The sequence below is a fragment of the Salarias fasciatus genome, chromosome 6, assembly GCF_902148845.1.
Source record: "Salarias fasciatus chromosome 6, fSalaFa1.1, whole genome shotgun sequence".
NCBI lineage: Eukaryota > Metazoa > Chordata > Actinopteri > Blenniiformes > Blenniidae > Salarias > Salarias fasciatus.
The window spans coordinates 22982561-23123215 of record NC_043750.1 but is presented as its reverse complement, the minus strand read 5'-3'; the positions used below and the strand labels follow the sequence as shown (position 1 = coordinate 23123215).

The window sequence follows — 140655 nt, the reverse complement described above, 5'->3', positions numbered from 1 at the left end:
GAATGGGGGAAGGGGTTGTTACGGTAGCTGTGGCTCTCTGTCACGACATGGTGGGATTCACGCTCCAGACGCTGCACATGCGACACACTGGCATGGACACACACCTCCAGCTGTTTGTGTGACACCTGACGCTCCGACAGAGCACCAAAGTGGTTGTGAGAACTTTAACAACACAGGTGTGTGAGCATTCAACCAACAGATAATCATCACCCAAATCTCAGCACAGAGCAGAGAGATTACTGCATACAGTGTCGCAAACATGTTACAATTGTGCTAATTACAGATCTGTAACTCTCAAGAGATGCACTCAGTAAATGCTGGATGCAAAATTACTGAAGTCCTCAAGCATTTAGATGCAGTCCTCCTCACAATATTCAATAAAACATAAAGATGTCACACTTCACTAAATGCAAAAGTTTTCTTATATTTTCCCAAAGATACTGTATGTCTAAGATGTTACTTTTTGTTAGACTGCATGCACACTCTGTTGATGATTTTGATTATCAATTATTAACACATATGGAGTTGCACAATAAACCACATGTTATGGTGCGCTTCACCTGCAGGTAAAGTCAAGACTGGCCAAGTGATTAATGAAATATGAAATTCTACTTTTGTTACCAGTGCTGAGATGTCCTACACTCTTTTTAGACATTAAAGTGGTTTGTGTTACTGAGACTTCACCATGCTCCTCCTTTCCTCTCTCCTCTCCCACAGGTAAATTCATTTAAACAAGACAATAGCTTAACAGTAGACAAAATCCCATCTCACATGAGATAACTACCCGCTAACTGATATCACTTGGTGGAGCTATCAATATCACTTTGCACTTTCACAAAATAAAAAACCATCTGAGAATAGTGAAAATGCATCTTCTATGCATCCAGAGCTGCTTGCATATGAGGCCCGATGGCTGCATTTTGCATTTCGTGTTCATGGTGCAATTTTATAGCATCATTACAATCCAGCTTTCATCAAAGCTCGGGTATAACAGAGACTATCTGATCCATATGGATCACTGTTACTATGTGAAATGCATGCACAGTTTTTATCAAATGCATTATGATACGTAAGTAGACAAGTGCTCTGAATAGAAAGAAAGTGCCTAATGGTTGCAGAAATGGACATAAAGGACAGAATTGAAATAGCACAGAAAATTCAAAGTACTTGACACAATAAGTCACGTTCACTGATTAAAGGCAGCAGGAGTGACATCTGATATGTGAGGTGCTCCATCTCCATCGAGAGGAACTTGAGGTTCAGGGTCTTTCCCGAGTAAACTTTGACACATGCAGGTGGAGCTGAGGGTGGGACCATGAACCAACACTGGGATTGGAAGATAACCTAATCAATCAACAAAATTACTGTATGTTGCATCAATGATCAAACAAACTACACTAGAAAAGTTACAGGATCTACTCTTTAAGTTAAGATTTAAATTAGATTAAAAGCACTGGGTGAAGATTCTAATCACTATTTTTTGGTTAACTGTTAATGTGCTCTCCCACTGGATTGACGGCCTCCCAACTGTGCACCATGAAGTATTGAGAAAAATGTCACTGTATCGAATCTCACCCCCAAAAACATGCAACATCCAACACTTACGTCACATGCCAGCAACCCTGCATGGAGGACTTCCAGTACTCGGCAGCAGGGTGGAGATCGTCCCGCTGAAACCACTTCTGCTTTATGTAACTTGACCTTGCATCACTATCGAATTGTCTCTGGAAATGCAATCCAGTGTGTTTGTTGATATAAAACTCCACTTGAACTGCCCATGCTGTGTTTAATGAAGTGCTTCTCACTGCAATATTTTGAAGGCACTTCCATTTGTCTCCTTCATAAACACACATATACTCCGTAAACTGCAACACTTGAACTCAGAATATGTGGTCTTGCCGCTGGAGGTTTGACGAAGGGAAAGACAGTTGGTTTATTGAATCACTGCCGAAGAAACGACCTGCAGTGTTCCGTTTGTTTAGCTTTCACTTCGTGTGTGAGGATTTTATGAGAACAGTGATTTGGAAGGAAGCATGAATGACTCTTGAGTGAGCGTAAGAGCATGTGCATGTGCGTAGGTGTGTGCGTGCGTGCACGTGTGTGTGTCATCTCCAGCTGAGTAGCAGGATGCAGACAACCAGGAAGAGATAAGCCAAGTGAATGGAGGGAGCTTTGCGTATGTGTGTATCGAGTGTGTCGCTCATGAGTGCGTGTGTGTGCGTGCGGGGAAATCACTTCACAAAGGCCTGGAAGTGTGCGTTCCCCCGTCTACCAGCGCGGGACTCGGAGGAGATAAGCAGACAGCCTAATATTCCCCCTGTGTTTTCCCAGCGAAAACAGGAGGCGGAATACCAGCCACTCAGACTGATGCCACAGGGTCAGGCCTGGAATGAGTCCCGCTTCCACTTCTTACACACTGAATCACACACACACAGCCACCAGCTCACTTCACACTGATACACCGATCGACAGATAAATCAAAAATGTAAACATCAACAGAGGCCCGATCAGAATTAAATACAGCCATGTGGACGAGGAGACGGTCATTTGTGGAGCTTCTGCTCGGTGCCTTTGTGCATTCTACTGTTTCGGTAAAGCGGAAACACGTGAGACGAGGTTTGAGCAGGGCAGAAGTGAGAGAAGTGGATATGGGATTGAGGAGTTTGCAGGTTCGAATCCCACAGCTGATGGGTCACCGCTGTGGCTCCCTTGAGCCCCATCAGCTCCCTGGAGCGCTGTCATGCGTCGTCGTCCGTCACTCTGTGATCGCACTGCAATGTTTTGGTTTTTTAACCCAAAAACAACTGGGATCAGCTCCATACCCTCAAAACAGAGTGATTGAGGAAGAATGATGGTAGCAATGTTGTAATGTCTTGGAGGGAAAAAAAAAGAAGTAATTTAAAGTGCATTGCCAATCAATGAGCAAGTATGCTTTCTGTAAGCAAATTCGCCAAAAATGATGAACAGATTTTATCTTTGAAACTAAACTGTGATTGGCTCCATTCCCCAGCAATCTGAAATTAGATAATCCTGTTATGACAAATGGATGTAACCATTGCGAAGCAATTGCTGCACATACATAAGACCTTCTGTATCAATTATTAAAGAATTTGGGAACAAAAGTAAAATTATGTGTTTATTAAAATTTTAATATCATGCTTATCAATATTATTTAACATTACTATCAACAATTGACATAAAGCTCATCATCAACATAATCCTAGGTAAAAAAAAGAAAAAAAAGATTTTGCTGGACATACAAACTGTAACCTGCATGTATCAAGTAAAAGCAGTGATAATATATATCAGCTACTTAAGTTAATTTAATAAAAATGTTTGGTTCTATGTCTTTGAGTCTAATCAAGATACATTTCATATTTTTTGCCTTCGAGTAAACTCAATAATATGGAAATTAATTAATACCTGGTTAAAATTGGCTTAAAATCACCACCACTATACCATTAGCTGAATAATCAATTGTTTTCAGAAAGTTGCCCACAGACCACAAAGTACAGGAGGAGATGTTGCCTGTGTGGCCCATGAGCCTCCAGTTGCATGTCTGTGTAAGAGCGTCCATGCTCTTACAGAGCAAACATTCCAGTGTTACTATTAGCAACTGCATGTTAACCGTCTTAATTTTTCTTTTCCAATAGGAAAACTTAAATGTATAGAAAGGGAAGCATGTTTGATCAAAGTGAATTGAGACTTTCTGAAACGGCTTAATGAATCGGCACAATATCCATATGAAGGACCTCAGCGGGTTACTTGGTGGTTCGATGAAATGTCCACACGGACAGGTAGGACTTTTTGAAAAAACACGAACTCTAGTCGCACAGTTATAAATGGCATGAACAGACCAAAAGAGACATCTGATTTGCATATAATCTCTCAAAAAATGCATGATATGTCAATGTTGCCCGTTCTGGTCCAGAGAGACAGGGATCGCTGACGCATGTTGTCAACTTCAGCTCCTCCTCCCACAACCGCAGCGTGCTGTCAAGAAGCCAATACAAGTAAAAGCGCCCTTAAAAAAATGTAAGATTTACACACATGATTTTGTAAATTTACCAAAAAAAAAAAAAAAAACAACCTTAATTTCAGAGAGCTGTGTGTGTTTGTATAAGCTGAGGTGAGAATTCTGGGCATAAACCGTGCTCTATGTACACGGATATTTCCAGCAAATAAAAACAGGGTTATATTTTCTCACTCTGTTATTTTAACCTACAAGAGTCCTTAAACATACGTAGACTGACTGTCTCCCTTCAACCTGCCGGGCTCCCATCCAAACACACACGGCAAGTTCTCAGCATAGCTGAAAGCCACAGAGTCATGGGATCACAGTATCAACAAAAAAAAATCACACACATGCAGATCATGCACATTTACACACACACACACACACACACACAGGCGAGTGTCCAGAGTTGTCAAGTTTGTGTATTTGGAATGCGGGGAATGCGTTTAGGTCAACTTGTTGGGTGGAGTTCTAATCAGTTGGACGTATCAGGCAACATTAATAAAGTACCACAAAAACAACCGCGGACGTGCGTGTGCACAAGCACAAGCAGACACGGAGAGGGTGTAACGCCAGAGGATTCGTACTTTAAGGGTCTGATAGATGTCTGCAGCTCGTGTGCGCTGAGTTCAAAATCTGAGCCCACAAACGAGGTGACGGGACAAGTGCAGATCTGTTCAAGTCATACATCCAACCTCAGTGCATCCCAGTGTACACTTTTACAGAAACAACAGCAAGAAACACCTTTAAGACCAGCAAAACATGGACAGAATACAGCCACAGTTTAGAGTTAATGCAAATCAACAACACATGAAAAACAGGCTGTTTTTCAGAGAAAAGCTTAAAAAAGATAACAAGACCACATCTAAATTAGCACTTAAAACCACAGATGCGTTCTCGTAGTTTTGAAGTTCATACTGCAACATGGAAAAAATGTGAAATACTGGGAGCTTTAAAGATGATTACTAGTCTCACCACTTCCCACAGCTGGAGCAGGAGTCCTCTCCCTGGTTTTCTAGGATATGATGTGCGGAGATTTACAACATGGACACTGAACAAAAAAATCCCATTTGACTCTGAGATGCCAAATTTTGCAGATCAGGAGAAAAAAAAACTGTCATTCCGGTTGGTTTAGACTGGTGACAGCATTATTACAACAGTTTTAGTCTTGTTTACTCCATGTTACATTTTCTAAAACTGGATCTTGCGATTTCTTTTCCGACAGTTGATATTTGGGGAAAGAGGCTCTTATCATGACTGAATCTTGAACATCCAAAACCAACAATCTGTTCACCCATCATTTCAGTGACAACAATGCCCATATGCACAGGTCGACATGAGCTGGAAAACAGGAGGAAAGTAGAAGGCTTAATTTATAGTGTCAAATGTGAAAGATTCGAGTTTGGTTGAGCAAAGATAAAGCACTCAAGAAGAAATGAACATTTTTTCGTCTGAAAGCAATCTGTCAGGCAGCGCTGCACTATTAGTGTGAGTTCAGTGGTAATTTTCACGGGAATGCCTGGTATCACCATACAGTGTTGTTGTTCCACAGCAGCTCCAGCCTCATTAATGTCCCACTTTTTATCCTCTGAGAAAAAAGGCAGAGCTTAGATGAACCGGGCTGCTCCTCATCTCCATGATGGTTAATTCAAACATCTGCACACACCAGCTCCAGCAGCCCAATCAGTATATTTCACCACTATAATTAGCAGCACTTTGCCCACAGGTGATGCACAGACTGTGTATCTGCAATAGAAAAAAAAAAAAAAAACCTCGACTGGGGCGCGAGCTTAGCGGGACCGTCACCGGGCTGCACGTGGCATCCATCTGTGGATCACCACAACACGACTTATCGGTGATGAAGGTGGGGAAAGAGGGGCATCTGGACCAGTGTGCGCACACACGTACGCACACGAGCTGTCATCGTGCACCAGAAACACGTGCCATCCCAGAGCCAGCTGTGACACACGAGGATCTGTGGAACCAGATGCGTTCTTCAACACCACCCCCCCGACACATGAAACTAAATAAAGTTGAAAAACTGAACTCACCAGCTTTGCACGGATCCTTGTAGTCAATGGTCTCCACTTTCTCCTCTTCATAGTAGTCATAGTCTGGCTCCTCGTAGTCTAAACAGTTACAAATTGTCACTTTGCCCCAAAAAGTCAAGCCGGCGAGCACGAGCGCGATCCAGCGCATCTTTGCGGCCAGGGCCAGAGGCACTCGGTCATCTGAACACTGAAACGGCTGGTGGGGGAAAACAAAGCCCTTTCTGCCGTCTCCTTTTCTCGTAGGAGATGGCAAAATCCCACCCTTCGGAGAAAACCGGGGAGTTTATCGGGGCATCATGAAGACCTCGCGTCCTCTCTGACAGCCGGACTGCCCGCACCGGGTCTGCGCGCAAGTTACTCTGTCCCGGGTCTCCTTCATGGTGAAATGACACTGGAGTATCTCCCCGTCCCGGGTGTCACTCGATCGGTGAAGTGAGGGTCGTCCTCCGCCGTGCCTTCCTTCGCGGATGACTCTGCAGTGGGCCCAAGAAGAAGAAGAAGAAGAAGAGAGAGGAGAGAGAGAGAGTGTGTTCACGGATGGCTGGTCCTCGGAGCGTAAAGACGCACGGCTCGGTGTCCAGTCCAACACTGGAAGAAACATCCGCCCTCGCATATTTCCCACCGATATTCTTGCGGAGCTCTCTCTCTCTCTATCTCTCTCCTCTCCTCTCTCTCTCCTCTCTCTCTCTCTCTCTATCTCTCTCTCGCTCTCTCTCTCTCGCTCTCTCTCTCCTCTCTCTCTCTCTCTCTCTCTCGTGTTCCAGCAGGGATACTGTCTCCCTCAACCCATTCAGCGCGCCGCCCTCACAAAGCTACCAACACACACACACACACACACACACACACACACACACACACACACACAACACACACACACACACACACACACACACACACACACACACACACACATACCTGCGTGTTGGTCCCCCCGCAGCGCACGAACCCAAAACTTTCTTTGTCCTCTTTTGTTTTTATTCACGAACTATTTGAAATCGTGTTCATGTGCAAACACCCTCCCGCAGGCCAAGCCGCCATTCACACGCAAAAACAGTCTGAGCGCCAAAACGAATTTCGGGGCTTTCTTTCTGATCTCCGGCACTAAATGCGGGGTTAAGGGGTCTTAACTCGCAAGGAAAGCGGAAGATAATGCGATCTTTTATAGTGAAAACCGGTAGCGATAAAGTAACAAGACGGTCACAAATTCGCCTTCAGGGTTTTTGTGGCAGGTTTCTGGCGTCAAGTAGGTGACAACCAGCCTTTTAAATGCAGAAGTACTAACGGGACACCTTTATTACCATGGCATGACAAGCAAGCCTTGATTATGGCTCTTTTACTGGTATGTTAGTCTCTTTACACAGATTTTGTGCGTTTAATGTGGTCAAAAATTAGAACCAAATAATATGTTACCTTCATTTTGAATTGCGTCCATTCGATTACTTGTTTTAAAAAGAGAGGATAATTATTTCCCTCTTTGATTCAGCAGTTCACACTAAAGCACAGAAGATGCTGCACGGCTCCGCCATGCACTTACGATATCTGTTCTAATCGGTCATAAATAACCTTGTCAGCAGTAGGTCGGTTCACGTGGGTTCATGATCCTCCGCTGCATCCTGACACCCAGAGGTCCGGCAGGGCGGCCCCGACTCCTCGTGCGTGCGGCGAGCGAGACCCGGCGCACCAAGGCGCGCAAAAGCTGAAGAGATGTGCTGCAAACAGCTGTGAAAGAGGCCGACAGTCAGCTGCAGCCTGGAGAATCCCCCCTCCCTGGTTTTCAATTGTAAAGTTGTCAGGAGTCATGCCTAATCTCCCAGGTGCAGCCGAGACGCACGCACACGGCAGACACGAGCAGTAAAAATAAAACGGCAGCAGTTGTTGACAGACAACCGGTGCAGCCTGTGAGCACCTTGCCAAAGGTAAATCCTCCTGAGACCAGCTTACCTGCCGAGTTTACCTGCGCGCGGCGGCGCGTCGGTTTTCCCCGCAGCCTCGCGCTCCAAAGCGGGATCCTTCTCGTGGGGGGGTCTGAGGGAGGGGGAGGGCAGGGAGGGGAGGGGGGGCTCCGGGATCAGTCGGTGGGGACAGTTCTGAACGTGCCCGTCTCCCCCATTTATCACCGGGAGATTACCGGAGCGCCGTCTCTGCCGCCTCGCGACTTAATCCGACCCACAGGGAGAGGTAGTGGCGCGCTGACGTCACGCTATCAATCCAGCCGCAAGCTGTCCACCACACACGCCCCGGAGCATGGACTCAAATCCCCCCCCCCCCCACACACACACACACACACACACACACACACCGACACAGTGCAGAGGTCAACACACTCCTGAGTTTTGTCTTTCCTGAGGACATATGGGAATAAAGACAAAACTTTGATCAGGCAATAATGACAGGCGCTTCTAGGTGATGGGCGACATCGATCAACTGCGCAGTTCAAGTAATGGATCTTTACTATAGCGTTAGGGGACAGTCCATCTATGTACAATTAACAAAATTTGCAAAATCAGATCTCGCACCTGTACCAAAACATTCTAATTTGGTAAAATGCGCAGAAGACTGACCGATCTTTGTGCAGCTAGTGGAGCCATTATTTTCCCTTCAAAATAACACAAATCAATCAATTGTGCACCTTGCCTAGTGGCAGAGCTCAGCAGCATGCATTGCTTTAACAAATGCAAAACTTTGTCAAGTATTAATGAAATGAATGAGAGAAACTTTTTTGTAAGAGTTTAAGGACAGCCCGGTGAACGGTGCAGTCAGCAAGTGCACACATTTCCTCTCAGATCATGTCCCTGGTCATGCGACCTCAATTTTATCATGATTTAATTACATTGATGAACTTATCTCTATGTAGTCTGTGAAAATATCAAATTTCATAAAATTGATTTTTATATCTAACAATCTTTAAAAAAAGCCAGAACACATTTATGTACCATTAGATGTTTTGATTAAAACTGATTGAGATTTTACAAATGGCCTAACCTCTAATAGCTACAGTAGATCTACACTCATTTTGCCCCTGATAAATATTTGATATTGTTTCCTAAACAGTTTGAATTCTGATAAATGACTCCAGATCAAACAAGAACATTAAAAAACAAATTAACTGTTCTCCAGAAACAACACAATATTATCTTGTGTGTCATGTATGAGGAATTTTATCCTGATAAGGACACTTTGCAACCCACAGTTACAATATCCCAGCCATCCTTCATGTTTTGTCCACAAAGCTGTTTGGTTGCTCTGAATGATTTTTTGAAAGTGATTTTGTTCCTTTGATGCATCTTGTTACACCTTTCAAGGAGCTCAAAGTAACCAAAGTGAACAGATTGCCATGAAAAAATGAAGGGATTGCTGCTGTGGACATTAAAAATAACAGATTTTAGGTACATTCCTATTTTTCAGTTTAATGGTCCTGATGTTAACTCAAACTCTGTATATTATGGTTGGACTGTATTTAATAATGCAAAAAACTTAAAAAAAAATAAAAAATAAAAACATAACAGATTTTAAAAAGTATTTGCTGTTCTTGTTTTCATTCTCAGTACCTAGAAACCTAGAAAAGATTCTTTTTTTCATATATTTTATATTCCTCTGTATCAACCTTGTTATTTCTGTCCTCTCTATTTGTCTCTGGTTAGGGGAATCTCATTTTGTTGAGTGACTCAGCTTCTTGTACACGTGAGGAGTGCATCTTTCATTATTTGTGATTGGGCAAGAACTATGAGAATTTTCCCTCCGGACACTAATAAACTTATGTAAAATTAATTAAAGCCCACTTAGGTTATTGAATGTGTGTGTGTGTGTGCTCTGGATTTCCCTCCTGAGCAGTTGCTAATTAACACTGGGGAATAAGGCACTGAGTGGCGTTTGGGCCTCTCCGACCACTTAGTGTGCCTCTGTGTGGTTACCGTCCACCCAATCTATTCAGCAAAATGCTTCCTTCTTAAATGGGATCCAGCTATTGAAATTAGTGCTGTGTGCAGGTATTTGTGTCCCTATTTAAAGCATTTATTGATCGGTGCACCTTTGAAACTCTGAAAGTACCTCGCCAGCATTCTGACCCAGCACGCTGACCACCACCACCTTCACAGCACACCACACACACACACACACACACACACACACACACACACACACACACACACACACCATCAAGACTCAGGAGGAACCCTCAAACTGAGCAGCAAACCCCCCGAGACCCTCCCGAGTGCTGCAGTACTGGAGGACTATTATTATCTTTGTTTTCCACAAACACACTTTCCAATTGATTCAGGAGTCACGATTCCACACTCTGGAATCGTGGTCACAAAAGTTTGTGTAATTTTCACTAAGGGCTGCTGCAGTTGAACTCAGTTGGCGCCAACTGTCTGTCGAAAGACGAAAACCACGTCTGCATAGATTTGCATGTTTTTACCAATAGATGTACAGCAAAACATAGAGGCGGATTTTTCCCCCCCGGGATACAGTAGTGACCTCAGAGCTAAGACCATAATAAATGTTTGACACATATTTACCAAATAGCAAAGAATGTAATCACTGTTGTTGCTCCATTTATGTTGGGTAAATAAAAATGTTTGTGCTGATATGTGAAGACCTACACCTATTTTATACTTGAAAGCAATGTATTGAACCACACAGCATCCTTGATGGAGTTACAACTCATGCCTTTTGTGAGCTAGTTACAACATGCAGCATTAATGGAAGAGTGTTAAAGTTGTTACTTCTGATTTACAGAGCAGAACAAGCTGTTCGCTGTCAGCATTGCAGAACTGTTGAGGAGTTTTTAGTTCATGTCTCAACTGATGTACGGTTTATTATTAATAATAGTCATTATAGAACTGAATCATTCCAGTTTAAATCTAAAAAACTGGATGGGATACAATGCAGTGATGTTTTAATGTAAAGTCAAGACCTGAACTAGAATATCAGTATCGTGCACTGGATGGCATCTCAAAGTCCCTCTGCAACTTTTAATTCAAGACAGTAAAAGGAAATTAGTAAGAGGCAGGAGATAAAAGAAAGGGACATGGGAATCAGAGCAGGCCAAAAGGGAAACTGAAGACAAAGCTGAGGTGATGAGGAAAAGAGGAAATATTATGTTTTCTCTCAGGCCTGCTGATGGTGATAGTGTCTTAAGTGTTTTATGAAATTTCCCCAGAGGGAGCAGAGAGGTGGCCAGAGGCATCCATCACTTCTCGGCCAAAACGCTTCAGGAAGACAGTCTGCTGACACCATATCTGAGGATGACAATGATTGGATACTGTTCAGAAACTTAAAAAAATCTCAAGACTGTTTGGTTTGCTCATTTCTGCCAAAATTTGAAGCAACTAAATTCAGCAGCCATGAGCAGTAACTGAATAACACCTCTCAAGATGCAATCTTGAAAGTTTCAAAATGTTACTACAGAGGTTGCTCTTCTGGTTCCTGGTGAGAGTGTGCACAGTGAGCACGTCAAACACATACAAACGACACACATGCATGTTATGCGAAGTAGTCTGTCCTTATGTAAACAGAGCGAGTGGAGGGAAGACGAGGAACGGGGAGGAAATCCTCTGTTTAAATGCCAAACTGTGTGTGCCATTCTCCCTCTCCTGCCTTTATTTCCTCTTTTCTACACCTCTCATGGCTGCAACTCTGCACCTTCATCTGTGTGTGTGTGTGTGTGTGTGTGTGTGTGTGTGTGTGTGTGTGTGTGTGTGTGTGTGTGTGTGTGTGTGTGTGTGTGTGTGTGTGTGTGTGTGCGCACGTGCCAGTTTGTTGGCTCACATTTATGATCGATGTCACGTGTTTTGGAAAGATGACGTTGGACATTTTTTGGTCTTTCAGTCGTCATAATTTGCCACCAGGAGAGAAGAGGAATGAATTCAGGAAGCTGCTGCAGGGAAGCACAGATGGAAAAACATAACAAGGCACGCTTTACTGTAAAATGGTTGTTGATCACATACAATTGGGGATGAATTACGTTTGAAGAAGAAAGTTTCAAAGTGGTACAAAGAAGGCTGAAAGGTAAAAAAGCTTCAATATATACAATTAATTGAACCTGTTGCCTCCCAAAGCTACGAAGCATTGGCAGAACTGCTGCGTCAGGAATCCAAATCAGGTTCAAACTCGAGGCGATCTTTATTGGTTGGAGTCCATAAAAGCAACAGAGTGCCAAAATCAATCCAAAGCAACAACAGGAATCCAGTAATGTGTCCTGAAGAGCTCACTAAACTCAAAGAGTTTTCTGGAGAAAAGACGCCAACACAGACACCTTTGTACACACACCGGGAGGAGAGACTGGACAAGACACAGGTGGAAGCATTCAACGGTAATGGAGGTGTGTTATATCATGAGCAGAGCCACAGGACACTCGGGATGATTGGAGAGAAGGAGCACAAACCACAGCAGGAAACATTTATTGTGCCATAAACTGAACATGAAACCTAAACATAAAGTGCTTCAATGTATAAATTCACTCATGGAGCAGATCTGGTGGGGTGGGGATGGGTGGGGGGGGCCACACTCTCACTTGCTTAAGGATTCAACGCCATATTACACATGTTTAGTGGCATAACACAACAACAGCACACGTTCTACCACATGTTCTACCAGCCATTAACTTAACTTACACTGTCACAAATAAATCACCACTGTGTTCCAAACACTTTCTTCCATCGTTTTGACAAGAGCTCCAGGAGTGTTCACATCACTGTCACATGGACAGATGGCGGCTGCATGTGTCAAATCTATCACCTTCTTCATGTGACGTGAGAGTTCACTAAATGGAACATCATTTTATTTGACCAAATAATATAGAAAATATGTGAGTGTATCCCTATTTACTGTGAAGATCTCCAAAACTAATCAACCACTTCAGAAAAAAAATGTGTGTAGATATTTTCAAAAAGCTGAACACTGAAATTATTTATTGATGTGAAGAAAAGACAATAAAAAGTTGTGGTGGCGCTGAGTGAGATTTTGTTGAATCGAAGAGTCGTGATTGAAGATGTGCACAGAGAAGCAGATTAAAGAACTACTTCTGTCCACACAGCTTTGTTATCCTGAAAAGCGAAGATGCTGAAAGCGTGCGTGTGTGCGTGCACGCGTGTTTGTGTGCTTATGTAGGACATTAATGTGTTTTTTTTACATTTATGCTGTAGGAACATGATTTCCTCAAATAAATCTCCATAATATAAGCCATAACTTTTTTTTTTATGTGAGACTGAGGTTTAAAGGTTAGTTAGGTTCACTCTATTGTTCTCTGAAATGATGAAAATGTTATTACGTGTGTGTGTGTGTGTGTGTGTGTGTGTGTGTGTGTGTGTGTGTGTGTGTGTGTGTGTGTAGCGCGCGTGCACGCGAGCGTTCTGGCCTCTGCTCACTGCAGATATGCTTCCTTTCAGAACAGCTCTACAGACGAGAAGCAAAGGTTCTTATTCATGGTTTTCTTTGTGCGTAAAGGGAGAGAGAGCATTCAATTTCTGCACAAAGACATTTCAACCGCAGCAACTTTGGTCCATTGTGAAATTCCTGATGTCTTTTTCCAGCTATTAAACAAATTGAACATAATGCAAAGCACCTCTTCAAAATCACAGACTGAGTCACACATGGACGTTGAGCAGACTGTTCATAGGAAAGCCAATTTGCGTCTGTCAACCAGCAGCCACTGTAAGAAAAGAAGCGCCGTCCGCATCACTTTGAACCTTTACAGCGCTTTTCAAAGATGCGGACTATTATTTGTGTTCATAACATTTGTGGCCGGCAGGATTGACAGTGTCAAGTTGTTACGTTCTAAATAACAAAGTTGTCCGTCTCTTGAGTGATGTTTACGGTTTTTTTCCCTCAATTTCCAAGACATAAATGATTGCGAGGCACTTTTCCTTCTTTCTCAGCCTAGTAGTTTAGAATCAGCTTGGAGTAGTGATAAGTGAATGAGTTTCAGTTTTGAGCGGAGTCAACCATAAACCGAAAATTTGATTTGGTTTGGATGGAAAGGAGAGGTTAATTAGAAAGGAGGCAGAATCAGAATGGCTTTGTGGAGGAATATGTAACCAATCTGTCGGACAGAAACACCTGACAGTGGCTGATTAAGTGAGGACGACAGTGGGTGAAGACATGTCCACCATCAACAGAGGGTGAAGTCAATGCACCGGTCGGATTAACACCAAGGTAACATGAAGGTAATGTTAATGGACCCTGCTGCAGACAAACACAACACAAACGTCACACCCTTCATTATAAGCAGCAACACATTTAAAAAAAGTGTAATGGATCACAATAAAAGAAAAACAAACACGAGAAGACTGAAAGGGCAGCTCTCAGGAACCCCCTCCTTCGGGCTCCAGATATGCAAACCCTCCAGTTGCTAATGATCTCATTGTGTTCGCACCACAGGGATCTAACTCATGTCCCTGAGTTTAGTGCAGTACCTTCCAACATACAACAAATGTGGCGGTGAAGAATGCAGCACTGAGTAACTCTGATTACTCCAAGATGTCCAGCATTTTATTTCAGCTGCAGCCATTTAGAGAATTAACATCTGTGAAACGACGTGTTCTGCCTTTCTGTTCTTTCATGGTCTATTTTGTGATGATGTGTGAGAATAACTAGACATCAAATGATGGCAGTTGAAAGTCATGGTCCATCTGGAAGAAGACACCACGGTGCCAGTAGGGGGCAGTGTGAAAGTATTTCCCTCAGCATGACCTCAGTGACCATTCTTCATAAAACTGAACACTTTATGAATGTAAATAAATTGTTCCCTAACTGTGAATAGTGCTGGAGTTACAGCAACATAGATCAATCGTGTAGCATCTTTTTCTCATGATTTAATGATGAAATGATGAACATTTTGCTTTGAAATGTGAATCCTTCACCCCTTTCAGTGTTCTTTGCCATCTCTCTGTCACCGACTCTCAGTTTATGGATGGGCTGACTTTATTCTGAGGCACCACATCAAACCCCTTCCTACATGATGTGATTTTTTTGCAATTTAAATGAATCTTAATGTTCTTGAAACATGGCTTGATGCAGCTTCTCCTGCAGAAATAACACATGTTTTCCTGCATGTTTTCTGCACTAGATGGTATGTTTTCAATGTCGCCCCAGGGCCCACAAGGTCATGGGGCCCTGTTTCATGTGATGTGTTCACATTTACTCGTAAATACGGTAAATTCTTATAATAAAATGTGCAGTGTGTGCGAGAAGGTATATGCATATGATTGTGGGCTCCAATCTGGCAATTCTTGCATTACGACTGTCCATGAATGCATCAGAGCTGTAAGCCAGCGCTGATTGGCTGTGCGGCATGAATGAGTTTTTTTCTTTTGCACTTGATCTGAACTCTTTGGAGGGAAGTTAAACAGTATGCTAAACACTATGCTAGCCGCTAGCGGTACTACCCAAAACCTAACATTGGAGCCACTGGTGAGTCAGTGAAACCTTCAAAAATATTATCTTTATCAGAATGCTGTGGTCGTAAACACCTGGCTATTTGAATGTGCCTTGTGTTGCTCTCAACTATAAGAGACCACCGAGTCTATTTTCTTTTCTAATATACGTGAATTCCAAAAGATATAGATAGCTGTGTCTATATCTATCTGAATAGATTGTGTAATTTTAGACCAGCTGTGTTCATTTTATATTTAAGCTGTATCAAAGATGGTACAGATTTAGCCAGTGAGTTTTTATTTGAATTTTCAGCACCATGGACAGCAGACACTCGGAGATTGACAGATGTCAGGCTGCATTTGTGTGTGTGTGCGTGCTTATGTGTATTTGTTCTTCAGAACAAGTTTGTGAACTGGTTTGTGACTTTATTCTGCCTTCTGAGGCATATAGGTTTGCTTGGCTCAATAAAAGTGAGCATTGGTGTGTTGTTTGATGGGTAGCATGAGGTATTGTTTGAATGGTAAAATCACTATTGTAAGGGCTTCGAGAATGCTCCGCCCCCTCTGTACTGAGACCCACACTCCGCCTCTGACATAGTGATATAAATACATGGCTATGTGCAGCTGCAGTGTCACACAGTTCTCTGATTGTCAGCTCATCAGCACTCTAGTGTCATCTACAGGTTCAGAGAAGTAATGACAAAGATGGACTACTGTCACATTTGGACATCTTCTGTCACAAAATGAATGTAAAAGTAGCCTTCTGCACATTTATTCACGAACCCACCAAAACATTGGGAAATTAACACCTTTCTGAAGTAGCAGTTCAATAATATCCATCACAGAAATACTGCCACAGCCTATTAAGATAATAGCACTCCTACCAATATGTTGATAATTTGTCAGTAAGGAGTAATTATGTCAGCCAGGGTTAGAAATGACTCCTAGCAAAAAAACGTATTGAGGGAAGTTTCACTTCTTGAATCATTTTTAGAGAATAATACCCCCCAGATATTTTCACAATGTGTCACCGAGTCTGTAATTATTTCAAGTCTTTCTTCTGTGTCCGGTTTTCTCTAAGCTAAAAATAACCTTTTGATGTCTCACATCGGCCCTGACTGATGTTACTGTCATTTCACAGATTAATCCCCCCACCCTCTCTCTCTGTGCCCTGCTCTGTCCTCAAGCCAGGGCAGCTTGATCAATGGTATTGATCAGAAGATGCTAATAGCAGATGCTAATAGGGCCGGTATGACTAATAGGCCACAGTTGCCATTGATCTGCAGAGTTAGCATCTAATGCTAAAAACAGCTGATTCAACTGCATAGTTGGAGTAAAAGTGCCACCCTTGCTCTGTGTGTGTGTGTATGTGTGTGTGTGTGAGGGAGTAAAAAGTTATTTAACAGGATTTCTGCTCAAGGCCAAAGGATACAGCATAAGCAAAAAAAAAAAAAAAAAAAAAAAAAAAAATCATATTCTTACCTCCATACAGAGTGAATGTCAACATGTCTTAGCACTGCCAAATGGTGATATAGTGATTCGCACAAGAAGCTCAAGGAGTCCAAAGTTTATAGCCTAAGAATTTTTGAAAACCTCCGATTGTCCAGATCTATAAGTGTGCAGCTCTCGGTGTTGAAGGCTCGGTGACTGTCTGAGACGAAGCCGGCCTGCACCCTGAATGAGCTGGGTCTGATTCCGATGGCGTGTGACATGGTATGACATGGTATAGGAAATGAATGGGTGAATGAATATATGGTTGAATAGTTCATCTTAATACAGTTTTAATCTACAATAATCATCATGCTGACAGACAGGGCAGTAAGTTAGAACCGATCAGTAAATGATTACAAATGGGACGTCATACAGCAGGTGTCACTCTCATCTGCTCCATAAATACAGATGATGCAACCATCATTATTGCGTGAGAGTTTTTTCATGTCAGTGAAATTTTATTAACAGCATCATTTTGGGGGGGAGCGTACAAATTTCATAACTTGATCAATTTTGCTGTAAAAACTTCACAAACCCTACATTTTGTGTGATATATACAAGTGATTTCAGGTTTTGCTTTTGTATACCTTTAAATTTTATAGTTCCTTCAAATAGGTCTCGATTTTTAATCCAGTATTGATACTGATGTCTTGATGTAAATGCTCTACTGTTCTTTACAGTAATGCAGGAATAACTTACTGCTATGATAGTAATCGTGCTGTTACAGTTATTGAAGTCAGCATGAGCTTATTAGCTTTGTGATCCAAAAGCTGGAGCTGATTCTCTCCTGCTCCTTGTCACATGATATCCAATTACCCTTACATCAAGAATGAGGAGTATTGTTCTTGTTTATTTATTGTCTATCAGTGCTTCTTTATTGCATATGGGATGTGGCGGTATTGCAAGCTTGGACAGTTCTTCGTGGCAAGTCTGTATTAAAAACAGCAAAGGTCTGTCTCCACCCTCCTCCTCCTCCTCCTCCTCCTCTAACTGGTGAAACAGCAGGCTGTCTTCATCGCTGGTCCATACACCGCACAGCAGCTTGGCGCGCTGCAAGAGATCTGCATGTCTCTGGCCTCTGACCTTCCATTCAGCGTAACATATTCCACAGCACAGGTGGCGCTAAAGCTGTTGAAATCCCTGTCAAATTGGGATTATCACTTTGGACTCGTGACTGTTAAATTGATCTGGACTAATGAATTTTGGCTATTTCTGTACTTCAGGGTCCTTCCCTTGACCCATGTCAAGTCACCACCGGTGTACATTGAGCGTCTCTGCTGTGTGAGTAGGTGCTGAAACAAAACAATGAGACCGCAGTTCGACAACATAAAGAGGGGAGTTTTATTTATCAGTTTATTCTTTACATGTTGTGTTTATAGCTATACATTCTATAGATTCGTCCCATGGTTTAAAACGGGGTGAACAGCATTCATACCTTATTGTCCACTCAGATAATTAGCATTATAGCAATTGCTCTTTGAAAAAACAACTCCTGCTGCAGTTCCTTTTATGTATAACAGTATCCTCTATGTAGTGCACATACTAAGAAATGGCTTAGAGTGGACTGAGGTGGATCGATATATATATATATATAGAAGAATTATGGCCATCTTTTGATTTTTTTTTTTTAGTTACAAAAACCAAACGTTTCTTGCTATACCTAATTCATAAATACAGTATATATTATAACCATTCATTTGTGCTAAAATCAAAGCTGTGCTGCAGTTAAAAAAATCAACATCAATAACATACAGGGAAATGGGTTTGCCTGTACTGATTGTTTGCAATGTGATGTTTACAGTGATTTTACAGTGTTTTTAATGTCCCCGATTATCTCCATAGAACCATAGCTTTGTGTTTATTGTTTTCATCATTACAGTAAAAGAAATAGAGTGTGTCTGTGTATGCAGGTACTGGGATCTAAAAGGAGCTGTGTGCTTGTGTGCATTGGCTGAAGTGTGTTTGTGAATTCCTGCTAAAGTCTGGAGAAACAGAGACATTTAAAACAGATTTTAAGAATGAATTCTTACAGACGGTGCCACGTGATCATGATGTAAACAGGGTCTTATACGTAATTACTCAGTCATTCATTGGTTATATAGATGAGTGCCATGGTTACCAATCACGTGTACAATAAAGAACACAATATCACAGAGGTCAACACCAATCTCATTTCCAGCAAACTGCCTGCAGATCCCTCCTTTGTCAGTTTTGGTGTGTGCAGGATATTCAAACAATCTACAGGAGTATGAGGCAAACCGTTACATTAAGAAACAACAGAACCAGTTGAAATAAAATTGGTGAGAGAACACAAATGAAGGAGGAAACAGTATATTCTCTTTTTTTTTTTAGGGTGGGCGGGCACACGGAGTGTTGAATATATTACATGGATGTTTGGACGGTCTGATCGTCAGCGAGACAAAAGCTTTAGAAGTTCAGTGTCTCCGACATCATCTTCCACCAGTCCATCAGCTCCTCCCGCTCCTCCTCCTTCCGCTCCATCAGAGACTCCAGCTCAAAGTCCACCTGGAGAAAAAGAAGGCAGACAACAGCGTGAAGCTTGTCTGACAGTTTCCACTTAAAATAAGCTCAATCTCTAATCTCATTTGTCCATGATGTCTTCTCATCGTGTCTTCTCATTTGACTCGGGCTCACATACAGGAAGACGGAAGGACCAAGCAGTGAACAGGACTCAGATTTGAATGGGTTCCCTGATCAGGTTGTCTCACCCTGGTCGCAGGGCTGTAGGGAACAGCCACCTTCTTGATGACAGTCAGGTATCCCGGGGCAGACGCTGCCACTTTGTAGTTTCCTGGTGCAAGTAGGCGCCAATAGTCTCCATCTTTGGCTGCAGAATTCAGATTGTTTTATTATTGACCAGACAATGAAAACCACTCATACAGCAGTCAACTGATAATTAACTTTGAAAATACTCTGAAGAGCATTCACAGCAGGTGCAAGTCACACCAATTATTAGATGCGGTGCAGTACCCATTATTTACACAGGGTGGCAGCATTGTGAGCTCCTGCTGTAATAATGTTTTTCTTCCCACAATTAAAATACAAAAAAGGGCAGAAAAGCAAATATATGTTCGAAAAAAACTGAAATAAAGTGATGCCAAAATTCCTTCAATCTATTTAGAACCCAACAGAACATAAAACAAAGAGAGGGGTATATAATCATAAAAGTAACAAACTAAGTGTAACATTTTTAGACTACAGCCAAAAGGATGCAAAGAATAAATCCAGGAATCCAGATCAGTAGTGATCAATAAAACCAATTTATACATTTATGAGGAAAACCTTTCACAAAATGGCAATAAAAAAGTGCTTCTCTTCCACACTGTATGAAAGAGAATGTGATTTTACTATAAATCTTAATACCTGTCGTTATGTCATGATCAATACCCTCCACAGAGATGGTGGCGTTGGAGATAGGGCTTCCCTGGAGGTCACGGACAAAACCTTTGACTCCTCGGTGAACCTGCACAAGACAGACACATTTACAACATTAATGGTAAACATATCCAATGGGAATTACAAACTGGGGAGATGATCTCCAAAATAAAAGTCTATTCTAGCTCCTATTTCACACACAGTGTTTTTCATATGTTGTTGCCCACCTGCTCGATGTAGCTGACCAGCGAGTTGCGGTTCTGCTCCCAGTAGTTCTTCAGCGTGTCCTCGTTGGGGAACTTGTCACAGCTGAGCTCCAGAGTGATCTCGAAGCAGTTGCTGCTGAGGTAGTTGAAGTCCTGCATCCCTGTAATGGGTCAGTTAAACCACAGGCATTAAAAAAACAAGCACTGACAGTGGGAGGCACAGAAACAAGCTTGATACGGATGATTTGATTTGCAGGAAGAGAAACCATTCAGGCTTTCATGTAGGTGTTGTTAGAGGAAAATAAATTGGCTGTGTCCAAATGGCAACGATTTATCTGAAATATTATTGATGGTTGCAGTTCACACTTCGTCCACCAGAGGGCAGTGACGACGTTATTTGTGTTTAGATTAGTTTTTTTTTAGACTGAAAGAGAGAAAAGGCTGATCTTTGTGTTTTAAATGAAGGATTAACTGTTATAGAAAAGTATATTTATCACCAGGGATGTTAGAATATTAAGTAAGAAGTGGAGTTAGAGAGTAGAGAATAAAACTGAAACAACATGTTGAGAATAAAATGTACAGTCAAAATAACGAAAAATAAGTTTAAATGCTTTCTTTTGAGTGATATGACTATTTCCCCTGATCATTTTAACTTTAATCTTGAAGAGCAATTTTTTGTTGTTGTTGTTGCTTTTTTTTTTTTTTTTTTTGAAAAGAAACTTTTTTTCTTGCAGCTTTAGTATGGCACCAAAAATGTACTTATTTGTTATATCAAAACTCAGTTTTAAAAAGAAGTAGTGTAAAGCATGACAACATGCTGTCAATGAAAAGTAGGAACAATGCTTTTCTGATCCATCTTACATGAAGGCCTGGAATTCCCAGTTAATGTGGCGGTCTCTCACCTCCCGGTACACTGTACCAGGCCCCGCCATTAGTGATGCCGTCCTTGAAGCTGGAGTCGTCGTCGTTCTTGCGGCACGGTGGCCGGTGGGGGTCAGACATCACGGGGTTGAACATGGAGTAAGCCCGGGCGAGAGACTTGAACACCACATCGTCTGGACTGGCGCTGTACTCGTGGGTGGATCCTTGGTGGTCGAATGAGAGAGAAGAAATCAAACAAATGTATAAAGTTTAGAAAGGGCCAGAAAGTCATTTACATAAAATTGACAAGCTAAACAACAAAAACTAAGTTGACTGTATGTGGGTGGGTTTGCACCTGTGCGGGTTTCATCGTATGGGTAGTTGGCCACGACGTCTCCTCCATGCAGGTTAGCTGACAGGACAAAGGGGATGTCCATGATCCAGTGGATCACAGCTTTGGTCTCTGGAGCCAACTGCAAAAGCAAAAAAAAAAAAAAAAAAAAAATCTCAAATCTACCAGCAGCAAAATCCAACAGGCCTTTCTGCAAAGAAAATCATAAATTAACTTTGGGTGAAACATTTTTCAGAGAGTCAGTTCAGTTCAGGGGAAACATCCGACGGGAATATATTCAAAACAACGTGAATCTTGAGAGGAAACGAGAAAAAAAAAAACATGGTTTTATTGTGTTTGCATACTTTGGTGTTTTCATCGACGGCCTTCTTCATGTTCTGCAGCAGGTGGTTGTTAGCGCCGCCCTCGCGCTCGTTGATGTAGATGATGCGGTCCAGATCGGGGAAGTTGCGGTTCAGATCCACTCCCTGAGCGTTGCTGCGGCCAACAAACCAATCCTTGATCTCGCCCGGCTGTGGCGCAAACACAAAGAGACGTTTAGATGCAGGTGAGAAGAGGTGTAAAGCGACGTCTGGGAGCTTCCTTCATAACTATTCTTGGTGTGTTTGTGTCATTTACAGCCAATAGGTTGGGGTTACTAAGTCTGTGTTGACCCTCATGTGAGATTAACCTGTCGGGGATTGAGTTTGTTGACTTTGGTTTCGCTGCGTCATCACCTGTGAAGCGGCCTTCTCGAAGCCGTCTGGGTTCATGGAGGGCATGAGGTGAATGCGAGTGCTATGGATCAGGTCGATGATGGTCTCGTTGCCCTGCTGGTACTGGTTGCAGAGGTACTGAGCCAGGTAGATGAGCAGCTCTCTGCCCACCGCCTCGTTTCCATGCATGTTGGCGATGTATTTAAACTCAGGCTCACCTGTGGGAACACAAAAAACACTTATTATTGTGTTTCAATACCTGAACTATCTGTTTATATCCTTTAAATTAAAAAAAAGGTGGCTTAGAGGTTACCCAGGACTCACACACACTCACACACACATCCAGACAATACAGCAGCAGTGACAAACACACTGACTCATCAGCTGGAAAGTTAAACTGAATTGAAAGTAGCAGCCCTGAACTTCATTTGCACAATAAAGACGGGAAACAGTGGATTAAAGCGTGACGCTGTCACACATCGTTGGACCTGAGAGTCGGTACGACTCCAGTGACAGCTCTGAGATCAGATCCACAGGAAGTTTATCTCCGGGAAACAACGAAAAAAAAACATTCTTGGAGGAAATACAGCTTTTACATGAAACGTGTGGCCATGTAGCAGTCTGGAGTTAAAGCTCTTGTTCTAAAGATCCTTTAGGCATCTTTCATTCTGTCTAAAAAGTTTTGTAAGTGCATAAAGTGTTGAAATGTATATATAAGAAATAATAATAATAAAAAAAAGCAGGCACTCAAGGACTCAGAAACCTGGTTCCTGATAATGTCATTCTTACCTGGAGGTAAAGAACCAATTCATTTAACACACCACAAATACGAATAAATGTCCGCAAAGAGACTTGAGAAATGTATGCATTTCATTGATATTTCTGCGTTATTTAAAATTAAGTTGTTTCTTCAGGGTTTTCTCATCCTCGTATCGTCTATAAATAACACCGTGCATGTCGTTTATGAGGGAATGTAGTTCTGAGTGGAAAACAGGTGAGTTATGTCAATCTGCTCAGTCAGTGTGCGTTTTAATGACCTGAGCTCCCACCATCTGTTTTATACTCTCATTAAGCTTCCCCTCACCTCTTGTCATCCGTACAATTGTCTCCGACACACACAAACACACACACGCAGCCTTCGTCCTTTGAAGAAGTGACAAAGAGGATAACTGAGTATGACCGGCTGTGCGCCGTACACGTTCTGTTGATTAGCTGCAAACTAAAGATTAATGGCTTTCTGTGGCTGCGCGAGAACAAAAGGCAATTCTCCCGACGTTGGTGGAAAAAGAAAAACAGGCTTTTGCTGAGATCAGTTATGAGTTATGAGATGAAGCTGGGCATGGGCAGATGGAGAGCAGCGAGAGCGTTTGAAGCCAAATTGCTGTAGGGGTCCTGTTTTTTACTGCAGGCATTTTATGTCTTTATTGTTCCGAACACTGCTGTATTTTCTTGCCATATAGAGGCTTTATTACTGACTCTAGTGATGTTTGTTTAAGAACTGAAATGTTACTAGAAATAAAGCCTTAAGATACGAGGGTCCAGTGTTAACACTGTCACACTTTCATGTGTTTCATTTTCTTATGAGCGTTTCATGTTTTTGTAACACAATGCCAGTGGCGTCATGAATGAGAAACACACACACACACACACACACACACACACACACACACACACACACACACACACACACACACGCACACACTGCCCAGCGCACATCTGGTACTCATGTTATTTTTAAATGCTGAAATCTGGCTTCTCTCTGAGTTGCTACTAATGATTTCAAGACAGCAATTAACTCTTTCCGTCCTGACACTGGAGAATGGTTTTCACAGGCGTCACACGCCTGACGTAGCTGTCAAACACATGCAAACACACTCACGCACGGTCTTTTAAGTTGGAATCTGCCAAAATGAGTTACTATGATTCAAGCTATAACACAGATGCTCTGTATCAGGAGACGTTTCCTTACTCTCTGAGGGAACATGTGTCTCTGCTGGTAATACCCATGTTAGAGAGGAACAGAGTACAAAGCCGTACATGTTTTGTGTGTTTGGAATACACAACGAAAGAAATATAGTTCGACTTCTGCCGCCAGTAATGAATTTAAGATGTGTTTTGGGGGAAAATGTCTGTATGCATGGTAATAAGGAGAAGAGCTGATCATTTTCTGTTCTGAATGCAGCCAAAGCAAAACGGAGCATTTGTATTCATGCGGTTCATTTTCATTTCATAATGTATTCCTGCTTCTCGCTTCAATTGTCAGATTTTGTGACTGAACCACCCACCAGTTCTTTCTGAAATGAAAGATGTAAAATGTTACAACAGGAGATTTATGTGCGTGTAAAGACATGCTCGTGTTTCTATATTTAGTCTTGATGAGTTTAAGATGTCCTGAAACATCAAAATTTGCTGTTAGTTCTTTTTCGTCCCATATATACCACGTTTAAGGGACATTTAAGGATTTCTAATCCCAACCAACATTGATTTAATCTTTTTCAATACAATATTTTTAAAGTAAATGGCGAAACAACCCGGCTTAATAAGTTTCAATATAATTATCTGAACTGTGTGTCTACTAGTCAAACAACAAACGAGCAGGTGGAACAAGTAGACATCAGTCGGTTGTAAATAACAGTCCTAGAGAAGTCTGACAGGCAGTCCGTGAGGAGACTCCCAACTGGCCGTGGGGCCCAAAGCAGCCTGCTCTTGTTCTACCAGTGATGTCTTGTTGAGGCACACTCTAATGTGGGTTGCAGTTAAAGATCGCAATAGAATTCTCAGGTCAAGTCTGGACTGGGCCGTCCTACGCTGAAGTTACTGTAAATGTTCCCCTTGTGTGAGTTTTCTCCAGGTACAGCGGCTCTCAGCATGCCGCTGTAATGCATGTTGGGTGAATTGGTGTCTTTAGTGAATGAGTCTCCTTGTGTAGTTGAAAGTGTTTAGCCTGTGATGGACTGCAGTGTCTTGTTTCTGTCTTTTACCCAGTGTCGTCTGGGATCTGCTTCTGCCTCTACTCCTGCTATCTCTACAGCTGGACTCACAGTGAGAAGACACTGGTTTGATTCCTGACTCGAGGCCATTCGGTGTGGAGTTTGTGTGCATGAGTTTCATCTACCGTACTTTCCTCCCCCTTTCCTTCCCTGCTGTGTGTGTGTGTGCGTGCATGTTTGCCCACCTGCCTCCTGGGACTGGATCCAACCCCCTAAAGACAAAACTAAGGAAGACAATCATTGTTCTCATTGTTGTCACGTGAAAAAAGTGTCAAATATTTTCCAAAAATACTTTTAGGTGCAGAAAGAAATAAGAGTTTTGGCTCTACTTTAGCTACATATGCTGCATTGATTAAATGTGATTTCTATCTTATATAAACCTCTACAGTTACATTCAACTTCATATTACACTTCAACATCCATCTTCGATGTGAGCGGGCTGGTCCTTCACCTCTCCGTAACCCCTGATATGAAGTTTTTTCTTCATCGTACTTCACTTCCTGTCGCTCTGCTTGATTGCTTTGTTTATTATTGCTTCTTGCCATGGTGGTGTCTCGTCCGGCCCCTGACCAGCCACCGTCCTGCATGTGTTAGATGTGTCCTCATGAGGCTCTGCTGAAAGCCTGAAGACCAACAACTGAAGCTGCGAGTGTGTGTGCGTGTGTTTGTGGGATGTACCCCGAACCTGTAGTTACCTGGATCTGCTCCAGTTTACGTTCCTAAACTGAATGAAGCGGTGCTAAAAACTGATGGAACGAAGTTTGACTTGGCTGAATGTAACTACCTTTGCAATGATTACATCTTAATTTATGTCAGTAAAACTTATGACTACTCTGCAGCCGATGAGTGGAGACTCACTGTCTGCCAAGTTTCAATGAGTTCCTGTAAAAACTCAACTGACTGTAATCATTGGGCCCTTCGGCTAAAGTCCACAATGACATTTTCATTAAAAACAGGGGCGTTGAAGCAGAAAGTTATTGTAAAAAATGCTAATCTTTGGCCATTAGGGTCCACAAATGCCCACCTCTGTTGAACCAGGAATTTTTTTTTACATAAACAAAAATATTTGTAGTATAAATGTAAAGCCAAATGTATTCAGAATAAACCTTAAGAATGGATGAAATTAAAACAATGTGCTATACACATGAATAATTATCTCTGCAACTATTAGGAAGTCTCGATACTTTAAAATATTTCACACATAAAAATGTATTTGACATCCCACACTTGTGATTCATAAAACGACTACATTAGTTTTGTTTTTTCTTTACACAAAAGTCAACATGACTCAAGTGAAACTGACAAAAACCTTCTGACTTATCTGACATCTGCCAGAAATAATCTCTGCGCCTGACAAGTGATCGATACGGTCTCCTTGACGACCGTGTATTAATGGCCGCAGCTACAGCGTCATTTGGGAAGCACCTCGTTGAACTGCCCTCTGTTGTCGTAGCAACCCTGACGGGGCAGGTGCTTAGGGAGACAAATGGACTGGCAGACGGAGTAAACAGAGTCTCACTCCGTGTCTGCCGGCCGGTCTCCTGCTCGTGTGAAAGCAGTTTGTTAGCTGATGATGACGGCCACATCTGTCATCTCCTGTTACACAACAGAAAGCACGGCCGCGCCGTGATGAAGTCTGAAACAAATCAAACAGACACAAGGCAACTTTTTTGGTTATCGGAGGATAAGATTTAGGTAAAACGGTGGAAAAATAAGATCTCACTTAACTTTTATTCTGTAAATGGCCCGAGAAGAAGCTTTTGAAATCTTGCTGAAAATATTTATTTCACTTAATGTAACTGTGGCAGAGTGAAGCTTTGAGAGGTTTGTAAATTCCAGTGTTAAATTTTTGACTTATATAATAACTTGTTACGTGAGATATCAGTGCAATAAAAAGGTTTGGAAATGGATAGAAATACTTTGTGTTTCGCAAAGTGTGACACAATGCCTAACCCTCTCCTTTGAGCCATGTTACGAAAAAGATGCTACAAAGTAAGTATCACATAACACTATTGAAATAAGTACTAATTCCTCTAAAGAAATCAAGACGACAGTCAGAGCTACTGACGTTTCAATGAGGTAGTGACTTTTGTCACTTATGAAACCATCTGGAAGAGCTGCTGTCTCTGTCCCGCCGTTCTGCTCAGGAGTCTAATTTTAGCATGAGAAAAAGTAATTGCCTTTGCTGTTGCTATTTCAATAAAGTCATATTTGCCTAAGGAGAACCACCCTATCAATCGTGAACAAACTCAGGCCTCATCACACTGGAAGTAACATTACGAAGGCAGCATCACAAGAAAGCTCCAGTACAGAGGCGGAGCGTGGGTCTCAGTACAGAGGAGATGGAGCATTCTCGACGGGCCCTTATGATAGTAATTTTATCATTCAAACAATCCCTCATGCTACCATCAAACAACACACTAATGCTCACTTTTATTGAGCCAAGCAAACCTATATGCCTCAGAAAGCAGAATAAAGTCACAAACCGGTTCACAAACTTGTTCTGAAGAACAAATACACATATGCACGCACACACACATGCACACACTCATACACACAAATGCAGCCTGACAGCTATCAATCTCAGAGTGTCCGCTGTCCATGGTGCTAAAAGCTCAGATAAAAACTCACTGGCTAAATCTTTACCATCTTTGATACAGCTTATATATAAAATGAACACAGCTGGTCAAAAATTACACAATCTATTCAGATAGATATAGACACAGCTATCTATATCTTTTGGAATTCACGTATATTAGAAAAAAAATAGATTTGGCGGTCTCTTATAGTTGAGAGCAACACAAGGCACATTCAAATAGGCAGGTGTTTAAGACCACAGCATTCTGATAAAGGCAATATTTTTGAAGGTTTCACTGACTCACCAATGGCTCCGAAGTTAGGTTTTGGGTGGTACCGCTAGCGGCTAGCATAGTGTTTAGCATACTGTTTATTGCTTAAAGCGATACTTCAACATTTTGGCAAATTGGCCCATTTAGTGCAATTCCTTAGTCATTTCGAACAGCATACTTACTTTTTTGTGAGGGCAAGCTGTTGTTTATTCAGAGGTGAGTCGGGGAAGGTTTTCGGGACGGACACAATGGAAGTGGATGGTATTTTTGTTCCCTCTCGTCAAACTCATCAAATACACAATACAACAACCCCAAAACACTTTGGTGGGCAAATTATAATCCGCACATTCACTACGCTGTGGAACACCAACAAATAATATTGTAGCGTTACGACACTGAAGCAAATACTGGGAACTACTTTTTCTTTTGAAATCACTACACCCAGACACCATATTTAGTAAGTAGTTCCGTCTTAGCAATCTTCGCATAAACAACTCAATCTCATAATTTTGCATTAATATTTCACAGCGCAGTGAACGTGTCCACCAAAGTGTTTTGGGGTTGTTGTATTGTGTATTTGATGAGTTTGACGAGGGGGAACAAAAATACCATCCACTTCCATTGTGTCCATCCCGAAAACCTTCCCCGACTCACCTTTGAATAAACAATAGCTCGCCCTCACAAAAAAAGTAAGTATGCTGTTCGAAATGACTAAGGAATTGCACTAAATGGGCCAATTTGCCAAAATGTTGAAGTATCGCTTTAATGCTGCACAGCCAATCAGCGCTGGCTTACAGCTCTGATGCATTCATGGACAGTCGTAATGTAAGAATTGGCAAATTGGAGCCCACACTCATATGCTTATACCTTCTCGCACACATTGCACATTTTATTATAATAATTTATTTCTGATTAAATGTTAACACATCACATGAAATGGGGCCCTATGACCTTGTGGGCCCTGGGGCAACCGCCCCCTTGCCCCCACTCTGGCTCCACTACAGCTCCAGTACCTTCACCTGTCTGTGCATCGAGAGCAGAAACATCCAGGTTATTGAGCTTCTTTCTCCAACTATATGAGGTTAAGCAAAAGATATAAAGAAAACTAACATTGCTATTTTCCATTTTTAGAAAACAAATCTGAGAAAATTTAAGGAGGACAGGAAAGGGGAAAATAATTAAAGCTTTGTAAAGGTTAAAAAAGAAAAAGAAAGAAGACTGGCAGCAGCACAGGAAAAACAACATGAGGAGGAAACAGTCAGAAGCCAGTAACGACAGAGGATGAGGAGGAGGAGGAGGAGAAGGAGGGATGAATGTGCATGTCTGATGTATAATAAATGACCTCTGGCTGATGCTGTGCCCTTTTTCCTCATCTTCTTTCCATCTCTACATCTCCTTTTTGCCCCTCCACCTTCTGTCGCCGTGTCCTTTTCTTTTCCTCCATCGCATTTGCATTCCTGTAGCATTTCCCGTTTTTCTAATCTTCATTCCTCTCTGTTGTTTTCTGCCTTTCCCATCAGCTCCTCCTGTCATTCAGCTGGTTTTGCCATCTCCACAGGAAGAAGCTACTTGAGAGTCTCAATGCAGCAGAATATACTGCCTTTACACTCTCTTCTCCTCCGCCGTAATGTCCCTTTTTAAAGACACGTTCCATTCACTGCACCATATGTCATCTGATATGACACGGCCGGCCGTGCGTCTGGCTGCTGCACATCTGAGCTGGGCATCTGTGTGCGTGCTCGGTCAGGATTACATACTTCCTCTGTCGTCTGATAAAACTCTCCAGCGGGGAGCCTTAAGAGAGCCTCCACCGCATGAGGTGGTCCGCAGCAGCGCCTCAAACCCACATGATCTCTTTTTACCTTTACACAAGGCAAAACTCATTAAAAGATTGGGTTTCTCCTTATATTAGACATGTTGTAAATAATTCCAGACATAAGAGACTGAAGAGTTTAGCCTGAAGTTTTTCTTCTCTCAGAAGAGAAATCCCATCTTCATTCAGCTCAGATATGAGACAGCTGTGAGAGGTTAACACGTCTGAGACATTAAAACAGTAGTGGAAATATTCAGAGGTTTTACTAACATAAGAGTGCATAGCCACTGTTAACAACATGTCAGTGAATTGTAAAAAAAAGAAAAAGAAAAAGAAAAAAACCTGATTTAAAGAGTTTTACCCACTTCTTTTCAATGTGGTCTGACAATTTTTATACTATAAAAAAAAATTGGGATTTCCTTTGGAAATATATTTGCGTACAAGTGTAGAGTAATATTTACAGCGAGTAAAGCTTACGCTGACATTTTGGACCATGTCCAGCATGTGTTCCTGCACGTGTTTAACCTCTCCTACAAAGTTCAGTGAGAGACCTGCGGACACATGGCAACTAAATAAAAGAATTTAAAAAAAAACTTGACGATCCTATTAGTGAAAGGTGTTTATTTGAAGCCATATTTCTGTTTGCTTGGCAAAGTCACTCTCCTATTCAGAGGCTGTACAAGTACAAACATTCAAATATTGATCCAACTCCAGTAAATATAAAAAAGGCTCTGAAATCTACTCAGAACACAGAATTTAAAAATAGCTCTTTGAAGGACAGAGTGATTGTTTCTGCTTTGGAGAGAGCAGGAGATGCATGTGGATTTTTAGTTTCTGCACAGCTCAAACAGTGGTCCTATAGTTCCAATAGAAAGTTTGTTCTCTATAGTGTGTCACATCTGCTTCACCTGATCGCTCAAACCCACTGAGAGGAAGTACGTAATATCCACAGGTCACCATGCCATTAATTTTGTAAGATAAGAGATAGAGATGTTTATTTAGGAGGACAGCTGAAAAAGCAATGTCACATCTGAACACTAATATGTTTTTTAATATATTATTTCTGTCATATTACATTTTGTCAGAATAATTCAAAAATGTAAATCTAAATTTTGATGTTATAATGTTAAAGTACGAGTGTCCATAAACTACCTTCATACCTTCCAGCACTTGTGTTGTCAAAGTGTTGTTTCTGCTGCACAGTTAAATAAACTATTAAATAACTAAAAGTTATATGGGAAGATTTACAGTTTTTCACATTTTCATTACCTTGCTTTTCTATTTTTTTTTTTTTTTTTTTTTGGTTGTGTCCTTTTGAAGCACCTTGCACAAAGCAACTAAAGTTCTCCTCAATCATCCGGCAACCACAGCCGCCATCGAGTCCCGTAAAACTGACCGACTTACACACCTGGTGTAATTCTAAAAATCCTAAATAAAGCTGTCAACTGTGGAGCCTCCAGTTGTGCCACACGACAGCTTATAGCCTACTTAGCACATAGCCGGCCACGCTCTGGGTGGAGGCCTCAGGGATTGACTCTAACCTTCCCCTTTATTTCCAAACATGCCACTTATTTTGCAACATGTGGCTCCTTCTGTGGCAAGAGCGCTGCTGTTTTTAATAAAAAAAAAAAATAAATAAAAGAGCCCTGACCACTCTGCCCAATGTTTTCTTTTCTTCAGACATTCATTTTTGCAGGATGTTGCTGTAAATATCAGTAGGTAGGCGCTCTGGTTGTAGCGGGGTGCTTTGCTGCCTGATGTGTTTCTTGAAACATTCTAAAACTCTAAAACATTTTAAAACGATCTTACATTTTAAAACTCTTCCATATTTTAAAACTGTGAAGGGTTTCAATTTACCTCTGTGTTTGATATTGTATGTGAAAAGAAATTCATGAAAGTAATGTAGAAAGCACTAATCAGTGAAAAAGCACAAAAACAACCTAAAGTTGCTTAAACTGGTCATAATGGCTGAAAATGTAAAAATGGCAAAAAAAACATCTACACCAGGGGCCCGCAACCTGTGGCTCTTTAGTCCCTCCGTACCAGCTCCATGAAGCCTTCACAGCATGATACGTGAATAAACATTTAAATTATTTTTATATTATTATATGATTCATCACTCTTTGTTCAAAAATTATTCAAAAAAGGTAAATAAAATTGGGAAAAGTAGCAAAATCACAAGAAATGGGGGAAAAAATGGAACAACTTAAAAAAAACCCTGAAATGTCTACAATTTCTAACATAAGAAAATGAAATCCGGCAGGAGAAAAGCATACAAAACTGTTTAAAAAGAGGTAAAATTGCCAAAACAGCTAAAATTTCAAAACTGTCAACAAAAAATGATTGAAAAGAGGAACAAAACTGTTAAAATCAGGTACAAAAATAGGTTCAATGTAATAAAGTGTTCACTATTCTGAATTGTAGTTAAAACTTCATGAATGCATCATAAGATATAGCTTTTTTTTGTGCATCAAAACTACGTATGAAACTTCATGAGCTGCATTCGCCTCATGTGCTTTATGGCTCAAGAACAACTTGACTTGATGAAAAGTCACTAAAATGACTCTTTTGCTCATAAAGGTTGCAGACCCCTGATCTACAACATCAAAAAAAAAAAAGATTAAATGCATTCATAAATGCCTGAAATTGCTAAAAGTGCCTAAAGTAGGGAAAACTTAAAACACAAACATCCAAAACACATAAAAACGGTGATGAAATGTCATCTTTATTATGATCATTTCTGATCAGTGTGACGAGTGATCCGAGAACACCGCTTGGTCACTAACAACTATAAACAGCTGACAAAAGTTCCAAAGAATCACATTATTGCTTTTTAGTTCATCATAGAAATTCTGTCATGTATGTATGTATGTATGTATGTATGTATGTATGTATGTATGTATGTATGTATCACCAGTGATAGCTCTGCTGGCTTCCTGTGCCGCACCGTGTGACAGATGGCTGCTTACTGACAGATGCACCGGCTCAGGACCGTCGTCCTCCGGTCAGACAGCCAACCAACCAACCAACTATGAGCTGACAGTCAGCTCAGTACACTAAGCCGATCTGTTGCCCCGGCAACCGCTATTTTGGCTCCACCTCAGCACATTGCAGGGCCGGATAAAATATTGGTCGACACCTTAAAGAAAGCTTAAAAAATCACTGGATTTATTATTGTAGTCACACAGACACACATCTGTTCAACCTCTTTCTTCCTTCACTTTTCCCTCCTCTCTCTCTCTCTCTCTCTCTCTCTCTACCTCTCCCTCTCTCTTTCTTCTATTTCTTTCTCTGGTTCCTCTTGCTTCTGCTTGCTGTGGATGTTTTGCTCAGCAGAGAAGCAGCAGACAGGAGCAGAGGCAAGGAGAGGGGAGGAGGAGGGGGAGGTGCAGCCCCCGCTGGTGAAGCAGCGGCTTGGAAACTCATCTGGTAGCAATAAGGGTTCCACATCGCTACCGTGACTCATGCGTGCGCACGCCCACCAGACTATTACGGGCTTATTTAGCGTGTATGGTCATTAGACTCCGTGACCATCAGAGCAGCACACACCAAACCCATGGTGCACCGTTATGACCACACAGATACACCCAGAGAAGAAAATACACCTTTACCCTAAACGGCTGCATGACACACACAGTTAAGATCCCACAAAACACACTCTATAGGTTACTGCAAGCAGTAATTACAGAGTTTCCAGAGAACTCCCTGTCAGGATTAGAAGGAATTAATCACTTCCTGAAGTTTGTCCCTGTTAAAGGTCAGCTTTGTAGAGTAGGACAGAAATGCTTTTACTGTTAATAAACATTCAATAAAGGTTACATGTACGCTGAAATTCTTTAGGAGTGTCTTTGAACTACAATAGGTCGCTGGTGTTTCTATCGTTGTTCCTCATGGCCAGACACTGAGATTTTCAATGACCTTTTCATTAAACACTGTGAAATACAACATGCCAAGCTTCAATCAGAGGTTCTGGGAAGTGCTGCAGCGGATTGAGGCAGTTTTCAACTTTGTATTTTAAAAATCTTCTATAAATCTCTGGATCCATGTGAACAAAAAAATAGTCATTCTCTTCACAGAGTTTCTGGCTGAATGCCAGCTGACTGAATGAAGACTGAGTCCCCCACACATCCCCAGTCTGTCACACATACACACATATATTTCTACAGGTGATTCAGAATCACCAATTAAACTGAGACAGTTTTTGAACCGTGAAGAAAATCCAGATAAGCACAGGGAGAACATGGAAGCTCCACACAGAAACGTTCTTCAAACAAGACACTCATTTTGAGACAGTGCTAAACTACACCAAAATACAGCCACATTAGAACAACAATTCAAGACATAAACAGAAATAAATAGTTGTTTTGAATGGGGTGAAAGAATAAATTGCAACTTCTAGACACACAATCTGTCATTTAGCAGGTTTTCTGTCTGATCTTGACTTGCTTTCTGTTCCCCTCTCTGGTGTGTCACAGTGCAGCTCTGTGTTGTAAATGATCCATCATGATTTATCTCAGGCCTGTAGAACATGATGACTGTACAACCCTCTGCCAATTCTGACTCATTTAATATTCAGTGGAAGGGATACTCATTTCACCGTTGTTTGTGATTGATTTTTTTCCTGGAATAACGCGGGCCACACAAACTGTTTGTTCAGGTAGAAATTCAGCAGGGAGCTCAACGGGCGCTGACACGCACCTCCACATTTCTGGTTTTCATCTCTGAATCACGATCGACTCGACACGAGCACGGAGAGATCCTTATCAACCAGCAAAATGGCGGCTTTGTGTGGCTGATCCCACAATCTATCATCTGAATCCCTGTGAGGTGATGCAGCAGGCCCTGCGCCCCCTCCTGCGTTTTACGCACGGCACGACACACCTGCGCCTCTCCTCTGCGCTCCTTTTTTTTTTTTTTAAAAATTGTTCAATCTGAGGAGCATCTTCCACGCAGGTCATCTCAAACAATTATAGATGAGGGCATCGCCGAGCTGCTATGCGCAATAGTGCGTGATGTGTTTGTGTTATCACGGCGGGAGGCGGAGGTCTGGACCGCAGTGACAGACGGACTTCGCGTATGCGTAAAAACTGACCAGGCTCGTGCGTCCCGGGGTTGTCGGACATCTCCAGCACCAGCAGCTCGCGGCCCTCGAAGCTCTCGCCGATGGTGTAGATGCGGGCGATGGTCGGACACTGCAGCCACACCGACACCAGCGCTTTCCGCAGCTCCTCGTAGCGGTGGTACTCGAAGGAGATCCCCCCGTCGGTACCGGCCGCACCGGCCAGAGCGACCGCGGCGGCCCCGAGCACGAGAGCCCAAAGGAAGAGTTTCATCTTGACGCGTCCTGGTTTCCCTGTAAGCCCCGTGTGCCTGCGGCTTGGTCCCAAGCCTTATCACTGTGCTGCAGCCTTGCTTGAGGATATAAATATCCGTGCCTCCCTCTCTCTCTCTCCCTCTCTCTCTCTCCCTCTCTCTCTCTCTCTCCCTCTCTCTCTCTCTCAGGGTGGGATGGATGCGCGGTACCTGAGCGCAGACTCCCCTCAGCCTCACTGTAAAGTCACACACATTATCACCATGTCCGGCAGCAACTTTCAAAATAACTCTGTGCTTCAACGAATAGACCTGGAATACAATTTAATTCTTTTTCTTTTAATCTATTGTATGTTTTCATTACATCATCGAAAGCGCGGTTTGATTTCAATGAAGCGCATTCAATAATGTTTATGAAACTGAAGATTTCAGAATAAATGCAGATATGAATGGGATTAAACCTTATAGCTTCAACAAGGCAGAACAAACGGTTTTAATATTAACTCAGATTGTAGGCATACTCAGAGGTTTTTATGGTTCTAAATAGATTACATAACTGGAATTTGTTTAAAACTCAAAACGTGCTTTAGTATACTCTGAAAGCATGATTAAGGTATTGTGTATATTTGTAAAACATCAGTTTGACTAGTTTAATTTGAACAGGGTCTGGTGATTGGAAACAAAGGGGGGAAAATTATGTGGTTTACACCTGTTCATGTTATTTTTGACAAAAATGAGAGCAACAAACCTGAACTAAATCCCGTTCATTTTTTGAATTCATCCATTTATCAGTTATCTTGATAATAAATCAGTCTTTGTTTGAAAATGTACAAACCATGTGTAATTCACCAGTAACATTAATCATTTGAAAATTGAATCATTTGACAAGAGGATGGATTTATATTTGGCTACAGAAAACTGTTTTGTTATCCAAATAAACAACTTTTTTGACCTTCAAACTAAGAAAATTCATTAAATGAATCAGTGATTTAACAAATCATATTTATTACAATGTTTCCTTGTCTCATTTATTCGTGTTTTCAAATTAAATTTCTGTGGCTAGTTGAAAAAAAAAGGCAGCCTGTCTTCCTGTCGGATTTGTGCTGCTGCTGGTGAACTTGACGCAGCAGGCTGGGTGTGACCACAGTGCAGCGCAGTGGATGTAGAGGCAGCCAGCACACACTCGGCGCTGTTCCCTTCTTCTTGTCTTTAGAGGACTTTCATTTCTGACATGCTGCAGCACACCCGAATCAGCTGACTGACTGAATCCTGCATAACAATTCATATTTGAGTCATCAGGAGTGTTGCAGCAGCATGTCTAAACTGCCAGGTTTGCAAGCAGGGGTGTTTCTAGATCCTCTGGGGGCCCTAGGCAAGAGGGTCTATGGGGCCTCTCAGGCCCAGAATTATGATGCATGAAGTCCAGAACGAAGGATCAGCAAGGAAATACTTGAAAATTTGGTCATAATATGTGCCATAGTTTGGAAGTTATGTTGTCAACAGACAGACAGACAGAAGGACAGACAAACAAACCATGACGATTACATTACCTCTGCTGGCAGAGGTAAATATGTGCTCTAAGTTTGTCATAACACAGAAGTGTGTTGTTAACCACGCTGTCAAATAATGTGAATGATTATATACAGACTTTATTAATGTGTTTTGAAGAAAATGGTTAAAATCACTCATCTTACAGACTCAGCTAACTTTTCTGGTGCTTGGTGGTGGATGACTGGGAGTTTGGGACAAAGTCCCTTGGACTAACTGGGACTAACTTTTTTTATAATGTAACACACATAGCTTACACATTTCACTTACCACTATAATGTTTTTTTCTTTTCATCCTCTTCTTGATTTTTCTTCTCTTAGCGTGCCCTGAGGGATATGTCCGCTTCACTTTGTGTGTTTGACAACACTGACTGCACGTTCATGCAAGGGCTTACAGACATGTCGGCCCCAAGCCCCATGCAAACTGGCAGGGCTTTCAAGTCTCACGCATTGAGTGTGACAGTCACGCATTTCGGTCTTTTGTCATGTACTCATGCCACATATATATATTTCTCACACTGAAAAAAAAATACCGGTAAATTTGTCTGGTGCACCACTGCTGGGAGGATTCAAACAAGTCTGCAAGCCTCTCACTTACCTGTCAATCAAAAAAGAAGGGGGGGGGGGGGGGGGGGGGGGGGGGGGGTTGTGTGGGTTATTCAGGAAGACGGAGTCATAAGATCCAGTTAAACTCTTTACTGAACTTGTAGCAGTGGCACATACAGACATCACGTAGCATTGTAGAAAACAACCACTCTTCTTCTCCACTTCTTCTCCCAGTCTATCTTTCATTCTCTTCTAGCGCCACTCACTGGCCATATCTGGTAGTGTCACACTATTACTGTTACTGCATGAGTCTGTAAACACAACATCTCCCCTGTTACTCAGAAAGAACACTTCTTTGTATGAACAATCTTTGACACAAGTAGAATTAGCATTTTGTATTTCAACTGTTATTCAATGCAAACCAAACTCAAATGAAATACTGTATCCAGATAATGAAATGAAATGAAATACTGTATTCAGATAAAACCTTCAGTAATGAAATAAGGTCTGACTCCATACATTTATAACAAACATAAATTATTCACGCATTTCCAAATAACCTTACTAACGTATAAGACTAACTGAAAATGTGACTTATAAACTCAAAATGTAGCAACTGAACTTAAAATTACCGTCACCTAATCAGCTTAGTTTTGCATTAGGCTTGGAGCTACTTCATTACATAATCTTTTGTCCAAGCTGGTTTCTGTCTGTCTCTGTGAGTAGTTTGTCTTGTCATATTCTTAGCTGGGCTACTGGTCTTTTCAGTACCAGCTCTCTGTGCTTCCTCTGTGCCGTCTGGACAGAGAGAAAGGCGTGTTGCGTTCCACTTTTTCCCATCACTCAGGATAAAGGTGCTCAGTCCTGTCTGTTGCTCCACAGACATTGGGTCAGTGTATTGTCTCTCTCCTTTTCCCACACGAAAAGGCTTGCGCACCCGGACCTTGGCACCGACTGTGACCTTGGGAGTTTTGGCACCTCGTTTCTTGTCTGTGTAGCATTTGCTTTTTTTCTGTTGCATGGCAACTCTGGTTGCAACGTGAGCATATGTCCCGCTGTCTGTTGGTGGTAGCAGAACATTCAGTTTTGTCCGCATCGGTCGTCCTCTCAGAAGCTGGAAAGGGGATTCACCTGTTGTTGCATGAGCAGTTGCTCTGTAGCTCTGCAGCATTTCAGTGACTGCTGGTTTCCACGGGCGTTGAGCTACCTGAGCCGCTTGAACACAGTCCTTAAGCACTCTATTAAAGCGTTCCACACATCCGTTCGCTTGAGGATGGTAAACACTTGTCCTGATGTGCTTGATGCCCCTCTCTTTGAGAAAGTCAGTGAAGGCATAAGACGTGAATTGTGGGCCATTATCAGTTGTAATGGCACAGGGATTTCCTTCACGTGCAAAGATGGAATCCAGGAACCTTATGACAGTGTCTGTAGTTGCAGATGAAGTAAAGGCAACTTCTGGCCATTTACTGAAATAGTCCATGAGAGTAATGGCGAATCTGCAGCCATAGGTCCCCAGGTCAAAAGGACCGACAATATCCACAGCCACATGTTGAAAAGGGCCCCCTGGAAATTCCACAGGCTGCATTGGGGCCGCAGGCGTTTTGGCTGTTTTGTCACAAGACTGGCAGATTGTGCAGGCCGACAAAACTGTGTGAACCACATCATCCATGCGTGGCCACCAGTAGAGTTCTCTGAGGCGTTGTTTCGTGCGAACCACACCCTGGTGCCCTTCATGTGCCAGCTGGACGATCCTCATTTGAAGAGACTTAGGCACCATCAGGCGAGCTCCCCGGAAGATCAGCGGCGCCTCAACAGCTAGTTCATGTCGCACCAGGAAGTAAGGCTGCACATCACCTGGAAGAGCTTTTTTTGACTTAGGCCATCCAGACTGAATGACTTGTCGCAGCTTTGTAAGTTCAGGACAGTCCTCACATTCAGCTTTAAAATCTGTCAGTGGCACTGCCATCAGGAGAGGAGAAATCTCAGCTATCTCTGTGAATAATTCTTGCTCAGCTTCTGCAGTCGTGTTGGAGGTAGCGAGGGGAACACGTGAAAGACAGTCTGCCATTACATTCTGTGTACCTGGGCGGTACTGCACATCATATTGAAAACACATCAATCTCGCTGACCACCTGGCGATTCTCATGCCAGCTCTGTTCATGCCTTTGGTGTTGAGAAGGGTGGTCAGAGCTTGATGGTCGGTTCTGAGTGTGAATCTGTGTCCCCACACATAAGTACGCCATCGTTCCACAGCCCAAACACAAGCCAGGGCCTCCTTTTCAGTCGTAGAATATTTCCTCTCTGCAGCTGACAGTGTACGAGAAGCAAAGGCAACGATACATTCATTGTTGTCTGGGTGTAGCTGCGTCAGGACAGCTCCTAACCCATAGTCTGAGGCATCTGTCGTGATGAAGGTAGGAAGCTTTGGGTTATAGATGGCAAGTGCAGGACTCTCAAGAAGCAGTGTTTTCAGCTTCGCAAAACTGTTTTCTGCTGCTGCATCCCATTGCAGCTCAGCCTGGGCATTTGCTCTGAGTCGCTGTCGTAGTGGCTCGACCAGCGTTGCATAGTTGGGAAGGAACTTGCTGAACCAGGAAGTTAAGCCCAGGAAAGAGCGCAGTGCTGCCATGTCTTTTGGTGCAGGAGCCTCTGCGATGGCAGTCAGGTGATCTGGACTCGGGCGCAGACCTTCCTTTGAAACCACATGTCCGAGGAAAGGAATGCTGGTCTGACCAAATGAGCTTTTGTTAAAGTTAATCTGAAGTCCAGCATTTGACAGCCTCTGCAGAACAGCTTGTAGGTGTCGGTCGTGCATTTCTTTTGAATCACCATAAATTATGATGTCATCCAAGTAGTTTTGAACTCCTGGTAAGTCCTTCAGGATCGTCTGCATCATCTTCTGGAAAGCAGACGGCGCTGATGCCAGGCCAAAGGGTACCCGTGTGTACCTGAAGACACCCTCATGTGTTATGAATGCAGTGAGATTCCGGCTGTCAGGGTGTAAAGGCAGTTGGTGGTAAGCGGAACTCAGGTCAATTTGGCTGTAGTGTGTAGCACCAGCCAACTCAGCAAAAATGTCCTCCATATGAGGGAGAGGATAACAGTCCATGATCACACTTTTATTGGGCTCACGCAAATCCACGCACATCCGCAGTCCTCCACCACGTTTCCGTGCCACAACCAAGGGACTCACCCATTCAGGCGCATCCACACGTTCTATGATGCCAACTTGAAGTAGGCGATTGAGCTCTGCTGACACCTCCTTACGTATGCTCAGTGGTAGGCGTCTCAACTTTTGACGCACTGGCTGCACGGTGCTGTCCACTTGTACTTTGTGGATGAACCCTTTCACACATCCAAACTGCTGCGGTGGGGTCAAATTAACCATTTGCACTGCTGTGCTTTGATTGTCATGCGTAGCTGTATTTGAATCAGTTTCTGCACTGTAGTTCACCTTGCCTCCAATAATGTTGACACTGAGTGCTTTAATCAAGTCCAGGCCCATCAAAGGTGATCCAGCTTTAACAATGTGGAATGAGGCTGGAACTCTGCTGTCTTGCCCTGCAATGGCTGCTGTTGCTGGCAGGCAACCAACAACAGGCACTTCACGTTTAGCATAAGTGACCAGTTTGACTTGAGGTTCAGTCAGCGAGCAGTCTGCAAAATACTGTCTGTACATTGTCTCTGGCAGGATAGATACGGATGCTCCAGTATCAACCATCAACTCCAGGACATGAAAGTTGTCTTTAGGTGCTTCAATGTGGACATTGCAGGTAATTTTGTCAAAGGTTGCTGCTGTCTGTTTCACATCTTTCACCTGCAGTATGGCTAGTTCTGGAACAACCACCTCTCTTATTTCACTAGCAGCAGAGCTACAAACTTTGGCGAAATGTCCCTTTTTACCGCAGTTATTACAGTTTACTGAAACAGCTGGACAGTTTGTATCATTAGCTAAATGCTTTTTGGAGCCACATCTGAAGCACTTACGTTGCCGCTGGTTTCCATTCCTCTTTTTATCCCGTTCAGGAGCAGGGACTGTAGCTGCGCAAGCTCCTCTCTGTCCTCGGACACGCCCCCTTGACGCGCCAACAGCTTGCACTGGCGCAGTCGGGACTGTCTTAGTTGAAGAAAGCAGTGTAGCATTTTTAACTGCTGCCTCCACCTGGCATGCGATTGTAAGAGCATTCTCCAGCGTGAGGTCATCCTCCAACAGCAACTTGTCTCTCACAGCCGTGAGATAAGCATTAGAAATCAGCTGATCACGTATCATCTCCTGCTCCATCAGTCCAAACCCACACGGTGAAGCTAACGCTCTCAAAGCCGCCACATACTGCACTGCCGATTCATCCGGTCGTTGGGTGCGTTGTCTGAAAGTATGTCTGCAGGCTACAACATTTACTTTAGGGACGAAGTGCTTAACGAGGGCAGCCATAGCGTCGTCATACGTCGTACCTTGTGCTGGCAAAGTGTAGAAAAGTCTTTGTCCCTCCGGACCCAAGCAATGAAGAAGCACTGCTCGTCGTCTTGCATCTGGCCAGGCGTCCCCGCTGGCGTTAATGACGAGCATATAGTTGTCGAAGAATTTCCGCCATGTCTCAAAAGGTATCGGTGGCTCACCCGCATGTGGAAGGAACGGCGGTGGACTCGGTACCGAAGCGCTCATCCTCGTCGCCAATTTTGTTGTGTGGGTTATTCAGGAAGACGGAGTCATAAGATCCAGTTAAACTCTTTACTGAACTTGTAGCAGTGGCACATACAGACATCACGTAGCATTGTAGAAAACAACCACTCTTCTTCTCCACTTCTTCTCCCAGTCTATCTTTCATTCTCTTCTAGCGCCACTCACTGGCCATATCTGGTAGTGTCACACTATTACTGTTACTGCATGAGTCTGTAAACACAACAGGGGGTGCAATCATTCATTACCATCCATCATCCATTCAGCTCTGTGAAACTCCTGTGTATATGTTTTTGTTTCTCACATTTTTCTATTATATTGTACATATGTGTCTGTCTTAACTGTATATTTAAATTATATGTAATTTATGTCTGTTATTATTATTATAGTCTACATATGTGCCTGTTTTAGAAGTATATTTGAATTATATTTAATGTATATCTGTTATTTATTTAATTATATCTGTCTGAGATGTATATGTAAATTATTAATTCATATCTGTTAGTTTATATCTGTTATTTAATTTTATCTGTCTTAAATTTCTATTTAAATTATATTTAATTATGTCAGTTAGCTTGCTTAATTATATCTATCCTAAATTTATATTTGAATTATATTAAATTTTTTTTATTTATGGTTGGGCTTTGTAAATTTCACATTTCACGTTTCTTTTCCATTTATATTTCTTTTCTCTGTGCTGCTGGAACACTTCATTTTCCCCCTGTGTGACAAATAAAGGACTTTCAATCAATTCAAATCAATCTAAATTATTCAAATGTCGCTGTGTGATAACATGAGACAAGGCACCAATCAAATTTGATTTCTAACTGTAGATAGCATTTCTACATTTGCAAAAGAATAATGAAACACAATAAATGTATGACAATAGATATCTGTACTTCCATTTAAAAGCTGCCTTTGAATGCTCAGGAGTCAGGACTCTATGGCTGGAGCTCTGTCACTTCACGTGACTCATTTTGCACCAATATGGTTCCTTCTTTCTGTATGAAAATGTCATTTAGAACTTTCCTGACTGAGGAGTTTGCAACAATGTATCGTTTTAGATGACGTCATCATCTAATTTGACCTAGATATGCAAATGAGCCTTGATACAAATAACAAGATGACAGAACCTTACAAAGTGAGGAGTTGGCGACAATGTGTCAGTTTTAAAGGTCTTTTGTTTTTTTCAAAACACAATAAAGTGCATCATATTTAATTTAATCATTTAATGTAAATATTAACATTTCACAGTAAGCACTTTCATTTAATCATTTTGACATTGTAATATGTATAACACAACTCACCATTCAGTTCAATTCAGAATCAATAAGGTTCCTTCTTTCGCTGCACAAAATTCTTGTCATCTCAGGTGGACTTCGCAGGAGGAAAAATCAGGCTGAAAGCAGTGAGTGACAGTGCCATAGCAGCAGCGCACCAGACAAATTTACTGGTATTTTTTTTTTTTTTTTCAGCAGGCCGACTTGACTGTATCCCGATGCAAGCCGGGTAGTAGTGGGGCCCCATTAGGTAGGTTCTCGACGGGTCATTGTAATTGTAATGTATCCGGGGGTGGGGGGGGTGGGGGTTCAAGTTGTGTCGCTGATATCCGCCGTCTGTCGGGGCCCCTTACTAGCAACAAACCGGTGAGCACTCGGATAAGGGCCCCATGCTGTTGTTGCAGCGTCAAGTGTAGCCAGGGCCGGCCCGGGCTTCAGAGGCGCCCTTGGCGAGCCCGAGAAGAGCGCCCCTTGGGAGCGTGTTTTTCGAGGGGGGGGGGCGCTGAGGAGCGATGCCGAACAATACCGATCAGTGCCGGGCAGCGCCGAGGACGAGGAGCGCGGTGCGTCGGACCGCTGCACAGCGGGGCACACAGAACACAGAGCGTCGTGGCGCCCCTTGTACGACCGCGACGCCCCCCTCGGGACGTGGCGCCCTAGGCGGCCGCCTAGTTCGCCTATGCCTAGAGCCGGCCCTGAGTGTAGCGCCTTTAATTTGTCATCGAAATTGACTGATGTCAGTCATCCCTAGGGCCCCCTTCAGCTCGGGGCCCTAGGCAAATGCCTGTGTTGCCTACCCCGTAGCTACGCCTCTGATTGCAAGAAACCACGGACGAAGTGGAAGGTACATATAACCTGCCCGCTTATTGTGCATATACGGAAACAAATGAAACGTGGAGAACATTTAGGCTCAATGCATTGATTAAAAAAATATATGGTATTTATCATAAATCTTCTCCACAGCTTTATTCAACTTAACATTTCGGGGCCCTGAAAGGTTGACTGATGTGTTCAACACAACCCAATGAAATAAACTTTATTTTCGCCTCATATTTCATATCATCACAATACAATTCCACACAAATAAACCTCCACAACTTTTTGATAAAATGTGTTCATATTTTATTTTGATAGGACAAAAAAAAATATATAGAAGAACAAACATGACTTAGGTTTTTTGGTTTTTTTCTTAAAAAATAAAATCACATGAATCTTCGTCTTGATTTCAGCGTCAAACATTACATGAAGTGACCTGCAACCCAATCCCTTTTCATTAAAAAAAAGAAAGAAAATCACACAGGTTTGCATCCAGAATGCTCCCCTTGCTTCAGAGGCTGACTCTGAGTTTAGACAGTTCAAAATGAACTGAAGGCCGAACAGCACAGAGCGAAAGGCTGACTCTGTGACTCAGATCAACTCAAGAAGAAGTGCTAGTGCAGACACTTTCACAAGGAAACACAAGTATTTCACAAGACAGAAACATGGCGCAACTTTTTCATCTGATAAGGAGTCAAAATGAGGATGTTGATGGTTTTTATTGAGGCCAGCAGCTTGCGAGGAAGCACATAAGACTTCTTGTAAAGGCACAGAAGGTGAACTGAACTCAACACATGGTGCGATTCAGGAAAAAGTGCTGCAAATTCATTTCTTATACCCCTTTAGTGTGGTTCTAAAAGTGTACGGTGATTAATAGCAGTACTTTGCTGAGCGTTTTCCACCGTTCAGACAGAACAGTCCAGGCGAGCGCCTCCAGACCGAGGCTCCAGCGCTTTACTCCGCCTTCTTGTCTTCCTGTTTCTGCATGTACTTGTTGTACTGGCTGTCCGTCTTCAGCAGCTTGTCCCACCAGGTGAACGTGGAGGCGTAGTTCCCGACGAAGTTCATGTGGTGGAAGTCATGGAAGCGAGTGCCGGCGTAGAACGGGATCAGGTGGAGCGGGTTCAGAGGAATGTCGTAACCACTGGCAGGAAAGAGGTTCAGACGTTTACACTCAGACAATGATAATGATTCATATATCGAACACATAGTGTCATCATAAACCTCACATTTTAAAATGGAGCCATATCAAGGGGACGAACATATTAAAAACTTGCTTTTGTATGTTTCAAAGTAAAATTTCTATAAAAATATTTGTGAAAAAAAAAAACTTGCTTTTGTGAGGGTGATTATTAACAAATATTACATAAACTCTGGTTCTTTTCAAGTTGACATGTGAAAGTATCATGAGAAAAAAGTACTTCTTTAGGTTTTCATAAATTTTCTGATGAAATACAGCTACTTTATTTTTTCGTTGTGAAATGATGAGAAAATCATTATTGAATATCAAAAGACAAAAAAGGAATTTTGATTGTTGTTTATTTGGTTGTTCTTTTTTCGGCATCTGTCATTGAAGGTATTCTTCTCCATTACGTGGCTTTTTTGAGTGTCAGTTTTTAAAAATCATAAATATAAAGGGATTATACAATATGTTAGTGACAAAACAATAATTTAAAAAAAATTAAGATCTGTTAAAAAATCATTCACACATTAAGAATTTTTCATGAGAACATACAATGTAAATAGAATTTGAGCACATTTATCTTAACTCATTTTGACTACTGATTTTGTGTCTCAAAAGCTGTTTTTGTAGAGAGCCTGAATGAAAGACTACCAACTGTCTTCATGAATAGAAGTGTAACGGTTTCTGTTTGTGAGGTACACGTTGAGCACCTGTTACTCACTAACCATGGTGCATGTTCAGTGTGTGCTCTAATATAATTATCTGGGATGGGATGTTTCTAACTTCCTAAGAAGTGCTTCAAGAGGTGTATTTGATTTAACAGTGCTATATAAACTCAAGTGGATCTCAACTGTTTCACTATAAAAAAGACATATTTCAAATAATGTGTCACATAATAAAAAAAGCATGCCAAATACATCCAACCAACCATCCAACCAAATACATATTTCTGATTTGTATTAAATGAGTGTTAGCTCATATAAACCTGCTTTAATAGAAAATGTGGCTGAAACTGTGATAGCAGGTGTTCTGTTTCCCTCTAGTGGTGGATATTGTGTATTACATCAAGTTAAGGCGCAGTGACACAATGTTGGAGGAAGTACAGCAGCTACAGCTGTTGTTCCTTAACTTTAAGTAAATACATTTAAAAACAAACTTTTTTTAATACCTTTTGCAACATTGCACAGACTCCCACAAAGTCACATTTAAAGGAATAGCTTTGAAAGAAATGTCAGCATACGTGCTTCTTACCTGTGGACATCGATGGTCTCCAGCAGACGGAAGGAGACCCAGGCCCAGAGGAGGAACACGTGGTTACAGAAAATCATGATGCCAATGAAGAAACCCGCACCCAGGATGAGGGTCTCAGCGGGATGAGCGTACTCCGCCTGCATGCCGAAAGGAGACTGCGGGCACAGCGGAACAGACAGCATGAGGGGTGTACACTTATTTTTTTCCACAAGAATAAAAGTTGCGGCATGTTTAATAAGTAACGTTTCAGTAAATAACCTGACCACACGAGCTCTGTGTTTAATTATCTTATCAGTTCACTCACAGTGAAGTCATGGTGGACTTTGTGGATGTATTTGTAGATGCGCCTGTGATGCAGCAGGCGGTGGAGGAAGTAGTGCCACGTGTCTTCAACAACGGCGCAGCCAAAGCACTGAGCCAGCAGGTACGGCCTGGTGGAGGAGGTCAAAAGAAGAGGTCATTCATCACGACACCTGATCAGAGACAAACAGCAGTAGTCACGTAGAACAGTTTTCTGCACTGACCAGCGTGGCATTGAGTCCCAGTCATAGGGGATGTTGAAGTATTCGGTGAAATAGTACGTCCCGCAGATCAAAGGGAACTGGATGCAAAAATGGTTGAAGAGCAACATCTTGAAACATTTCCACTGCTTCTCCCAGGTCTCCGGCTTATCCTGCATGCACACACACACACACACACACATACACATGAGTCCGATGTACCACCTTCATCCAAATCTACAAAGAAAGATGCCAGTTTGGATGCAACTGCAACAATTGAGTTTACCACTGCACTGCTACACCCTGCAAGACTGAGATGAGAACATATAAATTCATGGTCAATACCCAGAAACACACACAAACCTGCTGGATCTTGTATTTCTGCATGAAGGGCATAAACTGGAAGAGGAACCCAGGCAGGCAGAAGAGGAAATAGACGAGCTCGTGGACAATGAGCGACCCCCAGGTGGCTATCTGAAACTTGGTGTAGTTGTCCAGCATGTAGCCCCAGGCGTGTTTCAGCGAGGGCTGGAAGGGGTTCTCCGGTAGAACGGCATCGACGTACTCTGCCGCCAGGTAGGCGGAGCTCAGGATGTTTGCCGAGCTGTTCACTGCCATGATGGATGAATGTGAGGCGACTGCAGATCCGGAGAGAAGACTGGAAGACAGGAATGCAGAGTTATAGACACTGAAGGAACAGTAAGCATACTTTCAATATAGACCAAGAAAATTAATCGAATCAATAAACATTGGCAAGAATATCGAGCAGGGTAATTTATTCATACCAAAATTAAATGTCACAAGTTATTGTGTACACAGCTTTTCTTCACCAAAAATCAGGATGACAAAGAAAGATCGATCGTTACAGCATCCAGAGCTTTGCCAAGGAAGGTAGAGTTAAGGTAAACAAGAATCAAAGCACAGTCATTACATAACTTGAACAGATGTTTTTTGGGGGGGTGCGGGGTGGGTGGCAATCCTCTGAAAAGTTTAGACACAGCAGCTATGCTTTTAAAATTTTACATGAATGTAAAACAAAACATCACCCTACAGCATCTTACTAAAACAAAATAAAAATAATAATGATATCTACAGTCTACTTATCAACCATGGTGATTCTTTGTGATGAGTTGTATTTTTTCTGTTCACAGGTTTGTTTGTTTTCATTATGTAATCTGAAACAAGTCCAATTTCCCCCATTTAATCTAGATCACTGCTTGAAAACATAACTTTCCTCTGAATAGGCCCACAATTCCACTATTTGATTTATACTGAATAAATTCTACATTTTAGAAGCCCATACTTTTTTAATTATAAAATTCCTAATTTATATCTTTATTTCTTTAAAAAAAAACAGCCATAGAGTATGTGTATAACTGTATTTTTATGAGAAATTCCTCCTTCAAACTTATATCAAGATGGTATATAGAAATAATTTAATTGAAATGGTTGCTAATAATAATGAAGCAAAGCCTCAAAAGGCTAAAAAGAAACATTTTCAGAGTGTTGCGCTTTCACCTGAGTATCCTTTCAATAACAATGCTTCTATTATTAAGTTATTGTAACTATAAGCAATGCAAAAGTAGCATTAACTACAAATCTTCAGTAGATAACTATCGTGTGCTTTAGAGTGATCTGTGCGATCCACCGATTGCGCTGCGCAAAAAATGAATCCTTAGTTAGGGTTAGGGTAAACAGACAAAATTAACAAAATGCCAAGATCAATTGCGCAGTTACAAAACTGCGATCTGCCGATGCAAACTTGTATTGGTAAAATGCGCACCACGATCGACGCATCATTACATTTATTTGCGCAGCGCAATCGGCAGATCCCCTAAAAGCGCACTTTATTGTCCACCTTTTACACAGTTAGCTTATCGGTTGCAACTTAATGCACGAAGACATCAATAAGAGAGTGAGCATGTATTTCTATATTTAGATGAACAATTAGCATTCATATTGCCACCGTTAGTTACTATCTAATTACTCTCTGTGGGTGAGGATGGGTGAAAATATTACTTCCTCTGCAGAGGACGCACAGAGGCCTTCGTTTTTCGAAATGTTTTTCCCAGCTTGTACACCAAAACCCAGCCTCGACGCGCGCATCATATGCATGAACAGCAATCAAATGTTATCCATTAGTGCTGACACTTTGAGTAAATATCAAGTTAGAAGCACGAAACTCACCTTTCCGCGTTCCGTCCCGTCTACCTGAGCGAGAGGAGTCCAGACGGATCAAGTACCGGAGTATCCGGCAATCTGATTGGCTGACGGGAGAGGAGACCTACGTCACGAGGCATAGCGGCCCCGCTGATTGGTCCATGGAATGGAGCGATCATAGTGAGACTGGAGGTTTCTACAGCAACAGCCAATCAGAGGCCGGCTGTGCTTTCATAACCCCAGTGGAGAGAAACAGGCTGTATGAGGGAAGAGGTGGGGTGGTCCGTCCGGAGAACTTTATACTGAATCATTCATTCACATTATCAGTTTATCACTCTTTATAACTCTGGAAATGTTTTGAAAAAGTTGACCTTGTTGTTCTAAAGTACCTCCAACTCACCTGCTCCAAATTGTAGTTTTGTTTTTATTTTAAGAACCAATTTCTCAACAAAATAAGGTTGAAAGGAAAAACTTGAAACAAGTCAGGTGTTGACTGCAGTACATCTGCTTTCAATACACGACATGCATTCTGGTTTCATTTTAATTTGGTCCTGTGACAATATGTCAAAGTAACATTTCACCTGAGAACCTTATAGACAAAGTTGAATGCAATAAAGCAAAAGAAAAATGTACGTTTTCCATGAAACAGAGTGTCTTAAGGGACTCGTATCAAGACTGTGAAATACAAATATTTGAAAGCTGTATGAAAGATGTCTTGGAAAATAAACCTGGTTTCTGACTCTCCCCCCAAAAAAACCTTATTGTGGCTGAAGGCGAAGCACATCAAGCAAGGGCCCAGAAGCAAAATAACATCTGAATTAAAGGCAAAATAGGACTTCAGTAATAATAATACTGCCCGATCACTTTTTCTAAATTAATCACCAAAAATAACAAACTATTAACCTTGGAAAAGAACACTTGTCTTTCCTCTATCCAAGCATAGGAGGAGGCTAAAATAGAATACAGGTAAAGACAACTTCATTTTTCTGTTGGTGGTTCAGTCCTCCTGCTCGCCTCGCACACCTATCAAAGGGTCATTTGGAAACGTACCAAAGTGACTCTGTGGAGGCTGAGCACTGTGCAAACCATAGCCATTGGTTTGTACATGTGAGTGAACGGATCAAGGTAATGGCGTAAGGTCCTTTGAGACCACTGAGGGATGAATATTCAATATACGACCAATACGTTGGGCTAAAACACCCATCTCCATGCAACTACAACTACAGTAAAACTACTGAAATAACAAATTCAGAACATGGAATTTTTAAAATGATTTTACTGATTTTGGCAAAGTCTTAAAAACGGATTATATCATTTCACAGCTTTAAATACAAGAAGCATATTTATTAATGATAATATAAAACAAGTAATGAAACATTGTCAAAGTCATTAGCCTACATGACATTCCTCAATACACTGACAAGAAACAGCGATACCAGTTACTATTATAGCAATTTTCAATATAGAGGCAAGAGAAAGAGAGACTGAAGAAAAAGAAACTCAAGAGCAGGTTTGGTCACTTTCCAGAAAGAGAGAACAGATTAGTAGAGTCATAAAGAGAGACACAAAAAAAGAGACATAGTAAAATTGGCACATTCATAGTACGTCAGGGTGTGCAGTAGTTAATAAGGGTTGCTACACCAAACGAGAAGAGGGTGGGAGGGATCGACGGGCGGCGGGCTCGAGACAGGGACCATGCAGTGAGTTCAGGCTGCTGTTGTCATTAGTGGTTACAACCACAGTTAATATGGCTGCCGGGTGACAGCAAAGCACTGATACATCCAACTGTTTGACACGTCGAACAGCTTCTCCTTCTGTCTGTCACTGTTTTTGGCAACTTGACGGAGGCGTCTCCTTCACCAGAGGAGTTGGTGCTCCCATTAAAGTTTGTTTTCATTTGAATAAATGTACACGACCACTGTCGTCCACCGCTTTCCACATTGCTACTCGGGCTGAGACAACCAGCACTCGGATCTGAAAACAAATGCATTTCCTCATTTAATAGTGGCTGAGTCCGGCTGTGCTCAGGCCAGGAACAGTACTTGAGGCTTATCAAAAGAGAGTAAACAAAAAGAAGAAGAGGGAAACGTAGCGCGACACTGACATTCAGTCACGCTGCAACACTGTGAAATGTCAGAGGTCAGACAGGGTGCGTTCATACGGCTTAGATCCAGGTGTCACCATAGAGACCCACATGTGCAAGCGATGGAGCACCTTTAAATGCACGCGCACACACACACACTCTCAAACACACGCTCGCACACTTGTCAGGAGCATAAGAATGAAGGAGAAACAAAATTTAATGGTCCTTCTCTGCCTCCTTCTCCCACAGGTAAAATCAGTGGCATTTCTCAAAGCAGGTTCATAATAACATCACTAATGTTAGAGTCACTGCAGTGATAGTAGCTTCATTTCAGTAGCGTTTCAGTGGCACTGTAGTGGTGCTTCCAACTGGTTCACCCAGTCGCGGTTGCAGTCCGGCCCCGAGGGGCTGAAAACACAGGACTGAGCCACTCCTTTGTTACAGCTCTCCCATTTCAGGTAAGTGCAAAAAAAATCTTCTTCATCCTCAGCAAAAAAACATTCTTGAAATTTTCTTCATCTGCATCAGTGCCTGTGCGAATGCTGCCCAACAATGAAGCATTGGCATCATAGACGGATAGATCCAAGATCAGTATTCAGCAGGAGAATACGCTCTGCTTCCAATCAGCGACGGGTGTCAGGAGCAGTCATAAGGGCTTATCGATCACAGTCACACCTGGGATTGAAAAAAAAGGAACATTATTGACAGCATTACTCATCAGTAGAGTGGAATTTGAAAAGAAAAAATCCAGAAGGGGAGTTCTGTGTTGAGGTAAATTTGTTTTGCCAGCAGAAGTTTTAAACTAAGTCTTTTCTCATAAAAAGAAACAACTATTGAAGTGAATAATAATGTGCAGAGAGTGAAAACAAATTAATAACAACATTGAGAAGGCAATAAATGTGGCTAAAGTGCATTCTTGAGTGGTTTAGTGATTTTAATTTGCATGGTGCAGAGTTTCACAGCATTCTTCCGTGGAACTGAGCACAGGTGTACAGATTTTCAGTTTTATTTCCATCTTTAATGCCTGGTATGTCCGCCCCCCCCCAAAAAAAATTAACCCGACTTTTCATTCTGAAAGTAATGCACAATCCTTTATCATTAAATCATCAGCAGTAAATACTGGACGTTCTAGTATAACAGGATGTTCTCTCCATCACTGACAGTTCACCCTTGAACTTTGGGACCTCGCCAAATCCCAAAAGCTCAATATAACTTTACACTGAAATATATTTATAGCGATAAACTGGGTTTCTTGTGTGAAACTCCAGATTGGAAACCTCAAGTCTGCAAAGCTCAGTGTGTTGCGTACTGACCGGCATAACTGCGGCCTGTGCTCATGCAGGTCGGCAGCAGTGTCCACTTGTCAGAGTTCGGATTGTAAAACTCCACCGAGGCCAAATTGCAGCTACCATCATCTCCTCCCACCACATAAAGTAAATTGTTTACAGCACAAACGCCTGAGGGAACAAAACACAGAGCGATTAGTCAAAATGTAACTCTGCTCCAGAAATATTTGCACATGACAACAATTCTCAGCATTTAAGTTCTGTACATAGCAACAGAAACGTTCAGACTTTTTTCATCAACGGTAAACATGAACAAATGGAGTACATCTTGATGTTTCATTTTGCTTCCATTGTAAAAGTATAAAGAATCAAAATGCTGACAGTTGTGTAAGTGTCTTAACGCAGGAACGTCACACACCAGTGAATTTCCCGGGGACGCGCTCCATCACTTACCTGCATTGCGTCGACACATGTTCATGTCTGCTACTTGTCGCCAGCTGTTTGAAGCCGGGTCATAAACTTCACAGCTTTTCCTCACCAGCGGACCGTCGTGCCCCCCCACAGCATACAGTAAACCTTTCAACACGCCCACACCTGAACGAGACGGCAAACACGTGGTCACAGTTCTGTCAATGTAACAGTTCTATGAAGAAATCCATAACAATCATACAGATGTTGCTTTTTTTTTTTTCCATAATGACCTGAACACGCAGACGAGTTAAAAACAAAAAAACAACCCAAAAAAAAGCAAAAACAATATAACAAGACAGAAGGAACCTGCTCCACTGCGTCTTGTGCCCATTTCTGCAATGTAGCTCCATGTGTTGCTTTTAGGGTTGTAAGCTTCTACTGTACTCAAACATTGCCTGGTGGCTCCATCATAACCTCCAACAGCATACAGAATGCCTGGAAAACACACACAGTTGAAATGAGGCAGAGTGGTGAACAAAATAAGAGAAGAAACAAACATCTGAAGCTTGACAATCTGAATTCCCCTGTCAAGTGTTTAAAGAGAAATGACAGGAGTATTTTACTGTTGGGGACTTCTGTCTTATAGACTTGAGAAAACAAATTGTGGTTTGTATTCACCATTTACAACTCCCACTCCCACGCTGCTACGTCGGGTGCTCATGGGTAAAACATGGAACCACTCGTCTGTCTTTGCATTGTAAGCCTCAACCGTGGACAAACCTGCAAACACAAACAGAACATAAATACAAACATTCTAAAATGATCAAATAATAGAGAATTTTCAATATTGGGAGGTTCTTCAACATTTCTAAATAATCGCGCACTTGGGGTTATGAAAAGTCCTCATGCCCAACCCTGTCAGTTATGGTGGGATACGAACATCAAGGTTAAAGAAAGTCTGTTCCAACATCACATTCATTGAAACAGCAGTACCTGTGCTGCCATCAAAACCTCCGACAGCATACAGGAGCCCGTTGAGCACGGCCGCGCCGAGCGTCGACCTGCGATCCTGCATACTGCTCACACTCGTCCAGCGATCCATCATCGGGTCGTAGCAATCGACTGTCCGCACACGCAAAGAGCCGTTGAATCCGCCCACTGCATACACACAGCCGCCCACGTACACCACACCTGAACAGACGCCGAAATTTTAAGAAAGCGAGATTAGAACAGCCACTTTCCTATAAACTATACTACACAGTACCATCATCAATATGTCCACATATAAACTAAAACCATTCTATGATGGCTATATGGACATGTGAATATCTGTAAAGGTGAGATCAAAAAATGTCTTTTGAAGGTGTTTTTGTTCCATCAGGTCGATCAATGAACCTGTTATGTTCTCCACAGTACACAGACTATTACATTTGATGCGGTTTATGTTATTGGATCTTGTCCTACCGGCTCTACACCTCCTGGTTGGGAGTTCAGCCACCTGGTACCATCGCTGCTCCTCAAAGTCGTAACATTCAACGCTGCGGATGGCTTTGGGGGCCTGCCCTCCAACCACCACCATCACCTGAACACAGCGGAGGCAGCATCGTTACTGTGGATCGCTCAACCTCTACAGGACTGAATGCTCGTCTCCAGTGCCGAACAGCATGGATCGCTCCTACCTTAGGACAGCAGGCCGGAGTCCTCATGCGTGTGCGTGCAGTTTTCATCAGCGCTCTCTGGTCGGCTGGCAGCAGGTGGTACTTCATGGCCTCAATCAGGTAGTCTTTACACGCACTGCTATTTTTTATCAGCGACTCCTCCTCCACTCGCTGACAGAGCCAAACAGAGAGGGAGAGGAACCAATCAAGACAGAGGTGATACTAGACACCCTGGTGCTTCTGGGGCTCACTTCACACAGAAAACTGTCTTCAGTGGTGTCTTTCTAAACTGATTAAAGACCTGAAACAATCATAGCAGCGTGCGATTTCTAATTGTTCACAGTAGTTGCAGTTGTGTGTTTCACCTTTCAGAGCTGAATGCAAAGTGATTTCACCCTTTCCCACATGTATTTCTGCAGATCGCATTGCTTATGTTGGTCACATGCTTTTAAACCCATGGCGCCACCTGCTCATGCCACATCCAGCTCTCCAAAGGGAATTGTTTATATGTTGCGCCGGCTCCCAGTGGATTAAAGGTTTACCCAAACAGCCTGTGATTAATAAAAAGTCTCTGGATCAACACACCTGGACCAGGTATTCTCTGGAAAGGAGTGGCAGGCGGACATGTTCCATTAGGTGTGCCAAGTGTTCCTGGCGGACATCTTTATCGTGATTAACCCAGGCGATCACTGCTTCAAAAACCTGCACACGACAAACAAGTCATATCGGTCACTTGTGGCGTTCCACTCGTGTGTACAGGGTGGGGTCAGTAGGTATACCTTCTCCTCTGTGGGGATGGTCAGCTTATCACTGGCTATTAGGCTGGACACTTGCTCCATGCCCAAGTTGAGAAACTCTTCACTCCCGACCACCTCAGGAAAATGTTGCTCTGCAAGCAAAAACAGGTGTTACTGAGACTTCAAGGCTGCAGACAAACCGGAGCTGCTTCTCGCTCCACAATGCAATTAATTAAACTTGTTCTCATTCTGTCTGCTGCACTGCCCCATATCCTCCATAATGCACACACACACACACACACACACATATTCTAATACAGAAATTTAGCATATGAACACAAACCTGCATAGCTGTTTGCCTGTGCGAGGAGCTGAGAGCAGGCGTGCAGGTCGGCAAAGGCTCTTATTCCCAGACAGTTAGAGGGGTGAAGCTGAGAGCTCAGGAACTCACAACACGCCTTTTTCACTTCATTCAGCTGAAGCAGTCCAGCTGCAGGTAACAGCGCCTGACAAACACAGGGTTGGCACATTTAGGTGAAACAGTACAGATGAAATAATTTATTGGGGGGGGGGGCATGTTGGACTGGTGCTCAGAAACACCTATCTGTAGGCAGACGATGACATTTGAAATCTCTCAAAATAACCTCTGTGCATCGCTCCTGCAAAACTCCCTCTGGTAATAATAATTAAAAAAAGGATCGCACTGGAAGAAGGTTTCATCTCCTACTCAGTAATCCAATGCAATTGACTGTGATGACTGATATTAGCTGAACGCCAACATTAGCACTCAGAGGTCTAGTGTGTAGGATTCAGGGGAATCTATTGGCAGAAAAAAAGCAGATTGCATTCAAAACGGCATTTTTGTTAATGATCACCAGTCTGTGCTACCTTACAGTGAACCTTTCATATCAACACAGCAGCTGCTCTTCTTCGGTGCGCATCACTAAGTTTCTATAGTTGTCTCGCGTGCAAACTGACGACCACTGACTATAAACAAATACGTTTTCATACGTTTTAGAGCCACCCTAGGTTCTCTTAGGGTTTAAAACAGGATGGGAATGAGAGGAATTCAGTTCACTATATTCTACAACCACACTGCTGCATGCCACTAAATTCAATGATATCGATGTTAATGCTTGAGATGAGAGTCACACCAGAAAAGAATCCCAAAATAAGAGCCACTCCTTTCAGATATCTGTCCTGAAGAAACTTTTCACACCACAGATATTACTATGATGGGAGGACTTTTTTTGTCCTGCATTGCTGTTTGGATGTAATGAGAGAGAGAGAGAGAGAGAGAAAAAAAAACATGCTTCAAATCACGTGACAGTTGAACTCAGAGGTGGAGCGTGGGTCTCAGTACAGAGGGGGCGGAGCATTCTCGATGGGCCCTTACGTTCGTAATGTTACCATTCAAACAATACCTCATGCTACCATCAAACAACACACTAATGCTCACTTTTATTGAGCCAAGCAAACCTATATGCCTCAGAAAGCAGAATAAAGTCACAAACCAGTTCACAAACTTGTTCTGAAGAACAAATACACATATGTGCGCGCACACACACACACACACACACACACACACACACACAAACAAACGGAGCCTGACAGCTGTCAATCAGAGCGTCCGCTGTCCATTGTGCTGAAAACAGATTAAAAAGTCACGGGCTAAATCTGTACCATCTTTGATACAATGAACACAGCTGGTCTAAAATTACACAATCTATTCAGATAGATATAGACACAGCTATCTATATCTTTTGGAAATCACATATATTAGAAAATAAAATTGACTCGGCGGTCTCTTATAGTTGAGGGCAACACAAGGCACATTCAAATAGACAGGTATTTAAGACCACAGCATTCTGATAAAGATAATATTTTTGAAGGTTAATGGCTCTGATGTTAGGTTTTGGGTAGTACCGCTAGCGGCTAGCATAGTGTTTAGCATACTGTTTAACTTCCCTCCAAAGAGTTCAGATCAAGTGCAAAAGAAAAAAACTCGTTCATGCCGCACAGCCAATCAGCGCTGCTTACAGCTCTGATGCATTCATGGACAGTCGTAATGTAAGAATTGGCAAATTGGAGCCAACACTCATATGCGTATACCTTCTCGCACACACTGCACATTTTATTATAATAATTTATTTACGAGTAAATGTGAACACATCACATGAAACAGGGCCCTATGACCTTGTGTGCCCTGGGACGACCGCCCTCTTGCCCCCACTCTGGCTCCGCTACAGGTTGAACTACTTGTCTCAATTGATTCTGTAACAGACTATATGAAAGTTGAAATCCAAAAAGATGTAGAGTTTTGCAATAATTACTGATTAAAGAAAACAGCACTACGAACAGTCATTTATATTAATTAGGTAAATTGAGTACAGGTGCGCAGGTCCCAAAATAGATTACAATGAAAAAAGATTTTTTTGACACTTATATGTAACCTGTATAATTTTAGCTCATAAGTCATGGAAGAAATCACAACAACATATACATTTTTAATATATCATAAGATGTGATTTTTTTTTCCAAGAGCGTAACTGTCACAATAAAAATTTAAATAAACATATTAAGCTCCCAGATACCTGAAAATAAAATGTTATTCCTGCTTTGCAGTTTATATACCATCCGATAGTTTTGCCAAGGAACCACATGAGCCTGTAAATGCTGTGATTCTGCTGACCGTGAGGCAGACTATAGTGATGGAACTGTGTGTGTGTGTGTGTGTGTGTGTGTGTGTGTGTGTGTGTGTGTGTGTGTGTGTGTGTGTGTGTGTGTGTTCACCTGCACATTATCCTCTGTGACCTGTATCTCTGCTGTGTAGATGTAGTCCACCAGCAGACCCAGAGTCCAGCCGTCCATCTCCTTTATCCTCACTCGCTTCGCCCTGCTCTCTGCCATCTCCCCTGTGAGAGCACCAACAAAGCCACAATGTGTCACAAACTGTGTAATGTGACAATCACCATAAAAGAAGAAAAAGCACACAGACACCTGTCACCTTTGAGGATGAGTGCGCGATTAGAGTCATTACCTGTGAACATAGCGTGGAAATAAGGGCTTCCGGCAGCCAGGACCACTCTGTGAGCAGCGATCTCCACATCCTCAGCCACAATGGTCACGTCACACAGCAGGCTCTGGCTGGATGTGTGATAGGAAGACAGAAAACAGCTTTACAAACAGGATGCGAGAGGCAGGAGACGCCAAGGGCTGAAGACAGGACTGTGCCACACCTGCGCAGCTCGTTCATGACTTTGAAGGCCTTCCTCATGTGCCGGGGGTTCAGAGTGACGGGGCCTTGCCTCTCCACTCCGTCTTCTTTGTCCAGGGTGTGTGGACAAAGTCTAGTGCACCTGAGAAGCGCAGCACAGATATTTAATAGTGAAACATCAGTGTATGTGTGCTCCTGCTGGTATTACTGCACTTATGTTGCATTAATACAAACTGGGAGGTGGGAGAGGGCTTAAATCCCAGTGGGAAAAATGCATGTGAATGTGGTTTGAATGGGATGTCCGGAATCATGATGTGGGAAGATTTAGCGTTCCCAGAAGCAGATCGGACATAGTTTGACATGAGCAGCAGTTTTGATCAAAGTTGAGAAATGTATTCAGTCTGTACACAAATTAATCACTTTTGAAAAGAGGCACAAGTTGCCAAACTCCATAATTTCACACATACAGACTTTCTGTTTATAATTACAAAGTTTTAAAGGATTTATTTTAATATTAACAACAGAAAACAGAAAAACGGCTTTAAAATCATTGTGCATAAATATAATGTGAAAATAAACTGAACATATTAAACTTTGTCTTTTCTCTGGACAGCAAAGCAGCACTGCTGGAGGCAGCAAACTCTCTTTTTAGTGTCATCATGTGAATGTTGTGAACTAGGAAAGGATGTCTTCCTAACTGACAGCTATTTATCCAGAGTAGAATCAGAGGGTGCATTGATAATGATCCAGTTTGTTTTTTTTTTTTTTGTTTTTTTTAATTCAATAAGGCCCCAATCCCTGTTTAATAAGTGTTAACTCATCTATTTGAAAATAACATTAGCTTAGATCTGTAGTGTTCAATTGGTTTTAGAAACTGATTCAGAAATAAAATCAAATCTTTTCCAAGGAGGAGAGGCAGAACAGTTCAGTCAAACAAAGACCCTGGGTTCACTTTGGAAGTATCTTTTTTTTTTTTTTTGGTCCATTCCAATGTGTAATATTACACTATATTAGTCCTCAACTTGAATGTCACCTTAGGAGCTTCATTATCTATTCATATCATATTTGTTGGGCTCCATATTCCTTATTTAATGCTCAAACTAACTGTAATAATAGGTCTGGGGGCTATAACAGCTTAGCGCAGCCACATAATCAGAACACGCACTGTAACTATCATCTTTATTCTCATCTGTGGTTTAATAGAAAGGTTCCTTTAGTTAATTGATGTTATTTTTTTTTCAACATAAAACACACTATTCATCATCCAGCTCCAAGTTACAGCTAAATATGGGTATGTCCGGGAATTAAGCATATTAAAGTACGTTTTTAGTTAAACTGTGACGATAATAACAACAATTTGAAAAATATACAGAAAATATCTGATCTTATTGAATACTGTAATAATATGAGAAATTGATTTTTTTCATTAGTCGTAGGATCTAGGAATATATATTTTGTAACATTGTTTAATATGAGGCAACACACACTTTGTCTTTGCTCATTTTTAATCATTCTTTGGCTTTTTCTATCACGTCTATTCAGTTTAAATAGCACTTTGTCCATCTAAGGATCGCATGGTTGTAAATCCCATCCCTGCTGACTATGGGTGAAATCACGGGACAACCAGGGACACAAATGGCATTTGTATTTATTTTTGTAAATTAAGTTTTGCCTGTGGAATCCTGATCTGAGATTATGTGGTAATCTGAAATTTGATTGGCATGCTGAGAGTAAAAGTGGAACATCTGGACTGTAGTGGAGAAAAAAAGACTGAGTGTAAAAATAGGCTCAGTGAATAATTTGTCACCTCTCCATCATTAAAGGCCCGACATGTAAATCTGATTTGATTATCTCGTGGCACAATCACGTGGTCCTTGTTTGCTGTCAAAAACACACCCACACAAACAAACATTACACTCACAAACACACACACACATACACATACACACCGCTGTGTGGCCATGAACACACATCCCCCTCGCCACAAAACAAAAAACACCTCCGTTCATCCAGCAGACACAACACGATCAGGGGACCGGAGGACCGCAGACCCCCGCATACCGGCTGTCAGTCCCCCCGTTCCCTCCGCCGGCTGGCCGCGGTCTCTGTCAATGCGGCACCATCCGTCACACAGCCACGGGGAGACGTCAAAACACACACACACACACAGGCACATACACAGTGTATCTTTGTGCACTCACAGCGGATGACTGTCCATGATTCCGGGCTTGTTCAGAGGCTGCAAACTTGGCCCAGCGGCATGCACCATTCCATATCCACGGTGTCCTCTGAGACGGATCCGAACTCAGGCGTGAATCACGGCCATCGTCTGTCCACGGGCGGGGAGAGGGGCTGACGGGAGCCCGTCTCATAGAAAAACACAGCCCGACTGCGGTGACACCGTCCACAGACACGTTGCGCCTGAGCCCGGCTGCCGGAGCCCCGCGCACCGCCGCTCCCGTCCGCACGGAAAAGGCGCTCCGCCGCGCCAGACGGGGCTTGTTTTGGGGTTTTCTTCGGCCCCTCCGCTGCCCTCCGGGGTGAATATGGGTGCGAGAGGCGGACGAGCGAGGCTACCTGTTATTTTCCAATCGCTGATTAAAACGCACAAACAAGGACATGACGGCAAAGACGGTGCTCGGAGCGGCCAAGGCGTCCCGTAAGAAGGCGCTGTCTCCCTCTAGCTGTGGAAGACTGACCGGAGGAGGAGGCTCGGAGACCCGGAGAGACCCGAGAGACCCCCAGAGACCCGGAGAAACCCCCGCCCCGCTGCAGGGGCTCCTGCTCAAAGTTCACCGCTTTATCAGCGAGTCAAACTCACACAACCAAAGAGGTTCACATTCATGGCCTTCAGTCAAAAATTGACCGCAGTATTTATTATTATTATTATTATTATTATTATTATTATTATTATTATTATTATTATTATTATTATTATTAAGAATAAAGCAAAAAACACTGAAATATTTCATATCATGTAAAATACGTGCAAAATGTGGAAACTTCCAATATCCTGGTTTACAATCAGTTCAATTTTGACATGCAAAACTTGGCCATACTTCTTTTCCCCCATAATTAGGTCAAATAGCACAAACAGCAAAGTAATACAAAGTACACCAGTAATAAACATAAAAAAATTAACTCAGACAATACATCCAAAAAAGAGACTGAGGAAAGAGGGACAAAACTGAAAAGACAGAAACAGCGGAATAAGACAGAGAAATCTGATCCAAAGAAAAAGACAGTGAAGGGAGCTGAAGAACATTAAAAACGGTTAACAGCCACTTATTATAAAACTTCTTGAGGTTGGTTGTTTAATTAAGAAATATCTTATCTTTTTCAGCCTGAATATCTACTTTGATTTCTTAAAAGAAAATTCTTACTAAGATTATAAGAGGTGATCAGTCATTACATTATTTGACTTAATTTTTTTAAGAGCTCATAGAAACTTGGATATTCCGTACCAAAAAACGATAAGCTATACTGCTATTGTACAGAATAAAAAAAAAAAAACTGTTTAAAATATTTCTATTCAATTGTAATATACCTCCGATATTTTAAAAAGTCATTGTTTCACAAAATAAAATGCACTTTTCTTGTGTATCCAATTTTGTAGGAAATGTGTACATATGTGGAAAGTCTGTACATAGGAAAAAAGTCCGAATACATTTCTTGAGGTGACCCTACTACCCTTCTTTATTTTTACATTTGTATTTTAAATGTAAATTTATATCCAGGTTTTTGCGTCAAAATTCCACGTAGATATTCAAAATGTTTCCTGTCATTCTTTCCACATGAAGCAAAAAATTAATTTTCAATGACTAATTAATCTATAGGTATATATGTGGTCTGTACCAATATATTTCTCATGAAATGTCAAATTCCTTTCTCGTCACATCTATTTTTCCAATGCTCAATACATTCATCTTTCAAATTATGACATTAAAGTTTAAAGACATTATCAGTAAAGCTCACACATTATTGACTCCCTGCTGAATGTCAAAGGTCAGCATCATCTTACAAAATCAACATGGAGCCAGTAACTAGAATAAATTCTCACTTTACTGGATTCATATTATTGTTTATTATATATTGATGTTATAATAAAGTACTAATACATCATGATTAATGTTTTTTTTCCATCTTTAGTATACAGTTTACAACAGCATTTACCTTATGCCAATTTCTATTCATCCATTTTCTACACCGCTTACCCTGAGCAGGGTCGCAGGGCTCTAATCCCAGCTATGGGCGAGGCCAGGATACACCCTGCACAGGTCTGATGTCAATTTACTTGACTCAAACGTTTGTATTTCACATGTCACTTTTCATCTTTTGTCTTTTTTCCAGAGAGAAATGAGCATCCACTGAGTGAAGTGTGAACCTGATGATTCAATACAAGCTAAAACAAGCTTATTTACTTTATTCTTCTCATCCCGATATGAAAATCTAGTTCAAAAATGTTACTGAATCAGTAAACTGACAGCTGTCCTCATGTCAGGACAGACCCCTGCTTTGTGGAGAGTTTTGTCCCATCTGTGGGGATTTTGGTTGTTCTGTCGGCGAGCAGACGAGAACTGTGACGCTGAACAGAACAAGTCTGTTACAGTGTGAAGACGGTGAATACATTAGAGACAACAGGCTGTCGGCAGGATCAGGCTTCACTCATCAGACGTCAGTCCTCTGAAGTGACATGCAAGTAAAGCTGCTGGCAGCTAGTTAATGGGTCATAACATGAGAGGACATTGTAGTATTTAGTGCAAATATGCCCGACAACATAAAGAAGTTGTCAGCTGTCTGAAAGACATGCAGTTGCGTAAACAACTTGTAATGGATTAAAATGTACGGTATCCTTTTAAAACGGCTCATGAATAGCCTCGTTTCGGTTCCTCTGAGCTTGATAAACCAGTTCAGTGAACATAAATAATTTATTCTTGACAGCATCAGAGGTTAGATTAGTAAAACAGAATTCCACTAATTCAACCTTAAATCTTTAGAGAAGAATTTGTGAATTATCCTGTTAAATTGTTAAAATCCTCCAAATAACAAACAGTGTTGTAATGTATGCTCAGAAAAAACAAGTAAACATGAAGAAGACCTGAGGAGAGTCAAAATACACACTATTATTTTTTTAATTAAAAAATAAACCACAAAAACCCAGTAGAAATATGTACATAAATCCAAATCCTGGAACAAAAAAACAAATGGCATTTTCCCCATATCGTGGTAGCGGCAGGAAACATTTTCTCAGTTTTGTAACAGGTATTTGGCAGGCGCGTGTAAAGTGTTTCACTTCCAATGAAGCCATGACTTGAGTCCGATCGAGCGTTCAATGTTTTAGCGACACACTCCCAGTTCAGGCGTCGTCTAAATCTTGAACTTCACATATGTTCACGAGCATGATGTGCTACTCCATTATTCCAGTACTAACTCCTCACAGCTGTCAAGCTCTGTACGTTGAGGTCTGCTGACATGACCATGACCACTGAGTCATTAGTTGGGCTTCAGAGGCGCAGGGGGCAGACTGGCAGAGGCCTGCTCTAGAAAGGCCAGCGGCCCGGGAGGAGGGAGGTCGCTGGGCTTGCGATGTTGAACGCTCACGTCCTCCAGCACTTGCTGCCAGTGGTGCAGCTTGGTCAAGTGCTTCTGAACCAGCAATTCCTTCCTTTGGAGCTCATTACGCAACTCTGACACATCCTGAAGTGAGAAAAAAAAGCATACTTGAGAAGGAAGAGGCCACAACAACAAATGCAGTGGAATAAATATGCGTTCAAGAGTTCATGTTGCTCATGCAGATGATTTGGAGAACAGATGATTTTTAAACACACACAGGGGTGAGTGAAGGGAAAGTACCTCTTTCACAACCTGCTCTGGTTTCTGCACCGACAGCTGGAGCCTTTTTTGTAGGAAGAAGCACTCTGTCTGCCGAGCCACATCCAGAAATTTCTGAATGCACTGATCCACACCTTCAGAAACGCAGACAGAAACACAGACCGTGAATGAATGAACAGATTACAATATGAGAGAAATATGATGAAAAAATAAATACTTTCAAGGTTTACGGACCTGTTCGGATCTCCTCCTGATCTGTTCCATTCACATAATCTTGGCTTACCAAGGAGGCAAAACACGCCTAGAGGAAAAACAAGGAGAACAACATGAGGAAATCAGCTTTTTAGATTAGATTAGGTATTCCTTTATGAGTCCCACAACAGGGAAATTCCAGAGAGAATGGTTCTACTCTGAGTTGCAGTGCAGGTGGTGCTCAGCACTCTTATCTCTGAGTAAGCCAAGAACATACAGCTTCTGAGGAAAAGCTGTGCAAATGTCTTTATACTCTGTTTTGCTGTGTGGATGATAGCAGTTTTCTAGCCTGACTCAAAGAGGAGCAAAACATACTCTGAGGGAAAAGTCAAACGCTGCCAACTAACTTGTCTCTGATGCCACATGCCACAAAATCTGGACTGAGAGGAAATGGTTTTTTGGCTAGGAGAGAGAGAATCATTCCGTGACACATCCCTTTTAAATGACACCAAATGTGGGTCAAAGCAGTAACAGCAAACCAAATGTGAAACTTAGTAACTACAGTAAACAAAGTCACTAACGAAAAAGAAGAAGCGAGTCTGCAGTTGATCCATTAGTCCAGAAAAACTCACGAGTCACAAGGTAACAGAACCAGAGCAGCACTCATGATCAACGTTATTCATATGCTATGAGCAACATCGATCACTGGTTTGCAATAATTTATTGAGCCGCTTGTTATATTGGTGTTTAAAGTATTTATTTTTCATTTTCAACTTGAGAATTACTGTTGTGCCTTTTTAAATGCCTGTACGGAATAAATGTACCGGTCTAGTCATTTTCACACAAATATTAGATTTTTTGAAGTTTCCATTTTGAATTTATGCCCCAGTTGTTATATAAATTCTTATTTTTGCTCCTTCTGTGAGGACTATATTTCACATAAATGTACTTTGGGGACTGGTTTCTGGAAAGTCCAATCAATGAAGAGAAACATGCAGAATCATTGTTGAAGCACATACAGGACTGAAGAAAAATCTTTGTACCGTTGACTGACCTGCAGTCTCAAAAGTATTATTGAATTACCACATTGCAAGAGTGTGTAAGTGATAGGAGTCCTGTGTGTGGTGTGTTTTTGGATCCCCAGCAATGACTTAAAGGACTTTATTGCACTGACAAATGCCACAACCTGTAAATAATTTAAAAGCTCGTGGGTACGGATCTAGACTCAATCTGGAATCTCAAACCTCCAAAAAGTCAGTTAGCATTAATAATCAATTATCTTATTTACTTTGAACTGCATGAACACAGCTGGTAATGTACAGTACAACTTCATCGTTAAGTGTGGTCAAATGTAGATCTGATAAAATGAAATACACAGAGCTGAATGAGATATCTGAAGTAAATGAAACAAAGACTTTAAATCAACATTCACGATGAGGATGTGAGGTTTGAGTAGCCTGTTTGCTAAATTAATATTCAAGATATTTTGAAGATCTAAGAAATGAAAAGGAAGGAGAGGACAGGAGTTTGCATCACTGTTTATGGAAATGGAATAGGAATTATCGATGGTATTGAATTATTCTAACAAGTAAACGCTATTCGGTATAAGCAGGTGCGTGCATACTTACTGAAAAGTGATAGTGTAATAATAATAAATAATCTGTATCAAAACAAGCGACTCGAGCTAGCATGAGAAGCTAACAACAGTTAGCACGCTGAGCTAAGCGAAGTTAGCTCATACAGCCCTCTTACCTCAAAGGAAGCCTCCAGTTCATCCACCAGCGTGTTGTTTCCCGGGGCTCTAGGAGCACTGCCGGGGAAACCGGGTTGGCCCGGTCCACTTGGACCCCCAACAGGATGAGGACCCGGCGGCTGCTGGCCTGGAAACATTCCACCCATGGACGAGGCCATCTTGGTCTGTTCAGGCTCGACGGTTTGCGCATGCGCAGATGCACCCTGACGTCCCTGTGTGCTGCTGATTCTGTTTTTGGAGGCAAAAACCTGACATGCGTCCTTTTGGGACATTTCAACCCAGTGGCACTGTTTGTGGAGAAGGCGGTTTCGTGTACCATGCTGTGGAAATGTGTTTTTTTTCTTGCACAGCATTTTACCCATGAAAATTAGCATGTAATAAGGGTGGCGATCAGAGGCAGAGCGTGAGTCTCAGTACAGAGGGGGCGGAGCATTCTCAACGGGCCCTTATGATAGTAATTTTACCATTCAAACAATACCTCATGCTACCATCAAACAACACACTAATGCTCACTTTTATAGATCCAAGCAAACGTATTTGCTTCAGAAAGCAGAATAAAGTCACAAACCAGTTCACAAACTTGTTCTGAAGAACAAATACACATACGCACGCACACACACACAAATGCAGAGTGACAGCTGTCAATCTGAGAGCGTCCGCTGTCCATGGTGCTGAAATGTCAGATTAAAAACTCACGGGCTAAATCTGTACCATCTTTGATACAACTTAAATATAAAATGAACACAGCTGGTCTAAAATTACACAATCTATTCAGATAGATATAGACACAGCTATCTATATCTTTTGGAATTCACGTATATTAGAAAAAATAGACTCGGCGGTCTCTTGTAGTTGAGAGCAACACAAGGCACATTCAAATAGGCAGGTGTTTAAAACCACAGCATTCCGATAAAGATAATATTTTTGAAGGTTTCACTGACTCACTAATGGCTCCGGTTTTGGGTAGTACCGCTAGCGGCTAGCATAGTGTTTAGCATACTGTTTAATGCTAATGCCGCACAGCCAATCAGCGCTGGCTTACAGCTCTGATGCATTCATGGACATTCATAATGTAAGAATTGGCAAATTGGAGCCCACAATCATATGCGTACACCTTCTCGCACACACTGCACATTTTATTATACCAATTTATTTACGAGTAAATGTGAACACATCACATGAAACGGGGCCCTATGACCTTGTGGGCCCTGGGGCGACCGCCCCCTTGCCCCCACTCTGGCTCCGCTACAGGTGGCGATCTGTCGATTGTGCAGTGGGGAGAATCCACTGAGCCGCACACTGCAATGTAAACTGACACTCCACAGCACAAAGTGCACAGTACTGGACTGTGCACTGCAAACACTGTACTGCAATGAACTGCACTGTGCACTGTACACTAGTGACTGGGGCCCTATGCAGGCGTTTGGTTCACTTATTCTTTGAACAGGCTCTGATGGTCTATCTAACCCTAGGATCCATTTTTTTGTGCAGCACAATCACAACACAATATCGCAGACAGCAAAAATCACTGGACAGACATGCATTCAGTCAGACAAATTAAAAAAAAAAATCACACAAAAAATTGAAGTAGCATGAGGTCCCGTGAGGTTGAAAATAGGTCACATGATTGGAAGTTTGACTAACAGGCAAGACTGATGTTGTAAATGGGGGCGAGATTGTGTGTTCCACTCTCACTCTTAAACCGTGTCTTCTCAGTCCCAAATGTGTACATTGCTGTCTTCAAAGTAGCACAACTGTTTCTTGCAGCGTGAATGGATAATTGTGTCGAAGGTTAGTGTACTGTTAGTTGCATGGACTGAAATACATCAAATTAATTTTTGCACAGTGTGGGCTGCAGGTTTTCTCAAACTTTGAGATCAGCAGAGAAAACCTTCCAAGCCCAGACTCAAACGGAGGACTTCTCGCTTGTTGTTTACACAGAAGACTGAATGACACACGGATAACAATCACACCAGATCAAGTATTTTAAACACTTTATTAGCCAACTGACGTTTAAAATAAGATGTATAAATGACAATTTAGTGACTACAAAGAAACTTTGGTTCACAAAGTGGACAGAAATCTGCAAAACCATGATACCTAAAAATATCTTGTGGAACCACACCAGAGGCTCATCATCCTGTTTGAACAAAGTTTTTAGATTTATTAGCTCTACAACTGATTCACGATAGAGTCAGACCCTCTGTGTTTTGACTGCTGAAGAGTCGTACAGACTTTAAAGTGCGTGATCAGCCACTGTGGGCCAAACTGGCAGCAAACTCCACCAGAGTCCTTGTCGGTCTCCCAGACATGCCTTTCTTCAGGTAAGGAACTTCATCTTTGTTACTCATCACGCCGGCGATGTCCAAGTGAGCCCAGTGAGGAGACGTCACAAACTCCCTGAGGAAAGCAGCTGCTGTGCACGCACCACCAGAACTACAGACATTAACAGACACGCCCGTCAAAAGCAGAACAACAACATGGAGTCTCTCAAAATCTCCACTGGATCTCATGTCAGAGCTGCGATGGATTACTGCGCACGGTGGGATACATACCGGCTATATTTGCCAATGTTGTTGAGGTCGGCCAGCTGGCTGTCAGTCACTTGTTTGGAGTAGTGCTCGAACAGAGGCATCCGCCACACTCTGTCACCCGTCACAACGCTGGCCTACACACACGCAACGCACACACACTCTTGTCAACAGAGGGCAACAAGTCGACGCTGCGTTTCCGGTGTGTGTGCAGTACCTTGTGCAGCTGCTCCCAGAGCCAGTCAGAGTTCGTAAACACTCCTGTTGCTGCAGAGCCGAGCGCCACATCCATCGCACCTGGCGAGACATGACCCCATCTCTTAGCATTTTGCTCCTACAGCTCAATATAGATCAACAGGGCTCGACGTGAACTAAAATGAAAAGAAACTCCACCTGTTAGAGTAGCGACGTTGACAATTGCTCTGGGATTGAAGGTGTGTCCGTAACAGAGTGCATCAGCGAGGATCAGTCGGCCCTCTGCGTCAGTATTATCAACCTAAAGATAACAACAGTCAAACATCTGTACAAACAAATAGATTCACACACACAGGTAAGAGTCAGTCGTCCACCCACCTGGATTGTTTTTCCATTCTTGGCCGTTACCACATCTCCTGGTTTTGTAGCTTTTCCACTGGGCATGTTCTCACACAGCGGGGCCAGGCCTGAATAAATAATGAAAGAAACAAGCCTTTTTTTGAACACCCTGTTGCGTGTCACATGTGACAGGACATATTTGTGTTTGCAGCTCACCAATAATGTTCAGTGGCAGTTTGAGAGCGGCAGCAGTCACGATGGATGCACACACAGTCGCTGCTCCACCCATATCAGCTCTCATTGCATCCATGGAAGGAGAGGGCTTCAGGGAAATCCCACCGCTGCATGCACAGGAGGGAGACGACTGCAGTTACAGCACTTTATAATGTAAATAAGATGACATGACATCAGACATATTACCTGTCAAATGTGACGCCCTTGCCCACCAGGAGGAGTGGTGGCTGCTGACAGTCAGATGAGCCGTTGTAATGCAGCTCCAGGAAGACAGGAGGCTCCTCTGAACCTTTAGTCACACTAAGGAAAGCTCCCATCTGCTGCTGTTCAATCCAAGCCTGGGATCTGACAAAAAATAAACAATCCCACATTTATTCTAGAGAACTTTTGAATTGTGACTCTTGATATGACTTTCTTTGGTGTTTGTGTCTCCTTCATCTTCCCTGCATATAACCACGTTCTCTTACCTCCCCGATCCCAGTGTGGATGGCTACGGCTCTGTCAGGTCAGTGGTGTCAAAGTGTCAATTGAACTACTTTTGTTTTTTTTTCCTGCCGAGTTTGTCATGACAGACTCTCTTTCTGACACAATTCAACTCAGTTCATACAGTATTCTGACCAAAATGTGGAACAGACAACAAGTGAAACCACCTCATTTAAAGTCATCAGCTAATATAGATATAAATTTAAACTTTTCCCCCAAACAGAATGTGGAGACTCTCTGAAATCACCTTGCGCCCTGTGTAGTGTTGGGATCCTAACGGTTGATTTCTTGGATAGAATCAAAAAGACCAATATGCCTAACCCCTTAGGTTTTTTTTAAGGTTGTTTATAAGAAATATTGGAATAGTTAGATAGTTTTCATGCTATCTTGCAAATCCAAGAGAAGCCACACATTGCAGAGGAAAATATACATGTCAGGACAAATTAAATTGCAGTACAGTTAATTTTCGAAGTTACATTTCTAACTAGGTACCTGTAATTTAGAAAAGAATTCTGTCTGTCAAACAGTGAAAGCATAATGGCGGCCAAAGTAGGATTTGAAATACTGATTTTTTTTTTCCAAATTAATTTTTTTCTCATCAAAAATTTTGTACAGTTGCTTAAATTTTCCTTTATCTTTTTATTCAACTTAGCTTTCTTCTGTGTTTTGCTTGTTCTGTGTGTGCTCAAATTACATATCTACTTTTTTTTTTACTTTTAATCTCAATTCATTTTAGAAAGATTGTGTCCAACCAATTGGAATTTTTTTTAAAAACAATACTATTATGTAATATAATTTATCAATTTTCTTCCCTGCTTCCTTCACATGGGGTTGTGGTGGCAGAATGAAAATCAAAAAGCTCAGACATCCCGTTTGATCCCAGTTGGGTGTGGCTGGAGGATGGAAAAAGCAACAAAATCTCAAATCTTAGCAACTGTAAAAAGAAAATGTTCAACTATAAATTAAAATGGAATACGTTTATCAGTTAAGTGATAAAATGCCTCAGCAGTGGCTGACTCCGATATCTTAAACAATATTTTCGATATACAAACCTTTTTGTGAAAAATTCAGATTAAAATAATTTCAAAGTTTTGTTCAAACTATTAGTGTTGATTTTTTTTATTAAAAGAAACAGCAGCATTATGTTTGTTGGTACAATCTAGTGAGAATAAACTATCAGTGCTTGAGTGACACACAGACCTCTTATTTACTGTGACTCGTTCAGCATGTGCCGCCAGTTTCTCCTCGATGGTGTGAGCGAAGGCGGTCGGAGTGATATGATTGGCCGGAGCCTCCATGAGTAGCCGAGCCAGGTTTTGACCTTCTGCATAAGTGACACCTTTCTGCCAGCCCTCGAACGAGTCAGCGCTGAGAACACATGGGTACATTACACCTGCACGTTGGCCGACATATGACAAACGTGATCTGCAGTGAGTCTCAATGTGTTGGTCTACCTTCCATGAAGCTGTGTGGTAACTTTAGGCTTTTTCTTGGATTTGAGTTGGTCGTACTGAAACAAACCCAGGACAGCACCTTCTGCAGCTGACTGGGCATCACCGCAGCTGTCGACCTCCACATGGTTCACCTCCAAGTCCTGAAGTAAGCGGCAGCCAGCTGAACAAACACATATATACATATCAGGAAGGCACCACCTCAACATGTGCATGTATGCATATGAAGGCCTGTGTCTCACCTGAAACAGCATGTCTGATGTTCTCCTTGCTGGTGTCCCAGTTCTCTGCTCCACAGACGCCTGCATTGTTCTTCCCCAAACCTACAACTGCTACACACGGGAAGTCCTGGACAGGACACAAAGAAAAGGAGGCTTTAAAGTCACTGAGCAACAAGGTTTAAAGGGCTTATATGACACATTCTTTCTTACCTTGTGAATTCCATAGAATATTCTGCTTTTGCCTTTTTTGAGTGCAGGTCCAGAGCTGCAGGAAACAAAATGAATAAATAATAATAATTTACTCAGCTCAGCAGAACAGAAACTCTCAAATCAGCTTTCCAGATACAAGTGAAGTTGAAACAGAAGTGAACACTTCAATCAAATCATGTAATATATTTATGCAAACAGACAGACTGGAGAGGGTTTAGGATTTAACCAGCTTATGCTTTATTCTATTCCTTTTCTGGCATGTTAAGTTTTTTTTCCATTTTGATTGTAGACATTATCTTGTAAATCTTAGTCAAGTGTACAATTACAGCTGTTATAAACTTATTTCATTATTATTTGTTAAACCATACAAACATTAATAAGAGAAGTTTCATTTTTCTAATATTTGACAAGTACTTAAAGTTCTTATCATATACTGAAATTTTATCACATCCTCTGCATCTGCTATACAATAATATGTTATTCACATCCCATTATTAGGGATGTGATACAGATGTAACTCAAGTGGAACACCACAGTGCTTGGACTGCACGGTAGTGAGTAGTTTACAGGGAACAGTGAAGGAACAGCCATGTGTGCCGACATTTATCACGTTAGGGGCATTATCAATTCAAAGACATCAGAAACTAACATTTTCAGCAATTCTGAGAGTTTCCCGGACAGAGACTGGTCGAAACCTGCAGCAGCTTCAGTCAGATGGTGACCGCCCTCCTTCTCAAACACTCCCAGCACTAAACCCTGCAGAGACACGGTAAACACAGTGCGCTTCATTATCATTATTAAGAGGGAAGAGCTGCAGAAACACTCCCACACTCCCTGCTGACTGGATAAAACCTGTGGCTGAGTCACAGGCTCGACAGTTTGTCAGCTGAGGAGAAGAACCTACTCACTTTTCTCTGGTTCAGGTGAGACTGTGAGGCAGAAAACGACCTGCACGGGTTTGTGCGCGCCGCGGTCCGCACAGCTCTCCTCGCTAGAAGCATCGTCACCGGCTGCACATGCAAAAAAAACCTCCAAGAATAAACAGGGAAACAGAAATGTAAAGGTCGTTTACCTCACATGTGTACAAGAGACCTGACGGCGTCGCTCTTTTACTGCGTCACCGACGAGCAGCCAAGACGCGCTGTTGCCGCCATCTAGCGGCCATCCGCGGGAAAGCAACGTCAAAAAACATTTCTCTTCAAAATTGATTTTAAAATGACCACAACCATTTACAGTTATAATACTTTAACTTAGACTTAATTGTAAAAACAGACACTTGTCTTAAAAAAGTCATTTGTCCTCATAAATAAAGTAACACCCTGCATAAAAATAACAAGGTCCATATTTTTAACACAATGAAAACATTTAGTTTTAGTTGTTTTTTTTTTAATCCAGCAGGGGAAGAAATACTTAAATAGATTTCTTCAATTAAATGTTTGATAAATTATTCTAAACATTATTTAAATGGAACAACAATGAGAATACTGTTTAGGAAGATGCTTAAAATTTTAAATGACTGGTGTGTGAATCTGTGTGTCTGTATGTGACTATCTCTCTGTGTTGTGTAACTACCCTCAGCCATCAGTAGTTGGGAATGACCCCAGACAAATGTTTTTCATCAACATTTTTGCAGTTTTATTTATTCCAATATCACATATTTGATAGCTATGAATTAAAATGATGGACGTAGTATGTAAATACGTTAAAACTGTGGCATTCCATGCATTTAACAAATCATGAGGAGATGCAAATATCTGCATTGAGTAAGTGCTGACCTGAGGTCTTGTATTCACAGCAAGTATTAGTTTGTCTCACATGAAAAACCAAGTTATGAATTGCAGCAGGGACCTTGAAAAAAAATAAGAAATCATGTCTAACCATTGACAGAGTTCAGTGTATTGCACATATTGAAACACTTTCAGTGATGAGTTTTTTCTTTCATCATGCATAATTATGTCCGAGCTATATCTGCACCAACTGTAAACACAGTCCTCTCATTTATACAAACTCACGCGTCTTTATTGCATCACCTTGGCATTCCTTAACCTCAACATGGATTTTTTTAAACTATTCAAAAACAACCCTGCAAAAAAAGTATGTCAAATAATTTACTTTTAAATGAAACTTAACTTACCTTGACTGCACTGTAATTTCATGACACAGAGATATATTTGTCAGTGCTAAGGTTCACACATACAATGCAAAATGTATCAAGAGACATAACAACATTAAATATTATATATTTATTTACACTGGCAGATTGTATAGTGAAATAAATTCACAGTGAACCGTGGATAGCTGTGATGCATTATTACTCTGTCTTGACTCCCTCACACGAGCAGAGATGACGAGTGAGAGGAGATCTGTATTGAGTTTTGATGAGTTTCAGTCATTCACAGTCTCCTTCTGTCCAGACACACAAAAGCATCTGATCTGTGTCTTGTGTTGTGACTCCTTGTGAAAGTGCTTTGTGACAAAACAACATAATTTTGGATAAATTCACAAACAAACATGTAGGTTACTGTTTATCTGAAGATTTTAAGAAAGGTCTGAATGTTCCAACAGCAAAGCAACAAAAAAAATGATTTATTGAATTATCACAAATAAAAAAGGTATTGACCACTTCTGTCAGTCCATCATTGATACAAACACTAGCAACAGTGTTGTCTGTCAGTACAACAGGTCCAGAGCAGAGATTGTTGGCTCTTCAGGTTTTTTGATTTCTGGTTTGGGAAGCTTGATCCGACTCATGGCCACAACTCCACAGACGGCAAAGTGAGTCCCGATGCTGCCAACGCCAAGCCAGAAAGACCAGTCCAGACTGTCTTCAAGGACGATGAGGACAAAGAGGTTCTCTCTGTAGTTTGCCACTCGATCGGTCAGACTGTGGTGTCTTACTGCTGCCAGGAAACACAGGACACCCAGGGCACCGAAAAGAGCTGAAAACACAGGAGGAGGAGGAGGAGGAGGAGGAGGAGGACAATACACAAAAACAAGGAGGAAGATTTGTAATGTGGTAGCACCTGACAGAGAATGCTCCAAGAGATAAAAGGTTTCCACGTACCAGCAATGAAGTTCCACAGATAGAGGCCCTTGTGTCCTTTGATGCTCTGGTAGGGAACTTTGCGTGCATTATAAATGCAGAAGGATAGACTGACCACCGCAAACCCCACAGCTGCCAGCAGGAAAAGAATCACCATCATGTGAAGGCCACTGTTCAACGTCTGCACAAGCTTCGGAAAAACTGAAGGGCCAAAGGAAACAGACACTTTGTCAGAACAGAGACTTGGACTGAAGTCTCTCACCAGCTCCTCTTTGTTACTGTTACTATCATAGATTTTTTTAAAAAATGTGTTTACAAGGCAGATTTGACTTTACATTTTGTAAATTGATGTATGTACCCCTGATCTTTAAAGATAATTTTCAAACATCCAGCATTGATTTCCCAAATTCTGTAAGAGTGTTTATCAAAAAGTATTTTTTTTTTTTGTAGTTCTGCATGTAAACAAAATTGAGGTGCTCAGTAATCCTACAAATTCAGTTATATGCTTTTAACCCTCATATTCCAGCAACAAGTAATCATCTGGGTTTTGAAGACAGTAAAAAGTCACAATTCTAACTCTTATTTAACCTTGTTGTGAAGTTGCAAATGTACTAAAGAGTCACACCATCTAGAAAAACAAGTCTATGAGAAATAATAACATTTTTCTGACTCCTTATGGCTTGTCTGACCTGAACAGGATTTGTCACAAGTCACAACATACTGTCTGGCTCTTTGCTAGAGTGGTACTACTTAATAAAAACTGGGAAGAAAAGAAAATATGAGTACAAGACAAACAACACTATGTGCGATGAACAGGTGCTTTAAAATTTTATATTACACACATAAAGCAATATGTTTATTTAGTCTTCAGAGCTCTAATCTATCACTCATTTGTGCTTCTCTTTTCTGGTAGTTTTTGCATATATTGAAATGAACAGTATGTTGGCAAAAATATTTGGATAACTCCCAAATTTCCTCTTGCTTCTCCCACACCAAAAAAGTGGAGAAAAAAAACGCGCATACTTTTAATCTAGGTGAGATCGTGTATTTTGTGGTAACACTGCAGTGGTATATATAGGGACATTGAAAAAACGATAATTGACAAATATATCATGTTTATAGAAATGGATCATAGAGTCCCAAGTGTCATTCAAAATATTAACATTTTCTGAACTGCATCTGTGTCTATCATGGTTTCTTGTGTCTCATCTTACTGTAGATTTTGGAGCGCCTGTCTCCCAGCCCGCACTTCTTGGTCTTCCCTCCCTGGAACAGGCCGTAGTATATGTCCCCGATGAACTGGTCCAGCTCCGGGTGGGACGCGTTGACTAACTCAACCGCGGTTTTGCACAGGATCCGGCCGCTGACCCAGCGCTCCGTGGACAGGGCCACCAGCAGCAGCACCACGGAGCCGACACACAGCGCCGAGGCCACCGAGAACGTGATCCGTTTCCACAGGGAAGGCATCTTACGAGCCCATGGTGGCCCGGGGGAGGCAACACGACGCCCGGCAGCGGCCGCGGGGCGCGTCCGGTGATCACCATGTGTTTAATTTAAAGTTTGAAAAAGGAAAAATAGCCATGATGGGACGAGATGTGTGTTTTGCTCCGTGTGCGGCTGCGTCTGCTGAGGTGCGAGTCACACCGGAGCAGGTCAGAGAGATCCCTTACCGGGAGAAACCCTATCCGAGCAGTCCCTCTCTCTCCGCACTCCTCTTTATTCACAGGATGAATTAACCTTTGTAGGGTGGCCTTTCTGTGCGTGTATTTATCATCAGTTTAGTGACCTTACTGTCAACTACAGCTGTAAAACCATGTAAGCATGCATAATTCTATCAGAATGACTGACGTGGTTCATTAGTGCAGATCCTAAAGGTCAAATGTGATCAAAATAAATAGGCTCATCTCAAGCATTGGTTCCTAAACTGAGTTTTGGGACCTCTTCTAGGGGGCGCCAAAGACCCCATAAGGGGAGACACAGGCCTCACCTGCTCTGAGCTGTAGCGGAGTCAGAGTGGAGGCAAGGGGGCGGTCGCCCCAGGGCCCACAAGGTCATAGGGCCCCGTTTCATGTGATGTGTTCACATTTAATCGGAAATAAATTATTATAATAAAATGTGCAGTGTGAGTGAGAAGGTATACGCATATGATTGTGGGCTCCAATTTGCCAATTCTTACATTATGACTGTCCATGAATGCATCAGAGCTGTAAGCCAGCGCTGACTGGCTGTGCAGCACGAAGAGTTTTTTCTTTTTCATTTGATCTGAACTCTTTGGAGGAATGTTAAACAGTATGCTAAACACTATGCTAGCCGCTAGCGGTACTACCCAAAACCTAACATCAGAGCCATTGGTGAGTCAGTGAAACCTTCAAAAATATTATCTTTATCAGAATGCTGTGGTCTTAAACACCTGCCTATTTGAATGTGCCTTGTGTTGCTCTCAACTATGAGACCGCTGAGTCTATTTTTTTCTAATATACGTGAATTCCAAAAGCTATAGATAGCTGTGTCTATATCTATCTGAATAGATTGTGTAATTTTAGACCAGCTGTGTTCATTTTATATTTAAGTTGTATCAAAGATGGTACAGATTTAGCCCGTGAGTTTTTATCTGACATTTCAGCACCATGGACAGCGGACGCTCTCAGATTGACAGCTGTCAATCTGCATTTGTTGTGTGTGCGTGCATATGTGTATTTGTTCTTCAGAACAAGTTTGTGAACTGGTTTGTGACTTTATTCTACTTTCTGAGGCATATAGGTGTGCTTGGCTCAATAAAAGTGAGCATTAGTGTGTTGTTTGATGGTAGGATGAGGTATTGTTTGAATGGTAAAATTACTATCATAAGGGCCCATCGAGAATGCTCCGCCCCCTCTTTACTGAGACCCACCTCCGCCTCTGGCTCTGAGAGTGTCAAAATTGTTATATTATGATGTATTACATGAATTTGAATGTCATAAAAAAAACATATTTTGTATTTTTATATTGACTGAACTATAAAAAAAATGTATGTAAAAGCATGAGTATCTTTGTTAGAACTTTAATTTGAAGCAAACCAAACAGGACGAGTTGGAAATATGCATCCAGTGTTCATATTTTCCCATCTTAAAAACTAATCTCATATGTTTGTAGTCATACATTTACACATTATTGTGATGTGGTAGGCCTAATCTTTAATCATTTGAATTTTTTCCCTAAACATTGGGCATGGACCAAACTGAAGAACTTGTCATAAGAGAAGCAACCAAATTTGTGCATTCCAAAGGAAGAGATCCATTTGCCACACACCTGGCCCGCGACATCTGTTGTTTCTGGAATATGTTGAAGAAACTCCAGAGATGCAGGAAGAACTTGGTTTATATATATTGCCGCAAATTGAAATGGAGCAAAATGTGTTCGCACAGCTTTGGCGACACCCAGTGGTCTGCTGGTGAAATTGTTGTGCGTGATGACGTCAGAGGGTGTGACGCAGTTTCCCAGGCAGCGGCGGCTGAAACCGTTTGGCGAAGATGGCGGACTCGCTGTCGACAGGTCCGGGTGACGAGAAGGAGAAGGAGAAGGAGGGTAAGGAGAGGGACAGAAGAGCTGCCAAACTGGACAAGAGCAAGGAGAAAGATGGCGCCACGGAGACGCTGAGCTTCAGCGACAAAAACGGGGACAGAAAGGGGAGGAAACGCAACCTGTCAGGTGAGGGCTAGCCTGGTCTGGGGCAGCTGAGGACCCCCGGTTTGACAGTGTTACGAGCGGCCGCGGTGATGCTTGTTTACACGGCTTAGATAAGGCTTGCTTTTACACTGTAGCGCTGCTGGAGCGCACAGTCTGATCACACCTTCGGAGCCCTGCTGGCTGCTGCAGCCTCCACTGCTGTATGGTCAGCACTTAGCTAAACTAAAGTCACGTCAGGTGGATAATTTATGTTGCATGCATTCAGATTGTAGCTAGCAGCAGGTTTTCTAATTGTATGCAAATAGACAGTGGTGCATTCAATCATGATCTAGTGCAAAATACTGAAGTTTGCTTCTTTGCCAAACTGCTTTTTCTTTGCACAGGCGCATTGAGAAGTGCTGCTCCGAGGGTACATACTGTCTGTTCGCACATGCATGTTGATTCGCCTGTGAGACACATTCATAACATAACCTCTTCTCACTGCACATATTTTAACTGCAGAGCTGGAAAATTACGTGCAGTTCCTCATAAATGAGCCACTCCCTTATATTCCTATTCACGTACATCACCCACGTGCTGAGATGCTATCATCAGTCTTATTTCTCTATTTATAAACTATGACTATAAATGCACCACGAGTACAGATATCCCTGCTTATATCTGAGCCTTGTGTCAGCTGAGGACTATACCTTCCATAATGCGGCTTGATGCATACATTTCATTGGATCCACTTTTTTTAAGCCTTTCACAAGCAGTGTGCACTGGGTGGCATATACTGTCATGAACTTCAGGACCAAGAGTGAACAGTTTATACCAGACAAGTTTTATAATGACTTTTGATTTCCTTCACTTTATTTGCTTTTCTTGTTAAATCATCATGACCAGGAATCATTTGAGATTCTAGTGCTGGATATTTTGTATAGGTTTGGAGCATTTAAACCTGTAGTGTTTCATATTTATTCATGATTAAATGTAAAACATGGATTTGTCGAACCAGTCGTGGCTTCTGTCTTAATATGTTGATAAAAACGCAAATAACTTAAGCACTTTTTAAAACGTCACACTGAAAAGACGTGAAAGAAATTAGATTACTTAGAAAAATGTATGCATGATGTTAATGAGCAGAGAATGCAAAACAAAAAACGTTTCTAGCCAATGCAATATACACAGATCGTTTTATACCTCAATACTGGAAATTCCAATTTGGAATGTATCCTGGAAGGGTTTATGTGAATGCAAATGAATTGTACCAAAAAGTTTCCTGTAATACATTTTCCACTCTAACCTCTGGAGAACATAAGCTCTTTAGCTTCTTTGGAACAACGCTGAACATGTTACAGCCTGTAAGATATTATGTGGACTCCCATTTGCAGAGTTTGAACATCAGTACCAGTGATTTCGGCAGAGTAAAGAGCATTATTATCAAACATAGTGAACATAAGAGGAGAAACCAGCATAATAGCAGCTAGCTTCAACATGACGTCAGACTTTAAATCTGCTTTGAGCATGTGAAAGAACTTGAGACGAAATTGCAGTATCCTGACCTCCAACACGTTAACACCTTGATTGAAGCAGACGTCCAGCTGTGAGTCAGACCTCAGTGGCTCACCTCTACTAATGCTCTTGTGTCTAAATGGGAGCAAATCCCTGCAGTCAGGTTCCCAGTGCGTTACTGAAACCTTCCGAGGACATTAAGGGTTTTTGAAACAGCACATATTTTACTATTATTTAGATTTTTATTTCTGTTACATCATTCAGTTTGTATCATACACTTTGTGGATTATGCTTGTACATGTACTTTTACAGTGGGAATGCTTGAGTAAGCAACTGCTTTTAATCTCTAACTTAAACCATCAGAGTGGTATCACTGGAAAGTGAAGTTTCCTTAACTCTGATTGACTTGATCTATTTTTGTTTACATGATTGTTAAAATGAAATAGTCACAAATGAACGAGTGCTTTTGCTCCCTTTCCCCGTTACTTTCAACATCTAGCAGTTATTCAATATTAGTGTGCGTTTTTGAAGATCTGGAACATTGCCCTTTCATCCTTGTGTTTGAAATGTCTTACTAAAAACGTCCTAGTGGCCACAGTAAAGATAAGTATGTGAGTTTTAAGATTGTCGATATCATAAATGGTCCAGGATTTACGATATTGAACTGTACACACGTTAAATCCCATCTGCAGCCACAGGATAGCAGTAGAGAGGTTGCTATTGCACTTGGGAAAAGAAAGTCTTCAGAATAATTCCAGTTTATGATGTTGTTTTGTGGCTTCCCACTGATTTTATCTTTCTGTTTGTGTGTGTGTGTGTGTGTGTGTGTTCAGACCTGTCTCTAGTCAGATTTATCACCACTGAGCTCACCAGGGGCTACTTCCTAGAACACAATGAAGCCAAATACACAGAGCGCAGGGAGAGGGTCTACACCTGCCTCCGCATCCCGAAGGAGCTGGAAAAGGTAAATGCAAAAGACACTTTGTGTCAAAATTTTTTTAAAAGGCTATTGCATTCTTTAATAAATTCTCTTTCACATTGTGTTTCTGTCGTTTCAGTTGATGACGTTCGGCTTCTTCCTCTGCCTGGATACTTTTCTCTATGTGTTCACCTTGTTGCCCCTCAGAGTGATTCTGGCACTGTTACGACTGTTCACCGTGCCATGTTGTGGCCTCAGGTAACAAATAGACACTCTGATGTCAGGATGCACGCTTGTAAATATTGCCTGATTTCAGTGATTGCAAATATAAGCAAAAACAATTGAGTGACCATAAAATGCACATTTTTAAGATATTTTCAGTGTATTCCTCTAAAAGAGGTTTAACAGATTCTCCATTGTTGAATTGAGGTTAGTTGATATTTAAGCTCCTTCTGTGGTGGCATGAGCAAGTTGTAAATATATATTTTTTTCAGTCAGTTATGTGAACTAGTACAACACTTACAACGAAAAGATATATTTACAATAAGTATTTAAGGAACAAGTCCATAGCTGATAGGATCAGCCTCTGCTCTGCCATTATGGTACTTTGAGAGCTCGATATTTTCTCAGGTGGTACACTGTGAACAGTTTGAGGACCACCGATACCGTATCTATTCACTGACTAGTAAGTGGTGAAAAGCCTTGTTGCACCTACTAGTTTGTTTCTTATCATTAAGAAACAAGGTCACTTGTTCATCCAGGAAAAAAAAAAATGCTGTGAATGTCACTTCTTCTAATAAGGGACATCATTGTGAAGTACATACTGTCAGTGTTTCCAGAGTCTTTTGGGTAGATGTTTGGATGAAGTATACAATTGTCAACATGCTTTTTGTTCAGACATATAATTAATTAAAAAGAAAGTTTTTATTTGTCGAGATTTAACTGTCCACGCTGCAGTACCGTTCTGATGCTCCGAGGGGCAGCGCTCTTTCAGCTTGTGCAGATTGAACACTATAGAGACCTGTACTTTTTATGTCCTGCTCCTCTCTCTGACCATTGTGTGTGTGTGTGTGTGTGTGTGTGTGTGTGTGTGTGTGTGTGTGTGTGTTTCAGCGGGTCCCGTCTGCTGCAGCCTGCCCAGGTGTGCGACGTGCTAAAAGGCTTCATCATGGTGCTGTGTTACTCGATGATGAGCTATGTGGATTACTCCATGATGTACCACCTCATCAGGGGGCAGTCGGTCATCAAACTCTACATCATCTACAACATGTTAGAGGTACACCCTTCCTCATCTTTGATTGATTTCCGAACTTATTACGTTGTGAAATCGGCCACCTTCTCACTTGTCCCCTGTCTTGCGTCTCTTGCTGTGTTGTCAGGTGGCAGACCGCTTGTTCTCCTCCTTCGGCCAAGATATCTTGGACGCTCTTTACTGGACGGCGACAGAGCCCAAAGAGAAGAAGAGGGCGCACATAGGCGTGATTCCTCACTTCCTCATGGCTGTGCTCTACGTCTGTATCCTCACATGGATTCATGCTGATCTTTGTTTTCACTCTTTGTGTCGCTTTGACAAAACAGTGCAGATTGGAGACTTTTGTTTCACACTGTCGTCATCGTGCCAGTTTCCTATTTGTAACCAACAAATGAACAAACATAAAAGTTTGTATTTGCATTATTCATATAGCACAATACAAAAATAAAGCAATTAAATAGGACCTCAAATGTACTGTGGTGGCCTGACTAATGTCCCAGAGTCTTCTTAAAACTGCCAAGTTTCTGTCTTACAGCTGAAAGTGTCTGATCCATCAGGAGTGGAAAGGAACAACTATAATCTAAATTATCCACTGATTGTGACAATATTTCAGTTTTTCTGACCTTTTTGGGATTATGGACTAAATGTATTTGTGTATTTGAGATCATTCACATTTTTTGGGAAAGTTGCTGTCCATTGTGCACTGTTTTTGGCATGAAATGGAAAAATCTTTACTTTCTCAATCTGGCCAAAGACAGTCATGATTAAACCTCCGGATCTTTTTCATTTCTTTCTACTTCTGTGTTTTCCTTAAGTTTTGTTAACGTAGTTCTTCATGCAATTCTTATCATGGTTCAAGCCACAACCCTCAATGTAGCCTTCAACTCCCACAACAAGTCTCTTCTCACCATAATGATGTCAAACAATGTGAGTGAAACGCATAAAAATTTCATTGTTATTAAAAGTTCTCTTACGGCTTTTAGTCAGGATTATTTTTTTGTCTTCTTCCAGTTTGTGGAGATCAAAGGAAGTGTGTTCAAGAAGTTCGAAAAGAACAACCTTTTCCAGATGTCCAACAGTGGTAAGCGGCGAGTGATATATCAAACATTTTGGACATTTTGTGCCTCTCGACCTTTGACCCCTATGATTTAATACAAGGTAAATTTGCCGGAATGGAGCTCAGCCGCAGTGAGCACAAAGTAGGTTAATCCAGGATTGATTTGTTTGTTTCCTACAGACATAAAAGAGAGGTTCACCAACTACATCCTCCTGCTCATCGTCTGTCTCAGAAACATGGAGCAGTTCTCATGGAACCCAGGTAACTGATGCCGCACAAAGCTCTCCAGTAGAGGTGTAGCACTGACTGACGCACAGTGTAGCTGACTGAAGGCCGTTTGTGGAACTTTCACAATCACCAAACCACTTGGTGACCCCACATCCTCTTTAGATGGAGGCACTGTGATTATAAAAGAAAGTGTTAAGATGAGTTTACACAGATGTCTTTGTAACATTAAACTTAAAACTTAACATTAAATATGAAACTTCACATGTGTGTTATATCAAAATGTTTGTGCATCTCGGCCTTACGGTAATGTCCCTCATTGTATTTGTCAGCAGTGTCTTGCATTGAAATTCTCAGTTACCCAAGAAAAAGTGTCCTCTTAGTTTTTTTTTGAAGACTTATCACACCAACGTGAACATCATGCTCATCAGTCACATGCTGTCAGCCCTAGTTTATGGACACATCACAGTTCAGCTCCTCTTATTGGCCACATTAGTTCATCTCACTTCAGTGTTATGTGTTATTGTCGTCTCTCTTCTTTCATGTATACTTTATATTGCATTAAATAATAATAATGATGTTGAGTAAATGTTGTTTTCAGACCACCTGTGGGTGCTGTTTCCGGATGTAGTCATGGTGATTGCCTCTGAAGTTGCCGTGGACGTTGTCAAACATGCCTTCATCACTAAATTCAATGATATAAGTGCTGATGTGAGTAATTTTAAAGTTCTTCTCCATTTCTTTGTTTGGTTCAGTTGATATCTAACTAAAGATAATAAAATTTAAATGTTACAGTACAGAATTGGGAAACATAGTATGGGATAATTTTCTTATAATTTATCCTCCACATTTATTTTGTGATGGCTAATAATGGAGATGAATTAAAACATTGGGGTATCTGACAGTTATTGCAGGAGTGTCAGAGATGCAGATGAATGTATTAGTTGGGAGTTTGAGTCTGAATGGAGGAAATACAGTTCATCCAGGAGTGATACAGTTACTGAGGATTAACCACTATCTTCACGCACTGCTGGGTTTAGGAGCTCTGGCTTTTCTGTTCCACTGTCATATAGTGAATATATTTCACAGACATATACTCATGTCTCCAGCAGTGACAGCTGAGAGTGGATTTTTTTTTTTTTTTTTTTTTTTTTTAAGTAGCAACACCTTGGTGAGACGGAGCTGTTCAGCCAATAAGGAAGGTTTATTTCGAGGGTGTGGACAGGTCGGCTCTGGGCTGATCGGCTCCTCTCACAGGGCACCACACACAACAGGATTTGCGATTGGAAATATTAAACATGTTCATTATCTATGATCTCACCTTCCGACGCCTCCCGAGCAGCTCCGAAGCTCCGACAGGAAAAAATCTCTCTGAACACACCGCACAGCACAGGAAGATCAGACCCGAACTCATTTGCATACTCCCGACAATCGGACCTTTGCCGGCTTCAATCGAGAGGAGAAGATCGGGGCGATCTTCGGCCCGATCATCCTGTAGTGTGTACAGGCCTTAAGACAGTGGCACAGCCTCTGAGAAACAACACTGATAAATGTGACTAAATCAACAGTTTGTGAGTGCAGAGTAGGTTTTTCCAGCCTGTAAGCTTCAGGAGGGGGCAGGTAACGTGAGAAATCAGGAGGGAACTTCGGCATACCCATTTGAAATAGCATCAATAGCGTTTCATCAGCGCAGTAGTTCTGTACCTCCTCCTATCGGGTGGCTTCCCTTTCAGTTTCCTTCAAAGAGCTGTGGTTATGTAACGGTGAGCAGCCCCACAGAGAGGGATTAACCCTTTATCTCTGAACTGTCACACCTAATCACACACACCTTGTTCACCTTGTTAGTGGTCACTCAGCTCTGAAGCCACTCAGATCTACATTTAAAGCGCATTTGCACTGTATGAAACAGGTTTATCTCCTGCACTAATCCCTACTCTGCTTTCACTTCTCTTAATGCAGGGTAGTAAATAAATAGCAAACACACCAATTATGGGGGTTTAAACATACATTTAACATGTATTACCTGTCACCAGCACCGAATAACTGACTATACACTAAATGGATATTTATTTGGTTGTTTGAAAGTTACTGCCTTGTGTTGTTTCCCAGGTATACGGAGAATACAGAGCCAGCCTCGCCTTTGACCTTGTCAGCAGTCGTCAGAAAAACGTGAGTAAAAAGAAAATTGATCCAACTGTCAGCCTGCAGATATATTTGCTCATGTGCATTGTTTACATTTGATAATCTATTACTACAGCAGTTCATGTTTTATGCTGGCACAAATGAATAAATAATGAAATCACATAATGATGCAGTTTTCAGGCAGAGTTCAACCAGAGTTCGCCAGTGCAAAGCTGCAGCTGGATATGTGTAAATGTCTCAATGCCAGCTGCCCAAGAACATAAGGGCTCCCTTGTTTTGAACACGAGGAAGCAGGAGTGTCGTCTTAAACATGCTCTGCTGTTGCATTTGACTGATGTAGTGATAAAGGCCATTGCAAATTTCCCAGAACACAGGTTCAGTTCAATTCATGTCTTCATGAAAGTTTTAGAAGCTCCCCATTAGTTGTCACTGTTATTGATGGAAACTTCCATCACAGAGTCTGTGTGTTTCGGTAGAGACACATCCGTCAACCACAGCAGGATGAACCCCTCCCTCATACAGCCGCTCCTTTTGTCCACCCATGATCCGGTCTTTGGTCAACCTTTTTCTTCCTTCGATGACTTTTGATAGATACTAACCCCGTCATAGTGTTGTGTTAATGGGTGGATCTATATCAGGCAGAAACTTGAGATTCATTAATTATATAATTTATGAGAAAGTACAAGTGAATTAAAACCATGTTTGTCTTTTTCCAAGATGTGTTAAACTCTGCTGTTTCCATTTCTTTCAGTTAGTTACCTCCATGGCCTTAGAATTTATTAGCTTTTATTATGATTTTCAAACAAAATCAAGTTCCTAGGTGTTTTGATTGATGAACATCTAACATGGAAATCTCATATAGAACATGTTAAAACAAAGGTTTCACAAACCATTGCTGTGTTGCATAAGGTCAAAGAATCACTTAATAAGAATGCTTTGTTTCTATTGTATAACTCATTGATTGTTCCATATCTGACCTATTGTGTTGAAATATGGGGAAGTGCCTGTAAAACTTATATTGAACCACTTTCTGTTATACAGAAACGAGCCATTCGTGTGGTAAATGGAAGTGAATACAGGGATCACACAAATCCAATATTTAAACAATTGAAATCTTTAAAACTTAATGAATTGGTGGAACTCAACCTCCTTAAAACTATGTATAAAGCTCAACAAAAAATATTACCAGATAACTTGCAAAACAGATTTAAAAAGAGAGAAAGTCAATATGAATTACGAGGAACCGAAATCTTTTCTTTATCAGAGTCAAGAACCAAACCTAAAGAAAGATGTATCACAATCCAAGGAGTCAGTTTATGAAACAATCTTGACTGTAAAATTAAAATGTCTCAGTCCATTTATAGTTTCAAGAAATGTTTAAAAGAACAATTATTAAAAAGATATGATGCTACTGTATAATAAGAAATTATTATCTTTTGATTTTGTAAATATCTTCTTGTGCAATGGTTATGTTTATAATCAACTCTTGATGTAAACTATTGTTTTCTCAATTATTTTGTGTTGGTAGGGGCAGACACGATAAGTTTTACTTATTTCTGCTCCTTTTCATTTTTTTTCAAAGAATGAAATAAATAAACAATCAATCAATCAATCAATCAATGTTCAAGACAAAACATGTGGCTATAATATTATACATTACAAATCATATCACATTTCCATTCATTAAATTAAAATTTCAATGATGTATTATGTACTTTTTACCACACCCCAAATCAGATCATTTGATGATAGAAATTAGGAATTTAAAAAAAAGCACCAACAAAAGTGCTCTAAGCAAGCTTTCCTGTACTGAGTAAAATAGTACAGACCTTTTTTGATTTGATGTTAAAATGTGAATTATTCTCAACTTTCTGATATCTCAGTTAAGGATTCAGAGCAGTGCCAATTGTTGATGCTTTTCTCAGAACTATGTTCACTGTTTTTTCTAGGCTTACACAGACTACAGTGACTCAGTTTCCAGAAGAATGGGATTCATCCCCCTTCCTTTAGCACTGCTGGTCAGTATAACCTGTCATCTCCTGTGTTGTTATTGTGTGTCCATTAAAGGCATTGATGTGTTTCTCTTTCCTTCTGCAGCTGATCAGAGTAGTGACCAGCTCAGTGAAGATCCAGGGTTCCCTCTCCTTTATGTGTGTGTTGCTGTTTTACTTGGGGTAATTACCGAGCAGATGTCTGCATGATACCTACTGCCTGCTGCTGGACCTTCCTCTGAGATCTGTCATGTCCACGCTGCGTTGCAGGATGATCACTCTGAAGGTGCTCAACAGCATCGTCCTGCTGGGAACATCCTGCATGTTCGTCAAAGAGGCCAACATGGAGGAGAAGCTCTTCCACCCTCCACCGTCTGCCGTGTCCAGCCGCGTCAACTCCAGAGCTCACCGTACCAAACATGTTCACACCGCGCCGCAGCAAGGTAGCTCCGCCACACTTTTATGTTCTCATTTGTAATCGCTTACTTGTTGAAATGTATCTGCATTGTTTTTTTTTGTTTTGTTTTTTTCTCTGGTGAATAACTCTCAACTGTCTCTCTCCATAAGAACCTACAGCTGATAAAGAAGGAGCGTCGCTGGCATCAGACATTGCTCAGCCCACCAACATGGCGGAGAGCGCCGCCAACGTGCTCCCAAAGAGCGATTCGGACACGTTCCTCACGACGCCGGACGATGAGGACGACGACAAGATCATCAACTCTGACACGGGACTGGAAGGAGAAGGAGTGTCGCACAGAACACCCAAGAAAGACTTGCTGGAAATCGACCGCTTCACCATCTGTGGCAACCGGATAGACTGAATTCAGCAGGAACAAGCAGTCGGCGCAGCGTCGAAGCGACACAGCCTGGTTCAGGGATCACACACGGGTCACGGAGCGCGCTCAGACCCAACATCGGCCTGTGCTCGGACCCCTCAAGTGTAGTATTTATTTATTTATTACAGACAATACCAGCCAAGGCTTAAGGCTGTTAAACATCAGAAGACACATCCGATGTTCCCAGCTGGTCCCGTATGCGCCTGCTGCACGGAGTAGACTCTGACACGAGGTGCTGTCGTCATGGCAATGGGTCAAATAAATAGAGAATAGATACTTGGAGAGAGGATCGTGACGTGAAATCCGGCATGATCGGAGAGGCATAACAGCTGGACTGTGCAGGTGTGTGTTAGAAGCACAATCGTGTACAGTGAGGAGGTGTTTTTAAGAAAAAAAAAAAAAAAAGTCAATTTTTACAGATTTTTTTTTCTTTTGTTTTTACTGCTTGAAGTCTGACAGACTAATATTTGAAATGAAGTTTTTACAACAAATTTCAGAATTGTTTTCTAAATCAACATCAGCTCAGCCGCTGATCACATGAACACATTTAAACTGAAAGTCACTTTTCAGGAGAACCTGAACTGAGTTACTGTCATGAGGCCGGAGACAGTTCAACACCTCAACAAATTAGCAGAAGTTTGGTATAAGTGTTGGGCTGTGTTACAGGCCGGGGTATTTTTCTTTCAGACACGGGGGAGAGTTTGAAGGTTTTAGCTGAATACAAGTTGAAATGCTTTTGTTACTTTGAAGCACTGAGAGAACAGTGCCTGTTGCTAAAGACAGGCTCCAGTTTGTGTCGTCAAGTGATGTTTTCAGATGAAAATCTCTGAAAATTTGTTTGTTTTTTTATTTGGGGTTTTCATACCCTCATTATTGAAGCATGTAGCCCACAGATAATTATGACAACTCACCTAAAGCATTTTTTTAATGTTGGAAGCTGTGATCCGGTATTTAGATTCTGATTGTGTGCGTCAGTGTAAATGTGTACAGCAGTTTTCCACTAGACTGACTGAGAAAATGATCAAAAATGACAAAAACTAGGTCATGTATGCACTCCGCTTCTGGGGTTATCTGAGTGCTTAAATAGAGCTGAAAGGATGAGCCACCATGTAACTGTGCTGTAACTACATGAAACCAGTGAGGCCAACAGATTGACTCTGCAAGTTAATAATGTTTGTTTGGTGATGGCTGTTGAATGTGATTTTTTTTTAAGCAATCCTAAGGCATGACCATAATTCCTGTTATCATTATACCAAATCTGAACAATTTTTTTATGACTGAATTTAATTTTTCCCCCCGAAATACCAGGTGTTTATTTTAAAAGATTCTGAGTTTGTGTTTTAAGTGTTGAGGTGATGCTTAGTGAGATCTGAGATCCTCGAAAAGTGCGAGTAAATAACAGCATACATGTGAAGGGATGATGAGTGCAACTGCATCATAAGTGTGTGCGAGTGTGTGTGTGTGAGAGAGATACTGTGAGAGCTGTTTTGCAGAGTGTGTGGCTTGATGTCATAAAAACTATCTCTCTGTTGAATTTGGATATTTTATTTTTTATTATGCCACCCATCATCTGTGTAATGCCTCTCTTTACGCTGTAAGGAGAATAAAAACAAGACTTTGTTTTGTAACTATTTGTGATGTGATTTGTGTGTATGTGTGTGTGTGTGTGTGTGTATGTGTGTGTGTACTCGTATTTCTATCCTTGTGGGGGCCAAATGTCCCCACAAGGATAGGAAAACCTGGAACGATGTGCCTTGTGGGGACATTTTTCCGGTCCTAATGAGGAGAAACTGTTTTCTTGGCCATGTTGTTGTTACTGAAAAAAGTAAAAGTGCAAAAACATTTCTTTAGGGTTAGGCTGTGTTTTGGTGTGGGTTAGGGTTAGGGTAAGGGTCAGGATTAGGGGTTAGACATGAATGGGAGTCAATGGAAGGTCCCCACAAGGATAGAAATACGAACCTGTGTGTGTGTGTGTGTGTGTGTGTGTGTGTGTGTGTGTGTGTGTAAGCACAGGAACAGTGGCGGGATGTTTCAGTGAAAGGAGTCACTGCGGTCTCTGTTAACTGGGGAAACACTGCAGCCCACTGTTCCCAGATGCAGACTTCAGGAGGGAGGATCTGTCAGCACGCTCATTCACACACAAACACACACACACACACACAGGGGATTTTTCACTCTGGAAGTCCACCTCTGATAAATTTACTTAGTTTAGGATACAACAACTCAATGACTGTGCTGTCATATTTCACATTTCTCCACTAGATTCCTGACATGAAGGCAGAGGCGTCGCTACGGGGTAGGCAACACAGGCATTTGCCTAGGGCCCCGAGCTGAAGGGGGCCCCAAGGGACGGCTGACATCAGTCAATTTCAATGACAAATTAAAGGCGCTACACTTGATGCTACAACGACAGCGTGTCGAAAATCCCCCTTTCCGAGTACTCACCGGTTAGTTGCTAGTAGGGGGCCCCGACAGACGGCGGATATCAGCGACACAACTTGAACCCCCCCCCCCCCGGATACATTACCATGACACATCGGGAACCTACTAAATGGGGCCCCACTACTACCCGGCTTGCATCGGGATACAGTCAAATCGGCCATAACCAACTCGGCCCCAAGCTAAGTCGGCCTATAGCAAAGTCGGCCCCATGCCTCAAGCCTCACACATTGAGCGTTACAGTCATGCATTTCAGTCTTTTGCCACACACTCACGCCACATATTGTATTTCTCACGCTGAAAAAAAAGAAATACCAGTAAATTTGTCTGGTGCGCTGCTGCCATGGCACTGTCATCCACTGCTTCCAGCCTGGTTTTTCCTCCTCCGAAGTCCACCTGAGATGACATGAAGTTTGTGCAAAGAAAGAAGGAACCTTATTGATTCTGAATTGAACTGAATGGTGAGTTGTGTTATACATATTACAATGTCAAAATGATTTAAATGAAAGTGCTTACTGTGAAATGTTAATATTTACATTAAATTATTAAATTGAATATGATGCACTTTATTGTGTTTTGAAAAAAACAAAAGACCTTTAAAACTGACACATTGTTGCCAACTCCTCACTCAGTAACGATCTGTAATCTTGTTATTTGTATCAAGGCTCATTTGCATATCTAGGTCAAATGAGATGATGACGTCATTTAAAATGATACATTGTTGCAAACTCCTCAGTCAGGAAAGTTCTAAATGACATTTTCATACAGAAAGAAGGAACCATATTGGTGCACAGTGAGTCACGTGAAGTGACAGAGCTCCAGCCATAGAGTCCTGACTCCTGATCATTCAAAGGCAGCTTTTAAATGGAAGTACAGATATCTATTGTCATACATCTATTGTGTTTCATTATTCTTTTGCAAATGTAGAAATGCTATCTACAGTTAGAAATCAAATTTGATTGGTGCCTTGTCTCATGTTATCACACAGCAACATTTGAATAATTTAGATGGATTTGAATTGATTGAAAGTCCTTTTTTTGTCCCACAGAGGGGAAATGCAGTGTTCCAGCAGCACAGAAAAAAGAAATAGAAATGGAATAGAAATGTGAAATGTGAAATGTGAAATTTACAAAGCCCAACCATAAATTAAAAAAAAAATTTATATAATTCAAATATAAATTTAGGACAGATATAATTAAATAACAGATGTAAGCCAACTGACATAATTAAATATAATTTAAATAGAAATTTAAGACAGATATAATTAAATAACAGATATAAACTAACAGATATAAATTAATAATTTACATATACATCTCAGACAGATATAATTAAATAAATAACAGATATACAGTAACAGATATAAATTAAATATAATTCAAATATACAGTTAAGACAGACACATATGTACAATATAATAGAAAAATGCGAGAAACAAAAAATATACACAGGAGTTTGACAAAGCTGAATGGATGATGGATGATAATAAATGATTGCATCCGACAACCCCCCCCCCTCCTTTTTTGATTGACAGGTTGCAGATGTGTTTGAGTCCTCCCACTTCCATAGCAGCGATGCACCAGACAAATTTTCCGTTTTTTTTTTTTTCAGCGTGAGAAATACAATGTGTGGCGTTAGTACATGACAAAAGACCGAAATGCGTGACTGTCACGCTCAGTGCGTGAGACTTGAGAGCCCTGCCAGTTTGCATGGGGCTTGGGGCCGACATGACTGTAAGCCCTTGCATCAACGTGCAGTCAGTGTTGTCAAACACACAAAGTGAAGCGCACATATCCCTCAGGGCACGCTAAGAGAAGAAAAATCAAGAAGAGGAAGAAAAGAAAAAAAACATGTTAGTGGTAAGTGAGAATGTGTAAGCTCTGTGTATTACATTATAAAAAAGTTAGTTCCATTTAGTCCAAGGGACTTTGTCCCAAACTCCCAGTCATCCACCACCAAGCACCAGAAAAGTAAGTGCAAAGTGATTTCAACCATTTCCTTCAAAACACATTAATAAAGTCTGTATATAATCATTCACATTATTTGGCAGCGTGGTTAACAACACACTTCTGTGGTATGACGAACTTAGAGCACATATTTACCTCTGCCAGCAGAGGTAATGTAATCGTCATGGTTTGTTTGTCTGTCCTTCTGTCTGTCTGTCTGTTGACAACATAACTTCCAAACTATGGCACGGATTATGACCAAATTTTCACCGATATTAATCAAAGTATTTCTTTGCTGATCCTTAGTTGTGGACTTCATTCATCATAATTCTGGGCCTGAGAGGCCCCATAGTCCCTCTTGGCTGGGACCCCCACTGGATCTAGAAACACCCCTGCATGAAAGACTTCAAAGCACTTTTAAAGACTTGCACAACTTGGCCAGATGATAGGGTTACTTTTTAACTGAGATTTGGTTTTCCCCCGTTTTGATGTCGAGCGTTCTGTTTGCCAACGTCTCACTAGTCCAAACTATTTATCTGACCTCAGAGCCTCAGATCAGCTATTTAGACCAGAACACAGTACAAAGTGTGGTTCTAACAATCAGTGGTTGTTTAATAGTTGCTCCTGTTTATATACCAATACAGACCCATACAATAAATTAGTGTCTGCATTAGTCTACTAGAGTTCATTTGAAGTATTTAATTCCCTCAAATTTCTCGTTTGATCTTCTGGGATTTTTGACACAATTAAACCAAAAAGCGAATATGCAAAAAAAAAAAAAAAAAAAAAAAAAAAAACTCTGTCTTCTTTATATGATTTCTCTCTGTGTCCATATATTTTGCCGTTTTATCAAATATTATGAAAAGTTCAGACCGATGCCAGTCAATGTCTGAGGAAAGACAGGGTGCTGGTTGCAGAGGCTTCCAGCTCTCCTCTTGCCAGCCTCAGCGCGCCGTGATCGTATAGTGGTTAGTACTCTGCGTTGTGGCCGCAGCAACCCCGGTTCGAATCCGGGTCACGGCAATTTTTCTGAAATAATCCCCTAGATTTATGGAAGTATTCCTAAGCGTTTCTCAAGCATATACATTCTCTCTGATGCCAGTTATCATATTTCGCCTGATGTTTAAGAGATTTAAAGAGTTTAAACAATCACATGAAGTCACACCATATCAGTCCATCTGAGGGAAAATACAGCGCCAAACACACACACACACACACACACACACACACACACACACACACACACACACACACACACACACACACACACACACACACACACACAACATAAACTCACTTTACACTTATTTTTAACATTGAGATGACACTGGAGTACTGATGAAAACTCCAAAGTGTATTGACAGGTGACACCACGCCACCGTAGGTGGGTCATTCTTGCTCTTTGAACTACGGGTGTTGACATTTACTGTTTTGGTGATGTGGTTTTCCTTCTGTTTTGTTTTAAGCACAAAATGTTTCCCCCAGAGTTAGATTTAAAGCTTACTGTAAATCCAACTACCGCTTTCATTAAATGCACATCTGCAAATGTAGAAGGATTAGAAATGACACAGCTGTATGGTTTGTCCCAATTTGGGGTCACGTCTAGATTACGCTCGTGTGTAGGAGAGATGGGAATGAGGCGGGCGGCTCGTTGTTTCACAATTCAAGAAATAAATAAATGTTTTTTTTATATATATATATATTCATACATGAAAAGCACATAGTGCGGTCCTTGGAGGCGCGTGGTTAGAGCACCGTGCACGGAGCTGGCACGTGCACAAGCAGCATGCAGGGTCCACTGAGGTGAACCTGCTGCTGTCTCTCCACGCGGACAGGTGGCTGCTGGGGAGGGAGAGAGGGGGGGGAGCGCCGCGGCGCGCGCGCGCACACGCTACAGATGCGAGCTTTTTTGCGAGCACGCGCGTACTTGAGCCCCTGTCGTGCACGCGAGATTAGGCAGCCGGTGAGAGTGAGGACGGGACACCGGGACACCGGGAGAGCGAGCACATCCTCGGCCGCTGGTCCTCTCAGAGCTCCGGGAAGATGTCAGGGATGAGTCCGTACCGGGAAACCACGAGCTAACGACCGCTCATTCGTCCGGTGTGAAGTTTCGAGTTTTTTTTTTGTGTGGATTTTTTTCTTTTTTTTTTTTTAAATTCTTTATTTATTTCTTGTGAGGATAACCCGCAGAGGGAGGCAAGTGCCACCCGCCCTCCGTGCGTCTCACCCCCGCCGGGCTCTTCTTCTTTCCTGCTTGTTCTCGGACCTGGACTTTCCTGAGCCATGCTGTGGGCCAGGTGGCTGGTCCTGCTGCTCTGCTGGGGGGCTACAACCGGCGAGCAGCCCCCGGAGGAGAGGGCGGGAGCGCTGGCTGACGCCCGGCCGGACTCCCGCAGGCAGCGCTCCCCTCCGCCGGTGGAGCCGCTGGACTTTGGCTTCGTCCCGTCGGCGGTCTATGATACACATGCCTACTACGAACCGGGGACCGTGGGGATCCTTTTCCACATGGTCCACGCGTTTCTATACGTGGTTCAGCCGAACTACTTCCCCAAAGGTGAGATTACCCCTCCAGCCCCCCTAACCACCCCCCACCCCCACCCTGCTCCCCTCTCCCACCTGCTGCTGTCTTATTCCCAGGATATTATCCCTGATCTCATTTCTCCGCTGGATATAAGTCCTGAAATGGATGAACACGCCACCCAAAGAGCCATTAAATACACCTTACTGCGAGTTCCCTGCGTGTTTCCCCAACAGGTGGTGCTTTGAACATTTACATTTAATGAGTATGATTAGAAATGTAATCTTGATCACCTCTGACAATGTTTCCATACAGCCACATGCGTTTATATACATGTTATCTGTCTTGTATTTTAACGAAAGTGAGTGATAAATAACACAGTGACAATATATTAAAACAGACCTTAATTAATACCTTGAAAGAATGTATTGTCTGTGGATTAAATAGAATTAAGTAGTTCAGTGACTGTTCAGCTATATCTGTGTTCATGTTCAGAGCTATTTGCATCAGAAGTAAGAACTGTGGTTGAAACTGTTTATTTTAGTTTATTCAATCAAAGTTTAACCATGATTGTTCGTCATACTGTCAGCTTTCAGTATGTAGTAGGTCATGCATCCAGCTGCTTTCATTGTAAAATTGACAAAACAAGACTTGGTTGACTAAAAATCTCCTCAGAGGTGGGTTGTAACTTCCCTCTTAAAACATCACACATGTTAATCTTTAGCTGAAATACTTTTTAAAACTTTATGTGAAGAAGGATTTAACAGCCACACAAGGTACCCCAATATCAATATGGTTTTCTCAAATGATTTTATGTGATGAATGGAGGTGGACAAGTCTGTGTATTTCTTGTTACCTGAATGAGTCTGGGGGGGGGGTTGCTATGACATGACCTTCCCACAGCTTGTGTCTACTATGAATCTGTGACCTTTACTGAAAGGTCACATGTCACAAAGAGGGGAAGCCACCTGTCAGCGGACTCTGACAGTAACAGAGTCTGACGGCCTGTTTGTACGTCATTAGCTAAATAGCAAAGTCCATAAAAACATTGAAAAGTTCAAAGAGGCTGCAGTGGCACAAGGCGTTTGCACAATGTTGCACCTGTTCCATCTTTCCTGCCCGCAGGATGAATAATCAAATTGTAATGTGAAAATAAAATACCTTCCTGGCATTGATTTGCTTTCACCAACGAAACGCGAGTGAAGCGGGACGATTTGCAGTGATGGCAAGATGACGTTGATCCCATAAACCAATGTTATGAGAAGATTAATGGGATCAGTGGCTCAGAGGTCACGAGTGGTCTTTGGTTCCTGCCACGTTCAGGTGACTGACGGGTGATGATGGCCGATACATCACATGATCGAAAATGATGCACTGCTGTGTGCACGGAGTAGTCTAGTAACCCAGTGATGGACGCAAAGACCTGCTGCACATGAGAAGCAGTTTGTTTGTGTGAGTTGTCACGTTGGAGGATGACACAGGGCAATAGGATTGAAGGTTTTAAGTTGCTGCCATTTTGGTGTCCAGGGATAGGGCCGCTGGCTGGCTAATCAATTAGCAGATCAGCGATTAGAAGAGGCTTTCTCCGTCACCTGCATCACTGCATAATACCTTAAGCCAGTGCGCCATATGCTGCTACTGCCATGCACCTCTCGGTATGATTCACCCTCACCCTCATGCACAGGTGGAGACCTCCCACATGGCACACGCCTCACTGGGGACTATCATAGCTGTGCAACATCCTGCCGGTTTCATCAAACACACACGCGCTTCAAAGTCAGCGATGACACTCTTCAGACCCGCTGAAGGTATTTGGCGCTGAAATTAGGCCACGGCTTCTCCTAAACTGAGAGGTCCCCGGAGTACGAGGCTAATGAGCCTGTTTTCGGGAGCTGCAGTCGAGTCAGGTGAAGCTTTCAGTCAAAGCCTCCATCAACTACACCTCAGATGACAGTCAGCTGTAGCATGGAAATTGTGAGTCGTACAAACCAAGAAACATCAGTAATTTACTTTTGTTAAGCTTGGATGATAGGTTATGTTAAAAAAAAAAAAAAGTGACATTGAAAAAATGATGAATTTCATAATTTAGGAATTAATGATCAAGACAGTTCTTCATCCATCCATCCATCCATCCATCCATCCATCCATCCATCCATCCATCCATCCATCCATCCCAACTGCAGCCAATCCCAGCTATAGTCAAAGGCAGGGTACAGGTCACAAACACAGAGAGACAGGCAAACACTCACGTTCACGTCTATCGACAATTTCAGCACACCGACTCACCTCCGCTGCATGCCTTTTGTAGTGCAGGAGGTTGCCAGAGCACTTGGAAACAGTCCACACATGCACGGGGAGAACATGCAACCTCCACACAGAAAGGCCCAGTTAGTATTTGAACCCACAATCTTCTCACTTTGAGGGCAGAGCCCAAGATATATTGAGTTGCACAACTGATAAATAAAGACATCGAGGTTCGTTTTTCACAAATATATTTTTTCTGTTTGATAAAGGCAGTAAAATGTTAAATTCAATATACTTGAATCTTCAGAGTTTGTGTTTTCTTCAGAAAAAGAGCCAGCATTGTTAAGATGCCAAATACCTAATAATTTATTTCAGTGTTAAAGTCAATGATTTGGATTCATTTGTAACACCAAAGCGCTGAAAGCAGCCAAGAGCCTAAATGACACTTACCAACTCTGGGGAAAAGTTTGGACAATTATTATAGCATTTTAAAAAATATATTTTTTTCTAGTTTGTTGTTTTCTTGACAACCACATCAGATGAAGAAACAGCATGCTCACAAATGTATGTTCAAACTCCAGAATGACAGTAGTTTAAAGAACTGACTAAGTAGTATGAGAAATATGTGAATTGTCTTTTGTCGTACTTTTTCAAGGAACTGAATTCTAACAGATACGGTAGGTTAAACATCAAATTTCTTTCTTGTTAGTTTCTGTATTGTGATTGGTTTGTATGCTGAAGGTTGGCCAGCTGTGCTGATTAGCAACAGATGAAATATTTCACAACAACACACAATTTTAAACAAATTTACATGTGTACATGTCGTATATTTTCAAATCAAAGACCTGTTGATTGTTGCTAAAGCAAAGAATAATGAGTGACTATTACCGTACATAAAGCACATATTGTGATCTTTATGTTACACAGTGTAGCAGTTGTTCCTCTGATGAAGTTCATCATGCTTGCAGTAATTTACTAGCATATCCGCATGTGGATTGACAGATTATATGTGTCACACAAATAACCACAAAGTTATATTTAACATTTAGTTGTTTTTCACCTCTGCGATTATTTTAATGAAGTAACTATTTGTTTTGGGCAATTTTTTCACTTTCTTGACATCTTTGTACAAACTAACAATGAAAACATTTGTAATTTACCGTAAGTATTCGGAATAGCTTTTATCGAAACACAAGTAAGCGAGCATGAAGTTGACACTGTACAGCTTAGATATACACAATATTATGATCAAGTAAATATTAGATCAACTTCTTTATTTTTTTGATGTAGTGTCTAAATTATTACCACTACTACTACTAGTATCATTAAAATAAACACAAACATTTATGTAAGACAGCCTGATTGAAGAACCAGTGTTAATGTCAAAAGCGTAAAAATATAGTTTAATGATTTCAGGAGATTGTCAAAACCTGTGTAACAACCTCTTACTTGATTGGATGTAATTTGTGTGTCCGGTTTCCATTTGAGCTGTTGGCTCATTCTCTCTTTTATTGACTCACTGTAAAGCCAGGTTTCACAGTGCAGAAGCGTTTTGGGTTTGTTCACTGAGTGAGGAGGTTGTGTGTCTTATCCTTCTGATACACACAGGCTGGATTAGAGGATTAGCATCCACAGAGCTAATGCTAACACTGGGCTGCTATGCCACAGCTACAGATGGCATTGTCTCTCTCACACACACACACACACACACACACACACACACACACACACACACACACACACACACACACACACACACATGCACAGGCCCAAACACATGCAGAGAGGAACTGGGTCATGGTCCTGGTGTTTGTCTCCTTCCTTTAATTACTGTGATTGGAAACTGTTTATGTGGAAGAAAGTGTCTTAAATTACTGCATCTCTGTCAAGATGAACTCATTTCTGGCTTTTCATATTTAGTGACAATAAAACCTCCATATCCACCATATCCAGACCCTTCACAGCAGGCCCAGCCTCTGCTTATGTTTCCAGTATTATAAAGAAAAAAATATAAATTTTCTTGTTCTTGTTTTCTTTGCATGTTTTCACCATGAATTTATAGTTTTGAAGATTACTTACCGTATATAAATTGTATAAATTTGGGAATAACTAATTTAGGAGATTGATTGACTGATCATTAATGCTAATGCTAATGCTAATGCTAATCATTGTTAACGGATCAGCTGGAAATCCTGCCTCTTAGAGTATATTAAGATGTTTCCTAACACATCAAAGTGAATGTTTTAGGATTTTCTGCCATTGTTAATCAAAATTTAAGTTACTCTGGTTTTAAGATATCAGCTTACACTACTCTTTTGTTTTTGTTTTTTGTTTTTTTTTGACACTGTTTCAGCATTTTTCCATTGGCTATTTAAAGATATGACTTACTCCCTTTGAATTATAAATGTCTGGTGTAAAAGCCTGAAAATACACTTAATCCTCTTAGGAGTTTTGCTGGAGCTCATGGTGGGCTGTGGAACTTTCTTTAGCTCCCCCACCCATAAAACACTGCTCTGATACTGTTGTGTAAGGCAAAGTAACGCATCATGCACTTTTAGCTTGTTTTGAGTAACTAGAGTGCTACATAGCTGTGCTTTGGGAAATCCGACACTTACGTCACAACACAAACACCCCTCAAGCTGCAGACATCTCGTTTTCCATGAGAAAACTGCACTAAACTTGTGAATTGAGCAGCACTGCTTAATGGTATGGCGACTAAATCACTAAGATGAGCCCAGAACATAATATTTAAATCGGTTGTACTTAAAACAAAGAGCGTCCCTGCGATGGTTGGCTGGACAGTGGGTGTCCCTCTGCAGTCACAGTTTGTGTCAGAATCAAGACGCTGCATGCTAATTCTCAGAGTGTCCCGCTAAAATAAACTGGATTGAAAAAAGGATGGAAACAAAAAGGTGTGAAATGCAAAATTTTACAGGACTTTCATCTTTTTGTTGAGCTTTTTCTATAGTTTAGATACAGTCGTATTGACTTATGCACCTCTTCATCGTTCAAACTTAAACAGTATAAATGACAGAAGCTGAGCTCTCTGGTCATAAACAGGAACGGTGAGTTGGTGTACACTGCTGCGTTTTCAGCTTTATGGATCAAACAGTGATTAACAATGATTCAAGGATGAAACATGTGGATTGATTATCGAATGCAAATCCCTACATGAAAACTAGAGCAGCCATGGTGGAAGAGTTGCATAAGGCCATGTCCACACCTCCCAGTAATCTCTCTGAGCAGGTCAGCGTGGAGGATTCTGCTCACCTGCCTCTAATTACATGTACAGTTAATTGAGCCCAGACTTTATATCACATTTATTAGTGAGCAACAGTTTGACTGTTTTTTGTGATTTGATTTGTCTCTGGTTCTTTTTTTTTTTTCACCAATTCAGATCACATTTTAATGAAAGTGAAATACTAATTAGTCCAGGCTGGCATTTCTTCAAAAGCTGACAATAATAGAAAATGTTCAGTAGCCTCACTGAGATTTAGTCTATCAAAGTGCTTCTTCACTGTAGATACCAAAAACAAGAAACTTCCACTTTTTTTTTCCTCAGAAAGCCTGCTTGTTGAGAATGAAGGCCTCAGCTCACACGGACGTCTGAGTCCAGTTTGGAGAGTGGTCTCTCAGTTCTTTTTAAAGCTTGCTTCTGCAGGTTGTTTATCCTCCATCTTCCTTTCATTTGCAGTAGTTACCTCTTATACTGGGTCACTGAACTAAGCTGTCTAAGCTTAACTGGCCTCCGTGGATAATGCTAACTAAGTACCTGAGCAACAACAGGTGGTATTGACACAACCCAAATGTTCTCAAACTGCATCTGTAAAGTTAACAGGAAAGGACGCACCCGACGCTCTGGATTCCACCACACACACTTTTATTCTTGATTTTACTCAAATGTAGGAGTCAGAAAACAGACAGTCGCCTCCTGCAGCGAGAGGAGGACGGCGTTGAGAGGATTACCCATATGGTTGTAAAAGACACCCCAAACCACTGTTCCTTTTACTCCCTACACTGGATAAAATGCACATTTCAGAAGTATCGAAGTTTCTTTAATGTTTTTAATGTATTCAGCGTAGATGATGGAGGTGAAATTATGAGGTGAATCATTATTTGATTAATCGTGATTAAATTGATTTTTCTCCTAACTTTTTTTTCTCTCTAATTGTTAACCAATTCACAACATTCGCCAACTGAAAGAAGCAATTGTAGATTTTGGACAATTTAATAAGGGAATTTATTATTACTAAACATTAAATGAGTCAGTGTTCATGCGGATTGGAGTAAAAGAGACCATAAACATGAGCTTAGTAAACACTTGGTTGCAGAACCCATGTGATTATTCAAATCCAACCAAACATTATGAAACAGACGGTCAGCAGCAAATCTGATCAGCGTCCGTCTCACCTTTGTCCACTTTGTCACCTCACCTGAGGGTCAGCAGGTGGGCAAGCAGAAGGCAGAACCAGACAGTGTGTGTCCGCCTGTGACAGCTGTGTCAGCGTTTGCATGCTAAACTGGGCTCCATCTGGTCAGTGTGTGCAGCGAAGCCCTGCCGTACCGATTACTCTGTGACTTGATTCAGTGTCAATGAAGAGTTGGCATTTATTTACTGTGCAAGGTGTTCATGTTTCTCTGGGTTTGACCACTTAGAAGAGCTCAACCTCATGAAGAACAAAAACCCACAGGTGAATGTTTACTCGCTGTGTAAATGTCAGTCAAGCAAGTGAAGATGTTGAAATAAAGTTTCTGTGTGCAGATATTTGAAGCCTTAATTATGAACTATTTATCAGTAATATGCTGCCATATTCAACACTATACACAGTCTAAATGTATCATGCATGTGTGCGTGTGAGTGCTGATGTGTTTACATTGAAGTGTCTCCGCTGTGCGGAGGAATCTGTGTTTACCTGCTGAGTAACAGTGGGGGTGAGTCACTGTGCAGGTAGGCTTAGCGTTGGCTGACCTATATACAGTAAAGACCGACAGCCGGACGGGAATGAAGTGGCCATCAGGACACTACGACACTCGAAGTAGGGCTGCATGATTAGCAGGACAACATGCAGCATGTTGAGTAATGCCATAATGATACGATACATGGTAAATTAGCAAAATGCTGTGCAGCCTTAAGTGCGCCACCAAAAATACTGGCGTCATTCGCGCGAGGAAATAAGGTCTGGATGGTCTCCATCTACAAAGATGGGAAACATAATTTTAGTATGTGCTGTCCATAGAGCATTTCCCTTTGAGTATCACGATTTATCACCCACACCCAGCTGAAGCCCTCCATCAGTACATGTGGTACAATCAGTGATTATTGTTTGTGTAAATAGGAACAGTAACGCAGTGTCTTGATCAGCTGTGTGTGGGAACGTTCACTCCATCTGAGGTTTTGAAATTCACTCACTCACAGAGCTTAAACCACAGTGCACATCTCAAACCTTTTACTGAAAATAGCTTAATAAAGAACAAAGTATTTATGCTTTGCTGTAGTATAAAAAATATGTTTATAAGGCATCTGTACTTTTCTTGAGTGTTTATTTTCCTGACAGTGTTTTAACTTTTACTCCCTACATTTGGACACAGATATTTGTGATTTCTCCTCTTCACATTCTTGGTTCATTACTCGGTTAAAAGGATGTGAGAGCGATCAAGTTCGATTGATGAGAATTTAATGCCAGTTTATTGTTTTCTGTTTTTAATAGGAAGTTTATATAGTTTTTTTTTTGTCTGGAACAAGCTGAATCCTGATCTGTGTCATTACTAATATTTATACCAGCAAATGCAATATTTTTTATTGTACATGTGTCCCAATGTCTCTTTGCAGCTTTGTGTCATCTTTGAAAGTAAAATGTACAAAGTATTTACTTTGCTTGATCACATCTCAACCTGTTTTCTTACTTTTACCACCTTGGATCAAAAACTAACTCTTCCCATCTCATTTAGGTGTTTTGATTTTTAAAAATCTGTTTAGCCTATATAAAGACTGCCCTGGCTGAAGGATATTTTATAATTTAATTTCCGTCCGTTATGCTGGCAATAAATTTAGTTTTACACAAAGTGTGTGTTTTTCGAAAGAGTTTTTCCCTTACATTATTCCAGCAATGGTGGAAAAAGGTGGAAATGTATCTCCCAACACCCACATTTCATTTTTTCTGCTGCACATCCACTGAAGATTTTTTGTCACTTCAAAAATGGATATATTACCACTTAAATAAAATACTTTTTAATATATTTGTGTATATCTGTGTTTGTTTGTTTTTCCAGATCTCATTGTTCAGGTCATTCAGCAGAACATGGGTGGAATCAAAATAGAGGAATGGAGAAAGGTATGTCTCTTCATGCTAGTGACAGTAAAACAGCTTTTCTCATATGAGTATTATGATAAATGCAGCTAGAAATGCTGGTTTGAGAATGTCACTGTATTTTAGTGTTGAGATATTTTAACACACCAAGCTTGATTGTATTAATTGGGGAACATTGCTTCTTTATTGAAGACACAGTGTGATTGTGTCTAAATGTTCCCTTTAATATAAATGTTTTGCTGCAGCTGCACCAATTCCAGCTTTTTAGTGTTGTGATCACACTTGGAGAGCGGAGCGCTGCTTTCTTCTTAATCTCTTGGCTGTCACACTGACCTTCTTTTGTCTGTGTTTGTTTTCCCTCGCTCCGGATCTGAATGCGTGTTTGGCGCCACAGCCAGAAAATGTGGTCCTGTTGCTGCAGGTGAACTCCCGTTAACACACCTCTTTCTCCTGAACGTCATGCAGTGGTGCCGATGAGATTGATGTTTTTTTTTCCATTGTCCCGCAGTGGCTCCACTACGAGGCCGGGTTCCTCGTATGCACGACCTTCGGCATCGTGTTCGTGGTGCTCACTCCCATCATCGCCATGTGCTTCTGTGTGTGCCGCTGCTGCGAGAACTGCGGAGGGGAGATGCATCAGAGGCAGAGGAAGAACGCCGACTGCCACCGCGGTTTCTACACCGCCTCACTCATCGCCACCTCCATCTTCATCATGTGAGTCATGGAGCATTTCTCATGATTTTTAATTCCTTCATCTTTCAGCTTGGATTCTGCACTATGTTGAAAAAATGAATGCTAGTAATTTATAGGAGTGACGTACTTTTGCAAAGGTTTTGTGTGTTACCAATACGGACACCCTGCAGATGTTCTGTGAAGTACTCATGTTTTCAGTTTAGAAAAAGATATTAAAATTCATTATATGTCTGGACAGGTCAAACAAAGAGAGATAAATAATACAATGCACTCGATCACATCTGCTGGGAGTCCTAGTCAAAAGTGAACCTCAAGCTCAGATTTTACAACTGTGAGAGGAAGCTGTAAAAATTGAAGGCACACAGGCACAGGGAGAACATTAAAACTCCACACAGAAAGACCCTGAACTCAAACTGAAGATATGGTTGCTATGTCAGGACAGCGCTAACCCTGCTTGTTGCCAATTTCTATGAATTGACAAAAAGAAAAACATTAGATCAAAGTGTGCCTTCAGCAGTAAAGTCTTCTCTGTACAGCAGCTCTGTACAGCTTTGTCGTCGTTTCCAAACACCTTTCAGAACTGCTCACAGATCAGCTGTGGATGTGTACTGGCTCAGATCCTTCTCTCCCTTCATGTATTCCCAGACAGATGTTATTGTAGAGATCAGGCCTACAGCTGTAATTTGTCTGTTTTGCCCTTAAAACTACTATTGCAGCATTTGTGTTTCAGGCACATAAAGTTTTACATAACTTCAATACGCATGCATGAATGTATAGATCTGACTTTTTCAGCTGAAGCACAGACTCATTTCGCCTCCATTCTGTTCAGCAGGAGACAGATTCACAGAAATACGATCCACTTGGGACAGTGTGGTGATACTGATATCACTTGGCTGACTGTGAGAGGTCTTTCCGCCTGAATGAGTCCTTTCACATCACAGACATGCACGTTCACGCTCATACATGCAGACATTCAGTACTTTGGGGACATTTGGGGAAGTATACAGTTGTCTCACTTTCATGGATTCACTGTCTGCACTTTTGTTTAAGGACTGTAGCGGAGCCAGAGTGGGGGCAAGGGGGCGGTCGCCCCAGGGCCCACAAGGTCATAGGGCCCCATTTCATGTGATGTGTTCACATTTACTCATAAATAAATGATTATAATAAAATGTGCAGTGTGTGCGAGAAGGTATACGCATATGAGTGTGGGCTCCAATTTGGCAATTCTTACATTACGACTGTCCATGAATGCATCAGAGCTGTAAGCCAGCGCTGATTGGCTGTGCGGCATGAACAAGTTTTTTCTTTTGCGTTTGATCTGAACTCTTTGGAGGGAAGTTAAACAGTATGCTGAACACTATGCTAGCTGCTAGCGGTACTACCCAAAACCTAACATCGGAGCCATTGGTGAGTCAGTGAAACCTTCAAAAATATTATCTTTATCAGAATGCTGTGGTCTTAAACACCTGGCTATTTGAATGTGCCTTGTGTTGCTCTCAACTATAAGAGACCGCCGAGTCTATTTTTTTTCTAATATACGTGAATTCCAAAAAATATAGATAGCTGTGTCTATATCTGTCTGAATAGATTGTGTAATTTTAGACCAGCTGTGTTCATTTTATATTTAAGCTGTATCAAAGATGGTACAGATTTAGCCCGTGACTTTTTATCTGAACTTTCAGCACCATGGACAGCGGACGCTCTGAGATTGACACCTTTGTGTGTGTGCGTATGTGTATTTGTTCTTCAGAACACGTTTGTGAACTGGTTTGTGACTTTATTCTGCTTTCTGAAGCATATAGGTTTGCTTGGCTCAATAAAAGTGAGCGTTAGTGTGTTGTTTGATGGTAGCATGAGGTATTGTTTGAATGGTAAAATTACTATCATAAGGGCCCATCGAGAATGCTCCGCCCCCTCTGTACTGAGACCCACGCTCCGCCTCTGTTTCAGGACATTTATTTGGTTAAAGAGCTTAATTAAGTGGCGGAGTTACTTCTCACAGCTCCCTCTCTTCAGTTGTGCTTTAGTTCTCCATCACCATGTCTCTTCATTAAATGTACTAACACCTGGCTCCTAGATACAGGTGACTCTATCAACAGTTGCATTTAAAACCAGCCCATCATGAGTCTGTCTCCTGTAGCGGTGCTGCCCTCTGCTGGTGAACTTTGTCACTGCGCCTCCGCTCAACCTGAATGTGTTCATTTCAGTTTGGGAGTTCTCATCGCCTACGCAGCGAATCACAACATGAGCACCCAGATCAAGAGCACTCGACGGCTCATTAACACCAACATGAGAGACCTCAAGACCTTCGCTAACAACACACCAGCGGTACGCCATCAAGCACACCCAGGAACACACACAAGACTCATAACTTGAATATAATGTTACTGTGTCTTTTCTCTTGCAGCAAATTGATTACCTGACAGCCCAGTACACCACTGCAAAGAACAAAGTCCTGTCAGACCTCGACAGTAAGCTGAATACAGCACGCTGACAGTCTAATGCTCCTGCTGTCAGAAAACCGCCTGAGCTTTCTCTGCCTCCTGACAGATATCGGACCTTTGTTGGGCGGCAGGATTCACAGTCAGCTGGAGAAAGAGGTGGTTCCTTCACTGGACTCTGCTCTGCGTATGGCAGGAGGTAATACGATTTTTTTTTTTTTGTGTGTGTGTTTTTTATGAACTGTGGTTGAACTTACACAGCTGAGATATAGCACCACAAAGTCATCTAAATGTCCATGTGCTCAAACAATCGGTTTTGTTTCCTGCATCAAAACAACAATGCAAAGATAAATTTTGTTACATTGCAAAGTACTGGTCTTGTTCCTTTAGGTTTTTTTGTACTAGTAATCTGACAACTTCAAAACATATCAAACAAAAGCGACTGCTCCATAAAGAGAGAAAATAATACAGATGTAGCTTTACACTCTGCTGTAAATGAAATACTGCATAAGCAGGCTTTGTTTTCCATGTGATGAAGTTGATCAGGGTGACACAGACGCATTGCTCCAAATCTTATTGAGAATTCTGTGTGGAGATACAGTTGCTCTCTTCACGAGAAAAACCCTCACAATGATTCACTTCTGTTCCTCCGTCATAACTCCCACATTTCCTTTTTTCTAAAGCGAAAATTGAGAGTGCCATCAAAGGTAAACAGAGCTGATCAGGACCCAGTGGTGCCCGTGTCTTTGTGTTAGAAACTGGCTATGACTCACACTTCTGTTGTGGTTCCCCCTTGTGGATCGTGTCCCTGCTAACTGATCAATCAATGTGATTTGTAAAGTATTGTGTTTACAGTGGTTGTGTCTATGTAAATGACTGACCTTCGCCGCTGATTCGTTGTCTGTAGCCATGCGGGAGACCAAAGAGGCTCTGGAGAACGTCAGCTCCTCGCTGGAGGTGCTTCAGGACGGGATGGGGAAGCTCCAGGCCAGTCTGTCCGTTGAACGCTCCTCTCTGTCCAACACGCTGTCGGACCCCGCCTGCACCAACGGAGCCGTGTCCCACACCTGCAATGCCATCCGCGCCACGTTGTCCCAGCTGGGAATCAACGCCGACTTCTCCAACGTAATGAGACACTCTGCATTGTGTGTGTTTTTTATCTATTGTGAGAAAAAGTTTGAATTATTCTTCACTTTTCCGTATTTGTGTTTATCAGCTCCCAGATGTCAGCCATGCTTTGACCAATGTGAACACAGTCCTGAAAACAGACCTCAGCAACATCGTACAGAAGGTGTGTGTGTGTGTGTGACTCCAGCTCACTGCAGTCCGTCTCTCACTATTGTCTTTTACTGAACCCATCCTCTTTACTCATTTTCTCTCTTTGTTAAATCACCAGGGATACTCGTCCTTTAATGACACGCCTCGACTGGTTAAAGATCAAACTAAAAACATTGTTACAGGTACACATATGTGTGTTCTTACCTGTGTGTGTATATGCGTGTGTGTGTGTGTGTAGTCTAGCCACAGTTGAACTGTGTTTTTTGTAAAAGAGAATAAAATGAGTCTGACGATAGAATCTCTCTCCTCTTACCTTCGCATGATGAAACCTCAGCTCTGCCTCGTAAGTCCCGTTTTCTCCCTCGTCTGTTTCTCTAGACTCCCTTTCCTCTTCTCTCTACGTCTCGTCACCTCCTGTCTCCCGTGTTAACACCGACCTGCTCACTCTTTTGTGTTTGTGCGCTCTGGTTTGTAACTCTCTCCATGTATCTGTGTGTAGGAGTGAAAGGCATGCTGGATAAGATCGGCACTGAGATCAACGGCTTCGCCAAGATGTTCCCAGTAGAAGCCTCGCTGGCCAATTTCACTATTTTCCTCAGTGAGCGACAGAAGAGTATAGAGGCGTTTTATCCACAGATGGACCAGATGGATTTCTACAGGTTAATTATTCAAATAATTATTACATAATTATTTTACACAGTTTTCAGAATTGCTCACAGTTGAGTGTGTGTGCTGCAGGTGGATCGGCTGTGTGGCGGTGCTCTGCATGGTGGTCCTGGTCCTGGCTTTCAACATCCTGGGCCTGCTGTGTGGAACTTGTGGCTACGACAAGCAGGCCACACCCACGACCCGAGGCTGCCTGTCAAACACCGGAGGAAACCTGCTGATGGCGTAGGTTGCCTCCATTATACCACAACCTTGACAGTGAAGGAGTTTATACATACTAATCATGGCGGTACATGTTACCTTGATGGCTATAGTTTAACTAAACAAACATATAAAGCCTATTTGATTACTTATCTTCATCAATCTTCCATCATTTCCAGCTCCAGTTTACAATGAGCAGGTGAAATCTTACCTCTATAGACTTTCTTCAGCTTAAACTACAGTTATCTTGGTGGGATGTTTGGTCACTGAGTCTCACTCAGTTTAAAACGTGGTGAAAATGGCATCATGTTCTAAAGCAGGCTAAAGCAAAATAGACATGTTTATGTAATATTTGTCTTCCTCTCTGTTCACCTCTTCCTTTTCAGGGGCGTCGGCTTCACGTTTATTTTTGCCTGGGTGCTGATGGCCATCGTCACCACCATGTTTGTTGTCGGTGGCAATGTGGAGAAGCTGGTGTGTGAGCCTCTGGCTAATCGGCAGCTATTCAAGGTGCTGAACACAAACTCTTTTCCTTCCCGATTTATTTTGTTTTCACTCTTCCCTGTGCTGTTCTGAGCTGGTCGGACTCTATCTGAGCTTTAGCATTGCGTAAGAGGCCACACTGCCACTCTGTGCTCATGAAAAAACGTGTGTTTGTGTGTGTGTGCAGATCATAGACACCCCATTCCTGGTCCACCCGGAGAAAAAGAACTTCCTACCCGGGATGCTTTTCCAGAATCCAAATATTGACCTGACTTTGGGCAGCATGTACAGGTAACATCTTAAACACATGTAAAATCAACATACTTTTAGATTTTTTGGGTCCTTGCCTGATTATATGTTCTTTGCTTGGCAGAGAATGCTATGACAACAACGGCCTGTATCACGCTCTGCAGCTGGAGACCATGTTCAACATCAACTCCTTCCTCAACAGGACTGTAGTGAGTGTCACTGCGCCGCTCGTCCTATCGCTGGTGGGATAACGCCGATGGCAGCCAGCCGCTTAACCTTTCTGTGCATGTTTCACAACAGTACAACAGAGATCTGGCCAAAGTGTTTGAAAGCGTGCAGGTGGACCTGCAGGACATCACGCTGCTGGAGCAGGCCGGCAGAGACAACCTCATTAACTTCGCCAACTCTGGAATCGGGCACATAGACTTCGAGGCTTACCTTGCCGAGGTAATCTGTGAGCAGGTTGCAGGTTTCAGGTTGTAGGTTTGCATGTCTTTCTGCTTGTGATTGTCATTAGTTATCATTAAGGTGACACTTAAAAAGTAAAAGTGAGGTAATGTTGTTTTTTAATGATTGAACTGAGGTACCGGTATTATTTGAGATCTATCCGCCTAATCGTTTGTTTTTTTTTTTTCGTTTTTTTTTTTTTCTTTCTTTGCTTTGTGAGGGATTATCCACTGAAAACCCAAACATGAAACACATTCTAAAACTCTGTTAACCTGTCCTTGTGTTTGTATTTGTTTTGTTTAGGTGAACAAAGGAGTCACTCTAGTGGATCTGCTCTCCTTCTGCAATGACCTGGAGGCTCAGGCCGACCAGCTGGTGGGTAGCTTCTACACAACATGCGTCATGCTGCCACACTCACTTTATTGTTACACGGTTGAAGTATCTTTGCGTTCAGCTGCGAGTTTCCTGATCACCTTCATCTCCTTCTAAGCATAAAACCAGTGATAAACCATTAAGGCTGTGAGAACGTAAAGGGTTCTCTTTAGAGCCAGTGTTTAGCTGGATTATTTTAAGCTCCTGTGCAGGAACGTGACTCGCTTTCTCCCAACACACATATAAAGGGCTCATTGTAAGGTAACAAAAACAATGAAATGATGCAGCATATTCATTTCAGTAAAGCCCCATAAACCAAACAAACTTGGCTTTTCACATGTGAAAATATAAAAGCAGTTTGATTTGCGTTTTGTTTTCAAATGATAAAAATTTGCAACAGCTGTTTCAGGCATTAGTAATCTCATTTAAAACCTGCTAAAAAAGTAACACTGTAGGTTGCCACACAGTGAACTACTTGCTAAAATGATCTGACTATATGCAACCGTTTATCAAGGAAAAAAAGATATGATTCTGATTCCCTAAAGTGGTAATCTGATTACAAGGAGGTGCATTTTTTTTGTCTGACAGGACTTCACCTTTCCATTCATCAGATAAATTAGAGCATTCCTTATTCCTGCAGCCTTATTAGAACTCATTCAGTATTAAATGTACGTCCTGAAGGCTGCAGGGACGCCGCATGAACTCATAAAGCCATAGATGCCAGTTATACGGTGGCTGAGTCCCCTGTAAAGAGACGATGCACTTCATGCACTCTCTCGCCGCCGCGGAACAAGCAGCTCATTCACTCTGAGGGCACACACACACACACACACACATTCATGGCACATGCATGGTACAGAAGCTGTGCCATTCAGCCGCATGTGGGACCTGCACAGAGGTATTACTGTGTGAATATATGTGCAAGGAAGGACAGATCTACAGGTCTTTGAGTTCATAATCCTTCCTCATCAACCTCATGATCGTCTCTGTCGAGACCGTTGTCAGGAAATTACGCGATGCTTTGTCTTCTCACTTCATTGTGTCTGATATTTGTTTACAGCCGCGCGGCGCTCTGGAGAACGCACTGAAAGGACACGCCAGCAGTATCAGAAACATCCACAGAGAGCAGGTGGTGCCTCTGGAGCAAGCAATGGTAATTATCCCACAACATAATCATAAACTGGATCCAACTAAACACCGTAGCTCCATAAATATTATTAACATGTGCAAGCAAAGACAGTTTCCTACGTTTACAGGGTGAATTTACACAGCAGCAAAGCTATCCACTGTCATGATGCAGATCACCGTGTTTTGTTTATGTAATCAATTCTGTGCGGATTCATGGCGAGTAATGAAACAGATCACATGCACTGCACTAAAACATGCAGGAGTCCTGGAATTCTTTACAGCAGTCATGATTCCAAAAAAAACAATGATGATGTTTAAAAGTCATATTTCTATGATGGAAATGCGATGAAGTCTACCTAAAATAAAATCTAGTACTATGAACAACTATAAGAACATTTGAAAGCCTACATGTAAAGGCCTTAAGTACACATTCAAAGTTCATTTTGATGTTAAAGCGTGTCTGTCTTTGCTTTTCCCTCCTTTTCTTTCATTAAATGTTGACAGAAATACGTCAAAGCGCGGGTAAGATGCTGTCGATGCAGCGTGTCGATGGATTTGTCCTCGTTTGTTGTAGCAGCGTGGTTTCTGTGGTGTTCCGGCAGCTGTGGCGTGACGTGATGGACTGTCTGTAAACCAGTAAATACAGAAATGCTCTTTTCTTGTTTGATAATCATTGGTGTTTTTGTGTTTTCACACAGAGTACAATGAACCAGAGCATCAAACAGCTGCAGAAGGCATCCAGCGACCTTCCGGTGAGTGAAACCGTTTCAAACCGACTCAACAAAGTCTTTTGCGTTGTTTGAGTGACTCAAGTGGTTCAACTTAAGTTTTTCGTCTTCTCTTTCAGGTCAAGGTCACAAATATCCTGAGTGCCATCGATGCTGCGGAGTACCTCATCACGAACAATGCATCTCATGTGGTGAAGCAGGTACACAGCCGTCAGATACTATTAAAAACAACAGCAGCAGCTTCAACTCTGTGCTTTGTAGAGTGTGAAGGAAGGCGTTCATGAACGCCCGTCTAATCTGCATTTTTTTGCTTCTCACATTTTTATTCAAAACTAAAAAGTCCAAATTTGCTCTGTAAAGCCAAACAGTGTTTTTACTTTCATTTTCTGTCAGGCTCTAACAGGTTTTGTTGGTTCAGAAGAAACTGCTGCTGATCAGTTTTCTTTTTCCTCCTTGCGGTTTGTAGGAAACAAAGAGCTACGTGCACAACTTGGTTGGCTACTTCAAACAGTACACAGAATGGGTCAAAAACTCTGTAAGTTTTTGTCACAGTATTCCTTTTCTTTGTAGACTGTAGATAATTTAATAACTGTCAGAACAGGAAACACATATAGTGTGTTCACTCAGCGGAGGATTTACAGTGTGGTTCCCCTGCCTGCCCTAATGGGCCGATTCAGTGATTGAACCTAATTCAGCCGAGCTGAACAAGATGTTTATCTCCCAGTGAATTATAGGAGCTTTAAAGATTTCCTGATTAGAAACAGACCTCTTATTTTAGTGGAGAAATCAGGCGATCGGCCAGCAAGTCTCTTCGAGGTTGCGGTTTTTAAATTTGACATCCTCCTGACATTTGCTATGTGTGCGTGCATGTGTGCGTGTGCATGTGTATGTGTTTAACCCTACAGCTAACTGCAGAAGTGGCCCAGTGTAAACCCATCAGCAATATCGTGGACAGCATGGAGATAGTAGCATGCAGCTTCATAATCGACTCAGTGGTAAGACATTATTATTCTTACTGCATGCATTCATGCGCGTGCGTGTGTGTGTGTATGTGTGCGTACGTGCATGTCTGAAAGCGCAGTGATTCATTGCGCAGCTGTATGTACAGTGCATGTACCCTGGACGTACCTGGATGTTTAGCTGGAAACATAAACGGCTCTTTGACGGGTGCGGGGCGCTCTGGGTTTTGGGGCCAGCGGGGACTGGAGTCAATCAGCCACACGTGTGAGAACAGTATGTTCTCAAGTCGCTCGTACACACTGAGATGGGACAGAGTCTGTTTTGAGCGGCAGGGCGGAGAGCTACATATATATATATACTCTTCAGTGTTTACACTCCAGACCCTGAGGAGTTGTCAAGTTTTCTATTTACATATCAGTTATATATCATTCCTGCGAGTCTGTAAAAGTTTAATGTGAGCTCAAACAAACCACAGACTGTGAGCTTTATTAACACATGAATGCTCCAGCCAGGCCTGCAGCTACTGTACTGCGGCTGCATTTTTGTTGAGTGTGTGTATGTGTGCATGCATGCATGTATGTACATACACGTAATACACATGTACATTTGATTGTTCGGCATTCCTTATGTAGGTCTGATACATCTCTTGTGAATCCAGCTCTGTGTGTATGTGAAATGTGTGCAGAGGTTCAACCTACAACGCTGTGGCATCATTTATTAGTTAACCTGTTGAAGTTAAAATACCTGAAACCTGTGGAAGTTGCTGTTTGTGGTTTGCAGAGTCCAGTAATGAGGACTTATGTCATTTACCCACTGATGGAGGAAGTCCAGCGCTCATTTCAGTGTGCTAATTTGAATAATTGCTCCAGTAGCTTCCTGAATGTCTTGAAAAGATCATTTCATCCTAACTTGTCTTCAGCCGGTCAGCTGTGCAGGTCTGCAGAGTGCATGGAGCTCAGGACAAGCTGATCAGTCCAGCACGGGCATGAAACGTGTACAAATGCTATGTACAAAAACTAAGGAACTTTGATTATGTCTTTGTTATCACAATGCTTTTAGGGTAGAACCATAGAGCCACGGAGCAAGTTTTAGTTTTTTATATGAATAATAAAACAAAAAGTCACAGACTGAAGATGTTTATTGACAGATAAATGCAAATTCACCGAACAATCATCTACTTATTTTATACATGAAAATTTGTTTTACAAAGTTGAGTTACAGGAGTAAATCTAAATATCACTTCAGAAAATGTAATAATTGCTGGTAAATTGTCTTTCAGAACACATTCTGGTTTGGTCTGGGAGCCTGCTGCGTCCTTCTCCTGCCCAGCATCATCTTCTCCGTCAAACTGGCCAAGTACTACAGAAGGATGGACACAGAGGACGTCTTTGAAGAGTAAGTCCAAACACCCGTCCACGGACATCCTGCTAGTTTTCCTCCTGATTTTTCTCAGTCTTCTCTGGTGGAGATGAAGGTTGAATTAATGATTCCTTTTCTCTCCCTCTCTCCGTCATCATTCCCACTCATGGGTTTTCTTTCTCCTGGTGGTGTTTCCACTCTTTGCCTCCAGCTCCTGCTCTTACCCGTGGCTTGTTGCTCTTTGATACCGGCCTGCTGTTCACACGTCTTGTCGCCTTCCTCCACATACGCACTCTGTTTTTGGTACAAGACCCTTCACTTTTGGATCTTTTCCACTCATTTCTCACCTCTTTCCATCTGAAATCACCAGCATGGTCTCTGCTCTCTTCTCATGGATCTTTCACTTGTTCCTCACGAGCGTCCTCCTCTCTGGACTCCTCCCATCATTGTCCTTCTCATCAGTCCTCCTCGCTCTTGTGTTGCAGTATGGCTAATACAGGTAATCACGGTGTACAGGTGTGTGGTACCCACCGAGGCCTCACTGCGCCCAGGTACGAGCCGTGCTCACCTAATTCTGCTGGCATGCGGCGGCGTTAATCTGTGGGGTAGATGGTTTTGGCTCTGCAGGCTGCTCAGAGTTTGGCTCCGGATAGTTCTCCTCAAATGGTGATGGTAAAGGACTGTGTGTGTGTGTGTGTGTGTGTGTGTGTGTGTGTGTGTATTTAGTTCCCCCTATTGTGACACGATGACCCGCTTCCCTCTGGCCTCTGCTCCCCCGAGCCCCTACGACTGGTGACCTGCAGCCGTGCTCCTCCCGTCGAGGTATTTCTGACCAACCATCTCTAACCCGCCTCTACAACGACCAGCTAAAGAGGAACCGTCATGTCCTCACCAGGCCGACTTCACACAGAAGTCTCTTTCCTTCTTGTCATCTTCTCTTTCTCACCTTCTTCACCCGGGTCTGGCAGTGCGGCGAGTCAGACATCCACAGATGGTGTTTTCATCTGATCAGACCGCTGATAGGTTTGACCTCCAGAAGACGCCGTAGTCTCAAGAGAGAACACAGTTGTTTGCTTGTCTGTGCTGTGTAAACAACACAAAGCCATGCTGGACGGTGAACCCTGCAATAAATCTGAGGCGTCACGAGATGGAAGAAACATCACGTCCTGTGCTTCTTGAAAAACGCTCAGTCGTTGAATTTGATTCTCCCTCAATTATTTATTAGAGATATTTGATTTGCAGAGGTTTGTCGGTAATTGGTTGTCATTTAATACCTTATTTTCTGCATTATAAATGTGTCAATCATCTTGTAATTTGCTGTTTGGATCAATAAAAAGTCTGGAAATAAAGATAGTCTGTGTTACAGATTAAAATGTCACTCGCCAAAGATGTTAAAAACTAAATTAGAAGCAGTGATGAGTTTTAGGACAACTAAAGGCTAAAGAACAATTCTATGAATTTGTAGTTAATATTTTTTTATGTTTTTTGAAATTCAGCGGCCACTCATAGTTTCTACTGGTGGAGGTGATTTCTTGACACCGTTTGGTCCGTTCATTTTCCAGCTTCTATGTTTTTGTCTTTTCTAGACAACAAACATGGGACAGATGCAGCACAGACGTCTTTGAAAGATTTCTGGATGCTGGTTAATAACTGTATATCTGAAGACTTATCGTGAACAACTTAGATCTAATGTTGTATTTTTTTTTCTTCCACAGTGGACAAGAAAACTGGAACTGATTCCTTGGCGGTGAGTGTCTGAATGTCCACTCATCTCTTCCTCAGTGGTTTATAATTTGCGGTCAGTCCTGGAGACCACAGAAGGACCATGAGACTCGGCTTGCTTAGAGGTTAAGTGGTTTGCATGTCAATAAAAAAAACCCCACAATTAGACAATTTCTAGAATCTAAACCCATGTGTATTTTTTGGTGAGAGTGAGCGTGTCTGTCGCCTCTGGGAAACCACTTATCCGTCAGAATCCAAAAATTAGTCCAGGCACAGAGGGGCTCTCTTTGACCGGGCGTCTTGTGTTCCCAGGATCGCCCCTCCAACTCAGATCACACAACGCTTCAGAGCTCGGAAAGGGAAGATCATGGAGGATCAGGAATTCTGTGTTGAGAGCGTCGCACCTCTCAGTAATCCCTCAGGACGTTTGACAAAGATGTCAGCCAACTGTAAACATACAAAGTGTTTTCTCTCTCTCTCCTTTAGTGTTTCATGCCGTAAAAGATCAACTGTCAAAGCACCATCCCTGTGTAGTTAGCTTCTCCTGCAGAGCATAACTTTGTACCTGAACTGTCAGTTTAAACATGGTGACACAAGTGTACATTTTTTTTTTACACTTTCAAAGACTTTTGAAAGTTTTATATATTTTTGTTAATCTTTGTTTTATAACATGTACGTAGTTTTTGTAGCCGTAGCCGTTCTCTCTGTGAATATTTTGAACATAGCTTGGATAATTTTGGCTCGACATCAGCCAGGTAGAGTTTCAGAGAATTTTTAAATACCAACAGACGGTTACTTTAGCTTAGCAGAAAGACAAAGAGCAAATGGAAGTCAAGCAAGATCTAAAGCACGGTGGGTCTTTGACGCAGTTATCATCGATCACACACACTTCTGAACGAGCCGGTCGGCCTGCGCCTGTCTGTGAACCCATGTCTGTGTCTGTCCTCAACGAAGTGCGGTCAGGAACATGTATGGCACATTGCTGTGTTCCTGAAGCAGGAAGTGGCTGCATTATTGACCAAATAAAGCCCAGGTCTGAAGTCAGTTGTGCTGTTTTGTCTCGTTTTTTTTTTTAATCCAGGAGAGACCTTGAACTGGTCAGACATGATCACACTGTGTTTGGATTGGAGGAGGAAGTCAGGGGAACTGCAAACAAAACAAAAAAAAAATCCAGGCAGGGAGAACATGCAAATTCATCAAAGAGAGATGTCCACATGGAATTAAATAAAATATTTTTGATGTTGTTCACCACTTTATCTTGAAATCCTCAAAACAATAAATGTCTGGAGTCTTACTCTCCTCTAACCATTAATGATGAAATTGTGATGAACACTTGCACAAAAAAAGTGAAACTTGAATAAGCAAACATATTAATTATGTAGCTTGATGAAAAATTTGATAATCCATTTTGTGCACACCATTTCTGTGGAAAAGAAATTCATGGCAGTTCATGATTGGTGATGCAAAGAGAGAGCATGACGACAGGATAGATTGCAAAATCCTGCTCGTCATTGTTAATCTCCTGAAGCTATGTGTCGGATGAATTCCTGTTTCTGTTTTTTGCCATTCAACCATCAATGTATTTAATCTTTTCAGACTTTCTGCACATTCTGTTCCCTTCAAACTGGATAAACAGTTTCCTCTTGTCTTCAGCCTTTGTGCTGAGCTAGACTATCTGCCTCTTGTCTGTGAGAATTTGATCTTTTCAGAAAACTTTTCTAAGAGGAAAAACATTTTTTTAATTTAAAATATAGGACTATTCATTCAAACTCTGAATGAGTTGACTGTGTGTCTGAAGACATTGAGACTTCAGTTTGAGATCAGTTCAGTTTAAGATCAATTACATACTTTTCTGTCAGGCTTCTAATTTAAAATATTCTGATTTCCAAAAGCCTCTGAGATGTTGGATCTCCAAAGAACACACAGATGATGGTAAAGATTGTGGTGATGATGCAAATCTGTTAATAAAAACTTCAGTCCACAAGGCTCTGCTTGTTTGATGATTGATGTTGTGAAATTAAACTTCATTAACAAACATATTTACTGCCGAGATGCTCTCAAAGGATTGTGTGTGTGTGTGTGTGTACTTTAAATCATTCACACTAACTCGTAAAATATACTTTAATGTTCTTTGAGAGTCTTCAGAAAGAGCGGGGTTACAATTTTGATGACTCACATAAAGCCATGTAAAGCATCGCAGTGCTGCAGCATCGGTGCTCTGCCAACACACACAGCACGTCTGCCACCGCAGAGAACACTCATGTAACATGTGCAGAGCTGAATACACACACACACACACACACAGCAGCTGGAGGTGAGCAGGTTTGCAGGGAGTGATGGTGGGTTGGGGGGAGAGGTGGCGCGATGCTGCAACATCCTATCAGAAGAGGACTGCACTTGAGAAAAACATCTGTTCCAGATAACATAAGTACACACACACACACACACACACACGCATGCATTTGACATGTTTACTTTCCCGTGTCTCTTTGATTGGGACTTCATTTTCCCAGCAGATTAGCGACTATAGAAATTACCCCTCCTGAATGTGCTGAGGGTATGCACACAGAAGGTCGCACACACTCATCTTCTGCTCTGTCTGCTGGTTCATACGGAATATTTCAGCCACATTCGAGCCAGGGCCTGTTTTTATGATCAGCATTAGAGAATCACTGTGGAGCTCAGTCAGGCCCTTTAAAGACATATGATTGGAGAAACTATCACCCACAAGGAAGACGTCTGTTCTATTAGTGGAGCGTGAAACTATGAATTATTTTGGATGGACAAAATTGTTGGTACCCTTCATTTAATGAAAGAAAAATTCACAGTGGTCAGAGAAACAACTTGAATCTGACAAAAGTGGTAATAAATAAAAATTCTATGAAATTCAACCAATGAAAGTCAGGCATTGCTTTTCAACTGTACTTCAACAGAATTATTAAAATAAATAAATAAACTCATGAAACAGGCCTGGACAAAAATGATGGTACCCTTAACTTAATATTTAGTTGCACAACCTTTTGAGGCAATCACAATCAAACGATTCCTGTAACTGTCAGTGAGATTTCTGCACCTTTCAGCAGGTATTTCGGCCACTCCTCATGAGCAAACTGCTCCACTTGCCTCAGGTTGGAAGGGTGCCTTTTCCAGACGGCATGTTTCAGCTCCTTCCAAAGATGGTCGATAGGATTTACGTCAGGGCTCATAGAAGGCCACTTGAGAATAGTCCAATGTTTTCCTCTTAGCCATTCTTGGGTGTTTTTAGCTGTGTGTTTTGGGTCTTTGTCCTGTTGCATGACCCATGACCTGCAAGTGAGACCAAGCTTTCTGACACTGGCAGCACATTTCTCTCTAGAATCCTTTGATAGTCTTGAGATTTCATTGTACCATGCACAGAGTCAAGACACCCTGTGCCAGATGCAGCAAAGCAGCCCCAGAACATAACAGATCCTCGACCATGTTTCACAGTAGGGACAGTGTTCTTTTCTTGATGTGCTTCATTTTTCCCTCTGTGAACATAGAGCTGAAGTGCCTTGGCAAAAACATCCATTTTTGTCTCATCTGTCCACAGGACATTCTCCCAGAAGCTTTGTGGCTTGTAAACAAGTAGTTTGGCAAATTCCAGTCTGGCTTTTTTATGATTTGTTTTTAACAATGGTGTCCTCCTTGGTCCTCTCCCATGAATGATGTTCCTTGAGCTTGAAGTTCACCTTTAATCTCTTTCGAAGTTTTTCTGGGCTCTTTTGTTACCATTCGTATTATCCATCTCTTTGATTTGTCATCAGTTTTCCTCCTGCAGTCACGTCCAGGAAGGTTGGCTACAGTCCCAGGGATCTTGAATTTCTGAATAATACGTGCAACTGTAGTCACAGGAACATCAAACTGCTTGGAGACGGTCTTTACAGCCCTTACCTTTAGCATGCTTGTCTACAATTTTCTTTCTAATCTCCTGAGACAACTCTTTCCTTTGGTTCATCTGGTCCATGTTGAGTGTGGTACACTTCATGTGACTACCTGTCGCCCGATATATGAGCCCACTGACTGATTACAAGATTGTAGACACCTGTGATGCTAATTAGTGGACACACCTTGGATTGACATGTCCCTTTGGTCACATCATTTTCAGTCTCTTCTAGGGGTACCATCATTTTTGTCCAGGTTTAAATAATTCTGTTGAAGCAATCCTATTGTTACAGTATGAGTCGTGACTTCCTCTTATTAACCCACTGAAAGCTCAGCGATACCTTGGATCAACTTCAGCTTCTATGTTGGATTCAAAGTTCTGCCTGGAGTCCTTGTGCTAAAGATGGTAAAATGGGTTGTTGTCCAATCATTTGTCATTTCAGTATCTTTGGGAAAGACACTGAACCCCCCGTTACTGCTTGTGCGCACCTGGCATGACAACTCAAGCACTGATGTGTTTGAGAGGGAACAATCTTTTTGAACACTGCCTGGAGTATTTGAGTGCTTTTATCTCTGTTTATGCACCCGATTCATCCGCGCACGGCACCTGAGGCCTGAAATATTAAAGGACATCAAATTCCAGTCATAGTTATAGAAACAATATGACATGATGTGTAATGATTAAAATAAGAATAGTTCAAAAGCTGAGCAGAGGGCATCATCATGTCAAAATCCTACTTTTTACTACTATCTCCAGTTTTTTGCTTCAATTCAATTCACTTCACTTTCATTTTTATATATTCATGTACAACACAGTCACCTCAGGCACTTTGAAAGAGAAAAATCCAACAATTCCTCACGTAGAAAAGAGAAAATGTCCTTTTTAATCGGACGAAATCTGCAAAAGCAGGCTCAGAGGTGGGGACTTTCTGCTGTTCTGGCTGAAGTAAGAGGATTAAAGTAGAGAAAAAGATCAGACAAAGACACTGAGCAAGAGAGCAGAATGAGGCTCAGAGGTGGCGGCTCACTTTTCTGCATCATCCCAGCGTTTGCCTGTTAACCACTGTCCCATGCTCCCACTGTTCTGCGGTCTTCTTCAGCTCTGGTACTCTGGCCGTGCTTTTCCCCTCCAGTCTCAGTACTTTTCCGCTCAGTCTGTCTCCCCTCCTGTCGTCCCTCCTCTGTCTTGTCTTTAGGAGGAAGCCACATTCACTCATCTGCTGTGGGCGTACGAGTAAACAGCAGAGTTTTAAACCTGTTTTACAGTAATGCTGCTTTCATTATGACACTCAAGTAAATGATCAAATTAGTAATGTTGTGAAAATTGTTTCCGGTTTTTGAGCTGTTGGCGCTCCTTGTCCTGCGTTGGCTTTTCTCTTACCTCTTCTTGACATTAGAAACACTACATAGCTGTAACAAAAACATAAAAAATGTCCTATAACAGGGCCGGAGTGCCATGTCAACTTTTGCAAGATCAGTTGTCTCTCAGATGCCAGAAAGAGATGGAACGATCAGTGTAGAGTTTAACGATCTCCCACTTTCTTTGTGCCAATGCAACAAATGTTAACTCACTCATTTATTATTATTATCATTATTATTTTGAAAGTTTCTATGTTCATTTTTAAGACGGTCACGGATCAACTTTTAGCACCCTGTGGTTTGGTTCCAAGCTCCTACGGCCTTCGTCCTCATCAATGGTCAATGAGCCTCCTATGTAAGATTATATAATATTTCTGCAAGCCGTTTTCACAGCTTTTGCCTTGATGTATGTGCCTCCTTCTTCAAGTCTCTCTCTCTCACCACCCCCCGCCTTCCTCTCTCAGTTTATGTTCCCCCCTTCCGTTCAGCCAGCCAACCCATCACTCCTTGACTTTTGAGCGTACCACACTCACCCTGCGGTCACTGCGGGTATTCATGTGTGTGAGTGTTAAATGTGCATATGTTTATGGTGTGTGTGGGGGTAGTGGGGGGTGGGGGGGGGGGGGGGGGGGGGTTTGAACAGGGGGAGGAGCCCCGACTCCCTCGGTTCACCTGAATAATCCCTTCTTTGTGTGTCGGCCTTATAAATTTGCTCTTGCACACGCTCTGTCCTTACCCCTTAAGACCTTGACCCTGACAGACACAGGCATCACCTACCGTCACTCCGTCACTCAACGCCGCCATGAGAGCCAGGATGAGGTTGTTGCTGCTGGTCTTGGCAGCAGGTGTTTGTGTGTCTCATGCTCAGACCAACAACAACAGCCACGACAACAGACAGCAGCAGCAGCAACAGCAGCAACAGCAGCAGCAGCAACAACAGCAGCAGCAACGCAGTGTCTGGGATGAGCCCATCAGATTCAGCACCAAGACCAAGGACTCGTGCACCATGGTGGTGTCCGGGGTTGGGGACTATACTCGCCTGCGTGTCTCCTGCAAAGGTCAGGCTGCAGGACGCTCCTACTACTGCGATTTTCAGGGCAAGCCCAACCTGTGCCGTGCCTACAACCTGAACCCCCGCCACTACTTCACCCAGATGATGTGGGACATGAGGAAACTGAGCCACGCCTGCCAGGGACCTAAGATCTACCGGCCACAGATGTGCAAGAAGTACCCCGATGAGGCTCAGATGACCTTCCTGGCCGCCTGGCCCAAGACCACCACCCAGAAGCCCTCCAAGCCAGTCCAGGAGCCACGGAAGCCAGCGGTGCCGGCCCAGACCAAACCTGTGGTGACTCCCAGACCAGTCAAGCCTCAGTCTCAACCCAACAAGCCTATGCCAGGCAAGGGACCTCAGACCAAGAAAACCACCCCCAAGCCTGGGAAGACCACTACTCGTCCCACAGAGCAGTCCGACTCCAAAGCCTCTCGCATCGCCAATGAGTACTGCTGGAAGAGCTTCCACGGCGTCTGCACCTACTTCATCAGCTGGTTCCAGAACTGAGGCGGCGCGCTGACACAGGTAAGAGAGCAGTCATAGGCATCTCTAAACCACTTAGGATTTCACCAGCTGCAATATTAGCTTCTATGGTCTCACAGCACAAACGAAAACATGCATGTTCAATATGTTCCTGAGTGCTTTTTTTTTCTGTTTTGTCTTGTTTCAGGTTGGAATTACCAGCTATCAATCCACTCGTCTATCTCAGACCTCTGAAGGATCTGTTTGAGAGTCATTTTGTCAGGTCCGGTCTGACTCCCTGCAGTGTAGCATCCTACCGGCTGAGTCCCAAACACATCGGTCAGCCGCTGACTGGTGTCAGGAAGCGTGCATGTCCTTTTTTAAATCTGTAAAACACACAGCAAGGCAAAGGAAAAATGTGGCAGGCATGTGTTCCTGTTTGTATATGATGTAAAATTCCATCCTCGTGTCACTGTAAATGTTCCACCAAAAAAAAAAAAAAAGAAAAGAAAGAAAGAAAGTGTGAAGATCAAGAGAATAAAAGTCAGAGTGGTAACTCCTCGTATGTGTGGCTGTGTTTCTTCTCCTGACACCAAACAAGCAGCGGCTTCATGCACTCAAAAGGCTCCTTGTATCTTTTCCTCTCCAGCTGTAACAACAACTCTGCTACCTGGCCGAGGAAGTTGTTCCCGTGCAGACACACCCAGAGTGAAGCCAGACTGCAGTAAAAATAATGCCGCTTCAGTCACAGAGGGTGTCTGTGCAGAGCTAAACACCTCCTTGTATGAGTCAATGAACTGAGTTTCACCCTCAGTTTCCTGTTGGACTGACTCAAAAACCTAAAAAAAAGTATATTTCTCAGAAGGTGTTAGTTTGCAGTTTCAGAAGTGTGCTCTGTTAATTGAATTGTCTTCCTGCTCCTTAATAACAAATTTAAACATCACCACAGTTATCTGTTATGCATATTCATGTGTCTCAGATTTATATGAATGTGGCCAAACCTGCCGTAAATTACAGCAAGAGGAGAATAGAGGTAAATGATTCAGAAATCTATGAAAATGTGTTAATTCGCAAGAGGGAAGCACAGAGGACCCAAAGTGGACTCAAGCGCTCAGGTAATGAACAAACATTGAACGTTCAGCTCACTGTAATATGATGTGTAATGAGATGCGCTGACGTCGTGTCACTACAATTTAATTTGAATTGATTTTAACAAATAAGTATGCCTTTTTACTTCCGAAGACTCCAAGTGTTTCTGCAAAGCGGCTGCAGCTCCGCTTTGTTTTCTCCTCCTTGCCGGACTCATTACTCTGACTTATCTGTGTGAGTACTGAGTTAACCTGCACATGTAGCCCCACAGAGACAAGAGTGGCTGAACGTATCTATATTTGTTTCGGCACAGTTATCGAGAGGCAGTCTGAGAGGAGGCTGGAGATGGCTCAGCTGCGCTACAAATACAACAACTTCACGAAAGAAAGAGAAGAGTTGAAGCACTGACACTGGCCAGCACATTTCTCTCTAGAATCCCTTGAGAGTATAGATTTCATTGTACCCTGCACAGACTGGGTTATAGGGAGGGGCAGGGGTGGGCAGTGCCCACCCACAGGCATGCTCTGCCCACCCAAGGAAAACTGGATGCTGACGGCAGTCCGGGCACCGCATGTGATATTCCATTCATATATTACTGTGTATGTATGTGTGGTGATTAGTGGAATTACTTGTAGTGTCCTCTCAGTCCCCACGCACAGGACCGGCTCTTGGCATAGGCGAACTAGGCGGCCGCCTGGAGCACAGTGTACAGGAGGGCGCATGTGGGCGTATGGAAGAATAGCACATCCAATTATAGTGAGCGATGCAACCGACCGCGTGACGCTACATGTGAGCATGTACTTACTTACTTACTTATTTTTGGAAGACAAACCCGATATTCTACTTTTCTACACTGTGTAGCAAAAATACTCACACTATTACATTAAAACTGAAAACTGGATTAAAATAAATATGATTCATGCAAATTATTTTTTGTGCAAGATTATCAGAGCCCTGGAGTGTTAAAAAAAGATATTAAAATGATCTTTGTTGCACTTGTATTTTTGTATTACAGCAGAAAAAGAATTACGACAAAGTTCTTTGAACAAAACCGGATTTATTGAACACAAACTGCAGCAACTTTTAAACAAGATGTTGCGAATATTGCACACAAAACAAGAAAAGGAAAGTGCTGTTTCTTTAAAGGAGTCATATTATGCAAAGTTCACTTTAAAAATGTGTCTTTACAGTCATATTACCTCCCAGAGCCTCTGTATGATCCCCCAGAAATGAAAAATTCAGTCACCTCCCTCAATTGCGCACTCCACTTTGAAGAAAATATACACTCAAACAGGCGGTTCTGAAATCTTCCTCTTCTCTACATCAGAAAGAGGGACACCACTCCCCCCCGGAAGAGGATCCAGCCTTTGGGGGGCCCCGGATAGGTGGTTATAGTAGTATGTGTTGCCATAGCCTCATTAAGACGTTCAAATTTGAAAATTGTCTATTTCTTCCTCTGGCTACACCACATTTTTGAAAATGAAACTGAAACTTAAAGCTCGTGTCCGGAGTTCGTTTCCAATGTATGTATCATTTTTTAACAGAGCTTAAATGTGTTCGTCTGGTTCGATACTACAATATAATATTAGCATAAAGCAATATAAAAATTTATTTATGAGCTCCGCCTTCGTCTCATAGACCCCCATGTTATCCGAAAAAGCGTTGGTCAGCATCAGCCAATACATTTCAAGCTTCCGCCTTGTCATGTTGTCAATCAACGTGTGCACGCAGCCAGAGAGCACTGGCACTCGCCCAGGCAGAGGTGAGTTAGCTCCGCAGCAGCCGCCGCGCTTACCTCGGATATACCCATGGTCTGCTGAACATCCACCGTAAACAGCTAAACGTGTCGGATGCTGTAGGACTCGGAGGCTCCCATTTTCACCCGACGGATAATAGCGTGCACAATTAAAGGGGCGTGGCTTGGTCGCTCATGAAAGCAGAGGGAGGGTGGAAGCTCCAGACGTTGGATTAAAAAAACCTCTCTCTTTCAAAACTCTGGACACCAGCTTTAAGCTGAAACGCCTCTGACTGTGCACCGACCGTGTGGAAAAGAGTGTGAGTGGCCAGATGCGTTCAAGTGCATCCCATAAAGAAGGCTGTAAAAATCAGTCTGTTCGGAGGAGGGCTCCTCAGAGCCACTTTTTAGACCGCTCAAACTCCGAATATAAGATGAATTTGGGGCAAACAAACTTATATACTATGTTTTTGGGCTTCTGTGACCTATATGACGTGACTGAAAAATAGCATAATAGGTTAAATTCTGTTTCAGTGACTCCGGTGCACTTTGTCCTGTGCATCTTAAATGCCCTGGTTTCATCCTCCAATATGTCAGAAAGCTCGTCGACGGCGTTAATTGATGTTTTGCATGCTACATAGGTAGCTGTTCTCAACTCACTCGCTTCTGAACATCATTGATGGTGCCTGATGGCCCAGCATCTACTGGTACCGAGAAACCTTTTACGCTGGGCACACAGCAGGCCTGGTGTTTCTTGGTCTTGCCATGATCTTTCAGGTCATGATACTGTGCTCTCAATTCCGTGTTGAAATATTTACAACAAGCTTTGCCGTCATCATTTTTAACAGGAGCAACCCAGGCTTTTAGCTCTGGATCCGACTCCCATTCTTTCCTGTAGATCTTTTTGGACTTTGCCCACTTCGACATCACGCCCTTGTAGAGTAACCAAAAACCGCAGCCGTTTTACTCCTCAAAGATGCTAATCCTCCCACGTACAAGACAACACCATAACTCATACACCTCTTCCCTGTTGTTGTTGCCCCATCTTGCACGTGCACGCCCAGTATTGCCAGATCCTCATGGCAGTTTCCAGCCCAAGCACTGCTGAAAACCCACCCATTTTTATAAAAACTAGCCCAATTTTTACATGCCCGCCCAAGGCTCTTTCTCCCAGCCCAGTGACTTTTAAAGTAGCCCAATTGGGCGGGAACCCGCCCAATCTGGCAACACTGCTTTTGAGGTTGGTTCAAACTTTACGTTGGATGTGTGAGGAAAGCGACTGTGCTCCTCCCCTCCAAAGATGCATCCAACCACCATGGACTCTGCTCTACACTACTCCCACCCTCTCTGATGTGTCGAATTCCACCTCTGCCTCAGCTTCCTGCTGAAGGAGTGGTCTGGCTGACACTCCCAACACATCGGCGCCAAAAGGCACCACCTCCTGGATGAATGATGGAAGTGAAAACCGAGCCAACAGCCCAACACCATTCATGGTCATTCTTCCGAAGCAACTCTCCTCAGGCACCGCCCTGAAGGGGATGGAGGATGGCAGGGTGACGTTGGTGGACGGACTGGACACTGGGTCCGTAATTGCCCACATGTTTATGACATTGTCCATGTCATAGACATATAAACACATGGTTCCCAGTTCAAGGGTTCTTATTCAAAGTCTACATCTGGTCCCATGATGAAAGAAAGCTTTTCATGTCCAGTTAGGTGCAACATATTCTTACTATCTACACTTTGCCAAACGACTCTGATAGGATGAGAGTTAATGATCAAACTGGAGATTGTGCTCACATCAACTGCAAACTTATGACTGCAGACAAACCCCAGTGTACATCACATGCACTGTGCATACAGGACCTGATGTTGACTATGAACAAAACCTTTTTTCTACGACTTTGAAGATGACTGGCCTATATTGGGGGTTTTTTTTGGACAGGACTCAATGCACAGAGTCTGTTCGTCTGTCTACTGTCCAGATGTCTCTGTTTAATGTTTCAGGTTCTCACAAACAAAGTTCCCTTGCCAAACCCCACGACCGGTAATGGAATGATTTGGGACGGTTCATGCGACATGATGATTGGCCGACTGCTGATCCAACCCTCCAATATTTGCCATCTCTCTCAGCATATTGTAAGGCCTAGGCTGAAGTACATGTTGTACAATCTGTGCTATTGACACGATTTGTCAATGAGCATGCTCGAATAACCACATTAACACTTAGGATCAGAGTGTAAAAGCTAATTAATTTCTTTATTTCAGACCCTCCAAAACGAACTGCAAAACAAACAGTTCATTCAGCTGAGGAGCCAAAGACAGCTGAACAGAAAACAACTGCCGAGGCTGGAGAAACAGCATCACACACAGCCTAGTGAGCTGATGATGTGAGGTTGAAGGTGCACCAATCATATTGTTCACTGTTTGCTTTAGTCAAACACTGTTCAAATATAACAAAACTTCAAGTAACTTTTTCAGAAAACTTTACAAAGAATAAAAAAAGGAAAGATTTTAGGAAAAATCTGCAAAATGATGCAAAGAAAAAATATCTTGAATTTGAAGGATGCATGAAAAAAGTTTGTACACAAAGAAAACTAAAGTGGAGCAGTGGTAAAGCAAGACTGTGTCCAGCGACTCAAAGGTTTAAATCCCACTGTTGAAAATTTACCACTATGGGTGCCTGAGCAAGACCCTCGACTCTCGACAGCTACCGCTGCTCCCAGCTCGAGGAATCCAGGTTAATGATGAAGTGCATGCGGAGAAATCCTTGTGTAACGTATTTCACATAGCTGTGAGCAAAGAATAGAAGTTAAAGCAACAATATTTCTCAGCAGGTTCGGTGTGTTATTCAAACATTTCCAAGATGGTGTATCATTGGTCAGATGAAGTTTATTTGGCGAATGATATTGTCTTGATACCACTTGTCTCCACTGACACATTAACACTTGTTTCAGATCAGTGTTGATGCTTTAGGTGAAAGAAAGATGAATGTTCCTCTCACCGTCACATCACTGTTTATATTTTATTTATTTATTGATTTATTTTAAGTTTTCATTGTATTTTGTTTTCTTCCCATGATGTATAGAAGGCATTCAAGTGTATTTTGAAAAATGGCAGGATGTTGCTGGAATGTTCTATTGTTTGTGTCGTTGAGCAGTCTTCTTCAGCTCCGCTGGAGGGAAGGTTGATATCACCTGTGAGGGACTGCAGAGCTCCGTCTGATTGGCCAGCCAGTCAGGAGCCCGAGAGTGGAAACTGTTTGGGAAGGAGTTTTATTTTTGTCTTTGTGGAGGCAGTGAGGAAAGTCTAGTTGTTAATTTGTAACCCTGCTGCTGAGTGAAATTAAGATTTTTTTTTTCATTATTTCATTAAAATCTGACCTCTGCCAAAGGGTTACAAGATTAATCTGAAGGATTGTGAGATGATGAATGGAACAGATGAGAAACTTCTATATGTTGTCACTTGAATAGATACTTAAAGCGCCCAGACTCACAATGGATAAATCTGTTTCAAGCAGAAATGCTTCAGATATGGAGTCAAGTGTTTGAAATCTTTATCCGTTAAACTATTTGCTCATAAAAAGAAACTGACATGGACTTTCTGAACTGAACCCTGACTCTTCAAACCAGATCTATGCTGACTCTAAATGCCAAACCACATAGAGAATCTTTACAATAGAAAAGGGCTTTTTGACTTTTGAAACTTCACCTGCATTTTTATTTAAATTTCTTTTAAAAACCTGTGTATGTGTATTATTCAGACCTGGATATGCTAATAATAATAAAAAGGCTTTAAACTTCAAACTGAACTCTCAATCTTAATCTAGAATTCATAAAAAAGACGAGTTGAGTCATTGTGCTGCACTGGAACTCTTTAAATGACCTCAAAACTTGATCGGGACTCTTTAGCATAGAGACTATTCTGGAAATAGACAAAGGTTATTTAAAAAAGACTAATTATAAAAAACTGACTTGGTGCCGTTCAAAACACCTGGATGCAATCAACCCTGACTGGACATAAAAAAAACACTTTGTACTTGATCTGATCTTTTCAAGAACCAAAGTCAGACTCTCTTAAACAAACTGCAATTTTTTTTTAAACAGACCCACACTTTTTGAACTAGAATAACTGTATTGTCTGAAACTCTTTGAATTACTCTCCACACATGAATATGTCACAGAAGGAATACAGCACTAAAGCAACCAAGCTGACTGAACAACAGTAAATGGTGAAGATGTTTGCTGTGAAGTGAAGTAATATTCCAGTGCTGATTGTTTTTTTTTTCTTTCGCAGAGCTTCTAATGAACACCAGGTGGTGCTGCTGAGCAGTGAGATGTGAAGACACATCACACTGCTGTTTGTCTGGTCCATGTAAGAAGAAACATGTAAGAAGGAAGAAAAGAAATTATATAATATAAAATAATATTATATAAAATTGATACATAAAATTTGCATCACCGTAATAAAAGGCATTTCCCTGTCCGGGGAACTTCACCCTGCCTGATAATAAGTCTAGACTAAAATTTAAATGTGAAATCTGTTTTTTTTTTTTTTTTTTTTTTTGGGGGGGGGGGGGGGGGGGGATGTTCCAGGTATTGTGACAAAGTAAGCACAATTGTAAGCTTTCATCTCACCTTTTTATTCTCACACTTTGTGTCCAAATGACTGCAGCCTTTCACTCTTCATGCTGTTGACATTTTAGGACACCAATGGTGCCACTGGCTTTGGTTTCTCCCCATTTTACACTTGTCTGTCAACACTAGTCAGGCATGCATAGTGGATGGGCTGATCTGACAGAGGCGCTCCTCAGCAGTGAACTCCATTCAGGACAGGTGGAGAATTTCAGTTTGCGACTGAAACGAGTTTCTGCATTTGACTCGGGTGGGGTTGAAGAAGTGATGAGGTTTATCTGTGGGAGGTTTTACTGTTTCAGTCTTTCATGTTCAGTACTCAGATCTTTGTTGGCGGCAGGAATTCAGTTTGGACATGTCAGGTCACGCAGGAACAGGAACAAAAAAAACAAAACAGGAGCCTTCCCATCAGCGACAGTACAGTAGTCAACTTTTTCTCAATGGATGGGCGCTTACCTAACACCGTGTGTGCGCGAGCGCGTGTGTGTGGCGGGATGGTGGGCGTGGGGGCAGCCTGTGTGTATGAAAGCCATGTGCCAGGACGCACGAATCCACAGCGCAGTTTTACGCACAGAAACGCGCATCAATCTCGGTAAGTTAAACTTACTTTAAGTATTTTTTCTTTTGTACTGTCAATTAAAAAATATCTTTGCTATGATTTAATCAGTTTTCATTTTTCTAAAGTTAAATTCTTCCCACCAACTCTTCTCCTTTCAGGATTTTTTTCTAATCTGACACCATGATGCTGTTGAGGTCTTTTGCGCCCTGGTTGCTGTTGGCTTTCCTGGCTCAGCAGGTCTCTTCATCCTGGACTGGACGAGGCAGCAAGAACGCGTCTTCATCACCTGGTCGACTCCCAAATGGGGTGGTGGGAAAGGGCAAGTTCACCAACAACAAGATGCTGTGCCTCTGGCACGCCGTAGACGTCTCCAACGCGACCAGGATCGAGATCGGATGTGACCCGGGCGCGTTCAACAAGAGCGGACTCTTCGCACTGCAGTGTAGCTACGTGGGGAAACCTCAGAAATGCTCCATGTACAAGTCCAACCCAGAGGCGTTCTGGAAGCGGGTGGCGCGCAGGCTCAAGAAGATCCAGGTCAAACTGTGCAAGGATGAGCGCGCGCAGGTGCAGGCTGCGTCCTGTGGACGCTCGCAGCGAGACGCGCATTTCAAGCTGGACCCCAAGAGCACCAGGATCTTCGGTCCGCCCTCGGGTTCCCACATCCCTCAGCCACGTCCAACCAGGTTCCCAGCCCCGGTTCCCACCCTGGCCAGACCCACAAACTGCACGTCCCGTGAGGAGCGGCTGAAAACGGCGGAGGAGTACTGCAGCAGCGACTGGGCCAGCGTGTGCTCCTTCTTCCTCTCCCTCCTGCAGAGCGACGGCTGCTAGGAGGGCTGCAGTGCAGACGCGACGCTTCTCGGCATCTGTACCCAGGTTGTCCCTCGATGTGGATTTTAAAAACGTGAACTCATTTCAGTCTATTCCATATGTATGCGTCAGGTGCGCGCGCTTTTCTGAATGTGGCTCAACAGAATTGGACTGAATGTAATGTTTTATTTAATTTGCGACCCAAGAGCAGTTGTGGAGACTTTTTTTTCTGTATCCAGGGTTCAGAAATAAAGAAAAGTACTCAAAATGTCGATTTAGCTACAACAATACTATTGTTTTGAAGAGTACTCAATCACAACTAAAATTATTGTTTGTAAAAAAAAAAAAAAAAAAGCTCGAGGTAAAGTTCAAAATACTTCTCAAGTATTTTGTATTTTCTTTGTCAGACGTATTAAATTGCATTATTTGTAAGGAATTTGGTTACATTAACCTGTTTAATGTATATGTTCAAATTACATTTCCCAGGTTAGGTTCCATGTTACAAATTGTACTTGATCATCAATACCAGCCAAAATTCACCCAAACTACTCCAGTGTAAGTAATTTGATATTTTCTATCCCATATGAATAATGAATAGTTTCCTCATCACATGTTGTGACAGCTGCTGCACAAATGAATGTGACTACATTTTACTTTGAATGATCCCGACATGATCAAACATCACAGGTAGTTTCTACTTTAAGATTAATTTAAGATGATTAGCACCTCAAGGCTGTTTATACATTTCTGCCTGTGAATACATTCAGATACTAAAGATACTTTCACTGAAAATAATCATCTGGATTGTCAAGTGAATTAAGTGATTTGATGAAAATCATCTGTGTTTTTCTCTCTTAGAAAATGATCCGTACCCTCCATGGTTGTTTCTTCACAAAATTGATTGTTGTGTAGATTGAACCCACATACGAGCCAGATTGCCATGGTTGTTTTTTTTTTTGCTTTTTATCATCAATCACTAAAAATAAACAAATACCACTGTATTTATGCACTGCAAATAAACATTTTCCATTTATACAATGCTGATTGTTGTCCTGTGTAATAGAATATGCTTCTATATGCAGCAGTCACCTGTAAATACATGAGATTGTTTTCATTCTGAATTAGTTGTTCAAAGGACATTTTTCTATTTGCTTGTGAAACACAATAAAAATAGCAAAAACTTTCTTCATTCCAGATTGGGTGTTGGAGGCTCACTCTGAAATATCAGCTGATATATCCAAACTAAAAGAACTTACGCCTCATATCATATATTATCCCACCTGTGAATTAAACCACAGCCCTCCCAGTTATTGTTAAAGGTTAAAGAGCCACACACACCCATGAAAGACTGTTACTCCAACAAACAAGTGGCGTCGATTGAAAGCGCCATCGAATTATGAGGCTTGTTCCTCCAGTTTCCTGCAGCAGTCTCTAATTACTTTCTCAGTGACAGCAGCCAGCTGTTTCTAAGATGTAAAGACTGCCACGATCCAAGTGTGTGTGTGTGTGTGTGTGTGTGTGTGTGTGTGTGTGTGTGTGTGTGTGTGTGTGACTAAAGAAGTGCAACCCCAGATGTGGATCTTAATGTTTTCCTGTGTGCTCTTGACCTTCGTCGCCCCTGACCCGCTCTTTATCTCCAAAGACACATAAAAAGCCAACCAGAGAGTGATTTCTCCCCTTTAACTGAACTTCGCTGTGTTTGATGGCACTGAGGGGGGTTTTCCTACAAGACTGACCCCCTTCCCAAAGCTCAAGGACACATTATTCCAGCAACACCACAGAGACAGGAGGAAGTAGTTAGAGGTCAAAGGTGACGAAGGACAGGCACAAGGAGTGGTTTAAAGAAGAGTCCTCTCTTTGTCATTGTTAGCTCATTTCTTTCACGTCAGTTGGGCTCCGACAAATCAAAAGAAGACTCAGGCTGCAGCAGGTTGATGTGTCCAACCGTGAGTTCAAAGGACTGATTTTTCAGGGAGAAGAAGCATAAACACATGCAGATGGCACTTTCATACATTATCTTTCTTTAAAAAGAAATCTAACTTAAAGAAAAGTGACTAGATCGAAGTTCAGCTTTCAATGATATAAGCCAACAAGTTGATTAATTTTCACACTCCTCGTGTTGGTTAACATATGACAGAAATATTAACAAACAGTATGGAATCTTTATGTTTGTCTCCAAAAATAAGACAAATCCCCTCAAGGAAACGAGTTTTATGTCTCCACGGCTTCCTGGTGCTGTGACATTCTCCCCCACTTCATTCTCACAGTGACTCCCACATGTAAATTCCAATGAAATGTTAGATTATTGGACATGTGCTGAGATGTTTGGTTACTTTTGGCTTCACTCTCGTTCTCACGTTAGGTTTGTTTCTACCTGCTGCGAATGAGTCATTACATAAAAAGTATCGTAAAGTGGAGGAGTGAATTTTCTTCATCATAGTAATGAATGAGTGTTGAGTGACGATGCGGAGGCACCAAAAATATCAGCTACTATACACCATAGCTTGGGATGCCACAAAGTAAGTTACAAACTGTAAAAGAAGATAATAATTTTCAGGTGTAAAGGAGAAAAGTTTAAGGTCAGTGCTCATCTTGACTCCATGTCGCTCTGGACATTAAAGCGCAACTCCGGTTTTTTGACACCTGGACCTTATTTATAGGTGTGTGCATGCTCATATACTCACTCAGATAAACATTGTGCAGCTCGGAGTCCTTCAGAAGTTATTTAGATCCAACTGATTTAGCCGCACTTAGCGGGGGCCACGGCAATGGAGCTTCAGCACAGGACATAATCTCTGCAAAATCGCTCTTTTCGGCTATATTTTTTCATCCATCACCAGTGTTATCATAAAGTCAGCTCATCTACCCTCTTCAGGTGGGTCAGCTGACAGTTTTCGCAAACTTAGCCACAATTAGCTCGGATGGGAACGTTGGAGCTCCTCTCCCCTCTCTCCTGAGTCAGCCTCGGCTGTCACGGCGCCTGGGTGCCTGACTTCCAGGGGCCGAGTTGGGGCCGATTGGGTAAACGGCCCGGAGCTGCTTCACGGAGGCGACGGGAGAGCTCCAGCAGCCGCGGCCTGCTTCACGCACCTCCGTGGTTATGCAGCGGGTTCCCGCGCACTCCGTGGCCGGCACAGAACACGTCTCCGCCCGGGAGTGGAGATCCGGAGCTGCCGTGCCGCGGCTTGCTCCATGGAGGCGCGTGAAGCAGGCCGCGGATTCCAGGGGCCGAGTTGGGGCTGATTGGGTAAACGGCCCGGAGCTGCTCCATGGAGGCTGACGGGAGAGCTCTGGATCTCTGCTCCCGGGCGGAGACGCGCTCCGTGCCGGCAGTGTCAGAGAAGACCGAAGCGCAGCAAATCCCATCAGAGCAGAGCTTTGAGCATCCAACCCTGGGGCGCTCCTGGAAGTCTCTCTTCACCGAGAGTCTCTGGAGGTCTCCAAGCCGGGCGAGAAGCGCTGTGCGTGGGCCGCGGGGCGGCTGACGGGAGAGGCTCCAGCATCTGAGTTAATTGTGGCTAAGTTAGCACGGTGTCAGAGAAGAGCTAAGCACAGCAGATCCCATCAGAGCAGAGCAGAGCAGAGCTTTGAGGATCCAACCCCGGACAGAAAGGCAACCCGGGGCCGCCAAGGGGCCCCCTGCCCGGCACGGCTCCCAGCACCACCGCCTTTTCGGACGGTTCCCCCGACCCAGCGGCCTAGCCTCCAGGTCCGGCTCCGCAGGCAGGCAACCGGAAACACTCGCCGGTCACCCCTTGCCGTCTGACCGTCTTCAGGTGGGTCAGCTGACCCACCTGAAGACGGTAGACGAGCTGACTTTATGCAGCCTCCCGGCAAGTCAGATGCCCGGGCGCCGTGACAGCCAGGCTGACTCAAAGTGCTTCTCTGCTGAGGAGAGGAGCTGCAACATTCCCATCAGAGCTAATTGTGGCTAAGTTAGGGAAAACTGTCAGCTGACCCACCTGAAGAGGGTACATGAGCTGACTTTATGATAACACTGGCGATGGATGAAGAAATATAGCTGAAATGAGTGATTTTGCAGAGATGTTGTCCCGCGCTAAAGCTCCATTGCCGTGGCCCCCGCTAAGTACGGCTAAATCAGTTGGATCTAAATAACTTCTGGAAGACTCCGAGCTGCACGATGTTTGTCTGAGTGAGTAATATTAGCATGCACATACCTATAAATAAGGTCCAGGTGTCAAAAAACCGGAGTTGCCCTTTAAATCAAGCCAGAAATCTGGGTGTAGCTCTGAACTCACACCTCCAATTCAACAACCACAATGAGACAATAAGATGTTCTCCCCTAAAAGGCTTCTGAAATGTTTTCCAGAAGCATCTTATTATATTGCATTTTTTTTCTTTTCTTGTTATTCTATTGGGGCAACATCTGGTTTGACTGAAATGTTTACTAGAAAACACATGTTTTTCTTTCTTTTGCAGGCCATAAAGGACAAATAAATGCTTGATTGCAATGGGTGAATATGAATGAAGTAAACTTTCTTATCCATGGAACCTTCTTTTGACCAATGAAAGTTCAGATTATTTTTATTACACGATATATTTTTAAAGCAACACTACGGAAACTTTCAGTTTTCGTTGATTTTGGCAGCGCCAGTGGACAAAAGCGATAGTGTTTTGCCTGAACGAATACTACAGTTCCCATGAGGACCAGTGCGTGGCGTCAAAAAATGCTGCTCCCGGTGGCATGCAGTCGGACTGAACTCGCCTACATTTGTTTCCAGTGGCTGTATGAAGGATGGATAACGACGAGGTAACGAATCTAATGATGGCTAAACAATGTTATATCATGATGTGACACATGCCATAAAGCAGTCCTCACATTTGGAGTTTTTTTGTGTGCAGGGTTCCTACCACCCTCCTCACAGTTGCTTAGTCCAAATGAAAGCAATACTGACACCCTCCGGCTGTGACAGAGGGATCATTCAACTAATTGTAAGTCGATGTATCATCACAAAAGATATTAAAATGTTTTATTAAGGTTGAAAAGTTCCTTAGTGTCGCTTTAATGCTGAAGTCATTAGTGGCCAATTAAGATCTTTTTTTCTATAAAAGTCTCTGAGAATGACTGTGCTGTATTTGGTGTTATATAAATAAAGCTGGATTGAATTGAAAAAGTGGACCAGTGTTTCCAGCATCTAGCAGGAACAGTTCAAAATGGTTAGTTTGGGAAAGTCTTTTTGATTATATCAACACTCTTTCACAGCCATCATGTCTCACATTGGGTACAATAACAACACTGACACAAAATATGAAGAAAACCCAGACAGTCAATCAAGGACAGACAGTCACATAAAGTGGGTGTAAGAAGGAGAAGGAGGGAATGTCGATGATAAGGCCTGGCAAGCTTTGAAACTGATTGTACTCTGAAATTTGATGAGATTGTTGCTTCTTTGGCTGTGACGGATTTTTAACCACGCTATGATTCGCTTACTTAGTTGGTAAAAAAAACAAGCACAGAACTTGGAACGTTACCATCCAATGTCTGACATTGAAATTGTAACTCTTGAACACACTGAAGATGGTCTGCATGTGTCACTACACGACGTGTAGTGATCAGAGCTCTCTTCTGACGGATGGAAGGATAGCTGCTTGTGACGGCTCTATTCAGGATATGGGGGATTTCTTTTTTTTTTGTTTTTTATACTCTCATTTCAAGTATCTGTTTTGTTGTTCAAGGTGACAATTTGCTGCCATTCAAAATACCTTTGAGGCTGTGTGCGTGAAAGTCCAGTACATTTAATCACTGCTACCAGGTGTCCTGCACATCCTGCTCGGTCAGTGGTATTGGGGCCTTAAGTTAGATTTTGAGTGTGGATTACAAAACAGTACCTTAAACCAACAGTGTGATTTAGTCTTCACATTGGGTCATTTTACTCATTATAGGCTGGTTAGTACATTTGTGAATTGCGCCACAGCCCTCCGCTCATTGCTGCCATGCTCTCAAGATAAAGGGCCACACTTCCCATGAAAGACTCTTTCTCAAACACACGAGTTTGCCTGATCGAAAGCGGCATTGAATTATGAGGCTTGTTCCTCCAGTTTCCTGCAGCAGTCTCTAATTACTTTCTCAGTGACAGCAGCCAGCTGTTCCTGCATAGGAAGATGTAAAGACTTCCACGATCCAAGTGTGTGTGTCTGCACAAGTGCAAGCCCAGATGTGGCTCTTAATGCTTTCCTGTGCGCTCTTGACCTTCATCACCTCTGACCTGCTCTTTGTCTCCAAAGACAGTTAAAAAGTCACAGCCACAGAGTGATTGAGTTTGTCTCACGGTTCACGTGTTATCTCTCATGTTTTTGTGAGATTCTAAACTCTATCCCTCACTTGAGGCTCCTCAATTTGCCCTCCTCGTGTTTGATTGCCGTTCCCCACCCAGACGTCTTCCACCTGTGTCTGAGTGTGTGATTGTCGTCACCCGTTGCCTCTGGTACATGATGTGCTCTTCTGCTGGGTTCTGTTAGTGTGTCTGTGTCTCCACGTGTTCTTCAGTCTGTCTTCTCCCAAGCTATCGGTTTGCTGTGTATGATGGCACAGAGGGGGATTTCCTCCATGACTGACTGCCTCCTTGGGACTCAAGGACACATTCCAACACCAGGACAGAGTCCAGGCGGGAGAAGGGAGGAGGAAGCTGTAGAAATGTGTCAAGCTCAACTCGATGAAACTTTACTAATTGAATTGCTGAAGTGTCTTGATTCCTTGCTAAAGAGGACTGACACAAAGAACAGAGACAATACAAGAGTCTTTGTCACTTACAGTTTGAGTCACTGACCAGGTCAAATCAATATCAGGATCACTTCAAAAGTGCCTTTATTTCAAATTATTCTCATCTGAAGTACAAACAAGGAGATTACTGATAAGCTGTAACCCGATGTATTCTGACTCTGTGTTAAGCTAGAGAAGGTCGTATGTGTGAACGTTTTTCAGTATGTTTGAAACTGCTGGAGATCGATGAGACTGAGAAACAGTCATGTTTGGTGGCCTTGAAATCTATTTTGCATCTGTTCAAATATATTGTCCAGAATTTTGCTGTGGAGTTGGTGGTCATGTGTGTGAATGTCGCCTTGGGTTGGGCCTTTCTTTGCGCTTGGAGAGGAATGCAATGGTGTCGTAGGTCTCACTAAACTGGCGCTCTCTCACTCAATCGTGTCATGAAACTCCTTCGATGTACTCAGACTCAGTTGAGAGAAGCAGCTATCAAATCTAAGTGTAATTTCACTTGTGCAGCTTGCTACAGATGTGGTGTCCGAGCTCTGACCAGTACACTTTATTGTCATCCAGTCAAAGTATGTGAAAATGCCGATGTTGCTGAGTGCCTCGTAGATGGCCCAAGTGTTTCTAACTGGCAAACTGACTGGTGAAAGTTAGTCACGCCACTTATTTTACGCTGCAGATGACCCTGGCAGCTCACGATGGTCACTGTGTGACTGGAAAAGAGTTCGCTCTATCTGTACAGTATAGTTGGACTCTTGGAGCAGATTAAATGCTGCAGAATTACAAACTGCACACTGAAGCAAGTGAATTTATTATAAACATAAGTTCACAGTGCAAGGACATGATAAAGTTCAGGAGTGTCGGGTCTCTTATAACTGAAGAAGCAAGGCAGCAAGAATTATTGCGTTTCCAGACTGTCTTGTGCACCACCCACCTTGTAGGTTCTTATAGAAATGTGAATTAGTTGTGTGACTCTTTAATAACAGCAGGTCTTTTTGGTATTTGTAAAGCCTCTGAATACCACACACGAGGAACACTGCCAAGACAAACACCCAAACTTTTGCAAATTCCTGGAAAGACATACGTAAGGGAATGAAGCCCAAGGCAGTTTTATTATTTACGATAACCATGATTGCATCTGATTCATATTTAAGTATGTGTCCTTGTGTGTGTCTTCTTGCAGGCACAATGACAGACGCCTGTCTTGTCTTGTTTCCCTCTGACAGGTTGCGCCCAAAACAAACCCCTGTTACAACATCCTTTGACTCCACAACCGAAAACATACAAACGACTTCCAAGAAAACATGACCTT

General features: G+C 42.2%; 10 protein-coding genes and 1 non-coding gene across 11 annotated transcripts; 5 read left to right on the top strand and 6 right to left on the bottom strand.

Moving 5' to 3' along the window:
* Nucleotides 1–19265: 19265 nt before the first annotated feature.
* On the bottom strand, nt 19266–35546 carry cpe (carboxypeptidase E). Its single transcript, XM_030094392.1, has 9 exons — nt 35186–35546; nt 22463–22659; nt 22091–22258; nt 21750–21867; nt 21436–21618; nt 20555–20694; nt 20316–20415; nt 19661–19779; nt 19266–19457 (listed from the first exon to the last, which is right to left on the bottom strand). Exons 1-9 carry the CDS (start codon nt 35424–35426, stop codon nt 19359–19361), a joined length of 1365 nt encoding a protein of 454 aa, XP_029950252.1. The 5' UTR covers nt 35427–35546; the 3' UTR covers nt 19266–19358.
* A 9041-nt stretch (nt 35547–44587) lies between these two features.
* On the bottom strand, nt 44588–49453 carry LOC115391051 (methylsterol monooxygenase 1). The gene is made up of 6 exons (XM_030095146.1): nt 49393–49453; nt 47569–47863; nt 47230–47378; nt 47010–47136; nt 46706–46860; nt 44588–45415 (listed from the first exon to the last, which is right to left on the bottom strand). Exons 2-6 carry the CDS (start codon nt 47821–47823, stop codon nt 45226–45228), a joined length of 876 nt encoding a protein of 291 aa, XP_029951006.1. The 5' UTR covers nt 47824–47863; nt 49393–49453; the 3' UTR covers nt 44588–45225.
* Nucleotides 49454–50623: 1170 nt separating this feature from the next.
* Nucleotides 50624–61385, bottom strand: LOC115390611 (kelch-like protein 2). The gene is made up of 15 exons (XM_030094525.1): nt 60959–61385; nt 58780–58899; nt 58581–58687; nt 58334–58455; nt 55884–56046; nt 55583–55692; nt 55389–55505; nt 54825–54974; nt 54610–54727; nt 54139–54336; nt 53824–53925; nt 53512–53640; nt 53188–53328; nt 52762–52905; nt 50624–52123 (listed from the first exon to the last, which is right to left on the bottom strand). Exons 1-15 carry the CDS (start codon nt 61024–61026, stop codon nt 52095–52097), a joined length of 1818 nt encoding a protein of 605 aa, XP_029950385.1. The 5' UTR covers nt 61027–61385; the 3' UTR covers nt 50624–52094.
* A 2486-nt stretch (nt 61386–63871) lies between these two features.
* LOC115390345 (mediator of RNA polymerase II transcription subunit 28-like) lies at nt 63872–66714 on the bottom strand. Its single transcript, XM_030094183.1, has 4 exons — nt 66534–66714; nt 64824–64890; nt 64611–64723; nt 63872–64454 (listed from the first exon to the last, which is right to left on the bottom strand). Exons 1-4 carry the CDS (start codon nt 66690–66692, stop codon nt 64251–64253), a joined length of 543 nt encoding a protein of 180 aa, XP_029950043.1. The 5' UTR covers nt 66693–66714; the 3' UTR covers nt 63872–64250.
* A 1803-nt stretch (nt 66715–68517) lies between these two features.
* On the bottom strand, nt 68518–73283 carry lap3 (leucine aminopeptidase 3). Its single transcript, XM_030095135.1, has 13 exons — nt 73107–73283; nt 72848–72954; nt 72199–72253; nt 72010–72115; nt 71771–71930; nt 71517–71684; nt 70020–70178; nt 69816–69940; nt 69639–69727; nt 69459–69561; nt 69283–69362; nt 69090–69202; nt 68518–68970 (listed from the first exon to the last, which is right to left on the bottom strand). The coding sequence occupies exons 1-13, from the start codon at nt 73197–73199 to the stop codon at nt 68784–68786; spliced, it is 1545 nt and encodes a 514-aa protein (XP_029950995.1). The 5' UTR covers nt 73200–73283; the 3' UTR covers nt 68518–68783.
* A 1585-nt stretch (nt 73284–74868) lies between these two features.
* Nucleotides 74869–76768, bottom strand: clrn2 (clarin 2). The gene is made up of 3 exons (XM_030094708.1): nt 76456–76768; nt 75263–75442; nt 74869–75137 (listed from the first exon to the last, which is right to left on the bottom strand). The coding sequence occupies exons 1-3, from the start codon at nt 76706–76708 to the stop codon at nt 74869–74871; spliced, it is 702 nt and encodes a 233-aa protein (XP_029950568.1). The 5' UTR covers nt 76709–76768.
* Nucleotides 76769–78750: 1982 nt separating this feature from the next.
* tapt1b (transmembrane anterior posterior transformation 1b) lies at nt 78751–90451 on the top strand. The gene is made up of 14 exons (XM_030094584.1): nt 78751–78928; nt 81235–81365; nt 81460–81578; nt 82434–82596; nt 82700–82835; nt 83402–83499; nt 83584–83653; nt 83810–83890; nt 84456–84565; nt 85964–86023; nt 87946–88014; nt 88094–88170; nt 88258–88430; nt 88555–90451. The coding sequence occupies exons 1-14, from the start codon at nt 78751–78753 to the stop codon at nt 88806–88808; spliced, it is 1719 nt and encodes a 572-aa protein (XP_029950444.1). The 3' UTR covers nt 88809–90451.
* A 3708-nt stretch (nt 90452–94159) lies between these two features.
* Nucleotides 94160–94231, top strand: trnah-gug (transfer RNA histidin (anticodon GUG)). Its single transcript has one exon. It is a non-coding gene; the product is annotated as a tRNA-His (tRNA).
* A 1255-nt stretch (nt 94232–95486) lies between these two features.
* On the top strand, nt 95487–115664 carry prom1b (prominin 1 b). Its single transcript, XM_030095060.1, has 26 exons — nt 95487–95762; nt 104241–104302; nt 104673–104699; nt 104787–104992; nt 107179–107299; nt 107379–107442; nt 107522–107611; nt 108096–108119; nt 108320–108537; nt 108629–108703; nt 108809–108872; nt 109025–109033; nt 109190–109349; nt 109429–109581; nt 109944–110067; nt 110228–110331; nt 110414–110498; nt 110590–110736; nt 111040–111111; nt 112169–112261; nt 112935–112988; nt 113084–113164; nt 113431–113499; nt 113870–113959; nt 115204–115319; nt 115495–115664. The coding sequence occupies exons 1-26, from the start codon at nt 95492–95494 to the stop codon at nt 115526–115528; spliced, it is 2613 nt and encodes an 870-aa protein (XP_029950920.1). The 5' UTR covers nt 95487–95491; the 3' UTR covers nt 115529–115664.
* Nucleotides 115665–123020: 7356 nt separating this feature from the next.
* LOC115390619 (fibroblast growth factor-binding protein 2-like) lies at nt 123021–124262 on the top strand. The gene is made up of 2 exons (XM_030094538.1): nt 123021–123846; nt 123992–124262. The coding sequence occupies exon 1, from the start codon at nt 123070–123072 to the stop codon at nt 123826–123828; it is 759 nt and encodes a 252-aa protein (XP_029950398.1). The 5' UTR covers nt 123021–123069; the 3' UTR covers nt 123829–123846; nt 123992–124262.
* A 7502-nt stretch (nt 124263–131764) lies between these two features.
* LOC115390489 (fibroblast growth factor-binding protein 1-like) lies at nt 131765–133007 on the top strand. Its single transcript, XM_030094372.1, has 2 exons — nt 131765–131833; nt 131959–133007. Exon 2 carries the CDS (start codon nt 131981–131983, stop codon nt 132632–132634), a length of 654 nt encoding a protein of 217 aa, XP_029950232.1. The 5' UTR covers nt 131765–131833; nt 131959–131980; the 3' UTR covers nt 132635–133007.
* Nucleotides 133008–140655: the final 7648 nt, after the last annotated feature.

Bases quoted from the DNA above. Each gene is read 5' to 3' on its own strand.
- clrn2 (XM_030094708.1), bottom strand. From the start codon at position 76,708: ATGCCTTCCCTGTGGAAACGGATCACGTTCTCGGTGGCCTCGGCGCTG. The intron at 75,443-76,455 runs GTAAGATGAGAC...TTGGCCCTTCAG, and splicing joins CAGGCGCTCCAAAATCTACA to TTTTTCCGAAGCTTGTGCAG. The intron at 75,138-75,262 runs GTACGTGGAAAC...CTGTGTTTTCAG, and splicing joins TCTGTGGAACTTCATTGCTG to CTCTTTTCGGTGCCCTGGGT.
- LOC115390489 (XM_030094372.1), top strand. From the start codon at position 131,981: ATGATGCTGTTGAGGTCTTTTGCGCCCTGGTTGCTGTTGGCTTTCCTG.
- LOC115390619 (XM_030094538.1), top strand. From the start codon at position 123,070: ATGAGAGCCAGGATGAGGTTGTTGCTGCTGGTCTTGGCAGCAGGTGTT.
- LOC115390345 (XM_030094183.1), bottom strand. From the start codon at position 66,692: ATGGCCTCGTCCATGGGTGGAATGTTTCCAGGCCAGCAGCCGCCGGGT. The intron at 64,891-66,533 runs GTAAGAGGGCTG...TTTTTCCTCTAG, and splicing joins AACTGGAGGCTTCCTTTGAG to GCGTGTTTTGCCTCCTTGGT. The intron at 64,455-64,610 runs GTACTTTCCCTT...TTCTCACTTCAG, and splicing joins CAGAGCAGGTTGTGAAAGAG to GATGTGTCAGAGTTGCGTAA.
- cpe (XM_030094392.1), bottom strand. From the start codon at position 35,426: ATGAAACTCTTCCTTTGGGCTCTCGTGCTCGGGGCCGCCGCGGTCGCT. The intron at 22,660-35,185 runs GTCAGTTTTTAC...GTGTTCCCACAG, and splicing joins CCCCGGGACGCACGAGCCTG to GTGAGCCTGAGTTTAAATAC. The intron at 21,868-22,090 runs GTATGCAAACAC...TTGCTTTTGCAG, and splicing joins CCGTCGATGAAAACACCAAA to TTGGCTCCAGAGACCAAAGC.
- lap3 (XM_030095135.1), bottom strand. From the start codon at position 73,199: ATGCTTCTAGCGAGGAGAGCTGTGCGGACCGCGGCGCGCACAAACCCG. The intron at 71,685-71,770 runs GTAGACCAACAC...ATGTGTTCTCAG, and splicing joins ACCACACAGCTTCATGGAAG to CGCTGACTCGTTCGAGGGCT. The intron at 69,941-70,019 runs GTAATATGTCTG...CTGTGCATGCAG, and splicing joins AAGGGCGTCACATTTGACAG to CGGTGGGATTTCCCTGAAGC.
- prom1b (XM_030095060.1), top strand. From the start codon at position 95,492: ATGCTGTGGGCCAGGTGGCTGGTCCTGCTGCTCTGCTGGGGGGCTACA. The intron at 95,763-104,240 runs GTGAGATTACCC...TTGTTTTTCCAG, and splicing joins GCCGAACTACTTCCCCAAAG to ATCTCATTGTTCAGGTCATT. The intron at 107,443-107,521 runs GTAAGCTGAATA...GCCTCCTGACAG, and splicing joins AGTCCTGTCAGACCTCGACA to ATATCGGACCTTTGTTGGGC.
- tapt1b (XM_030094584.1), top strand. From the start codon at position 78,751: ATGGCGGACTCGCTGTCGACAGGTCCGGGTGACGAGAAGGAGAAGGAG. The intron at 78,929-81,234 runs GTGAGGGCTAGC...GTGTGTGTTCAG, and splicing joins GAGGAAACGCAACCTGTCAG to ACCTGTCTCTAGTCAGATTT. The intron at 83,654-83,809 runs GTAAGCGGCGAG...TGTTTCCTACAG, and splicing joins TTTCCAGATGTCCAACAGTG to ACATAAAAGAGAGGTTCACC.
- LOC115390611 (XM_030094525.1), bottom strand. From the start codon at position 61,026: ATGGTGCATGCCGCTGGGCCAAGTTTGCAGCCTCTGAACAAGCCCGGA. The intron at 54,975-55,388 runs GTGTGTTGATCC...TGGCTCTGTCAG, and splicing joins CCAGAGAATACCTGGTCCAG to CGAGTGGAGGAGGAGTCGCT. The intron at 53,641-53,823 runs GTGAATACAAAC...TGTGTTTTCCAG, and splicing joins GGGAGTGGGAGTTGTAAATG to GCATTCTGTATGCTGTTGGA.
- LOC115391051 (XM_030095146.1), bottom strand. From the start codon at position 47,823: ATGGCAGTGAACAGCTCGGCAAACATCCTGAGCTCCGCCTACCTGGCG. The intron at 47,379-47,568 runs GTTTGTGTGTGT...GTGTGCATGCAG, and splicing joins AGAAATACAAGATCCAGCAG to GATAAGCCGGAGACCTGGGA. The intron at 47,137-47,229 runs GTCAGTGCAGAA...CTCCTCCACCAG, and splicing joins TGGGACTCAATGCCACGCTG to GCCGTACCTGCTGGCTCAGT.